The sequence below is a fragment of the Pinus tabuliformis genome, chromosome 7 (genome assembly GCF_031772625.1).
Source record: "Pinus tabuliformis cultivar Carrire ecotype Pingquan chromosome 7, CPIR1, whole genome shotgun sequence".
Taxonomy (NCBI): Eukaryota; Viridiplantae; Streptophyta; class Pinopsida; order Pinales; family Pinaceae; genus Pinus; species Pinus tabuliformis.
The window spans coordinates 1,848,003,834-1,848,148,012 of record NC_142293.1 but is presented as its reverse complement, the minus strand read 5'-3'; the positions used below and the strand labels follow the sequence as shown (position 1 = coordinate 1,848,148,012).

General features: G+C 40.0%; 2 pseudogenes; both read left to right on the top strand.

Annotated features, from left to right (window-relative positions):
* Positions 1-30,271: 30,271 nt before the first annotated feature.
* LOC149255810 (shikimate O-hydroxycinnamoyltransferase pseudogene) lies at positions 30,272-114,054 on the top strand (annotated as a pseudogene).
* Positions 114,055-133,738: 19,684 nt separating this feature from the next.
* LOC149255809 (shikimate O-hydroxycinnamoyltransferase pseudogene) lies at positions 133,739-134,644 on the top strand (annotated as a pseudogene).
* The last annotated feature ends 9,535 nt before the right edge of the window (positions 134,645-144,179 follow it).

Below are 144,179 nucleotides of genomic sequence, written 5' to 3'. Positions count from 1 at the left end.
ATCTCCATACCATGGATCAAGAGTGCTGATAAGAAACAAGGATTCGTCCGCAATGGGCTCTTCCGCCACAGTTTCAGTATCAGCATGCGGGAAGTCACACATCAACTCCGCAAAAACTAAATATTTCTTTGACTTGGATTTTTCAAATTCCAAGTCAAATTCCTGTAGGATAACAATCCATTTGGAATACTTGCCCCCTAGCAATTGTTTGGTCAAAATATAGATCATAGGGTTATGATAAGAAATTACGATAGTTTTGCATAGTAAGATGTAATGACAAAATCTTTAGACAGCTTGAACAGCTGCCAAGGCCAATTTCTCCACATGTGAATCAAGGAAAATTTTAAGGATGGAAAAATTTCTTGAAGTTTAAAAAATTGGCGAATCTCACTAATCCCTAATATGCAAACTATAAAATGTTTATTGATATATTAGTAAAATTATTCAAATTTATAATGATTTTATATATAGCCTCTATACAATGTTGGCGATTTTTAAGGTAAAATAATTTTATATTCTAAAATTTGGGCGAATCGTCTTTTATAAAATTGGAAATTGGCGAATCTTTTTTGTGGAAAAATCATGGAAAATTAGCCCACTGGGCGAACATTAGCCCCTAAAATTTTCCATGATGTGAATATTTTAACTCAGTCGGATTCAAAGTTCAACTAAGATAGTAAATCACATGTTCACTATTGAATTCATCTTCCTGAACTAAAACCATCCCAATGGTGGAATGAGAAGCGGTGAGGTACAAGAAGTAATCATGGTTGTAGTTGGGAGGATGCAATAACGATGCATGGGTCAACGCATGTTTAAGTGCATCAAAATATTTGTCAGCTATCTCATCCAAAAAGAATGGAGTATTTTGTTTCAACAACCTGGTAAAACCCTTTGTTATCTCGGCGTAGTTAGGAGTGAATCGACGTAAAAAGTTTGCTTTCCCTTGCAAACTTTGGAGTTGGCGAAGAGTCAAAGGAGGAGGCAATTTGACAATAGCTTCAACCTTCGAGGGATTGACACGAATGCCAGCTTTTGAAACAATGAATCCTAGTAAACGACCCGTTTCTATACAGAAAACACATTTGTGTGGATTCAGCCTAATTTGATAATGCCTACATCTCATAAAGATTGCTCGTAAATGAATGAGATGATCGGATCTATGTAATGAATGGGTAGGTAAATCATCAAGATAGGGCTGCACAATGTGCTTGATGTCATGAAACGCGTAAGACATAGCTCTTTGAAAAGTTGCCCCGACGTTCTTTAGTCCAAAAGGTAATTTGCAATAGGCAAATATCCCCCATGGACAAATGAAAGATGTTTTTGGTTGATCAGCAGGGAGTATGTTAATTTGATTGTAATCGGAAAAACCATCCATAAAGGAGAAAATTTCACTTCCGGCATAATCATCAATGATTTGATCGATATAGGGAGTTGGGTAATTGTCTTTGGGACAAGCTTGATTAATATCCCTATAATCGATACATATTCTTATCGTTCCTTGCTTTTTGTTAAGAGGAACAATATTCGATACCCAATCCGTTAAGGGAATTGGATAAATGAAACCTACTTTAAGTAATTTCTCAGCTTCTGCTTTAATAGCAGCAACTTTTCGCGGATGTATCGGATGCAAACGTTGCAGACAGGTTTAACATCCAGGTAAGTTTTGTTTTCATGAACAACAATTGATGGATCGATTCCTGGCATTTCTTCGTATCACCAGGCAAACACGTCATGGAATTCTCGAAATAGGTCTTTATAAGTTTGGAGTTCATTATCCATACAGGAAGCACCTATATGAATGTTTTCAACAATTCCAGGTTTAACTGAAATGTCAATAGGAACCGTTCGAGAAATATTTCCCAAATTTAATTCAGAATCAGGATTTTGCAATGGATTTTGTGGTTCTTTGACATAATCAGTAGTAAAAATAGATGAAAAATCATTTTCAAAATGATCAATCTCAGGTAAGAACGAAGATCTATGATGAAGATCTTCCCATGGTAAATCATCAACAGACAAAATTTCACGAATCTGCTCATCAGTATGAACAAGCTCGAAAAAAGTTGTTGAATCTGAGTTTGATATTGAAAGTGATTCTCCATGGACCACATTCATTAGATCAATTTTGGTTGAAGAAGGGTCAGAAAATGATTGTACAGCCTGATACGCAGTTTCATAGGGACTCAAAGGCATCACATCACCAAATGAATCTACCTCAGATTCAGAAGGTACAATCCAAGGATCATCATAAACAATAGTGTTTGATGAAATCATATGAATGGTTGTAGTAGAAGGTGATACGTTAGGAGGAGGAAAGGAAAAAGTTCCTAGTAAACCAGAATCTTTAACTAATCCTACTGCAACATCCTTGTAAGGGATAGTTGTTTTACCGACATGTTGTATACTTTCAGAAGAGGCTGGGTTGGATGAAAAGTATGTTAGCTGGTCTATAGTTATGATATTTCCATTATGAGGAAACTTTATAAGCCGAAAGACCGATGAAACAACAACAGTCATAGTGTAAGACCAACTACGACCCAAGAGAAGGTTGTAATCTAGAGGGGCATCAACCACTTCCACATCTAGACTAACAATGTTTCCTTCAACCCCTATAGGTAAATCCTGTAAAATGCCAAAAGTATGGAACCCACGGCCATCAAAAGCCTTTAGAATCGTCAGGGATTGATTGAGTGTAGGAGAACCAAGGGATCTCCAACACTGAATCGACATAATACACGTAGAATCTCCCTCATCAATTACAGTCCTACAACAAGGTCTGTTTTTGACTAACACTGGAATATGGAAAGCCATTTGATGAGGTAAGCGAGGTGTACTATTTTCTAAATCGAAGATTATAAGGTTTGAGTCCTGAATATCAACAGCTCCTATAGCCGACAATAGCAATTTACACTGTGCTGGACATGATTGCAGCACCTCCAAAGCCAACATTGTTGAAGGGGAAATAGCTAAGTCTTCAACAATGTTATAGTTCTGAGCAGCTCTCACATGTGGATTGAAAGCTGACTTCCGAAGTATACCTTTAGCAGGCGGTTTGATTACTAAGTCTGGGTTAGGTTTCTTGATCTGTAGCGGATTAGCACCAGGAGTTGAAGTTGATGGGTTTGAATTAGAAGATTCTACTTCCTTACCACCAACAGGATTTTTACTTCCATAATCTTGCAATTGTGTCGTAACCCTAACATGGGACTTCATCATTATGGGTTCTTCTGAGGCATTTGAGGAAGAACTGATCATCTTACTATCTTGACTAGGAAAAGGATCCTTCAAGACAGCAGGCGTTTGAGAACCTTTGACGATTTTCGCAACCTCAGCACGATGAGGGCAGTCTCTTGTAAAATTCTCTTCGTCACAAATGAGACAAGGATAGCGAGGTTTACGTTTCTTGTCAGTAGATTTAGTTTTATATGATTTCTCTTTTGAATTTTGCTTATTTTTCTTCTTCCCTTTCTTTTTACTGTCGGATTTTGATTTGGCCGTAGATGATTCTGCGACATGAATATCAGCAGGAATTTCAGCGGAAGAGTCTCCTGTCAGGGAATTTGGTAAAGTTATAATAGGAGAAGAATTATTTGAAGATTTCTTCTTACTTTTGGTGTTAACTGAACCAATCATACTGTCAGTGGCATGAGACCCTAAAGGAGCTGCAGTTATTTGATTTTGTTTCGGAAGGTCGGGGATTTTTTCATCTAAAGTACCCGACTGCGTATAAATGAGGTCAAGGTACTGAGCTTGAGAAATTACTTTCTCTTCAGTAACAACTCCTGCCTTAGCTACATCCTCAGTGATTTTAGGTAATAATGATTTAACAAACCATTCTGCTAAGATTTGATCCGAAATAAAAACTTTCACTAAACACCGTCAGCGTCACCATTCATGAATATGATCTGAAATATATGTGGACATTGATTGTTTTAATGTAGTTAATAATTTCGTGCCATTGTCATATCTGATAGGCAACTGAAAATGAGTTAAGAACGAAGTGGCTAACTGACTAAAATTATAAAAAGAGGGTCACAGTAACTCAATGTACCAGTTGGCTGCAAGACCAATCAGAGTGCGTTGAAAAATATGTAAATGAATTGAATCATCTATAATTGAGTTAGATGCACACCAGAGGTGATAAGTCATCACATGGTTTGAAAGATCCTCTCCTGATTTACCTTCAAACTTTGGGATATCATTCGGCAACTTATTCGGCATTGGTGGCCAAAACGGAAGATAATTAATCAGATCATTTGTAAGGCGCAACAGATCAGGCAAGTCCACAGTTGCAATGAATGGTAACTGGCGGTTAGGGTCTCGAAAACCCTGGGTCATAAGACCAGCCCCAGGAGGAGGATATCTAGGATAACTTGGAATTGGAATTGCATTTGGGATATTATATCCTCCCGAAAAACCAAGATTAACCGGACCAAACTGGGGTTGTTGAGGTTGTTGACACTGGTAAAATGGGTTTTGAATAGCAGGACTGAATTGGTACTTTCCCTGGTATGGTTGATAAGTGAACTGTGGTTGACTTGTGACAACTATACTTGGACCAAGTTGTCCTACAAGCATCTGAATCAAAGTCTGAACTGTGGGTCCGGATTGAGGTAAAGATGCTTGAGGAGCTGATGAAAGAACAGTAGAAACTGGAGCTGTCGATACTCCAGAAGTAGGTGGGGTAGATTGAATAGAAGTTGCAGTAGTTGCAACAGTTATTTGAGGCGGAGTTCGAGGCGAATTAGGCCCAGACTGATGAGATACACCAGGTGCAGAAGTTTGAATAGTAGGCTGGATAGGTTGCTGGGTTGAACCAGAAACCAAAGTTTGTCCAGATTGAGATGACAACTGCACATTAGGTTGCAAGATCTGTTGAGATTGAGATGGATCCCACACGATGTTCATTCCAAGGTATGGACCCATAGAAGGTTGAGCATATTGAGGACCATAACTGGGTTGAGAGTAGGGTTGATAATTCAAAGGTACATTTCCAGCTCCTTGGAAAAATGATTGACCTGAAGGTGGTTGGAAACCTTGAGTTGGGTACTGACCTTGAGGTTGATAACCTTGAGGCACGTACTGAAACTGGGGTTGACCTTGAGGTATATATTGATACTGCGGTTGACCTTCAGGTATATATTGAGTCTGGGGTTGACCTTGAGGAATGTACTATCCTTGAGGTTGCCCCCCAGGCAGTAATTGAGTACCTTGAGGTTGCCCCCTAGGCGGTAATTGAGTACCTTGAGGTTGCCCCCCAGGCGGTAACTGACTACCTTAAGGTTGTGGATTTGGAATAGTACCAGACATCATAAGAATTTCTTTTACACTCAACAGTTTAGTTCCATTATTACCAGTTGATAACCCATGTTCAATGGGTTGAGGAGATGCTCCTAAAAAAGTACCAGTGAGTGACTGATACCCAGAAGGAACAGAAGGACCATCATACAAAAATGTTTCCGGTGACTGGGAAAACATGGATGACTGTCTTGACATATTCAAAGGAGGATAATAACCTCTAGGTGTTGGATGAAAAGGAACTCGAGGAGGTGAAAAACTAAGACCCGGATTTTCTAAAAAGTTGGTCAATGAGAGGTACCAAGCGTCCCTCGTATGTGGACTATAGAAAATTGATTCATGCTCCCTAAGTTCTAAAGTTAGTTGATTTTTAGGGAGACTAATATCTTCTTTTGGACTAACAAGTTCTTCAATAGAAATAAGTCCTGAAGGAAGATTTTCAGTAATGATCCTTCCTACCCTGGGTGAACCAGGACCATTGGAAGTTGGAGAAGAAAATCCTGAGGATGGAGTAGCAGCAGGTTCAGTTTCAAGCTCAGAAATTTTAGGTTCTTCGGCTAATTCACTAGTAGAAGATATACTACCAGTAACTTTGGAAAATGAAATTGGTTCGAAAATATACTCTGTTGCTTGAACTTGATAATCAGGATGAACAACTAAAGAAGATTCTCTATCTTCCGATGACCCAACTCTACTGTCACTAGGAGTTACAAGAGCTCGTAGCCCTTCAAGATGGCTTGGTGAATACTCGGGAGGTTGCCCCCGAAGTCTACGAGATTGTCTCGGTAATTTAGCCAAGATTAAATATTTTAATTCCTTCACACGCAAACAAAGAAAATCTCAATAAAACCACCTAAAGTCTCTAAAGAACCAAACAATTTGAATCACACGCCTAAAAAATCTAGGAGTTCAAACCACACACACACACAGTAACTTTTCGTACCGAAAACAGTAGTTGGTGATGAAATCCAACGTCACAGAATTCAATACAGAAAGGGCGGTTGGAACAGTTACCCCAACAACCTGCTTAATGAAACAGACTGGCACAAGTTTCTTCACTAAATCGTCTCGAGTAAAGAGAACCCCCAGAGATTCCAAGTGAGTCTAGTCGATGTTTGCTCCAGGTACAGTGGGATCTTCCCTCCACCGTCACCTTAGGAAAGAATCCTATAGATTATGGTCACTATCATTACCAACAGAAACAAATATACCTGGGGGAACAGTTTGTGATCCGATACACACGCAAGGGCAGAGTAGCAAAGCTCAATCCCCTTGAAGGCTCCTTGACATAATCCAAGGTTTACCAACAAGTGACCCCAGGTTCCTCGACAATGGTCAATCCGAGGTTTACCATTTTTAATACGTGTATATCTTCTACCGTTCCCAATGAGGAAGGATTGACCCCACTGGTTTAGATATGATCTCGTGCTTGACTCCTTTAAGAGGAGCTTCCCAGAGCATAGATGTAACAATTGGAATTTATCTCCTACCGCAAGATATAGCTACTTGTTTGTTTTAACTATCTTGGAGAGTTAATTACTCCCTACTCCAAGATACTGGCCTAAGCTATGTTGGTGATAAAGAGCTCTAGAAATAAAAAGATTACTAGATCAATTTCACTTTAAGAATTCTTTTTATGGTTGTTTCTTAAGTCAAAAGGTATGGAGATGAAACTTTATGGTGTGAAGACTCGACTCAAAACACTAAAAATGCACCTAAGATGATAAACAATCTTTTTCTTCAATGAATTTCTAGCTAAAGAAAGAGTTGAGAATGTAATGTTTGAAAAATAAATCTTTCTTCAACATATAAATGAAAAGAAAATATTTTTGTCTTTTTCAATGAACCCAAAACGAGACTTCTAATTATGCTCATGAAAAAATCCTTTTGCTTTTTCCACACTCAAAAACTACAAAAACAAATTGTTTCAAAAGAGATTCTAAAATTTCTATAAAACACTCAAAACTATGAAAAATCTAATCTTGAGATCTACAACTTCTAAAAAACCTAATTGAAGCAAAAGCTTAAAAAATTTCTTTTTGAGGACGTTTTACTTAGTTATTCATCAAACTAAGGACTAATTCGTTCAGAATAACAAATTAATCAAAAAACACCCAGCTATGTTTTCTTTTTAAAAATGAAATTCAAAACTTTCAAACAAGTTCTTTCAAAGCTTTGCAAAGAGAAAACGAGATCTATTCCTCACCAAAGGCATATTTCACAAATCGGTCAGACTCATCAAGAAGACCAAAAAGACTAGGGTAATCTGAGGTTTCTTAGGCTTCTAATCTCTGAGCTACTACAAAGACCAAACGGAAATCAAACCAAGCACACAAAACTTCTAGAAAATCACCTAAAACCAAAATGCCAATGGAACTCACCTATAAGAAGTTTCTGACAAGACACATGCAGATCTGGGAAGAGGCTAAAAAATGTAAACAAATCCTAAGCTTAACTGGATGAAAAGATTTTAGGTTTTTCAAAAATTTGACAGGGTCTGCAGGCCTCCAGTATAACCAGATGCGGTACTGCTCTGTGTAGTAAAGCAACAATGCGGGGATGTCTGCACTATGTTACAAACAGAACGTGCAGTCCTCTTTCAAAAAGGTGAAAAAAAAAAACAATTCAGAATCTAAAAAACTACCCAATCCCGCACACATCGAGCAAAAACCAGAAACAAAGAAAAGGTTTCTCAAGTCAAAGTAAAAGTAAAGGAAAAAAACAAAAATTCAAGTCCCCAACGGAGTTGCCATTTTGTCGGCCGAATAAATTGTTCTTGCAGACAAGACCGATCTCCCTAGTATCAACTAATATCTAGCGACAAGCAGAACAAGCAAATCTACCTTTCTCTAAATATTGTGATTTATAAATAAAAACCAAGAGGTGTTTTAGACCCTACCTTAAGTCCAATGCTAGTTTGTGGCAACCACGCTTCAACCGTCTAAATGAGTTTCCTTTTAAGAACCTACAAACACAAACAAGCACACATCAAATAGCACCTACATAGCCAATATAATAAATCATATTCATCATGGTGATCAAGGAATCCATGAAATAAACCATAAGAGACAACTTATTGAGAAAAATAAACTTGATTGTATTAACTTTAAACAAAGAAGAACTTTACAACCTTGGTGCCTTGATGTTGTACAAGCTCCTCCCAGGGTCCAAGCAAGAATCTCCTCTACTTTGACATGCCTCACACTCTTCCCAATAACATCAAAAGGTATGTAATCTCTCCTCTCAAGATCAATTAGGAAGTCTAAATTCCAACAGCATTTACCCTAAAAAATATTCAGCTTTTAACCTCCTTAGTAACCAGCCCAATGCCTCATTTTATAGTGCAGAGGAAGGAAGTTACAGGTCCACTTATGAAGGGATAGAGTCCTCCTTCAAAGGGATTAGCTCCTCACATCAAGGGGTTAGCTCCTTTATTTATGGGATGCATGAACCTCAAAGAAGCGAACTTGCCACCTCAAGATTCCCTCTAGAAGCTTCCAAAAATAACCCAAAGTGAGTTTTTAAGAATAGACTTGCGCCTTTTTGACTTTTACAGGGGTCCGCACCCATTACACAGAAACATAGTAGGCAGGTCCGCTGGGGACATGACCAGTAGGTGCAAGACCGTAGGTAATGCTAAGAGAAAGTGCGGAACCAGAGATTTAGATATTTTTAAGGGCTTTCTCACCTGCTACACATGGGAGGTGCGATGCATACTGGCTTCCAATGATAGACAGTGCAATGGGCCAGGGAGCGAAACTGATGTGGGTTTTTACTCAAATTTGCAGTTGAGTTCAGTGATTTAGGCTGAGCTATTATGAACAGTAAAGAACAAAGTACAAGGGTGCGATCTTAGGAGGTTATTGAGCTACCACAAGGCCATTTAGAATGCTTGTAAGTTAGATGTTCAGTTCATAAACTAACCTGGAGATTGACTAAAGCAACATTCATCTACTTTGCAATTTCATAGCAAGAGCAGTTCGAAGGCTATCTAGCTAACTTCAGGCTCCGTCTGTAGTTTATAAAGCAAACAACAATAAAAAACAAACAAACTATTCGATCCCCAGCGGAGTCACCATTTTGTTTTTAGGAAAACTAGTGTCTTTTCGATCTGTTAGCCCCATTAAGACAGGTAGCTATCTTAGAAACAAACAATCAAAGCAATTTGTGATTTCCTTTATGTATGATAGATAAGAGAGAGGCAAAGGGGACCAACCTGGATCTTCCACTTGGCTCTTTTCTTGATTTGTCTCTCTCCCTTGATAGAGTTTGCAACTCCTCTCCTACTTGTACTGCTTTAGAGAACACCTATAGAGTCAAAGTAACAAAACCCCATCAAAGCATCTCGATCTATAATATCATAAACAATGTAGAATCAGAAATACATTGACCATACAATTGCATTCACAAATAACAAGATTCACAAATACACGATTATATGGAGGAAAACTCAAAGAACTTTATTAATAGTAGAAGAGAGGATTACAACCCAGTTGTCTAATCCAACATCATCCTCCCAGCATCAAAGCCCTCTTCACGTCATGAAAAGCAAGATCACCCAACAATACAATGCATCTTCTCAAAGGTAAACCAACAGCACTTCCTTACAAATTACAAAATTCTAGCCTCCAGATCTCTCAAATGAGGGATCCATTTATAAATGTTTGCAAAGGTGTGAGTCATCTCTGCGTTTTTGATTAGTGTCATTCCACTTGTAGTTCTTGGTTCCACTTGGAGATTTCATTGATCTCTTACTCATCCTTGGGTGAATTCTAAGAGGCAAGTGTCATAGAAGAAGTTTCTATAAGATTCCATGATCATCCACTTAGCAAACTGTCTCAGACATTTGTCCATCCTTGCTCATCACACCCTACAGAAGGCCTTTCCAGTATGCATCACACCTCCCATGTGTAGCAGGTGAGATGCATCGCACCTTGACAGTGGGGCAGTCAGTATGGTCCTGTTTTGGCCAGTTCTAAGTGGTTTTTCCAGTAGAACTTCTGGGGAATGATGTAATCAGTTGACTATGATCCTTTAGGGTATAAAACAACACTTTTAGGGGTTAAAGAGCCCTTTTTTATCGACATATAAGATTTGGGTTGTAGTGCCCAAATATATCTATAACAAACCTTCTCTAGAGCACGATTTACCTTTATAGTTGGAGGAGGAGGAAGAAGATGAGGTTTATTCCACCCAACTTTATGCTTTAGAAGTAACCATAGGAGGAGGACAACAAGATGAGGACGAATTGATTGAACACCTACTCCAAAGTCCAACTCCTAGTTTGTTACCATTAGAAGAAGAAGTAAGGGAAACCCAGAAAAATCATCCAATTGACTTATGCTTGGCCGATTCCAACCCACTCCATGTCAAAACCATAGAATTTGGCCCAATGAAAACCTTAAAAATTAATCCATCTCTTTCTGCTCTGGAAGAGGAGAAGCTATGCAACATGTTAAAACAAAAACTAGAAGCCTTCACTTGGAGTTACAAGGAAATGAAGGGAGTACACCCCTCAGTGTGTACTCACCACATATACATCAAAGAAGGTTGCAAGCCAGTCTGGCAACTAAAAAGGAGGATGAACCTAGCTCTTAAATATATAGTCAAAGAGGAACTGCAAAAACTACTAGATGCAAGATTCATTTACCCTATCTCCGATAGTGAGTGGGTCTCTCCTTTAGTGGTAGTTCCCAAGAAAAATGGTAAGTGGAGGATTTGCATCAATTGCAGGGAGTTGAACAAAGCCACAAAAAAGTATGATTTTCCTGTACCCTTCATTGACCAAGTGTTAGATGAACTGGCAGGGAAAAATTTTCTTTCTTTCCTAGATGGATTCAGTGGGTACAACCAAATCCAAATCTGCCTAGAAGACAAGGATAAGACCAAATTCACCTGTCCTTGGGGTACTTTTTCCTATAGGGTCCTTCCTTTTGGCCAATGCAATGCTCCTGCCACTTTCCAGAGAGCAGTCTTGAGTGTTTTCGCAGAATTAGTACATGATGCTGTGGAAATTCATCTAGATGATTTTACACCTTATGGCTGTGATTTTCAAGAAGCCCTGACTAACCTAGGAAAAGTACCGCACAAATGCATTGAAATGAACCTATCTCTCAGTCCTGAAAAACATGATTTCTTAATGCTGAGGGGACCGTGCTAGCTCATTAAATATCTCAACAAGGACTACAGGTGGACCCAAACAAAAGAGCCATCATCCAAAGGGTCCCACCTCCGCAAAAGCAGAGAGATGTTAGAAGTTTCTTAGGGTTAGCTGGATACTACCGAAGGTTCATAAAGGACTTCAGCAAGTCAACCTCTCCTTTATTTGGGATTTTGGCCAAATATTCCGAGTTTATATGGTCAAAATGTTGTCAAGAGGACTTAGACATTCTAAAGGGTAAGTTAACCACTACAACAATTCTCTGAGGCCCAAACTGGGCCCTCCCTTTTCATATTCATGTTGATGCCTCACACAAAGCCATAGGAGCAGCCCTGGGATAGGTAGAGAAGAAACTGCCCTATGCCATCTATTTTATTAGTAAGAACTTGTCAAAGGCTGAGCTAAATTATACTATGACCGAAAAGGAACTCTTGGTTTTTGTGAATTTATTAAACAAATTTTGGCATTACATTACAAGATATCAAACATTTGTGCATACTAACCATGCTGCAATCAAATATTTAATTAACAAACCAGATGTGAATGCTCGAATTATAACATGGTTGCTTTTATTACAGTATTTTGTTCTAACCATTGTTGATAAGCCTGGTAAGGAAAATGTTGTTGCAAACTTTTTATCTAGGCTAAATCTGCCTGTAGGTGAAGAAGGAATGGTGGATGACCAGTTACCAGATGAGCACTTTTTTGCTATTTCAATTCTCTCCCCATAGTTCGTTGATATAGCAAACTATTTGGTATCAGCACAGTTCCCACCAAACTTTCCCTCCAAATAAAAGAGAAAGATAGTTAGGAAAAGCACCCCCTTCACCTGGATTGGGGGCAATCTTTTCAAACTTGGCCGAGATCAAATATTGAGAAGGTGTGTAAGGGAAGAGGAAGTTTTTGACATCCTTCTGACCTATCATGATGCACCTTATGGAGGTCACTTTGGAGCAAGGAGGACACATTCAAAGTGTTACAAGGAGGCTATTATTAGCACACTCTCCATTAGGATGTGAAAAAGTACACTAGTTAGTGTGATCGGTGCTAGAGGATGGGAAAGCCTACTCCAAGAGATGAAATTCCCATACAACCTCAAGCTACTTTCAAGCCATTTGACAAGTGGGGCATGGACTTCATTAGGTCTATCAACCCTCCTTCAAAGCAAAAAAAATACATTATTGTGTGCATTGATTATTTGACTAAGTGGGTAGAAACCAAGGCAATAAAGGCAGTAACAGAGGAGAAGGTGGCTGAGTTCCTAAGGGAGAATGTATTCTACAAATTTGGATACCCTAGAGAGCTAGTCACAGACCAAGGCAGCTATTTTACCTCCAACATGATTGAAGAACTTCTCAACCATCACAAAATCAAGCATAGGACCTCCACTCCCCATCATCCACAAGATAATGGGAAAGTGGAGGTGACCAATAGGGCACTGGAGGGAATCTTAATCAAGGTAGTGAATAGCAACAGGAAGGATTGGGAAGAGAGACTAGTTGATGCCACCTGGGCCTATAATACCACATGGAAGACCACCACTGGAGTTACACCCTATGAGCTGGTCTATGGGAAAAAGGCCTTGCTGTCCATTGAGTTTGAATATAACACATTGAGGATGGAAGCCTAACTAGATTTGGACCTCATTCATGCACAGAAAGAGAGATTTTTCAAATTAAATGGATTGGATAACTTCATAATGCAGGCCCTCCTACATACATAGATTTTCAGCTTCAGAGGAAGATCTAGCATGATAAACATATTAAGAAGAAGAAATTTTAGGAGGGTGATTGGGCATTGTTATATGATTCTAGGTATAAATACTTCAAGGAAAAGCTAAGGACAACATGGCTTGGACCTTATGTTGTGGAAAATTTCCATGATAATGGTTCAATCCAAATCATAACTATAGATGAAGAATCCATTCTGTTGCTTGTTAATGGGCACCGATTGAAAATGTATAAGATACATTTATCAAAACAAGATCTCATTGAAAATATCAATAAAATAGTGATGATAGTGGAGCAAGTTCCAGCTCCTCCCTCATTAATTCACTGAAGAAGAAAAAAGAAAAAGCACTCAGGTGAAACCTCCATGAGGCGCCTGAGTCCCATCTTTGGATTGAAAACCTTGTGAGGTGGCCCAATGATGAAAGAAAAGAATAAGAAGATCCTTGGGTGAAAACCTCCCTTGAGGCACCCAGGACAAACAACTAGGGTGAAAATATCTCTGAGGCAACATAGTTGTTTTTCAAAAAAAAGAAAGAAAGAGAAAAAGATAAAATTGTTATTTGCAGGTGAGCGAGTGTTTCCAAGAAAACTAGTGTCTTTTTGATCTGCTAGTCCCACTAGGATTGGCAGCTATCCTAGAAACAAACAATCAAAGCAATTTGTGATTTCCTCTATGTATGATAGATAACAGAGAAGCAAAGGGACCAACCTAGATCTTTTTCTTGACTCCTTTCTTGATTTCTCTCCCCCTTGATAGAGCTTGCAACTCTTCTCCTACTTGTCCCACTTAGAGAATACTTGTAGAAACAAAGTAACAAAACACCATCAAAGCATCTCAATCTTTTATATCATAAACAATGCAAAATTAGAAATACATTGAACATACAATAGCATTCACAAATAATAAGATTCACAAATACACGATTGTATGGAAGAAAACTCAAAGAACTTTATTAAAATAGAAGGGAGAATTACAACCTAGCTGTCTGATCCAGCATCATCCTCCCAACATCAAAGCCCTCTTCACCTCATGAAAAGAAAAATCACCCAACAATACAATGCTCTTTCTCAAAGACAAACTATCAACACTTCCTTACAAATTACAAAATTCAAGTGTCTAGATCTCTCAGATGAGGGATCCATTTATAGATGTCTGCAAGGGTGTGAGTCATCTCTAGGTTTTTTATTAGTGTCATTCCACTTGTTTTTCTTGGTTCCACTTGGAGATTTCTTGGATCTCTTCCTCATACCTGAGTGAATTCAGAGAGGCAGGTGTCATAGGAGAAGTTTCTAGAAGATTCCATGAGCATCCACTTAGTAAAATGTCTTGGAAATTTGTCCATTCTCGCTCATCGCACCCCACATAAGGCTTCTTTAGTATGCATTGCACCTGGCTAGTGTAGGAGTCAATATGCATCACATGCTAATAGTGGAGCAGTCAATATGGTCCAGTTTTGGCTAGTTTTGAGTGGTTTTTTAGGTGGAACTTTTGGGGAATGATGTAATCAGTTGGCCGTGATCCTTTAGGGTATGAAACAACACTTTTATGGGTTAAAGAGCCCTTGTTTTATTAACATAAATGATTGGGGTTTCTGTACCCAAATATGTCTATAACAGTTTCCCCCTAAGGCATGAAGTCGTAAATTTTTTGATGTCGGGTGAAATGCTTTATCATGAGGATCCGAGGTATTCGAACTAGAAGGTGACCTATATAAGATACAATACAATACATCATAATCATATTATTTTCATGATCTAGCTGAAGCGGGCATTCCCATGCTCAACATTATAAATTCATTTTCATGTACATAGGACAGATAATCATTTGCAATTGCTGACTAGTGATTCTTTACATGTAGAGTCATCATCCCTAGCTTGGATGATCATCTGTGTAGCTTCTGTGTACATTTGATGTATTTATATTCCTGAATATATCACAACTCAGATGGATGAAACTAGATCCATGGTCTTCAAACTCATTCAATCTTCACCTGATGTACAAGTCGATCCATGTGAAAAGACATCTTGAAGTCAAACATGGAAAGACATCGCCTGATTACCAGCCAATAATGTAAGCTGTTAACAGGCACGAGAGGAATCACCGATAATGATAATGACCCTCAAGGTACTACAGTACAATTCAAATGGTGTGAATATATGATCTGATGTCGAACATCATGCAAAATCTTTCGGTCGAAGGCCAATGACGTAAACCTATCGCCAGAAGTGAGAAACTTGCCATTGAGGCATGCAAGTTTCAAAGTACTAAATGGGTTGTTTCTAAGTCAACTTCTTAGATAATGAGCTGATGTCAACAAGAAGTGATCGGTCATAGGAAGGCCTTAATGTATCCCAAATCTACGACACGAAACGAAGCAAATAATTTTCTGGAGGTGAAAACATATGATGATACAAGGTTCAGGAATGGAGGTCATGAAAGATGGAGGGTGAAGGTATTGCAGTGGATGAGGCATTATCTGGATGGTGAATTCTCTGAATGACTTCCCTTTAACATATCGGTGACACTGAGATGGATTGGTAGTGTTAACCCCAAAATATGGATGGTATGGAGGACCAATGGTGATACGATCGGTGAACGGAATAACCCAACCCAACTCAATCATGGTGATGGAGTGAAAGTGTCATGTTCAAGAGTGACCTACTACTAATAAAATTCTTCAAGTTTTCTTCCCTTGTTCCCTAATCATTGCTAACCAGTACCTCTTTATTTTTGTCAAGCTTGAGGAGGATAAAATATGCTCATTCTATAGTTTTCCCTTCGGGCAAACCTGTCGCTATGTTTTAGTGAGTCTAATGATAGCGAAACTCGTTCTTGTCTGGGTGGACAAGCTTTTCGCTATTGTTTTAACGAGTTTAACGACAAAGATAACTCAGTCCTTTTCATGTTTAGAGTTTGAAAAGGGACAAAAAGGAAACTCTAGTAGTTCTTTTTCGTAGCATAATCCCTTAAGTCCGAAAAAGATTAAAATAATACAAAAGGGATGATTTTTCCGATCACTTTAGCAAGCCAAAAAAGACAAGTGCTCAAACTTTTTCATGAGATAATCCCTCAAGTCTTAAAAGTTTAAAACATATAGGAGGGATGGAACTTCCAATCACTTTAGCGAAATGGAAAGGCCAATAGCTCGACAATCTTTTCATATTAACGAGTCTGAAAAGAGTTTAGAGGAGGCTTGTTTTTTAGGAACGAGTGGTGTTTCAGGGTAGCAACTGGTTCTGGGTAAGCTTGGAACTTCTCAAAACATGGTAATGTGAAGAGGGTGGCTAACAGGACCACTCATTACAGTTGTTCCTCAAAATGGTAAACAATCAAGTGGAAGTGAATGATCGGCCAAAAGGATGGAGGTGATGGCAGGAACACAACCAAGGTTCAAAAGGATGATATAATGGCAATCACAAAGGTTATTTACCAGAGGTGGGTTCATTTTTTAACGAGATTGAACTCTTGGGGAACATATGCTCAGTTGGCAGGTTTATTTTTTAATGAGCTTGAACCTTGCAGAAACATTGCTCATTACCTTTTTATGTAGGCTAGAAACAACCAAACTACAAAGCTAAAAAAACTATTAAAGCTAAGGAACTACTAAGGTTAGGTAGGATGGTTTCATCAGCAGTTTAGACAAAACCCTTCCTTTGCTCCATCTGCGGTGCAGACATTGTTGGACCAATCACCTAACCTAAGAAGTTGAAAAACTAAAAAGCTAAAAAAAAGCTAAAAATCTGAAAAATGAAATTGGTCATTTTTAGCTTGCATAAAAAGGTTTGCATGCCCCCAGGCATCGAGAAAAGGAGAGTCTCCAAGTAACCATATGGAAGTCACTACGGTTTAGCAAGATTATTTTGTCAATGGAGTTGAAGAAACACTCGCTTGGCTTTGTCCATCAAATAGACAAAGGTGAATGGTGTGAGATAACACTTCCAATCACATAACCTATATGGAAACCTATCTTTTCATCTAGGTTTGTCTATTTGCATGCCCCCTAAACTTCGTTACATTCACCAGACTACTCGTGGTAATTATGTGGATGGAATGAAGGTTGAAGAGACACTCTTGACGCAAAAGGACCATTTAGAGATGATTTTTGACTTGAAGTTGTGTTTGTTCTAGGAAATGAAAGTTGGTCAACAGTGACAATTTTGCCTTCGTGTGGGAAACACATCACTCGAAAGAGTGCGGAAACAATAGCTTCCATGTTATAAACATAGTCACGTCCAAGGAGTAGATTGTAATCTCACAGTCCTTAGACTACCATCATGTTCAAGTGAACAGTTTTCCTTCCCAAAGTTATTGGTAAATTAGGAAGGATCCCTAACGGTCGACTGGTTCCTTTGTTAAAGCCTGACAAATTTTGTGTAACAGGCATAAGCAATGGTGAGCCAAGAGCTTTCCAAGCAGTTGAGGAAAGGATACTCACTAAAGCCCTTTCATCTATGATAGTTCCAGACACGGTCATTTTGTAAACTTGTACTATGATCTGGAATGGTACATTAGAAGGAAGGTAGGATCTTGCTAGTTGATTCCAATCAAAGGAAGTAAACAGACTACTTGGAGGGGGTACTGAATAAATGGTTCAATTAACCCCTTGAGTTGCAGGAATTGGGAGATTCTCTTCCTGTTGTGAAGGAATGAGCGGATTGGCCCCAAGTTCATTGGACTCTGAAGTGACAAAAAGAATTTGAACAGTATCGTTCTCACTCTCTTTGGGAATGATATCATCTAAAGGTGGACCTTCTAAAGGCAAGACTAGGTCAGCTGCCATCTCGGCCTGATGACTTTGGTTCGGTATGGACTCAGAAGATTCACTTTCAACGATAGGTGTTTCAACCAACGGTTGAGTTATGTCAGTCAGATTTTCAACTAGTAAAGGACTTGAGGTGAGTTTCTTGTATCCAGATGGAAGTCTCTGCGGTGAAGGAGGACGGTTACATAAGACTCTTTTAGCCTCATCCAAAAAGGGAGAACAGGGAAGGTGATGGTCCCCTTCACATGATCCACATGGAATTTTGACCTTTCCTTTCTGTCCATGAACTTCATTTTCACTAGTTGATGGTGTGTTGTCAACATGATCACCAGAGGTTGATGACACCAGATGGTGCGAACGAGGAGACCATTCTCTCAAGATTCATGGAAGGCAAGGACAATATTGATGAAAATGGTTTCCTCTGCAAATTACACAAGGATATCTGGGGGATTTGGTGTGCGGATTTTCACCAGGTGATTCATGGTTGTCCCCTTGCTTAACTGACTTCTTCTTCTTCTTCTCCTTCCCTTTCTTCTTCTTCTCAGTTACTTGGTTACTAGTATCACTATTTTCACCAAGCGAAGAGGAAGAAGGGGAGGGAGAAACAAACAAAGAAGGAGGCGAAGGGTCAACTTCAGTATCAACTGGTTGCTGATTCGATTGTTGAGGAATCACATTATTTTGAACCACAGAGGTTGAGAACAGCCATACTAGTAGGCCAATAGTCAGACCTGGTAGAGACAATGTGGCCATATGAGGAGTGACAATATTTCCCCAAGAAGTAAAGGGACTAGGATTCCCCTCGAGAGGGATTCCTTGATTGGTGGACTCCATTATCTCAACCTAAGATCAACGAAGGAAATAGGGATGTTATTCCAAATTTAATAAATTTTAATGACACTTTGACACAACTTTTCTTTTTAAATTTTTAAGAGTCGAGAAAAAGCTAAAGATGACTCTAGTCCCCTTCAATTTTTAATGAACCTGAAGTGACAAGTGCTCAAATGGACCTTTTCTTATAAGGAGTCGAAAAGGAGCGAAAGTGACTACTCTAGAAATCTAGAGAGAGGGATTACCAAACCAATCGAAAAACTACAAAATACACCTTGGTGATAAATTAAAGAGAAATTACCAAGGACTTATGTACGGCAGTGAATCTTCCCAAATGCTGTGTTCAGTGCATTGTGATCGATAGGGTGGCATACACGGATTCCTATGGATAAAGGATATAAGCCTATTGTGGTCTCCCAATATATAGTCAACGGTACAGGGAGCACAAGTCCATGCTAGCACTTGTTGTATCAAAGAGGAGGAATCACCCAACCTTCGATGAAAATGATAGTTACTAGATTTTACGACGCCGGAACACGTCTCTAGCCTAGACCTCTAGATGTGTTGCGTTAGGTTCTAAAGTGTTGTTAAGTTCATTGAAGTTTATTTTAGAGTTGATCTTGCTTAGAAGTTTGCCTTTCAATGGTTCACCACGTGATGTATATGTAAAATTCCTGAATATGCAATCTAAAATGATAAACAATCATTGTTTATTTTCAGCAATGAAAATCCTATCTAGTAAGGAAAGAAGATTAGGATTCCTTCAAACAAAGAGAGAACAGCACACACTAAATGCACTTTTCCTAAATCATTTTTCGCACACAATCTAGATGCAAATGCAAATGCATGTATTTTTTTTCATTCCCTTAATGTGAGAAATGTAAAAAATAAAAACTAAGTATAGATATGAAGTATTTTGTTGAAAGCGACATTTCGACAATTTATTTTTCAAAATGAAAGGAAGACTTAAATGACACTTTTCAATTTTGAATAGAAGATGCTTTCGACACTTCAAATATCAACAAATCAAATCAAATACATGACAAAAAGTTCAATCGACCATCCAAAGAAGGAAGACTTTACGACACTCCTATTTTTGACACAAAACGACACTTTTTGCACCAAAATGACAGATCGATTTAAGCAAATTTTCGACAAAGGATTGTAAATGATCGAAAAATACACAAAATTTTTTTACTAATCCCAATCAATGGAGGCTGGTCTATGTAATACAAGGAGGCTTCAGCAATGAGATATTGTTCCTAAGCAGAAAAAACAATTAAACAGAGCCGAAAACAAGGACAAAAAACCTAAAATTTCAAGGAGAGAAATAAGATTACTTAGTCATCGCACCTATGCTTCATAGAAATAGGGATGCATCTCACCTGCTACACTCAGGAAGTGTTATGCATACTGGTTTCCAGTGAAAAATAGTGTGATGGGATATGGAGCACAACTGAGATGGGTTTTGGCTCAAATTTGCATCTGATTTCAGTGATTTATGCTGAGCTATGATGGATAGTAAAGAACAAAGTACAGGGGTATGATCTTGAGAGGTTATTGAGCTACCAAAAGGGCATCTAGAATGCTTGTAAGCCAGATGTTCAAATCATAAACTAAACCAGAGACTGACTGAAGCAACATTCATCTACTTTTCAATTGCAGAGAAAGAGAAGCTGGAAGGTTATCTGGCTAACTTCAGGCTCCGTATATAGTTTATAAAACAAACAATAAACAACAAACAAACAAACTATTCACTCCCCAATGGAGTCGCCATTTTTTTCCTGGGAAAACTAGTGTCTTTTCGATCTGCTAGTCCCACTAGGATTGGAAGCTATCCTAGAAACAAATAATCAAAGCAATTTGTGATTTCCTCTATGTATGATATATACAAGAGAAGCAAAGGGACCAACTTGGATCATTCGGTTGACTCCTTGCTTGATTTATCTCCCCCTTGATATAGCTTTCATCTCTTCTCCTACTTGTCCCACTTAGAGAATACCTATAGAAACAAAGTAACAAAACACCATCAAAGCATCTCCATCTATTATATCATAAACAATGCAGAATCAAAAATACATTGAACATACAATAGGATTCACAAATAGCAAGATTCACAAATACATGATTGTATGGAAGAAAACTCAAAGAACTTTATTAAAATAGAAGAGAGAATTATAACCCAGCTATCCTCCCAGCATCAAAGCCCTCTTCACCTCACAAAAAGTAAAATCACCCAACAATACAATGCTCTTTCTCAAAGACAAACTATCAACACTTCCTTACAAATTACAAAATTCCAGCCTCTAGATCTCTCAGATGAGGGATCCATTTATAGATGTCTGTAAGGGTGTGAGTCATCTCTGGGTTTTTGATTAGTGTCATTCCACTTGTTGTTCTTGGTTCCACTTGGAGATATCTTGGATCTCTTACTCATCCCTGGGCGAATTCGGAGAGGCAAATGTCATAGGAGAAGTTTCTAGAAGATTCCATGAGCATCCACTTAGCAAACTATCTCAGACATTTGTCCATTCTCTCTTATTGCACCCCATAGAAGGCTTCTTCAGTATGCATCGCACCTGGCTAGTGTAGGAGTTAGTATGCATCACACCCTGAGAGTGGAGCAGTCAGTATGGTCCAGTTTTGGCCAGTTATGAGTGGGTTTTTTAGGTGGAACTTTTGGGGAATGATGTAATCAGTTGACCATGATCCTTTAGGGTATGAAACAACAATTTTAGGGGTTAAAGATCCCTTGGTTTATCGACATATAAGATTGGGGTTGCAGTGCCCAAATATGTCTATAACAGTGAGAAAGACAATCAAGGAACAAAAAGAGGATCCAAAGGGAACCTTGCCTCACACATATTCATCTCCCCCATAACTCACCATGCATCCCTCCATCATATCTATCATTTTTCCACTACATTTCTTCAATTTATCTGAAGACTGTGTTTTCTACAGGATCCCTTGTATTCCTACAAGATCCCCTAAAAACCTATAGGATGATCCTGTAGGAATTATAGTGGCCTGGAAAACCTATAGGAAGCAATCCAAGGGCACATGGTAGGTTTTTTGGGTCCCTAAAATTCTTCCTAGGAATGATCTAATACCTCACCTCGTCCACCATCATCATCCCTGCACTCACCATTCAAAACAAAAAATATCAGTTTCAATAGTTTCTGCCAGTCATAGAAAAAAAGAAAAACAGAGAGGGGTAGGAGCATTACCTAAGTGTCCTTTGATCTACACACACTCCTACTCCCTCTGTGCATTCATTACACCATCCTCACAACCCCATCCAGCAACACTATTAAAGAATTCTAAGGGAGAAGTAGCTATAGGACATCTTGTAGGAAATCCTGTAGCAGCCTATCCCAGAGAATGCCAATCAACAGCTACAAGTCTTCACTAGGATGATCCAGGATCTCAACAGAAGCAGCAACATTAGATCTTCAGTCATAGATACCTACAAAAGCCAAGAAACCATTAACAGACAACAAGAGGAGGAAGGAGAATGGCATGCAGCAAATAAACAATGCAACACATCTGATCTTCAACAACTGTAGCATGGCATCAAAACTGTTATCACTGAAAATGCTGTTGCCAAAATTTTTTTAGCCTAGTTTAAAGACCGGGTGTTTTCGCAGCGCCTGAATTCTGTTTAGCAGTTTCGCAGTGTATAAATTCGTTAGCAGTTTAGCAGCGCTACCTGTTTAGTGGTTTCGTAGCGCGCTACAAAACTGGGAATTTGTCCGAAACCATAACTCACCCATATCACTTTTGTCTCCTATGGGTTCTGTGGGAATGTCTCGCGCAACATGTCACAGTGCAGGTTATTATCATCAATATACAAATAATACTGCTGTGTTTTTCATCTTCAAGGCTTTCTCTATAATCCCACCATATTGGTCAAAGTTCTGGTATCTAGTGGAGGTCAATATCATAGCGTGCCTATTATACAGAGTTCTGCTTTCTTTCAGAAATCTGCATCAAGTGGGAATCTCACAGGAAATGGCACAAGTATTTAGGACATAAATCCAGCTTTTGGTTACCCAACATCCAATAGGATTTACAGCAGCGGAAAATTCTTTATATGGGATTATACCTTCTTATTTGGGGGAAGGCTGCAAACCTACGGTTTATGCCAGAGTGCCTCTGTTATATCTACCATCATATGGCATTTGAGCTGTATGGGATGTTAGCTGGCATGGTGAGTCCTACAACAGGGGAAAATGTAAAGCCAGCATTTGGAGGTGATGAGGAGTCCTCTCTCAGAAAAGCTGTGACCATCATCTATGAACTCATTGCAATGGAAGCCAAGAGAAGAAAAGATGGCACTGCAAAACATTCTCAATGGAGGAATTATGATGATCTGAATGAATATTTATGGTCAGTGGATTGTTTTCGGCTAGGATGGCCAATGCGTGCAGATACAAATTTTGTTTTTATATGCTACCAGGAGATGGCTGTAACTCTAAAGGAAAGCTTTTAACTGATAGAAACAGATGGCTGGGCAAGATGAACTTTGTTGAAATCCGTTCCTTCTGGCACATTCTTAGAAGCTTTGATCGAATGAGGATCTTCCATATTTTGTCTTTACAGGGAATGATAATTCTTTTCTGGAATGGATCGAGCCAGCCAACTGGAATCTTTAATGAAGTTGTTTTTAGAAAAGATCTTGAGTATTGTTATCACAGCCGCAATATTAAAGCTTGTTCAAGCTATTCTAAATATAATTCTTAGCTGGAAAGCAAGGAAAGCCATGAAGTCATCAGAAATTCTAAGATATGTTTTGAAAGTTATCGTTGCTGATGCATGAGTAATCATTCTCCCAGTCTCTGTTATGTTCACGCATGGATAACCCAATTGGTCTTGGCAAAATTTTCAAGAACCGGTTTGGTGACAAGTGGGAAAGCCCTTCATTATACATTTCTGCAATCGTGTTCTAATCTGGTTCTTAATATAAATGGCGCATTGCGAATATCCTGATGTGGTGGGCACGGCCTTGACTTTATGTTGGTTGGGCAATGCACGAAAGTCAGTTTTCTCTTTGCAAATACACAATGTTCTGGATCCTACTTCTTGTAACCAAACTGGCATTCAGCTATTACGATGAGATTCATTCATTGATTGGGCCTACAAAGGCTATCGTGACAATGCATATTACTGCATTCGAATGGCATGAATTTCTCCAAACACAAAAAACAACATTGCGGTGGTCATAAAGTGGACATAATGCACTTTTAAATAAGAACCGAAATTTCAGGTCGTTGGTTTGGCACCGACATGAGTGATAATACAGATGGCGCTGAAGGAGTTAGGTTTGGCCTTTTGGCTGATCTATATGCGTCCACATAATCGGTATCATGATAGATCGGATCCTCATGACCGTGAACGGTGTTAAGGAGCGCATAAGAAAGGGCCTGCAATTTTATTCTCCGGAGCTTACAGAATCGTATTTGTCAAATCCAAACTTTGGAGAGGGTTTACAAGTAACTGTTAGTGTGTTTGAGGGCTTTTCAATTCATATGCGGGACGCTTGAGCGTTTCTCACATCTTGAATTTGTCTGTTGCTGCGCGCCCAGGAGATAATAGATAGGAGCCCGAGTATTTTGCAAAGTTGGGTTGTATTTTTATGTACATGGAGTAGGATGGCGGAGAGTTCAGGTAGCAGACAACAAAACAAGTGAATCTCATTTGGCGATTCATTTGCAACTCGTACCCAACCTTATGATCTCTTCCAAGCAGCAAATACTCTACCTGATGTGACTTCTCAGAAAGGAAGTTCATCTGTTCATGATATATTACAGAGAAGATCGAAGTTGCTTCCAGAAGAAACAAATGGATCCTTGGGTCTACTTAATTCACCGGTTCATATCACAGCTCTGAAATTTGAGAATAAAATTAACCAAGCTCTTCATGGCCTAAAAAATAAAGTCTCAAGAAGCAGAATATAAGTTTGCCCAAGAAAAACTATATTCCTAGAAAGATTTTCTATTGTTCCTCTTTCAGGAGCTAGACATAGCAAACAATGAATTTACAAATGTTTCATCCTCATCCTCTTTGGAAAACTTTGATAATTTGCTTGTAGGTGTTTCAGATCGAGTTGGAAGACTGAGGAAAGAGAGCTGGGACTAAATACTAAACTAGTAAACTATGTTCCAGCCAAAGTATCTCCAGAAAGCAGAGGAATCCGGGCATGCTGTTTGAGTTTGTTTTAGGAAAAACTATTGACATTGAAGCCTGGCAGCTAAACAGGATTACTTGCAAATTGTTGTTCATTTGTTGGAATGAGGAGATAGTCTGCTAGATAAAAAGTGTAAAGTTGGGGTGGCTGAACTTCATGCATGTTTTCATATCTGTTGAAGCAAAAATGAGATCTTACAGAACCAGTCTTCCAGTTTCAACATTTTAGCTTCTAACTAGATGCAGTTTGGATGTTTGATGCGCGGTTTGAGCCATATTCAATCTCATTTTGTGCAATCTCATAAGATCACCATGGTTGATAGCTAAGAACAGTGTGCTTCATGGCTACAACAGTGTGCTCCATGATTTTCTTATGAAGGCTTGATTTATTTGTGGTATGTGACAAATCTATCTCCTTCAGATGTGAGGAGTATCTTGAGCAAAAGGTTATGTAAATTTAGAATCGATTCAGAGATAGTGTATATGTCCTTCAAAAATATACCTCAAGAGATGGTGATGCAGGATCCAATGGCTTCAGGTAATGGTAATGAACCACTAGATTCTACTGTAAGGCATAAAGGAAGAATAGATGAACCCTAAAGGTAGGGTAGCATGTGAAATGTTTTAAGCAGTACCATCATCATGACAGAGCAAATCAAGCAAAAAACTTCACCAGCTGCCCTTGCACTAACTGTAAATGTGTTAAACGCTGTGCAGAAAGGTTGAGGCTATTAATCATGCTTATTTACAAGTTGTCCTCATAACCTTGTCCAAAGCATCAATTAGGCATAATGAATTTTTAAAGGCAGAGAGGAAGAGTGTATTTTTTAAATCACACAACAGTTTCGTAGCGCGCTACGAAACTGCTGTAGGTGATGATTTTAGGCGCAGAGCGGCTATTGTGATACTGTGAGCGGGAGTTGAGGAAAAGAAACACCTGTCTATCAATACCACCTACAGCACATCAGAAACATGGCAGCATTCCATGCCTGGGGTTATTAAAAGATTTGGGAACATGCTGCTATACTTTGGGAGAATGTGGGAGACAAAGACCGTGAAAACAGAGCATTCCTCTTGATCAATTAATAAGCATACACGTAACTAGAATCCAAAGCTAGTTCGTTTTGTGTACTCTCCTTCAAAGATACTTCAACCTAAACAGCCAAAGGACATGTGTCAAAAGCCAGAAAAGCATCATGCGACAAGGAGCAAAGATTTAGGATTTTGATTAAATGAAAACCATTTGTGATTTCAGTTTAGACATTTTGTAATTAATAAATTAGTTATGCACTAGATAGGGATAGTCAATAGCCACCTTCGAGGCTCCCCTCATGCTGGAGGAGGAAGCTCGAGGTGGTTAAGCTTGTTTGCCTATATATGGATCAATAGGAGATGTAGAAGGGGTTGGACATTTTATACAAAACAGAGTTATTTGGGCCATTGTAAGACTTGTGACAGTAATAGTAAAACAGTGTTGATTTCTTCTCAAGATTCTCGATGGATTATTGTGGTCAAATATAAGGATGGTGTTTTATATTTTATGTTCTTTTACAGCCTTGTTGTAACACAATCACTCAGAATTCATAATCTTATGCTCTGACTTCCTGTGTGTTTGGCAAGCTGTGGTTTTGATGGAGTATGTTTGACACTTAATGCAAAGAGCCTTGACTTCCATGAAATGATTATGTTTTTCTTGTTTACTTAGTGTATGAGACTCCATAGCCCAATGAGAACCAGTTTGATATGTTTCCAACCAGCTTTTGCTTTCATGACCGAGTAAAGAGTTAGCCATCTGTTGTAGTGAATGATTTTTATCAAGAGTTTGTGAGAGAGCCCTCTCTGATCAAAGAGGCTAAGCTTTGATCTAAAGTTAGGTTGAAAGAGTTACATGAAATCTTGCTTGGTTGCAGCCCTCAGTAGTGATTTTGTGATAACATTTTGGTGCGTCTGCCGGGAGCTTAAGATTGAATTTCTGAAGGTAGCAGGAGTTCAAATGATTTTTAAGGCTGCAAAACTACCTTGGCGACTCCACACATCAAAGAATAAATTAGAAGGTGACTCCACTGCTAGAAGATCAGTAGCTTGATGAAGTTTCAAGATGGATTCCACTGCAAGAATGAGTGCCAGGTATGCTCCTATGAATCGGTCTCATATTCCTGGTTTTCCAAATCCTATGCCAAAGGTTGATTGGTTAGATGATCTTCCAATATTCAAAGATGAAAAGAAGGATGATGCTGCTCTCCATTTGGTTAGGTTTCACATGCATGTACGCAGTCTTAAGGTTCATTTCCCTGAAGATTGTCTCATGAGGATGTTTATGGCCACTTTAGAAGGAGAAGCATGGTCTTGGTATAAAAGTTTGGAAAATGGTTTATTATCTTCTCTTGCTGATTTCCATGATGTGTTCTGTGAAATGTATAAAGAATATTATCCTTCTTTGTTGCTGCTCAAAGATTGCTGTAGGCATTCTTTAAATCTTATTCAGTACTTGGAGGATTGTTATGGTGATGATGAATTTACAGATGAAGAAATTTTAGAGGCTCTTCATAACAATGTTGTTCAGCACCAAGGAGAAGGTATAACATTCCATGAAGCACAGCATGAAGAGCAACAAGAGTTTACCTGTGAAAACCATGTTTTATCCTTAGATATTGATGTAGAGATGCAGTAGATTTGTCAGGTTTCAGATCATGATGGAGATGAAATTGATTGCACTCAGCAAGAAGAAATATTGGAGGAAATTTTTTATGACCCTCAGGCAGAGGAAAAGCTTGCTCAATTTTGTAATTCCTTGCAGCAGCTTACCCCAAATAATAATCATAATAGTGAGGAAAATTCCATTGTTTGTTGGAATGATTCAGAAAAGCAACTGGATAGCTTGTCAAATAGAAAAGTGGATAGTACATCAGAGGAGTCTTGTGTGGTTGAGAATCAGGGGCCTGAAAATGAAGAGTGTTATCATGATCATTATTTTCAGCAGCTTTCTATGACAGAACACAAGGAGACTATGCTGGTTCCTTTCTCTTTCACGATGGAGGAACTGAACACTGTGGTTGAAGATCAGTTTGCACAGCTGGAAAGTTACAACGAAAACCAAGCTGATCATGTATTCTGGGATCCTGTAGCTGATTACATGGAAGAGTTTTACTCTCCAGTATTTCAGTTTTTCGAAGAAGATCAGAGGCAAATTCAGTGGCAGTGGTCATCAGACTATCATATTAGCTCTGAAATCCGATGCGGTCAAAGGACTCAAATGTCAGATGAGACAAATGATTGGCTGCATTGGAAGTTTCATATTGATTGAGCTGAGGGAAGTTTGGATTGTTAGGGTAGGTAGGTAAATTGCAAATAAGCTCAAGGTTGGCTGAGCATTTATTTTTCAGTAGATGTAGTTTTCTTTTTCCTACAGTCATGCTTGTCAAGCAAGTTTCTGTTTGTCACAAATGGATAAGGCACTGGAGCTGCATGTTCTTAGCGCACCACAAGGGCACACTATCCCAAGTGGAGCCACTGTTATCACTGAAAATGCTGTTGCCAAAAATTTTTTAGCCTAGTTTAAAGACCGGGTGTTTTCGCAGCGCCTGAATTCTGTTTAGCAGTTTCGCAGTGTATAAATTCGTTAGCAGTTTAGCAGCGCTACCTGTTTAGTGGTTTCGTAGCGCGCTACAAAACTGGGAATTTGTCCGAAACCATAACTCACCCATATCACTTTTGTCTCCTATGGGTTCTGTGGGAATGTCTCGCGCAACATGTCACAGTGCAGGTTATTATCATCAATATACAAATAATACTACTGTGTTTTTCATCTTCAAGGCTTTCTCTATAATCCCACCATATTGGTCAAAGTTCTGGTATCTAGTGGAGGTCAATATCATAGCGTGCCTATTATACAGAGTTCTGCTTTCTTTCAGAAATCTGCATCAAGTGGGAATCTCACAGGAAATGGCACAAGTATTTAGGACATAAATCCAGCTTTTGGTTACCCAACATCCAATAGGATTTGCAGCAGCGGAAAATTCTTTATATGGGATTATACCTTCTTATTTGGGGGAAGGCTGCAAACCTACGGTTTATGCCAGAGTGCCTCTGTTATATCTACCATCATATGGCATTTGAGCTGTATGGGATGTTAGCTGGCATGGTGAGTCCTACAACAGGGGAAAATGTAAAGCCAGCATTTGGAGGTGATGAGGAGTCCTCTCTCAGAAAAGCTGTGACCATCATCTATGAACTCATTGCAATGGAAGCCAAGAGAAGCAAAGATGGCACTGCAAAACATTCTCAATGGAGGAATTATGATGATCTGAATGAATATTTCTGGTCAGTGGATTGTTTTCGGCTAGGATGGCCAATGCGTGCAGATACAAATTTTGTTTTTATATGCTACCAGGAGATGGCTGTAACTCTAAAGGAAAGCTTTTAACTGATAGAAACAGATGGCTGGGCAAGATGAACTTTGTTGAAATCCGTTCCTTCTGGCACATTCTTAGAAGCTTTGATCGAATGAGGATCTTCCATATTTTGTCTTTACAGGGAATGATAATTCTTTTCTAGAATGGATCGAGCCAGCCAACTAGAATCTTTAATGAAGTTGTTTTTAGAAAAGATCTTGAGTATTGTTATCACAGCCGCAATATTAAAGCTTGTTCAAGCTATTCTAAATATAATTCTTAGCTGGAAAGCAAGGAAAGCCATGAAGTCATCAGAAATTCTAAGATATGTTTTGAAAGTTATCGTTGTTGATGCATGAGTAATCATTCTCCCAGTCTCTGTTATGTTCACGCATGGATAACCCAATTGGTCTTGGCAAAATTTTCAAGAACCGGTTTGGTGACAAGTGGGAAAGCCCTTCATTATACATTTCTGCAATCGTGTTCTAATCTGGTTCTTAATATAAATGGCGCATTGCGAATATCCTGATGTGGTGGGCACGGCCTTGACTTTATGTTGGTTGGGCAATGCACGAAAGTCAGTTTTCTCTTTGCAAATACACAATGTTCTGGATCCTACTTCTTGTAACCAAACTGGCATTCAGCTATTACGATGAGATTCATTCATTGATTGGGCCTACAAAGGCTATCGTGACAATGCATATTACTGCATTCGAATGGCATGAATTTCTCCAAACGCAAAAAACAACATTGCGGTGGTCATAAAGTGGACATAATGCACTTTTAAATAAGAACCGAAATTTCAGGTCGTTGGTTTGGCACCGACATGAGTGATAATACAGATGGCGCTGAAGGAGTTAGGTTTGGCCTTTTGGCTGATCTATATGCGTCCACATAATCGGTATCATGATAGATCGGATCCTCATGACCGTGAACGGTGTTAAGGAGCGCATAAGAAAGGGCCTGCAATTTTATTCTCCGGAGCTTACAGAATCGTATTTGTCAAATCCAAACTTTGGAGAGGGTTTACAAGTAACTGTTAGTGTGTTTGAGGGCTTTTCAATTCATATGCGGGACGCTTGAGCGTTGCTCACATCTTGAATTTGTCTGTTGCTGCGCGCCCAGGAGATAATAGATAGGAGCCCGAGTATTTTGCAAAGTTGGGTTGTATTTTTATGTACATGGAGTAGGATGGCGGAGAGTTCAGGTAGCAGACAACAAAACAAGTGAATCTCATTTGGCGATTCATTTGCAACTCGTACCCAACCTTATGATCTCTTCCAAGCAGCAAATACTCTACCTGATGTGACTTCTCAGAAAGGAAGTTCATTTGTTCATGATATATTACAGAGAAGATCGAAGTTGCTTCCAGAAGAAACAAATGGATCCTCGGGTCTACTTAATTCACCAGTTCATATCACAGCTCTGAAATTTGAGAATAAAATTAACCAAGCTCTTCATGGCCTAAAAAATAAAGTCTCAAGAAGCAGAATATAAGTTTGCCCAAGAAAAACTATATTCCTAGAAAGATTTTCTATTGTTCCTCTTTCAGGAGCTAGACATAGCAAACAATGAATTTACAAATGTTTCATCCTCATCCTCTTTGGAAAACTTTGATAATTTGCTTGTAGGTGTTTCAGATCGAGTTGGAAGACTGAGGAAAGAGAGCTGGGACTAAATACTAAACTAGTAAACTATGTTCCAGCCAAAGTATCTCCAGAAAGCAGAGGAATTCGGGCATGCTGCTTGAGTTTGTTTTAGGAAAAACTATTGACATTGAAGCCTGGCAGCTAAACAGGATTACTTGCAAATTGTTGTTCATTTGTTGGAATGAGGAGATAGTCTGCTAGATAAAAAGTGTAAAGTTGGGGTGGCTGAACTTCATGCATGTTTTCATATCTGTTGAAGCAAAAATGAGATCTTACAGAACCAGTCTTCCAGTTTCAACATTTTAGCTTCTAACTAGATGCAGTTTGGATGTTTGATGCGCGGTTTGAGCCATATTCAATCTCATTTTGTGAAATCTCATAAGATCACCATGGTTGATAGCTAAGAACAGTGTGCTTCATGGCTACAACAGTGTGCTCCATGATTTTCTTATGAAGGCTTGATTTATTTGTGGTATGTGACAAATCTATCTCCTTCAGATGTGAGGAGTATCTTGAGCAAAAGGTTATGTAAATTTAGAATCGATTCAGAGATAGTGTATATGTCCTTCAAAAATATACATCAAGAGATGGTGATGCAGGATCCAATGGCTTCAGGTAATGGTAATGAACCACTAGATTCTACTGTAAGGCATAAAGGAAGAATAGATGAACCCTAAAGGTAGGGTAGCATGTGAAATTTTTTAAGCAGTACCATCATCATGACAGAGCAAATCAAGCAAAAAACTTCACCAGCTGCCCTTGCACTAACTGTAAATGTGTTAAACGCTGTGCAGAAAGGTTGAGGCTATTAATCATGCTTATTTACAAGTTGTCCTCATAACCTTGTCCAAAGCATCAATTAGGCATAATGAATTTTTAAAGGCAGAGAGGAAGAGTGTATTTTTTAAATCACACAGCAGTTTCGTAGCGCGCTACGAAACTGCTGTAGGTGATGATTTTAGGCGCAGAGCGGCTATTGTGATACTGTGAGCGGGAGTTGAGAAAAAGAAACACCTGTCTATCAATACCACCTACAGCACATCGGAAACATGGCAGCATTCCATGCCTGGGGTTATTAAAATATTTGGGAACATGCTGCTATACTTTGGGAGAATGTGGGAGACAAAGACCGTGAAAACAGAGCATTCCTCTTGATCAATTAATAAGCATACACGTAACTAGAATCCAAAGCTAGTTCGTTCTGTGTACTCTCCTTCAAAGATACTTCAACCTAAACAGCCAAAGGACATGTGTCAAAAGCCAGAAAAGCATCATGCGACAAGGAGCAAAGATTTAGGATTTTGATTAAATGAAAACCATTTGTGATTTCAGTTTAGACATTTTGTAATTAATAAATTAGTTATGCACTAGATAGGGATAGTCAATAGCCACCTTCGAGGCTCCCCTCATGCTGGAGGAGGAAGCTCGAGGTGGTTAAGCTTGTTTGCCTATATATGGATCAATAGGAGATGTAGAAGGGGTTGGACATTTTATACAAAACAGAGTTATTTGGGCCATTGTAAGACTTGTGACAGTAATAGTAAAACAGTGTTGATTTCTTCTCAAGATTCTCGATGGATTATTGTGGTCAAATATAAGGATGGTGTTTTATATTTTATGTTCTTTTACAGCCTTGTTGTAACACAATCACTCAGAATTCATAATCTTATGCTCTGACTTCCTGTGTGTTTGGCAAGCTGTGGTTTTGATGGAGTATGTTTGACACTTAATGCAAAGAGCCTTGACTTCCATGAAATGATTATGTTTTTCTTGTTTACTTAGTGTATGAGACTCCATAGCCCAATGAGAACCAGTTTGATATGTTTCCAACCAGCTTTTGCTTTCATGACCGAGTAAAGAGTTAGCCATCTGTTGTAGTGAATGATTTTTATCAAGAGTTTGTGAGAGAGCCCTCTCTGATCAAAGAGGCTAAGCTTTGATCTAAAGTTAGGTTGAAAGAGTTACATGAAATCTTGCTTGGTTGCAGCGCTCAGTAGTGATTTTGTGATAACAAAAACCATAGGTAAGTATCCCACTCACTCACTCATATGCATCATTTAATCAAAAGTTGTAAGGGTTATGAGATAGTTGGTTTATAACTGAAAAAGTGTCCAGTTAACTTGGCCACCTTCGTTCCGTCAACACATGCAAAACTAGTTGTCCTCTCACACGTGGCTGCAGTCAACTCAGAGACAGAGGAGGAGTAGGACAAGAAGTGGTTAACTACAGATCTACGAGGTGGGAGCTGATTACGTGGAGTGGGAAATGATGAGGTGGTAGTGGGGACCAATGGTCCAAAAATGGCAATGCACCTCTACTGCTAGCACACCACCTCACCTCGAAACACCATAAAGGGAAATAAAACATCATTTGCATGCATTCATGCATTCTGTTGAAAATGGCAACAAGAAATGCTAAAAATAGAAGTGATAAAAATGGCACTGCTGTAAATAGTAATTCAGGTACCAGTGCTGGATTGAGCAACAAGGAATGAAAAATGGAAGTGCTAAAAATAACATTTCTATTTTTAGTAGTTCAGGATAGATTCCTATTTTAGTCAGTCCCTAAACTAAAATAGTGAAGTAAAATTCAAATTTGATGTCAGTAGCTATTTGTAAAATAATTAATTAATTCATCTTGAGTTAATTAGTTAAGTAAAATCAAACATGAAGTCTATGTGGGGACATGCAACAGTTTCTCCATTAATTGAGGAATTTATCCATTAGTTAAAGAGATAAGGATGAGTTGTAATATTGAGTTATAGTTAGTTGGCTTAGTTAACTGAGTCAAGTCCAGTTAGATTAATTCAAATAGTTTGTTGAATTAATTGTGAGTTCAGTTAGTTAATGCTTGCATGCATGTAACTACTACACTTCAGATAACTGAATAAATAACTCATGCATGTCAGTTCAAAGAAAGACCCAGTGGAGACCAGAGGAGGGATAGTGTACTATTATTTGGATGGATTTTTCCTATAAAGGAAACTCATCTATGTAGAAGGAATCATATCCTTCAGGATTGTGCAGTTACTACTAGGCCAAGTGAGCAGTGTGAGGTGGAAATTCAAATGTGTGGAAGCACTGGACCCTAAGAAAAACTGCACAAGGAAATAGGAGGCTTGGAGGGTAGAGGAGAATGTTTGTGAGAGGCCTTTGACTGTCTATGAGCAACAGAGGGATTATACTGAGAGCTGGTTGGATTCCAAGCTAAGGCTTTGTGTAATTCTATGATTATTTTCCACTTGTATGGTAATACAGAGATTGGGGTTTTAGGCTGAGGCTTTCCCCGAGTTATTTCTTCTATGTTATGTGTGATTGATTTCTCATTCTCAGTTATATCTGTTCTCTTGATCTTTCTCAATTTGATTAAGCTTCCACAAAGTGTTGTAGAAGTAGATCTTGTATTGTGTTTTAGTATATTGCATAATCTGTTGATCTACAGTGGGAATTTCTACATGGTATTAGAGCAAAGGTGATCAAGGTGAAGAACAATATACAAGAAGGAGAAGCTCAAAGTTTATGGTTTCTAAATATAGAAATCAAGTTCTTATCACATCTCAATTTCACCAATGGCGTTCAGCGGTTTAAGACTCGAGTATGCCCTTGATGGCAGCTTGAATTATATAGCCTGGAAGGATCACATGGAGATAGTATTAGAGGATAACAGTCTAAAGTGCTTCATTGATTAAGAAGTCCCCAAGCCGACTGATGCTACTCAACTAGTGGAATGGAAGAAATGTGTGGCTAGAGCAAGGAGAATCGTCCTGGAGGGAGTTCGAGACCATATTGTCTCAAGCCTCCATGGGAAGGAAACACTGTTTTCGATGTGGAAAACATTGAAAGATTTATATCAGAATAGCAGCAATTAAAGGAAGCTGGCATTGAAAGACAAGCTTCATAAGATCAAGTGTGAAAAGGGAAACATGATCTCTACATATCTGAACAAGTTCAGCACTTGTAGGGATGAGCTTGGAAGTGTAGGGATCATGACAGTTGATGATGACATGGTGAGACTTACACTCCCCGGTCTTCCTAAGAGCTGGCATAGCTACCAAGACTCAGTTAACGGAAGAGAAAAACTACCAAATTGGGAATGACTTTGGTCGGATCTGATGTAGGAGGAGATAAGAAGAAGCACACAGAGATGGATCTTCTTCATCCAAAGAGGATGAAGAAAATTGTGCCTTAGTGAGTAAGGAAAATAAAGGGAAGGACAAGGATTCTCATCCCAAATCAAGTTCTTCCCATGGTGGGAAGAAGTTTGACAAATCGAAAGTGCGATGATTTCGTTGTCATGAAGTGGGCCATTTTGCTACAAATTGTCCACTGAGGAAATCCAAGAATGGATTCGTGGAAGGATCAGAAGGTGAGGCACTGGCCTCACAGTTCGAGTTGGATTTCACACATTTTGCATGCATGGTTTCATCCATGGTGGGAAGTGGTTGGTTTCTTGACAGTGGAGCTTCTTTCCACATGACCGACAACAAAAGTTTGTTCAATACCTTGGAGGAGAAGGATCTCCAGATGCAGATCGCGATGGGTAATGATGAAAAGTATAGTGTCTCGGGTGTAGGCACAATTGTTTTTTAGAGGGAGCATGGAGCTCGCATTACCTTAATCGATGTCAAGTATGTTCCAGGATTGAAGAAAAATTTGGTGTCGATCACGATGCTAGAAGACAGAGGCTATTATGTAGTCTTCAGTAAGGGAAAGGTTTTCCTTAGACACATCATCACGAGACAGGTGAAGCAGATCAGTTCACGAGTCAAAAACCTTTATGCTCTTGATGTTCAAGATGCATGCAAAACCTTGAGGAGCAAGGAAACTGATAGAGAATTGGTGGTTGAGAGGGAGAGTACATTACCTCTCAACATGCAGTCCTTGGAGAAGTCTCAGATGATTATGGAGGAGCCATGATTGGTGAAGTAGCTTCAGGAGGTTGTGGAGCAACCACAACTAGGGAAGTTGAGAGGAGACAGAGTGGAGGCATCCACTCATGTAGAGACCTCCAGTAGGGGGAAATTTTGAGCCAGGTGGGTAGAGGGATCACATGCATCCATACCGCTAGGTAGGAGGTGGGGCATTGTGGAGTGACAGTCCCAAGAAGGCTAGAATGGGGGCAAGATCCTTGAGGCACCCAACCTCTTTGATTCGAATTTGCTATGGGAGCCCCGATGAGGAGTAGCAATATTGGCGGATTGGGTAGAGAGATGCAGATGGAGTGGCAGAGAAAGCTACAGTGCAGGAGTCCCAAGACTCTATAGAGCTAGCAGGCTACAACAATGCGAGAGACACAAGAGTATTGCACCAGTGCAAGATGGCACAGAGAGATGTGCAACGGTGTGTGTTATAGACATTTTTGTGCCTTACAACATTGAGCATGAAATGTCCATAAACTAAGGGATCCAAAGTCCCTAAACATGTTGTTCCTACCCCTAGAGGAACAAGGCAAACCAACCACAGCAATTCACAGAAGTTCTCCACCTGAAAACACTCAAAAACAAGCCAATTTTGGATCATGTCAACTGCTCCACTGAGCATCTGCGCTGAATGTCAACTGCTCCACTGTCTACCTGCGTTGAATGTCAACTCCAACAAAGGCTACCTGCGCTGAGCGAGTTTGGACATGTGGCAGAGTCATTCCTCAATGTGTCAATGCCTAGGAAGCTTCCAAAATGACACTTGCATCAAGGAATTCGACTGGTGATGAGTAAGAGGTTCCAAATCTCCAAGTGGAAGCAAGAACCTCCAAGTGGACTCAAGAACTGAGAGAGGGAGAGGACACTAGTCAGATCTCAAGCTGACTCATCCTCTCTCCAAATATCTATATATGGATCTCTCCTCCATGGGATCTAGGGGCTGGAATTTTGTTATTGAAAAGAATTGTTGTTGGTTTGTGGTTGGATCATTGGGTGCTTAATGCTTTGAAGGGAGCTGAAGAAGGAATTCCATTCTGCTGGGAAGGATATGCTGGATTGGAGCCCTATGGGTTGTATCTCTTCCTGAACCCTGTTACTTATCAATAAAGCTATCTTGATTCTTTCCTATATGCTGATGTATTTTGTATGATTTCATTAGTGTATTTGATTTACTTCTAATCCTGAATCATTTATGAATATGTATATTTGCCTTTGTGTTGTGTTCTTCTCTTGTCGCAAGTAGCTGTTCTCTTGTCACAGGTAGCTTTTCTCTTGTGATCTCGTTGGATTCAAGTAGCTGTTCTCTTGAGCAAGCGAGGAGACAAGTAGCTGTGGACACACAAAGAGAAGAGGATCTAGATCGAGGGACAACCGGAAGACAAAGGTAAGTCGGTCGATCTCCCCTCTTTCACATTTCATAAAGGAAGAAATCATAATAGCTGTATTCGTTTGTTGCTAAGGCGCTGTCACACCTTAGGTGGATAGGATCGTCCTGCATAGGCATTTTTCCCCACAACAAATTGGCGACTCCACTGGGGAGAACTTTTTTATTCATTTCATTTGTGTTTCCGTCATTTGTTTACTTCATAGACTTGACAGCAACTATCGAACTGCATCTTTCCCAGATGCAAAGTAGAAAGTTGCTGCTTTGATCCAGTTGTTGGACTTGTCTATGATCTAAACTAGATCCACAAATGATTTGATGATCCTTGTGATAGTCTTTAGTACCCTCTCAAAGCATCCCTCTGTTTATACCTTGCTTGTGTTTCTGATTTGGCTTGAAACAGTTGATTTTTGAGCATTTTGTGACCCAGAAACCAAGGGAAATGAGAGTTTCTCTTTCAGCGCAGGCACTGTGAAGGCAGTCTGCATTTCAACGCAGGTCCCGTGAAGGCTACCTACGTTGAATGTCAACTGCACAGTGTTAGACTTGCGCTGAACCAGTGTGGCTTTGTGCAGCTGGGGTTCTTTGCTGTCTATTGCCCTGTTTTGATCTCTGATTTTTGTAGCCTTTAACCAGCATAGGTACCAGTCAGATAACCCCTTTTCCTTGCTTAGATTCCGCCTCTTTTTGTACAAAAAGACTGTGAATGTTTTTATGTGTTTGTGTCGTCATTTACAGTTTTCCTTTGCATGAGTAAAGTAGTCATCCTGTAGCCTTTGATTCAGATCAGATTTGATAGTGATCTTAGAAGAGAGTTCATTGGCTGTTTTCAGATTGATTATAGATTTAATTTTGCTTATTGGTTTGAATTTGTCTCTTTCAAAGTGTTAAAACAAGTCTTTATTTCGAAAATCGCAAAGTGATTGTAATCTCTTCTACCCTTGTTGATTTCGAAGAAAGTGAACTTGTTTGTATTGATCATTTTAAAAGCAAATTCAAAGTTGTGCAAAAAGCTTTCTTTGTAGGCATTTATACTAAGAAAGTGAAAAACAAACACCTGCATTGTGCATTTTGCATTTGATAGTTTGCATGTTGGATTTAGGGAAAGTGCATTAGAGTGTGCTGATTACTCTTTGAGAAAAGATAGTGTTATTCTTTTCCCTTAGTAGCTAGGATTTTCAAAGTTGAAAGATAATAAAGCTTGCTTATCATCTTAGACTGCATTTAGGAAGTTGTATCATACATCTCGTGGTGAACCTTGAAAGGCAAACTTTAAAAAGATCAACCTAAAATAAACTGAATGAACCTAACAACGCTTTGTAACATAACGCACAACATAGAGGTCTAGGCTAGAGATGTGTTCTGGCGTCGTTAAGCCTAGTGACTGTCGATCTCGTGGAAGGTGGGTGATTCCTCCTGAGGGACGATAGCGCTAGTACGGATTGTGCTCCCACGTACCGTCGCGTATATATTGGGAGACCCCTATAGGCATATATCTTTTATCCTTAGGAAGCCGTGTCGGCCGCCCTACTGATCGCAATGCAGTGAACACAACATTCACGAAGATTGACCGCCCGTAACCTAAAAAGTATTCTGCGGTTTTGCGAAAAGTTTGGCACACCCTCTACCTAGATCTCCAGAGCGGTTTCTTTTGGCCCTTTTCAGACTCTATAACAGAAAAAGTCCATCCGAGCATTTGTCACTTCGGGCTCGTTAAAACATCGAAGGAGACTAGAGTAATCTTTAGCTTTTTCTCGACTCTTTAAAACTGAAAAAGCAAGTTGTGTCTAAAAGCGTCATTAACAATTTATTTTAAACGGAACAATCACCCTTTAATTCCTGCGTTGATCTTTAGGTTGAAAAGATGGAGCACACCAACCAAGGAATTCCTCTTGGTGGAAATCCTAATCCCTTCTCCTCTTGGGGAGATGTTGGTGCACCCCACATGGCCACATTGTCGCTTCCAGGACTGACAATTGGCCTACCAGTTTGGCTCTTTTCAACCAATGTCGTTCAGAATACCTCCATTCCTGAACAGTCAAGTCAACAGTTAGATCAGACAAGAGTTGCCTCCCAGCCTTCAACTTCATCTTCCTCCCCTCCTTCCTCTTCACTTGACGGAACTGGTCGAATTAAAAACCAGGTTCCTAAAGAGAAGAAGGAGAAGAAGAAGAAAGAGAAGAAGAAGAAGGAGCCTAAGGCGATTGGGGACAAACAAGTGTCGTCTAACAAAAGTCCACACACTGCACTCGTAAGGCCTAAATCGCCATGTGTCATATTCCAGGGAGACCACTTCCATAGAGATTGTCCCTGTATCCCCCGGATACTAAGGGACTGGTCCCCCCGTTTGCACAATTCGGTAGCATCGACCTCTGATAGCCATGTCGACTGCTCACTGTCAACTAGTGGGAGTGAAGCTCCAGGACAGAGCGGGAGAGCTAAATTTCCCTGCAGGCTGTGTGAAGGCGATCACGCCATCCACCGTTGTCCCTTCTTAGATGAGGCAAAAAGAGTTCTGGAAGATCGCCCGATTTTACGAGCACATCTCCCTCCTGGATATCAAAGACTCCTGCCAAGTCCCTCGCTAGTTGAGAATCTGGCTGAGCCACTTAGGTGGTCAGCCGAAGCACCTGTCATTGAAGAAGAACCGTCTGGATCCATGCCTGACGAAAGTCAAAAGGTTGATACGGCAGTTGACCCAGTTTTGCCTTCAGAGGCTCCATCTTCGAATGACACCATCACAGAGGAGAATAAAGACGACACCGTCCAGATTCTCTTCATCAACACTGACTCTGATGATCAAGGGGGCAATGCCACCATTCCTTTATCGCAGGAAGGAAGTTCATCGGAGCGATATCCGGCCGTATATTCGGTCCCACCACCAAGCAACCTGGTTGTGTCCTTTGATTGGAACCAACTAGGCAGACCCCAGTTGCCAGCCAGTATACCATTCAGAATTATTTGTCAAATATACAGAATGGTAATGGCTGGCACGATCATTGATGAGGGGGCATCTGTGAGTATCCTTTCCTCTATTGCTTGGAAAGCGCTTGGTTCACCAGCGCTTTTACCTGAGATGAGAAATCTATCAGGTTTTGATAAAGGAACCAGTCGACCTTTAGGGATCCTCCCCAATGTGCCTATAACATTGAAAGGGAAGACCGTTCAAATGAACGTGATGGTCGTTCAAGGACCCTTGGATTATAACCTACTCCTTGGACGAGACTATATATATTGCATGGGAGCTGTAGTCTCCTCACTCTTTAGAGTAATGTGTTTTCCGCATGAAGGAAGAATGGTCAAGCTCGTGGACCAACTTTCGTTTCCCGGATCACACATCGCAAATAGTCATGCACCATCCCTAAATGGTCTATTCATGCAAGAAGTGTCTCAACCCACGGTCCGTCCTCCTGATGAGCGCGAGTAATCCAGGAGGATATGACCGGAACCCAGGGGGCATGCGTCCTGGCCTGCTTCGGCAGGAAAACTTTGGGTATAGAGTAGGTTTCCGCGGGAGAATATGACTAGTCCGTACCCCGTCCGTTATTTGGAAGAAGGGTTGTTCTGGAATAAGATTCTTTTGTAAAAGTTATGTGAGGAGGCGGGGGTCGTCACTCACCTCTGTCTATTTCGGTAGACATTGCTGAGGAAGTGTTTTGTTTGAAACATTAATGAGACAATCTTTGGGTAACCAGAAAGAGGTACCTCTCCGGGTGAAACGAAAGTTTCGATGGCAGAAAAGTAGAGGTAACCTTGAAACTCTGTTTTATACCTGGGGGCATGTGAACCTTTTGGAGTGAAAGCAAGGGGCGACTATTTATTTTTTAAATTTTTAGGTCCTCCCTTTAAACCTGTAGGTCTAACCCTTTAAACTCGTAGGATTAACCGTTTTCGAACTTGCATAAAGAAAGGATGGGGAGCAAAGCTTAGTGAGATGAAGCTCCATAAAAAATAGAATCTTGATGAGACACTCTTATCAAATGACTGGGTAATCAAGCAGTTTTAGCATAAAGTTCATGCTCGTTAAAAAATAAATGCAAGATCCGAGCAGTTTTAACGCAGTCTTCATGCTCGTTAAAAAAATAAATGTAAGCAGTGAGCAGAGTTTCCTCCAGTGTTTAAGCTCATTTTTAACTAAAAAATGAACCTATCCCGGTAAATAACCACTGTGAATGTAATTTTATCAGCCGTTAAAGCCTTGGTCGTGTTTGCACCTGCCACCTCCACTTTTCATTTGGCCGATCGTTCACCCCCATATGATTGTTTACCCATTTTGAGGAACAGCTGCGAAGAGTGATTTCACCTAGCCATCCTTGTGACACTGCCGTGATTGGAAAATTCCAACCTGTACCTGAAATCAGTTGCTATCCCTGTTTATCACTCGTTCCTCAAAAGACGAGTCTTCTTTAAGCTCTTTTCAATTGACTCGTAAAATATGAAAAGATTGCCGAGTTTTGGCCTTCCATCTCATTAAAGGACAGGAAGAGCTATCCCTCCTCTAGATTTTAATCTTTTTGGACCTGAGGGATTATTGCACAAAAAGGTCGAGCGCTTGTTTTATTCAGCTTGTTAAAGTTATCGAAAACTCATCCCTTCTGTATTGTTTTATACTTTTTCGGACTTAAGGGATTAGATGACGAAAAAGGAATTTTGGAGTTAACTTTATGTACCTTTTCAGACTCTCTAAAAATGAAAAGGACCGAGTTATCCTTGTCGTTAGACTCGTTAAAATTGTTAAATAGCGACAAACTTGTCTTTAGACGAGAACGAGTTTCACTATCGCTAAGCTCGTTAAAACATAGAGATGGGCTTGCCTGAAGGGCAGGTTATAGAACAAGCATATGTTATCCTCCTCAAGCTTGACAAAAATAAAGAGGTACTGGTCAGCAATGACTGGGGAAAAATTGGGAGAAAATCAAGAAAACTTTGATGGTAGCAGGTCGCTCTTGAACATGACACTTTTCCTCCGTATCACAATCGGGTTGGGTTGTTTCATTCATCGGTCACATCACCATGGTCTCGCCATACCATCCATATTTGGGGTAATGCTACCGATCCATCGCATCAGTGTCGCCATATGTTCAAGAGAAGTCGTTCAGAAAGAGTCAACCGGGTCCCATCCACTACCATACATTATCCTTCATCCATTCATGACCGCCGCCCTGAATCATATGTCACAGATCGTTTTCACCTCCATTAAAATCATTAGCTCTGTTCCGTGTCACCGATGTGGGATTCATTAAGGCCCTCCTGTGACGGATCGCTTCTTGTCGACATCAGCTCATTATCCAAGAAGTTGGTCTAGGAACAACCCCTTCAGTACTTTGAAGCTTGCATGCCTCAATGGCAAGTTTCTCACTTCCGGCGACAGGTATACATCAATGACCTTCGACCAGAAGATTTTGCGTGGTGTTCGACGCCAAGTCCTTTATTCACACCACGTAAATTGTACTGCAGTACCTTGAGGGTCATTATCATTATCGGTGATTCCTCTCGCGCTTGTTAATGGTTTACATCATTGACCGGTAATCAAGCGATGTCTTTCCATGTTCGACTTCAGCGCAATTCTCACATGGATCAACTTGTACTTAGAGTGAAGATCAAATGAGTTTGAAGACCCCAGATCTAATTTCATCCATCCGGGCTGCGATATATTCAGGAGAAATAAAGACATTTGACATGTACATCATTGCAGCAGATGATCATCCTACTCAAAGGATGATAATTTCACCAAAATTATCAGTCTACCATCAGACAATCGTCTGTTCTATGTACAAAAATGAATTTATAAAGCTGAGCATGGGAATGCCCGCCTCAGCTAGATCATGAAAGCAGTATGAATCATAATGTATTGTATTGTATTTTATTACAGGTCTCCTCCCAGCAGATGGATGAACTTCGGACCCTCCTGGATAAAGCATTTCACCCGATAAACGGCCTCATACTTTAGGGGGCAACTGTTATAGACATTTTTGTGCCTTACAGCATTGAGCATGAAATGTCCATAAACTAAGGGATCCAAAGTCCCTAAACATGTTGTTCCTACCCCTAGAGGAACAAGGCAAACCAACCACAGCAATTCACAGAAGTTCTCCACCTGAAAACACTCAAAAACAAGCCAATTTTGGATCATGTCAACTGCTCCACTGAGCATCTGCGCTGAATGTCAACTGCTCCACTGTCTACCTATGTTGAATGTCAACTCCAACAAAGGCTACCTGCGCTGAGCGAGTTTGGACATGTGACAGAGTCATTCCTCAATGTGTCAATGCCCAGGAAGCTTCCAAAATGACACTTGCATCAAGGAATTCGACTGGTGATGAGTAAGAGGTTCCAAATCTCCAAGTGGAAGCAAGAACCTCCAAGTGGACTCAAGAACTGAGAGAGGGAGAGGACACTAGTCAGATCTCAAGCTGACTCATCCTCTCTCCAAATATCTATATATGGATCTCTCCTCCATGGGATCTAGGGGCTGGAATTTTGTTATTGCAAAGAATTGTTGTTGGCTTGTGGTTGGATCATTGGGTGCTTAATGCTTTGAAGGGAGCTGAAGAAGGAATTTCATTCTGCTGGGAAGGAGATGCTGGATTGGATCCCTATGGGTTGTATCTCTTCCTGAACCCTGTTACTTATCAATAAATCTATCTTGATTCTTTCCTATATGCTGATGTATTTTGTATGATTGCATTAGTCTATTTGATTTACTTCTAATCCTGAATCATTTATGAATATGTATATTTGCCTTTGTGTTGTGTTCTTCTCTTGTCGCAAGTAGTTGTTCTCTTGTCACAGGTAGCTGTTCTCTTGTGATCTCGTTGGATTCAAGTAGCTGTTCTCTTGAGCAAGCGAGGAGACAAGTAGCTGTGGACACACAAAGAGAAGAGGATCTAGATCGAGGGACAACCGGAAGACAAAGGTAAGTCGGCCGATCTCCCCTCTTTCACATTTCATAAAGGAAGAAATCATAATAGCTGTATTCGTTTGTTGCTAAGGCGCTGTCACACCTTAGGTGGATAGGATCGTCCTGCATAGGCATTTTTCCCCACAACAGTGCGAGATGCATGGAGATGTTGCAATAGATCAAAGGTTAGAGAGGGAGCACTTTTCAGTGGCAGAGGGAGCTTCAGCATCTGATTATGTTTCTAGCCCAACAAAGACGTCAATTGGGAGTTTTTTTGTTTCTAGAGTTGCTGGAGCAACCACACTTGGAAGAAGTGTTGCATGCAGGACATTTAAAGGTTTAGGATCAGGTTCAAGTTGAATGCCTTTGTTGTTGAGAGGGAGTGTTGAAAATTACAATAATAAATGCTAAAAATAGAAGTGCTAAAAATAACACTGCTATAAATAGCAGTTCAAGTACCAGTGCTAGATTGAGCAACAAGGAATGAAAAATGGAAGTGCTAAAAATATCATTGATATTTTTAGTAGTTCGGGATAGATTCCGTGAAGTAAAATTTGAATTTGATCTTTGGAGCTATTTGTAAAATAATTAATTAATTCATCTTGAGTTAATTAGTTAGGGAAAATCAAACATGAAATCTATGTGGGTACATGCAATAGTTTCTCCATTAATTGAGGAATCTATCCATCAATTAAAGAGATAAGGATGAGTTGTAATATTGAGTTGTAATTAGTTGACTTAGTTAACTGAGTCAAGTCCAGTTAGATTAATTCAAATAGTTTGTTGAATTAATTGTGAGTTCAGTTAGTTAATGCTTACATGCATGTAACTGTTGTACTGCAGATAACTGAATATTCTCTCATAAATAACTCATGCATGTCAGTTCAAAGAAAGACCCAGTTGAGATCAGAGGAGGGACAATGTACTATCAGTTTGATGGATTTTTCCTACAAAGAAAACCCATATATGTAGAAGGAATCATCCCTTCAGGATTGTGTAGTTACTACTAGGCCATGTGAGCAGTGTGAGGTGGAAATTCACATGTGTGGAAGCACTGGACCCCAAGAAAAAATGCACAAGGAAATAGGAGGCTTGGAGGGTAGAGGAGAAGGTTTGTGAGAGGCCTTTAACTATCTATGAGCAGCAGATGGATTATACTAAGAGATGGTTGGCTTCCCAGCTAAGGCTTTGTGTAATTTTGTGACTATTTTCCACTTGTATGATAATACAGAGATTGGGGGTTTAGGCTGAGGCTTTTCCCGGGTTATTTTTTCTATGTTATGTGTGATTGATTTCTCATTCTCAGTTATATGTGTTCTCTTGATCTTGCTCAATTCGATTAAGCTTCTGCAAAGTGTTGTAGAAGTAGATCTTGTATTGTGTTTTAGAATATTGCATAATATGTTGATCTATAGTGGGAATTTCTACACATTCCACCTCCTCGAAACTCTCTCACTCAAATCGCTCTCGTAAATATGGCCACGCACCTAAGGCAAGGATCCATCATTTTGCATAGGAATTCCTAAAGGAGCATGCACAGGAACTCCTATAGGATACAATCTACAAGATCAGTATGTAGGATAGGCAGAGAAGATTTCAAGAGGAGATATCACGAGAATTGTCCACTGCCACCATTCTAAAGAGGTAGGCTCTAAAATTCTATCCCCATTTAAAAGAAAATGAACCAGAAATACTCTAAAATCTAGTGAATTTAACAACTGCGAGGGTGAATTACATACACAATCAACTTTGATTTCCTCCTGAATTAAAAAAAATTGTGTCAACCCTCTCATTTCCTCCTCAAGACTCACAAGCAAGATGACAATAAGGTTTAATAGGAGAGAGTCCACAAACGCTGTGACGATACAATAGCACCCCTAGGTGCTTGACATCTTTACAAGACACAACTGGATGGGGTTTTTCAAAAAATTCACAGGGTATGATGATGAGGTGGCTCGAGAATTTGCTCACTCCCTCACTCCACACAGCAGAATCCATGCCACTGTTTTAGTTAGAGGCCTTACTATAGATCTCACCCCGGAGCTCATCAGTAGGGTCACCACACTTCCCCTAGGAATTCCATGGAGAAATGAAGACAAAGGAGATAGTCGGGTGGCAAAAAGGAAATTCTTTTTAGAAGGTGAAGAAGCCACAAAGGATAAAAATGGAGTAAGAAGGGACAGTCTGCCATACCCATGGAGTGAGGTAGGCTACCAAATCATCAAATATATCTCATGTGAGGGTCAATGCTCAAATTTTAACACATCACAACTCTTCCAAAGCCCTCTAGCATGTTAGAGAAGTGCTCAGTCAAATTTACTAGTTAAAAGAAATTTAAATTTTGATTTTTACAAGTTTTTTAAAAAAATTAAATAATATTATAAAATGTTATATGAAGGGTTGTCTGTTCGTAGGACATTTCAAAACATTTCAAAGATCATTCATGCTGAATAGTTTCATGCATGCGACAGTAGTGAGATAAAAATGAAAACTGAAATAGTGCTAGGACAAGCTAGTATACATGTAAATGACAGCACGCGTTCAAAGAAATCTAGCAAACAAAACGCACATAAGTGAAAACATAAAAAGTGACAGAAATGTTGAAAAAGACAAGTTGAGGCCACTTACCCGTGAATAGCTAAGATGGATGTATCGAAGAGTCTTGGATGTGTTGTGGGATATCAGAGCTCCAAGATCGATGTGAAAGAATGAGATCTGGTGCATGAAATAAATAATTTTGAGCTCATGAAGCGCATGCCACAAATCTAGGAAAGAGCGACAATTCGAGGAAAGTTCCTAAACAAACTTTGCATGTAACCTCCAGTTGCTAAAAATAGCTCCCTAAATCATGGGATGCCTTTTACATGTTTCCTTTTGTTATTCCGAGAAAAAATAAGCCATGCATCCAAGTCAAATTTTCTTTGTCCCGAGTGGAACTGGTCAACCCAACTGCTCATGCTTGAAGTTGTCGAACTGCTGGAAGGAAATGCACATTTCTGGCTGGGAGCTAGGTTGGCTACCCAGGAGATTTGCATAATTTCTAGGCAGAGAAGTTGACTGCTACCCAGATTTGTGAAAATTCTGGGCTGAGAAGCCCTATTTGGGAAAATTGTGCAATTTTCACTGTTAGGGTTGACTGGTAGAATTGTGCAATTCTGGAGCCCAACAGGCTGCCAGACAGGAGTGTACAATTTTTGGAGGGAAGGTTGGTTCCCCTCCATAATTACACAATTTCTTGGGGGATTTTCTCATCCTGTAGCTGGACCAAATATCGATCAACAACTTGTGAGGGAAATGCATCAAGCTGTGATCGACATGCTGCCTTTGTGCAAGAAAAAAACTGAACCTTGTGTACTTGATGAAGCAAGACAAGGTGTTGTGAAACGTTGGTAGGGAGGCTCCAAAAAAAAGCTGAGGCAAAATTTTGGAGGGTGGTTGTAGCCGCTACAACAACACGGTTGCAAATATTTTCAACCAGCTGTTAGTGGAAACCAAAAGCATATACATGGCTAAAAAATGTGCTCTTTGTCACTCGTGAAAACACATATAAAATTTTCCACAAATGACTTAGTGAAAAATAATAAATAAAATGTGGAATATCACATGTAAATACATACCATGCATAGCTCCCCCTAAGCTCAATATAGCTCCAATAGATAGGATGATCATGTGGACCTGAATCTGCAAGAGGCTCGAATGAACTCATATAATGTTTTTGTAACAACTTGTCATATGTTTCCCCTGAGGTTATGAACCTCTCATTAATTTTCCAGTCCTCTATAAATATGCATGAATAATCATGGACTGTAGGAGGGAATCCTCTTCACTAGTTGAAGAGTTTTTGCTCCTCCTTCCTACATAAGATCTTGGGATGCTTCTTATCCTCATTCATCCACTTTTTCTCTTGATTCATTATTTTTGTGCTAGATCCTCTTGTTTTTTTTTCTTTTGACAATTTTTGTTTGAGTAACAGGTAAATAAACAATTTCTTGTCATATGGCCAAATATATGCCATATATAACACTCCACATGGCCAAGAGGGTCAACTCTTCTTCTTCTCAAGCTAGTTGTAAACCTTGCATGAAATGTGTCTCTCCTCCAATGATTAGACCTGCAACCTATTGCCTGATGGACAAACAAGTGACATGAATAGAATAACCATTAAAATCATAAATATACTTGTTAGCCATTCTCCTTGGCTACTTATATTGCTGAAATATCTATTGATTTTGATTTTACATTTTTCTCCGGCAATTAGTTGCAATATGCCCAAACTTGAGATAATTTTTATATTCTACATTATGCACAAAAGGAACAAAAGGACTTTGATTCCTTTGAAACTTTACAAATTTGTCATGATCATCTCTAGGAGCAAAAGATATTATGAATGTAGGTGCTCCTTGAGACTTTCTTTTCTGCTGTTGGTTTTGTTACTTGATTGGATTCTAGTTCTGCTTCTTATTTCCTTGGATCTCACTTTTGTTGTTGGTGTTCTTTTGTATAGGTTTCTTGGATTCTTCTTTAGTGTTCTTTCCCGCATGCAAACTAGATTCACGCCTTTGAAATCCAAGACCATATTTATCCAATGGTGATCTTTGAATCTCAAGAAAATTATCTAAGATTATGGTACTATTCTCCATCTTCCATTGCTTTCTCAAGGAAACCACTTTAGCTTCTAATTTATCAACCTCTTCTACACTCAACTGGTATTTCTTTCTCATTCCTTCCTCAATTTTTCTGACTCTGCCAACTTAATCCTTAAGCTAAAAATATATTCCTTGAGATTTTCCTCGTTATCATCATAGATCTGCAATAACTTTTCTTTATCATTGCATGTAGTTTTTAGTCTAGTAATCTTAGCTCTAAGAACCTTAACATTATCCGCGTCTTCACTAAGTAATGCAAAAAGATCAAAATGTGAATCCTCAAAATTGTAACTCAAAAGAAAATCATTAGAATTTATACCTTTGGATTCATTTTTCTCAAATACCTTTGGTTCTTGATATTTTGATTTTTGCACATTATTTGTTGAAACGATTGCACTAGGATGTTAGGTCCCTATAATACTAGTGTAATCCATCATTATTATTAGCAAAAGCCTCTTATTGTATTGTTGTGCCCATTTAATCCTCATGTTGTTATTATTGTGCCCCATAGAAGCCCACTATTGTTATTGTTGTTTCTGTACAATATAATTGTTATTTAGGCTTTTATTATATTGGCGCCCCTTAGACTCCTATATAGAAAGGAGGTATTGTCATTTGTATCATCCAAGAATTTTCATTTGTCTAATGTAAACGAGGTTTCCCCCTCGAAAAGGCTGATTTTTAAGTCGTTTATCTATCTATTCTTCTATTTTGTGAGCTGGTTGCATAGCATTTAGTATCATAGCTTTCAATTCTAGGGTTTCGCTATTCAAACAGATCTTGTCTCACTATATTTTCGGAAATATGAGCTGAGAAAATTAGGGTTCTTTTAGGCTCCCAAATTCCATCTGAAACGGGTCATCATGGAATTTTAGCTATAAATATTTTCCTACAAATCATCATATGCTGAAATTAAAACCTATTTGAGTTGAAATCATGTGCCACCTTTTGTACAGATTTCAAAACTTGGTTCAGTATATTTTCGGAGATATGATCCAAGGAAGTTAGGGTTTTTGCAGGCTCCCAAATTCAATCTCAAACATGTCACCTTGGTAAAATCATTATAACTTTTTCTCTGAGCATCAAATTGCAATTTTGTAAATAGTTACAAAATGAGGATGGACTATAGTTCTCTGTGAATTGTTTTTAGGTTCAAAGGTTGAAAAAATGACATGTGGCACTTCATACAAGTTCGCTCTATTGAACCCATCTATAATCAAGTCATCATGAGATATTCGACATAACTCTTTCTTCGAGAATCCAATATGGATCAGACTTGTGGGGTTAGAAAGAGGATGGATAGGGCTATCACAAGACAAAATTTCATACATTGGAGATCTGAAGTTAGAGGTATACAACAAATTCAATATAGAGCTCCTACAAAGAGTAAAAAAAAGGTGTGTAGTATTTTTTAAAAAATTTCATAAGTTTGGTTTGAAAATTTAGTTTCAAGTTATTCAAAGCGTACAATGAAGCATATTTATCATTAATTGATGCCTCGAAGAAAGAAAATGGAAACAACTAGTAAGCAACCTGAAATATGTAGCATTAATCATGAAGAAGAGTAAGAAATGCTACATGATATATCAAAATTATGAGACCAAGTGCAACAAATTTCACTCTCACAAAAAGTAACAAAAGCTAAGATGGAGGGTTTAAAGAAAGGTGTGGAAGCTAAGATGGATGGCATGGAAGCTAATATGGATGGTTTAGAAGTAAACATTGAAGATTTCAAGAAAGACATGGAAGGTTTGAAAGGAGGTTTGGCAAAGTTGCTACAAGAAATTCTTCCTAATGGCAAAAAGGTAGTAGAGGAAACTCATGATGAGAACAAAAGAAATGTTAGTCATGATTTCATAGACTCTAACATTGGATTGAAGACCCACTATGTTCCAAAGATCGATATGAGGAAGTTTTATGGCAAGGATCCCATAACATGGATACTACAGATGGAGCAATATTTCGATCTCCATAATGTGAAAAACACACAAAAGGTATGCATTGCGACTTTATATTTGGAATCCAATCAATTTGTATGGTATCGATGGATTTTCTCTCGTAAACAAATTTTCAATTGGGAAATTTTTATAGAATAAATGATAACACATTATGAGGATACAAAAAGAAACACCTTTTTTAGCCAATTGATAAATCTCAAACAAAAGGGTTCAATGGTGAAGCACATTGTGGACTTCCAAAAATTGAATATAAAGGTAAAAGATATTCCATAGGAGTATAGGATTGATGTGTTGATAGGTACTTTAAAGGATAACATCCAACATGAGGTTTTCCTTTGGGAACCTGATTCATTAGAGAAGGCATTCAGGTTGGCAATAAAAATTGAAAGAAAAATTATGGCAACAAGGAAGCCTACCACTCAAAACTATAAAGATGAAGTGTTTCTTCCCCTAGCCTTCCACAACCTACAAGGTTTACAGCACAACAATTAGAAGAAAAAATAGAAAAAGGGCTTTGTTATAGTTGTGATAGCAAATACACTAAAGGTCATAAGTGTGCTAAAAAGAAATTATTTTACATAGATTGTGAAGAGGAGCAAGACAAGGAACAAGAAACGTCAAAAGAAGAGGATATACACCAGGAACCAATCCTAGAGAAAGAAGAAATGAACATGACCATATTTGGTAATGCATTGATAGGATTTACCACTCCTCAAACTCTCAAGATAGAAGGGCATATCAAGAAGAAAAAGGTAATAATGTTGATTGATTCATGTAGTACCCATAATTTTAGTCATTGTAAGATAGCCAAGGATTTGAATTTCTTTCTGTATCCAGCACCAGAGTGTCAAGTAATGGTTTCAAATGGAGGAACCATAAATTTATCTAGAAAGTGACATAATAGCAAGCTATCCATGGGAGAATATGTCTTGAATAGTCCAATGCTTTCCATTCCAATGGGTGGTGTTGATGTTGTACTAGGATTCCAATGGTTATAGTCTTTGTGGATGATAGATTTTAATTTTCAGGAACTTTTCTTGAAAAAAATTGGGAAGGAAAGGAAGTTGAGTTACGGGGTATCACATGGAAACCAAGAAAATAATCATATCTAATGGCATGAAAAAGATTCTAAAGAGAGAACAACGAGGCATAATTGCATAATTATCTTCACTAGAAGTTCAAACAATATTGTCGGAACTTGATGAGGAAGGAAAAATCATATTGGAACCTTAAGCACTCACGAAAACAAGAACCCGATAACTACGAAATCGATCAATTTTAGAGTATCTCATCAAGTGGAAGAACTTAACCGCTGAAGATTTCACATGGGAGGATGAGAATTTTATACAGAGGAATCCAGAACTACTCAAACATTGAGGACAATACTTTTTGAAGGAGAGGGTCATGTTAGCTCCCTATACTACTAGTGTAGCCCATTATTATTATTAATGCAACCCCCTTATTGTATTATTGTGCCCATGTAGTCCTCATGTTGTTATTATTGTGCCCCATAGAATACCACTATTGTTATTGTTGTGCCCCTAGAATATTATTGTTATGTAGGCTCTGATTATATTGGTACCCCTTAGACTCCTATATATAGAAATGAGGCCTTGTCGTTTGTATCATCCAAGAATTTTTCATTTATGTAATGTAAAGGAGCTTTCCCCCTTGAATAGGATGATTTTGAAGTTGTTGATCTATATTTTCTTCTATTTTGTGATCTGGTTGCATAACATAGGAAGATGAGACTCTTATGGCTGAGCTTCCTATTTTTGAAGGCCATTCCTTTTCAGAAATTGTTTCCTCTTATTCTTTCCCATTCTAAAAAAAAAATCAAATTATGGCAGCAAACCCCAGATCTACTCTCCAGTTATCAAGCTACAACCAAGCGCCCTGCTTTGATACCAATCATTGGAAACCTTTGAGCACTTCTGAGAGGGGGAGGTGAATTACTAGTATGATCTATATACCAAAATTTTCCTTTTAATTAATTTTTCTTAATCACACATATATTCACCAACAACACATTAGATTTTCCCATGAACATTAACCATATAATAATCTAAAAGAAGATAATCATATGAGAAACAATAATTAACACGTCAAAACATCTACAAAAGCCATCACACAAGAGACATAGGTATTTGGTGGAAAGCCATTAACCGAGAAAAAACCACCCTTACTACCATTGCACTTCTCTGAATCTTCTATTAAGAAAAATGTGTCTTTTACATCGAATTTTTGACTACCATCAATATGGAGGCTCGACCTCATATACAATCAGCTAACTATGATCATCTTGGAGACTCGATTCTACTAATCATCTTGAAAGACTATGTTCTCCACAGATCTATAGACTACCATCCATTGAAAGCCACCACAATCAATCGATCCTTGCTCAACTTTGATTGGATTATCCAACTACTATTGGATTGAGAAATTGATCCTTTCACTGAAACTTCTTAATCAATGCTCCACATCCATGAAGTCACTGCTCCTCTCCTCTATGTGTATCTCATTTCATCTATTTTTCAAACTCAATCCCAAGACTTTGTGCTAAAATAGGTTCAGCTCTGCAATCATCCTCTCAATAACAAGGCAATCTCATCTAATAATAACACCAAAAATATGCTCTCTACTCCAGTGAAATAGTGGCCACAATTTATCAATAAAAACTGAATAATACATCAACCATCAAATCCTCATCACAAAATAATTGTTTCACAATACAGTCAACAACATGACATACTATGGATATGTGCCAAATTTATTAAAAAATCCTGCAAAAACAAATGTGAGAGTAACCAACGAAAACACTCTCCAACATCATACAAAAAATCTCCAAACAATATCTACTCCAGCAACTTCAAATCTGGTCTATTTTATAGCATGCTTCATAAAATATGCATAGCACAACCCTCACATAGCTTGCATGCAATCCTCCAATCTCTTTCTCACTCCATACACCAAGAGAATCAATAATGCTAACATTCAGACTCCTCCAATACATAGATGAACGGAGGTGCTCAACTCAATAATTACCAAGAACTACTGAAGTCCACAATCTCTTTTCATATGCTTGATTTGATCTAGATTCAACTCATTGACTTGATTAATTCACTAACTCCACTTTCCTTTTGATATTTTCAATGTTAATAACTTTCTGGAAGTTCCCTGACCTTTTCCAACCTTTACATAAAAAATTATGAACAAGACAAGCCGAAAAAACCATTAATTAACCTGAGCAGTGTGAGAAATGCGGGGAAAATCATATGTTATTACTATGAGGGAAACTTGGTATGTACATTGTTCCTATGAAGGAAACTAGCATATACTCTCAAAAACCAAGTTTCCAACTCTTCTGGGCTCCAAACTTCTTGAAACGGATTTTGTTCTTCTATAAGAAATTGCACAAGAATCTAGAGTTATAAAATAGCTTCTAACACATCTACAAGTGGATCAAACATGACTTACAAGTGCCACTGCCAAATTGACCTAGAAGGCCAATAAACAAGGTTGAAAAGAGTGAAAACAAGTCCACTCTCCATTAGTCATCTCCACAAGCTGCAACACCTCTGACAAACCTGTAATACTCTGTAGCACCATCATCGAGCCATCACACCACTACAACAAGTCATCCTCATAAACATAGACATGAAGACCTAATCGACACCTAGTTGGAAATTCAACTAGTATGCCATCAACCATCTCCATCACATGTATATCTGCATCATCAACTTGTAGTAGCATAATAAACCAACCAATTCCATCATCTGACCATCAGGAGTGTGCCATCATCATAGGATCAATCATCAATGCCAACACATATTGACACACACCAACTGCTCCATCAATCTACATCATCATGAGGTTGACATAAGAACATGACCTCATAAGGTTGACATCAATGGCAACACAATCATCCCAATTCCAACTCAGCTAGTTGCAACCACGCTACAAGGAAGGCATCCAAACACATAAGCTAGGCTACAAGTGGTGGACATCAATGCCAACATGAGCTAGATGCCATCATGAACCAATGCCGACATTAGGTAGATGGAACCATGCACACCATAATTACAACACAATTAATTTAAATAAGAATAATAGGAATCAATATCAACAATCTCAATGGAACACACAAAGAACAAGTAAATTTTCAAAACTACTTTTCAATTCATTCATAGGGAAAGCTACAACTTGTTGTTACAATTCTTTGGCTACAACTAGTAGGAAGCTACAACTCCCTGATTTATCAGCTACAACTAAATGGAGCTACAACCCCAACTATTTACCAACAACCACTGGAAGGAGCACCAACCCCTAATATGCAAGCTACAACTTGCTAGACACTCAATGGTTCATCTTTCATCCATTTTCACACTAGATCCATGAATTCCTTCTCTTCCTTCAAAAATAATTTTACTTCAATCACCACTCAAAAATCACCTACAACAACACCACCATACCAACACCTCACTACTCCAGAAGCACTGCCTAACACACATTGTCTATCGATTCTGCTTATTTAGGTCTTCTTTTAAAGTTTTCCTTTTTCTAATTTTGGCTTCTTTCTATTTTCTTGAATTTCTACATGAATCATTATTTTTCCCTTTGTCTTGTTACAGGATGATGTTCATGTTTTCTTAAGGTCCTTTGTCAGTCCCAACCTTTTCTATGATTTTTTCTATTGAATTTTGTTAATTATGGCTTTTTGACATTGTTTAGCAAAGGCTTACTAATTTTAGAAAACCTCCAAAATTGGCCAATACTACGAAAACTACCTCTTAACAGGTATTCCTGTCAAAATCAAGACTGTGGATCTGCCTCTTAACATGTAGTTCTGCAAAATCAGGCTGCCAAGCCATTCATGCAATTTAGAAAACTGTTTTTTTGTTTGGCTTAACTGTCAAAACAACGTTAAACTAAAGTTGTTAACTCATTCTTTCTATGGATGTGCCTCATGCACTTAATCATTGGCCCAAATCCTTTTTACATTTTGTCATTGCCTAACTTGGATACTCTGTTAAATAGCCAATCCACTGACATTTTCATTTTATAAAAGAAAATCTACCAAGTTTCGTTGAAATTAGCCTTTAGCCCCTTTCCCTCTAGCTCCTCACTATATCCACCATAAGAACAAGTTCCATGACCATTGACTAAGCCTTTAGGCACTAATCCCATTTTAGGGTCCTTTCAGGGGCCTATTTCCCTATGTAAATGCTTGGCGCCTTTGCTTCTCTATATTACACAAGAAATGACCAAACACCAACACCAATGTCTAGAGCTCCCTATCCCGACACTTTTCCAAAATTCCATTACAATAAACTTACAAGATCCATGATTTTTGGGGTATGGCCCCACCTTAATACATCACAACATTTGTTATGTGCTCTCTTGGGTCCCCTGCTACCCAACACCTTTAAACAAAACCTTATGGGGTTTCAACCTTTCAGGTCTTCTCCACTTTGTTACTTGCCACCCCACTATCATGGCTCTATATTTAAATTTACAAACTCGTACGGGCTTCCAACCCTATGGGATATGGCCCATAGTTTCCACATGTTTTCCTCTTGCAGACCTCACCTATTTGTCACACTTCTATCTTGACTCCTTTCTATCCCATATCTCTTTTAATAAAGTTACAATCTTCAAGGGTTCCAGGCTTCCTAGTTTCTAGGGTTCTGGGATTCCATACCTGCTACGCTGGCTTAATGTTCTTCTGGCTTCCCACCTCTAGGATTCTAACCTTTCAAGATTCCTTCCTTCAGGATTCCAACCTTTTGGGCTTCTAGATCTTCCGAGGTTCTTGAGATTTTGGCTTTTGTAGGCTTAACTTTGACTTCCTCTATCTTTTGATTTAGGAGGCCATTTGCAAACTTCTTTACACCACTGGAAAGATATTTCAAAGCACTTTCTATTTGATTGGGTCTAATGTGTTATTTGAGCATGTCAACTTCCTAAAAAATGGCTTCAAACTCTCTGATATTATTTGCACCTTGACCCTACTTCTTGTGCCTGGGATATGTTCTTCTAAGACACATATGCCACCTTCTCACACCATTTTCAACCATCTACTTAATGGATACCTTGTTGACATCAAGGAATATAATGTTGAAATTAATGATAACATATTTCTAATAAGGTAAACATGATTTAGGAATGAATTCAATCTAATGAAAAATACTTCTCATGCAGGGTAATCCTTTTGGTAATTGGTGAGCCCCAGTATTGTAGCAATAATGCTACAACTCCTGGAACTCCCTTCTTTAATTTTATCAACCCGGTAGTTCGTAACAAACTTGGAAGCGACGGTGTTGTATGCACAAGTACTAGCTCTTGCCGCAGCTGTCACTTGGTCAGCTGGCACAAGTCCACTAGGAGCTTAAGCCAACTTCTATGAGCTCTTAGAAGAAGCTTTTTAATTGATGGATGAAAGCTAACTCGAAGGAAGCTAATCTAATCGCAAAAAGAAACTGAAAGCCAAAAAGAAACGCAAACCCTAGCAAACCCTAATTCTACCAGCTAGTCCTACTGACGCAAAGGAGAGCATGCAAACTACTAAAAGAGATGCCATTACTTCTATGAAGGTAAAATACATGTGTCTAGACTACCTCTATCTGAAGAAAACATCTTTTTGTATTTTTGTTTAAGTTGTTGGAATTATCGTGCATGTGCTTCTAACTATTTTTGACTGTGCAGAGGTGGATTAAGGAGGAGAAATGCTTGGGAAAGGTTGGGAAGGTTCAGAGAGGGTCTAAGGGGTCCCTAACACCCTTCCAGAGAGTCTCACAAAGTTTGGCTGCCAAGAAACCGTGTTTATGAGCTTCTACAGGAAGTCTGCAGGGGTTGTACATGATGTTCTGGGATTTCTATAGGATGTTTTGTAATTTTTCTACAGGATGTTTAAAAATTGGATTTTGGAGGATGGGTGAGTGAGGTAAGGTGAATGAATGGATAGGGAGGCAGGGTAGGGGCCTGAAATGACCCAAGGACTGATGGATACAGTTGAGGAGAAGGTGTAGATGGCTGGACTTGTTCCAAGAAGACTGAAGTAATGCTGCACAAAAGGTAGGGTTATGAGGGCAGTATGGCAACGTGAGGAAAGAAACCAAGTTAGGAGATGGAGAAGATGGGTTTGAGGGAGTCTGGGTAGACAGAGAAGTGGTACAGGTGCTCTGCAATTTGTGTTTCCAACTGAACCAACAAAGACATGCAAGAAAACAAAGATCTAGTTATGTTACCCTAATATGATCTAGCTAACAGTAACAAGAATGGACAACAACGTTATTTGCAAGGAAACCATGTATATTAACTATGCAATGAAGCATTCAAAGATCTAAACATGTAACCAACTTCTGCAAATGAAAACAAAACACTAATGATTGCATGGCAAAGCAAAGTCAGTGTTTTTGTGGGCAGCAAAGTCATCCTAATCACAGCTCCTGATCCCACTGAGGGAGAGGTGAAACCACAGATGTTTGTTGGCCCTTTTCTTGAAGATTTTTATGTTAACAACCTATCAACTAAATCTGAGCATGAAAAGCTATTTTACTCATCAAAAAACAAACTAAATAACAAAACAAGATTTAGATCTAATTAGCATATTTTATTCTAAGAATGCCGCAAAAACACATAAAGATAAACAAAGGAGGTACTGGGCGCTTGAGATGGGCCCAACCCCAAGAGCTACAGCCTCCTAAGAGAGATTTAGAGCTGGTGCAAAGTTGGATTCATCTTTATTGATCAAAAGAAATGTTACATTCCAAAAACTGTCCACAAGGAGAACTTGAAAATGTGTTGAAAGAAAAGCTAATCCACTGCCTAAAAATCAAACTACAAAATGACTATAAAGTGACTAACTACTGGCTACAAAATGACTAACCACTAGCTAACCAAAATGAGGCCCTAAGCCTTCTTATTTATACAAATTGAGGACCCCAACAGTCCTCCTAAACTTTAGGGACTCAGCTACCCAAAACTTGGAGTTAACAGCAGTCCTACTTGACTTGCTTGGCTGCCCTTGTGCTAATTGATTTGGTGGCCCTTAATTCTGAGCTGATGGTGGAGAATTCGAAGTAAGGGCCCATAAATGAAGGGGACACCTTCCTACAAATCCTCTCCCTTGTTCTCCCACGAATTTGGCTGCCAAGTGCTCATTAAGACCTTCACTTTTGTCTCCAAATTGACCAAAAGGGCTACACAAAGCACACATTAGACTTGTTGGCATAATGACTAACCCAATTCACTCTATTAGCATAAATATAATCAAAAACATGCAATAAACTAATGAGAATGGTGGATTAAGTCGAATTAGGAGGTTGAATGAGCCCAAATAATTATCCATTTTTGGGGCTCATCATCACCCCACTACTGAAAGTGTTGCTCATCCTCTGAGCAACCAATTTATCTCCTCATCTTTGATGGCCCTGGTGGCCTCCCTATCATGCCAAGCTTCTGAAGTGATGCCCTCTTCTCTTTCATGAAACCATGCTTTTCTCTTTGCTTCTTCCCACTGCATGTGCTTCTTTTCCTGGAGAGTTCTCAACTTCCTGTAGAACTGTCTCAGCATCCTGTAGAACTGTTTTTAAGTCCATTATCTGAATTCTCTCTTTTCCAGTGAAGGTTTTTGGCTTCATCATCCATAGGTGATGGAAATCCTTGAAGGAGGCTCCTCCTTTTGTTTAGCTTTTGTGTCCTCAATGACAATTTGCTTCTTTGGTTGTGGTTTGGGGTCTGCCAATTCTTATCTGCATGCCCTTTCTTGCCTTAAAATATAGTGGAAGCTCCCTCTTTCACTTCTCCTTTGGCTTGGGAGAGGTACTTAGGGCGGCCAGCACAGCTTCTGCCTCCCTAGCTAGGATTTCGGTCGAGTTCTCCTTCTGCTTCCCTTTTTAAGGACTTCCTGTAGAAAGTCCTGTAGCTGATTTCTAACTTCCTATAGAAATTGTTTCAACTATTTTGGTCTGCTTGGCTGGGGGTTCCTTCTCCTTGACCTGTGCTGTGGTTGCCTTGGGTGTGTCCCTACTTGTTTGTACTTTTTCAGTCCTCTCTGCCCTTCTCTGTAGTCTTTTCTCCCTGGGTGTTGGTGTAATTTTACCACCCCCTGTTTTGGCAGCTTGGCCTTTTTCTTGTGTTCCTTACTGTTCTTTCTTTGGTGTTTTTCCCGAGGTTACAGAAGGAGGACTTCAGGATTTCTCTACACAGGGTGTAGAGCTACATCTCTGTTATGCACACAGTCATATAAAATTCACAATTTTTCACTGGTGAGCCTTGACAGTGTCTCAATTTTTCTACATGAGGGATTTTAATTCAAGACCCTGGAGAAAATCTCACATGCAGACCACGAAGACAATTCCAGGCAGCGATAAGAAAAAAACTTTTGAATTCATAGACAGAATTGCATTCACATTTTCCTTACCCCCTCAACACATCGAATTCACCACCTTTTGAATTATTTGCATGGGAAAGTTATGTTCAGGCCTACCTCACTGAGAATTTCCACCCTCGACGTGAACAGTCCAAGCTTCTTCGTATGCTGGGTTTCTTGTAGCGCAGCTTCTTGTAGAAATGCCTGTAGAGTGCGATAGGTGGGAGATTTTTTTTTTTAAACGGCAGAAATCTAAGAAATGAGGCAGAAATCTTGTAGAGGACCACTGGTTAACTGATCTGGAAGTGGTGGACATGTGCTTCAGTTGACCGTAGTTGAACAAAGAGTGGTGAGAGTTTCAGCCGAGCATCGTTTAACTGCAGCGTGATTCACGTGAGAGAGTGAAGTGGCCAAGTGTACGTGACCACATGCAACTGGAAGTGTTGTCCCTGAACTGTGTGTTTTCCCCCTGTAATCACTGCCATGAATTGAACTGAAGTTTAAACGGCCAACACTCCTGGTTGCTTTAATTTTCACGTAAGTCAGCTGTCCACGTGTACTGCGTGACTTCCGGTTGAGTGCTAGAGAAGGCAATCGACTTAACCTTGCTATATTTGTGGCTTAATTCCACCATTCCATTCATTCATGCAGTTTTTAAATTAGATTTGTGCAATAGAAGAACGAGTTTCAGTCACGTACCTGAAGTCAAATGGCTGCTGTGAGGTGCTGTGGCTAGTCATTGCTGCATGCACTGGTTTCTTTGGTTGCATGAGGGCTTGGCTGATGATTTTTGGTTGTTTTCCTTGTGCAGGTGTCCTCTGACCAGATCTAAGCTACAGGCATTTGTTTCCACGTTCAAATCTGCACCTTCAAGCTGCTGTTGCTGAATTTTCACCGGACCAGAACTTGTTTTCGCCATTGCTCCCAAACGGTAAACCAGATCAATCTGAAACTTGTTGAGCATGTTCCTATCATCATGATGCACCTCCCATAGAAAAATCGTGATCAATGGATGCACAGATTTCGAGAAAAATGGAAAATGGCTGAAGATTTCATAGATCAATTTCTCAGAAACTGTGCATCGAAGTCAGCTGAAATTGCTTGGGTAGGTTACTATCACCCATATGCATCTCCCCATGAAATAGGTTTTGAAATGGATGCACGGATATGGAGAAAATGCAAAAATGGCTGACGGTGATGGAGGCAGATTTCTTGGAAACCGTGCATCGGAATGGGCTGAAACTGCTTGGGCATGTTGCCATCATCCCTATACAATTCCCTGTAAAACGGTTTTTCAAATGGATGCATGGTTTTCAAGTTAGGACAAAAACAAATTCTGTTCTATGTATTTTTGCTTCAAGGTATTTTGCAGTTTTGTTGCATGGTAAGAAAAACTGAGCTTGGGTTGTGATGCAAGCATGGAGATGATGGAGAAGGAGTTTGAAAAGTGCAGGAGGACTTCTGAACCCTTGAGGAAGCTACGATGTTCGCCAAACCACCTTTTTGAAATCCATTTCTAGCTTCCTACAATTTCTACAAGAACTTCCTGTAGAAGCACAATGAAGAAGCACAATGAGGTGGAAAAGATGATGGAAAAGGATGAGGAATGGGAACATGGATGCTTGCAGGCATAACCAATGGATTCCAAGCTTTAGATACCCTCCCAAAATCGAATCTGGCTCACTTGAAGGTTCTACAGGATGTTTCCTGTAGAAATATAGAACTTCCTCTAGAAGGCACAAAAACTCCTTTGTCTTTGTTTTGAGTGATCCTCCTGACCTGCAATGTCATTGCTGCAACCTGAAATTATTCAATGGAAATTAGATTTATTTTTCTTTTTCTTTTTCTCTTTTTTTTTTGAAAAACAACTAGGGCGCCTCATGGAGGTTTTCACCCTAATTGCCTGCCCTGGGCGCCTCCAAGGGAGGTTTTCACCCAGAGATCTTATTCTCTTTTCTCTTTTTTCCCAACCCATTGACCGCCTCATGGAGGTTTTCAATCAATGAGCCAATCTAAGGCGCCTCCGAGGAGGTTTTCACCTTAGATTTTTATTCTCTTCTTATTTTCATTTTTTATTCTCTTTTTTTTTTTCTTTTTTTTTTCTCTACCCTACCCTACTTGAAAAACAAAATCATTTTCAAGTGTAAGAATACTTCCAATGGAGCCATGTGCACATCGAGATTAGAGACAAGATGATGTGAAGGCTCGAAATGCATGCTTTGACAGGTATCCGGATTTCAGAGACCAAATGATCTGACTTTGAAGGGATCAAACATAGCTGAAGAAGATAGTACCGCTGCAACTTAGTGACCGTCTGAAACCATATCTCAATATAGCTCTGATATCCTTGGTCCTTTTGCTGATCTGGATCATTCTTCATGTCACCTTCTATCATGACCTTCTCATCTTCCTCTTTTTGCTGATCTTTCTCTTGAGTACATGGAGGATTTGATGGTAACCATGAGGGAACTCTCTCGATCTCTAATTTTGATCTCTTCTCTTCATCAAGTGCAGCCCATGGTTCTTTGATCTCCTCTTTTGAATCTTCTTTTGCCGGATGTGGTCCTTCAATGCTTTCAATATAGTCTCTGCTTTGCAACACTCTTCCTGAGCTATGGTGAAGATCGTTGAGCTCAAGAGGAGTCATTTGGACATGTTGTGCCTCAACATTGTAATGGATTTGAGCTACTCCAATGTGTGGATTTGGAAATGGTGGTATGGGTAGCTGAGTGGGGATGTATATATGAGATGGATGTGGATGGGGTTGTGGTTGGGCAGGCATTTGGGGTTGCCTTGGTGGAGGAGGAGGTGATGGTTGCGGTTGAGCAGGTGGTGGAGGAAAAGAAGTGGGAGGAGTGTTGTATTGGGGCCTCCACCCCTGATGAGGTGCATTCCACTGAGGCTGTGGCTGAGCATAAGAGTGAAACGAATGAGCAGCTGGTTGGGCATAATATGGATCTATGAGGGAATAAGGAGGAGGTGTGAACCAGGAAGGATGAGCAGGGGGACCCCAAGAAGGCATGAAAGTAGCTTGATAGGGGTCATAATAGGTCTCGGATGTCCCTTGCAGTTCCTGCTGATAAGATCTAGGTTCATGTGGCCTCCTCTGGTTCATATAATAGAGTGATTCAGTGGCCCCTTTAGCTCTCTGATATGCAGCTTTGATTCTAGGTAAGGAGGGGCACTGATCTGTAGGATGGTATTCTTCACATACAAAACACACTTCTATGGAGTACAATGGACATTCGCTCCTAGGATGCTTTCTAGTGCACCTAGGACAAAAAATGGCCAAAGCCCTCTTGGCTTCTTCTTGCTTATTTTGGATCCACAAGGTATCCAGTTGCATGGCAAGAAACTGCCTCATATCACTCTTGAAATCTTCGATCTGATTTTCAAATTCGTCTTTGGACAAGGTGTTGCTCCCAACATTTCTTCTTGTAGCCATTTGCTCCAGAGGAATGGTTTCTTCTTCTTCTTCCCTTGAGGTTATTCAAATATGTCTTGCTGTCCACCTAAGGGTTCTTTAATCACAGCCATCGAAGAAGAGAGAATGTTGGCTGTGTGAAGCAGTGGGGGTGTTGTGCAATCATTTTTCTAACTTATCTCTACTCCTACAAGGCATGAAATGAAATCTTTTTGGTTGATTTTTGCTTTTTTCTACTTCTACCTGCAAAACTGAAATAGATTGAATTGCAACTAACTATCTTTCTAAAATGAAAATGCATAATTGAAATGAAAGCAGGAAAGGACTAATCTATTTTTCTCAAATGAAATTATAGGAATGAAATGCTAGTCTACGCTTACGGAATTGAAATGCTAATCTACGCTTGCAGAAATGAAATTGCGGAATTGAAATGCTAATCTACTTTTGCATAAACGAAATTGCATAATGGAAATGAAATAAACTACTTAGCAGAAGGTTGTAGTGGAAAATAGAAGAAAAGCAGCAATCACCAATACTCTGACGCTTCCCCGGCAACAGCACCAAAAATATGGTGATCCCCAGTATTGTAGCAATAATGCTACAATTCCTGGAACTCCCTTATTTAATTTTATCAACCCGGTAGTTCGTAACAAACTTGGAAGCGGCGGTGCTGTATGCACAAGTACTAGCTCTTGCCGTAGCTGTCACTTGGTCAGCTGGCACAAGTCCACTAGGAGCTTAAGCCAACTTCTATGAGCTCTTAGAAGAAGCTTTTTAATTGATGGATGAAAGCTAACTCGAAGGAAGCTAATCTAATCGCAAAAAGAAACTGAAAGCCAAAAAGAAACGCAAACCCTAACAAACCCTAATTCTACCAGCTAGTCCTACTGACGCAAAGGAGAGCATGAAAACTACTAAAAGAGATGCCATTACTTCTATGAAGGTAAAATACATGTGTCTCGACTACCTCTATCTGAAGAAAACATCTTTTTGTATTTTTGTTTAAGTTGTTGGAATTATCGTGCATGTGCTTCTAACTATTTTTTACTGTGCAGAGGTGGATCAAGGAGGAGAAATGCTTGGGAAAGGTTGGGAAGGTTCAGAGAGGGTCTAAGGGGTCCCTAACACCCTTCCAGAGAGTCTCACAAAGTTTGGCTGCCAAGAAACCGTGTTTATGAGCTTCTACAGGAAGTCTGCAGGGGTTCTACAGGATGTTCTGGGATTTCTACAGGATGTTCTGTAATTTTTCTACGGGATGTTTAAAAATTGGATTTTGGAGGATGGGTGAGTGAGGTAAGGTGCATGAATGGATAGGAAGGCAGGGTAGGGGCCTAAAATGACCCAAGGACTGATGTATAGAGTTGAGGAGAAGGTGTAGATGGCTGGACTTGTTCCAAGAAGACTGAAGTAATGCTGCACAAAAGGTAGGGTTATGAGGGAAGTATGGCAATGTGAGGCAAGAAACCAAGTTAGGAGATGGAGAAGATGGGTTTGAGGGAGTCTGGGTAGACAGAGAAGTGGTACAGGTGCTCTGCAATTTGTGTTTCCAACTGAACCAACAAAGACATGCAAGAAAACAAAGATCTAGTTATGCTACCCTAATATGATCTAGCTAACAGTAACAAGAATGGACAACAACGTTATTTGCAAGGAAACCATGTATATTAACTATGAAATGAAGCATTCAAAGATCTAAACATGTAACCAACTTCTGCAAATGAAAACAAAACACTAATGATTGCATGGCAAAGCAAAGTCAATGTTTTTGTGGGCAGCAAAGTCATCCTAATCGCAGCTCCTGATCCCACTGAGGGAGAGGTGAAACCACAGATGTTTGTTGGCCCTTTTCTTGAATCTTTTTCTGTTAACAACCTATCAACTAAATCTGAGCATGAAAAGCTATTTTACTCATCAAAAAACAAACTAAATAACAAAACAAGATTTAGATCTAATTAGAATATTTTATTCTAAGAATGCAACAAAAACACATAAAGATAAACAAAGGAGGTACTGGGCGCTTGAGATGGGCCCAACCCCAAGAGCTACAGCCTCCTAAGAGAGATTTAGAGCTGGTGCAAAGCTGGATTCATCTTTATTGATCAAAAGAAATGTTACATTCCAAAAACTGTCTACAAGGAGAACTTGAAAATGTGTTGAAAGAAAAGCTAATCCACTGCCTAAAAATCGAACTACAAAATGACTATAAAGTGACTAACTACTGGCTACAAAATGACTAACCACTAGCTAACCAAAATGAGGCCCTAAGCCTTCTTATTTATACAAATTGAGGACCCCAACAGTCCTCCTAAACTTTAGGGACTCAGCTACCCAAAACTTGGAGTTAACAGCAGTCCTACTTGACTTGCTTGGCTGCCCTTGTGCTAATTGATTTGGTGGCCCTTAACTCTGAGCTGATGGTGGAGAATTCGAAGTAAGGGTCCAAAAATGAAGGGGACACCTTCCTACAAAACCTCTCCCTTGTTCTCCCACGAATTTGGCTGCCAAGTGCTCATTAAGACCTTCACTTTTGTCTCCAAATTGACCAAAAGGGCTACACAAAGCACACATTAGACTTGTTCGCATAATGACTAACCCAATTCACTCTATTAGCATAAATATAATCAAAAACATGCAATAAACTAATGAGAATGGTGGATTAAGTTGAATTAGGAGGTTGAATGAGCCCAAATAATTATCCATTTTTGGGGCTCATCAGTAATTCATCAACAAAAATCTCCTTGAATTCATCTAAGAAGGATTTAATTTACGTGGGTATGGTTTCTAATTTCAACTCCTCTTTTACAACCTTTATAATCACTACTAAACAAAAACTTGGTCACTTTTCTTCTTGCAAAAACTCCTTGGATGCACATAGAATTATCTTATTATTACTCATGCTTATACCTCCACAACTTCCTGTTGTTTTTGTTGCATTTTCCAACATTGGGATGAGCTTGTATTATTTTCCATATTTCCTAAACTCATATGTACTTTCCCAACCATCATGGTAAAATTTTTTATCAAATAACCATGGTCTTCCAAGAAGTATGTGGCATGTGTCCATCTCAACCACATCACACAATACTTGGTCCTGTGGGCTTCCAATCTAAAAATTTAATAACAATTGTTCAGTCATAGTCACATGTTTCCATTTCTATAACCACGCATGATCCAGATTTAAACAGGAACACAATAGATTACAGAGATAACCATAAATACAGAGATGCGATAACCATAAAAACAGAGATGCCGCGGAAATAATACTTCATTTCATTACTATAAAATACTGAAATATGTTTACAAACAGAAATGGAAAGAAACCAGCTAGGGCGATGGTAGCTTATCTCTGAGAAGAGATGTGGCGGCTACATGCCTCTGAACTGTTCCGAACTGTATTACAATGAGGCTCGAAGGCCTATTTATTGTTGAGAAACAATGGAAAACCCTTCACATCCCGAAACCTAACCCTAGAAGATGAAACGCCAAATTGTGGGCCCCGTTTGGGTAAATTGGTACATCAATTTCCCGGGGTCGTAACTTTGGCATACGATCTCCGTTTGACACGCACGATAGCTCGTTAGAAAGATCTATCCGAGTACTACCACTTTGGGAGGCAACATTGGTCTACGACCCATGTTGCCCCAGAATCCCAAAAAAACGTCGTTTAGGGCCTCAAAACGGCTCCGGAAGTTCAGGACCCGAAAAACTGCTAAAAATAGTAAACTGTGCTACAATTTAGGAAACTGAAAAGACTGAAAGAGACAGTTGTGGGGGTCCAAATGGGTTGGTGGGTGGCCACCAACATCCACCTGGATCATTCCTCCCCCCTTAGGAAGCAATGGTCCCCATTGCGTTGAGTTCCTCCATCTGCTGAACTTGTCCTGCAATCTCTGATGTGTCCAGTGATGGTGGGAAGCATGGTCGACGACGGTCCACGTTGAACACTCGGTGCAAGCCAAGGAATGGAGGAATGCTGTGCTTCCAAGCATTGTTTCCCGTAGCCTTGGTACTGCTGTAAGGACCATGTCTGAGTGGTTTGAGCTTCTGATGGGTTCTGGTAAGGCGTTCCTTTTGTCGATGCAACCAGACTTTGTTGCCCACCTGAAACTTGTGTGGTACCCATATGCGTGAGAAGTTGTTCCTGTGTTCTGTCATGACCATATTCCTTTGCTGCTGCTGCTGCGTAGAGGAACCCTTTGCAGGGGTCATGGATGTAGCAACAATCTTCCCCTTACTTTGGGAGTGGACCAGACAGATGAATTTCCTGGTCTGTGATATGAGCTTGCTGCCTTTCTTGGTAATGATCAAAGATGTGGCGGTAGGTGGGGCTACCTCCGGTATCCTGTATAATGAATCACCCAAAGAAATAATGACAGCGCGAGGTCTTGACTCATACACAGCATGTCGCCTCCACAAGTATGGCTGGCCTAATAATACATCACAAACATCCAGAGGTGTAACATCACACAGTACCTCGTCTGTGAAGGGTTTGATGCTGTATGGAAGGCGGCACTGCTGGCGAACTTTCAGATCTCGTCCTTCGTGAAGCCACCCGATACTGTACGGCTGTGGGTGTGGTGTAGTCGGTAGGCCCAACCGCTTCACGACCTCTGCTGAAACCAGGTTCTTTTGGCTACCACTGTCGACAATGAATCGCAGCGGTGAACCCTTCACCCACATTTGTGAGTGGAAAAGACGCTCCCCCTCCTCTGGATCTTCGGGCTCATTTTTCTTGATCTTGGCGGTGGCAACAGTGGCACTGGGATCCGCATCAATGATCTGCTTCCCTTTACCATTCCCCTTGTCGAGTTCTGGCTCAGGGTCGGAACATGCATCTGATTCGGAAGCCTTCAACTCGGCCACCAGCGACTGCTTGGTCCGACACTCACTTGTGTTATGAGTGGGACTCTTGTGGAACTCACACCACTTCCCTGTGTCCTTCTTCGGCTTCATGGTGTTGTTCTTTTCTTGCGGCTTCGACGGGTTGTCTTGGGTCACCCCGCCTTGGCTTTGTCCTTTGGGCTTCGGATTTGCAGATCCAAAGTCTCGCTTCTTCTGTTTGAACTTTTGCTCGATTTTGACAGCGTATCGGTATGCTGTGCCGAGTGAGGAGATGTTCAAGAACACCATCTCTTCCTGGATGTATCTGTGCAGGCAGCCGCGGTATTTGAGTACCAGATGCAGCTCAGAATCTTTGATACCCAACTGTGTGCGAAGGGTATGAAAAATGTTTGTGAACTCCGACACATCTTGGTCTCGTCCCTGCCGTAGTGTGGTCCATTTGATGTATTTGTCTTCATAGCTTCCGACAGGGTAGTACTGCTCTTTGATGGCATCCCGGAAGTCATTCCAAGTGGGTGCGGCTGAAAACAGTGAGCCTGTACTTTCATCCTTCTGCTCGCAGTAGGTTTCCCACCAGTCCTTGACGTGGGGGGCTGCTTTGAGAAGAGCGAAAATAATCTTTTCCCGACTTGAAAATTCGTGAACAGAAAAATACCCATCTAGCAGATTTAACCATTTATCTACGGCATCTGCGTCTATTTTACCCTCGAAGATGGGGATTTCAAAATTAACTTGTACCTTAAACGGTGTGGCGTTTCCAGAGTCGCTGTTGGAAGCCGATGCGTCGCCTCTGGGTAGCCGTTGAAGGATCTGCGCAAAGCTATCCATCATCGCGTTCCTTTGCCGCTCGAGCGCTTCTTCGAGCAAGATTTTGATAGGATCTCCTGCCCCCTCGTCTTTCTTCTCATCCGCCATGGGAGGCCGTCGGGATTTTCGAGGCTGGTCTTGCAAAGGTTCGACCAGTTCAAGCCCTAACTCCTTATATCCCGACCTCGTTGGGGACATGCAAAGAAAAACAGAGAAAAAACAGACCGCTCTGATACCACTGATCCAGATTTAAACAGGAACACAATAGATTACAGAGATAACCATAAATACAGAGATGCGATAACCATAAAAACAGAGATGCAGCGGAAATAATACTTCATTTCATTACTGTAAAATACTGAAATATGTTTACAAACAGAAATGGAAAGAAACCAGCTAGGGCGATGGTAGCTTATCTCTGAGAAGAGATGTGGCGGCTACATGCCTCTGAACTGTTCCGAACTGTATTACAATGAGGCTCGAAGGCCTATTTATTGTTGAGAAACAATGGAAAACCCTTCACATCCCGAAACCTAACCCTAGAAGATGAAACGCCAAATTGTGGGCCCCGTTTGGGTAAATTGGTACATCAATTTCCCGGGGTCGTAACTTTGGCATACGATCTCCGTTTGACACGCACGATAGCTCGTTAGAAAGATCTATCCGAGTACTACCACTTTGGGAGGCAACATGGGTCTATGACCCATGTTGCCCCAGAATCCCAAAAAAACGTCGTTTAGGGCCTCAAAACGGCTCCGGAAGTTCAGGACCCGAAAAACTGCTAAAAATAGTAAACTGTGCTACAATTTAGGAAACTGAAAAGACTGAAAGAGACAGTTGTGGGGGTCCAAATGGGTTGGTGGGTGGCCACCAACATCCACCTGGATCAACGCAACTATATAAGGATTTGTATGGGCCAAAATTTAGAGTTTAAGCTTTTCCATGACTTCTGTGAACACTAAATTTCTTGTACTTCCACCATTTATGACCAAGTTACAACACCTTCCTTGAACCTTACATTTTATTTAAAAATCCTTCCTCCTATGTTTAGGCTCATCTGCTACCTTCTACTCAAGATTTAGCAACACCCTACAAATCATCAATTTTTCTCCTTGTTCTTGGTGAAGTACAGTGACATTCTCTCCCAAAGCAAGAGATTCATCAACTTTTGTAACTTGTGTTTAGGCTTAATCTCTTCTCCATGAATTTTTTTACTTTTAGGCACTCATAGTTCTTATGCCTTCCAACTCCACAACCATAAGTTAGAAGCAATTACATACTTTCCCTGTCTTGTTTTGAATCTTCATCTACTTCTTCCAACAGTGTTTCCTCCTCTACCACCTTGACCACTCGTAGATTCTTCTTCCTTTTCATAGCCTCTAGCAGTCGCCAGATTACCTCTAACTCTAGAGACTCTTCTCCTAACTTTTTGTTGTGTTTTCTTGTCCCAATTTTCTTCTAGCTTTAAAGCAATGTAATAGGCTTCATCAACAGTCATAGAGTAGTGTGTTCTTATTTAAACTTGAATAAAGTATTTCAGTCCATTTACATATCTTACAACTATTTGGAATTTCGTCTCTTTGATGCTTGATCAAAGTGACAATCTAAAGAACTCTTCAGTATGTTCATGAACAAAGGTCTTTCTTTGCCTTAGGATTTGGACTTGTCCGTACAAATTCTATTGGTAGTAAATAGGAAAACCTATCTCCTTGATCTTTGTTACCATATTCTTCCAAGTCTTGAAATTTTCTAGTTTATTATTCACTCTATCTTTTCATAGCATATCCCACCATAGTGAAACATGCCCGTTCAACTTTGTAACAAGGAATCTCACCAAACTTGGATCCTAAATATTTTCACACTTGAAATATATTTCAAGTTATCAAATCCAATCGATGAGCACATCAACTCTCATATTTCCATGATAACATGAAACTTCAACTCTTACACTGCCTCTATTGCTCAGATATGCAATCAAACTTACTGCTAGGTTTCTCTCATCAGTATCCAATTCCTCTTTTATTTCTTCTTCTAGCTCTAAATTTACTTCAACATCCCATTTCTTTGATTTTCCAATTTTGGTATATTCATCTTAACTCTTGCAGTTCTTGGTTTCCTACACCTCCTCATCTAGCCCCTCTTCTCCTCGGAAACACCCTTATAAATTGCAAATGTCTCACCAATGTTCACATACCTCCACCTAGGTTTTGTGTCCCAACTTGTACCTTCAACACTCTTACCAAACAACCATCGAATGAGTTTTTATTGTACCCTTTTAGTCAAAGCAAATCAATGCACAAATCCTAGAGTAAGGTTGGTCAAAGCAAATCAATGCGCAAATCCTAAAGTGAAACCTCACTCTGATACCACTTGGTGTAGTGAAAAATCTTATAGCTTCCACACACAAACTACAGGACTAGATTGTAGATACAAAGTGCACAACCATAGTTATTCGTTCTTCTGGAAACTATGTTGAATCAATTCAAATAACCAAATTACTCAGTGTAAATATAGAGTTATCTAAACCCGACCATAAGAACTCAAAGATAATTCAAATATATTTAGAATACACATGTCTGAGAATAGAGTCCTCACCATGTTTAAAAATTATATGTTGGAGTGTAGTAATACCACACATTAGCCAAAAACTATCCTCTCAAAATCATGCAGCAACCAATAATCCTCCTTTCTCCTTTGTTCACACAATTTATTTCCCATGTTGTTGACCTCTTTTCATTTTGGAATGGGAACGAATTGATTCACGCAGCTACGTGGAAAACCAAGGACCTTTTCACATCCCTGAACTGGAACTATTTGATTCCCACAGTTACATGTGCAGTTGAAGACCTCTTCACATTCATGAACTAAAACGATTAGTTTCCCATAGTTACATCATGTTCTCGTAGCACGTGTAGAAGATGCCTATAGTGCACATGGTAGTGGATTCCTATAGCAGTAATTTATTAAAATAATATATATATATATATATATTTCAAATTGAAAATATGCATTGGTGTAATTTATTTAACAAAATAATTAAATAAAAGGAAATATGCATCAAAATTATTTTTAATAAAATAAAAAGTTACGGAATATTTTTTAAAGACAATTTTGTCTTTAATCATATACATATGAATAGTGACAATGGAATATTTAAATAGTAAAATAAAAGAATTGAAATAATAATAAATTCAACATCAAATAGAACTTTAATAGAATAGAATATATGAAAACTTTTTAATTTTCATAAATTTATTGTTTAGCGTAAATAAATTTTTAAATGTAAATATATTTAAAAAAGAATAGTTATTATAAGTTTAACAGTAAATTAAATATAAAATAATAAAAAATTTATTTTTTTATAATTATATTATTTATATATATGATTTTTTGGTTAAGTGGATTGAGTTTACCAAAGATTATATTATGTTTGATATGTGGTTTGAGAATTTGTAATTTAAAGGTGTTTAAGTTATCAAAATTATTTCGGGATTGCTCTTACACTAATTATTAGCATGACTAGATTTTTACTTACAAAATTTCAAACCGATAATCTGAATAACTTAACAATACACCCATCACCATCTATTTTACACCCAAAAACCATTTTTATTTATATACATCAATGTAATATATATTATATATTTATTAATTTTAAATATATTATTAAAAGAACATATAATTACTTTAATTATGATATAAATATTATAATAAGGAATAAATAGGGGGAAAATATAATTATATTTTAACACAATCACTTATGATATATATAATACAATGAAACAGCCCAGGATACCAATCTCTTTCCTTTATATGTTTTCCTGTTTTTTAACATATATAGAATTAATCATTTCTCAAATTAGACATACCGATAAAATATAATTTTATAAATCGTTTAATAGAAGGTGGTGTTTTAATTTACTAAGTCATTTCAATTTGGCAATTAAGAATATATTTCCTTACATTTTGCAAATACGTGAATTATTATCTTAAAAAAAAATAATGGTTTTTTTTATTTAAACAAAATGTAAAGTTTTAAATATTATTTTTAAAAAGAAAAATTAATAATTTAAAATTTTATTTTTTTCCATTTTTTTTTTTTTTTTTTCTTTGCTAAGACTAACCTATGCACCCACGGGGATTTGAACCAGTGACCTATCGCAAGGAGTGCCTTAACAGCGCACCCATTCACCGTCAATCCAAAGCCCCGTGGGCTATTTTTTTCCATTTTAATAAATATTAAAAATTGACTTTTTTTTTAACGTGTTAACCCAACATTCTAATTATATAAAATAAAATAAAATAATAAAAAATAAATACTTTATATTTCCATCACTTACATCTTTAAAATATAATATTAATATTTTTAAATATGAACCTACTTTTTAAATATTCTCTATCAAAATCATAAATATAATATAAAACATAATGAGAATAAAATCCAAACATGCATGCATCGAATTTACTTTGATGGTCTTTTCCTTAGACTGTTTGGATCAAAAGCGTATATATATATATATTCCCATCTATATATATAGCCATGTGAGAAAAGTGATATGGAGTTTTATGGTTATTCATTAGATGGGTTATAACCTTTTTTATCAACTAAAAAATATTGCAAATTAGAGTATGTTAAGTTGGATTTTTAAAATTGATATTGTTTTTTAGTTGAAATATAGGAGGTTAAGGAGTCTAAAGATCTTAATGTAAGTTTTATGGTTAGTCTAATAAAAAGAGGTTGGAAATCTAGTTTTTCTTTTTTTTTTTCATTTGGGTGGAGAAGTGTTTTTTCATTTGGTTGGAGAAGATGGATGATTTTAATTATTATATTTGGATGGAAATATTTAATATTAATTTGGAAATATTTATACAGCAATTTGTTTGACATCTATTAATTTTATTTTTCATAAAAAGATAATCTAGAAAAAGGTTGTTTCTATAATACTTTATAAAAAAACATTTACAATCTTAGAAATTAAGTAATATCCTTATAATCATTGTATCAATATGAAAATTCTTATAATTATTTTTAATATTATTTTTAACTAAGCGCCTATTCATTTCCACCTTAATTTCTTTCAAAAATCTCCTAAACGGTGGAATGCAAGCATGGTGATAATCTTTTGCTTTTGTCTTTTCCACAATCCTTAACAGTTAACCATTTTACTATTTGTGGAATGTAGAACACTATCCACACTAATCAATGTCCCACATTCTTGCGTTCCACAACCAATAAGTATTTAGCCATTCTTGCAAGTTGTAGAATGAAAACATTCAACATTAAATATTTCTCAATGCACCTGCACATCAGCATATTCCACAACACCCATATTGCAGCGTGCGTCCCTCAAATTGTGTCTTTCATACCTAGTCTCTTTTCCATCCCAGATGTCATACAAAGCACTATTTCCAAACTAGAAATAAATTCTTACTACTATCATGGCCTTCACAGGAGTCAAAATATGTTGTCAATACAAGTGATTGTATATGTATTCAAACTCCACATGAAGGTGGCAATTGGGATTAATAATCTCATTTTTTAAGAAAATGTGCCTTACAATGAAAGAAAAGCTATTTCAAAGATAGTTAACACTTTTTCAGGACTTGTAAAATTACATTATAGTACAATCACCATTGATTCTTATTAAAAGTAACTAAGAAATGATGTTGAGTAAAAGAAGGGAACACAATTTGGGAGATACTATTAACATTTTTAAATGAGAAAACCCTAATTTACATTGGTTAGTTACTTACAAATGGTATTTAGAACTACAACAACAAGAAAATGATTATAATAATATTTGAACTACTGGAAATGCTCAATTTGGTTGCATGCCTAAAGCTTGTGATTTCATGGAAATAATTTAATAGTATATAGAGAAGTTTTACAAAGCCAAAGGTTGGTAAAACTTCAAGAAAGAACCCATGTTCAATGGAATCTTAATATTTTTAAGGAGATGTTGTAACTACCAACCTCAAATAAAAGTCCAAATATGCTCGAAGCTAATTCCTTTCTTGATACATAAGGTAGAGGACGTAATCTTCTGAAGAAATTTCTCACTCACTGATCCACTAGTTCCATGAATCTTGCTAAAATTAAGGCAAATCCATTAGCGAACTCTTACCATAATTTGTATGGTTATTTGCAAAATATTTTGGAAATAAATTTGAATGATTTACATACAAACATATGTTCTCTATGTTTTGCATTGCTTTTTTTGTGAATTGGCTATCTTTGATTGAGTCCATACAATTTCTAATGAAATCTCTTATTATCTAGAGAACCGACATCAGATAATAAAGTTCTCCATGACTTATTATTTGGTTTATTCTCTTATCAAGGTACATGATGAGTTTCATTACGCAAAAAGCATAAATTTTACCAAGGAACTTAGACAATTCTAGTACCTGTCTGTATGGAAACATAAATTTCAATTCTTTTCTCCTAGATTTAGAATGGGCTTTTGGTGAATTTTAGAGAAATGATATTTGGATCTACCACATATATTGTTTGGACTTAAAGGGAAAACTTTTTTTGTTCTATATTATGTCCTTCATTTTTTTTTCCAGTGAAATTATATAGATAGTATAAACCTTAGGCCAATGTTTTTGATAACACAATAAAGATACAAATTTTTTTCACTGTATTTTCATATTGAAGATATCAACATAAGGATATTGTCTCATTTCAATGAGAAGGATCCATTTTTTGATTCATATAAAATAAAATAAGCTTACTCCTACAACGGTTTTGATCTAGAAGGACATTTATTGGCTCATATGTTGTCTATTGGTTATGGTTCATCCTTCGAATGATTATTGCATTTAAATGAAAGTGTAGGTGATACTAAAAATAAAAATGAAATTTATAATGATAGAGCTCATGAACAAATTCCTTGAGATGATGTTGATAATTTTATAACTACTAATAAGTGATGTTGATAGCAAAAACAATCTAGAAATAGCACTAGTGTTCTTCTCCAATATTCAAAAAATGATTCCTTAATGTCCCATAACATTAATGAAAAATTCAACAATAAAACTAAACCAAGAGTGGTAGCCTTGGATATGGAGGAGACAAAAACTGTCCTCAAGGGATGACATAAAAAGTCACATGGTACTTCTACTATTCAAACATAAAAAGAAACAATATAGACACAAGAGTTCAAGAGGCTTAGAAGGAAAACAATGCTTGACGAAAATTTTGAAAATATTGGAGAATCTATGATACCTAATTGGGTAAAAATGCAGTTGATTGAGAGTAAATATATAACTGAAGAACTCGCCCATGATGCACTAGTTATTTTTGAAGAAGAATTAGTCACTACATCATGCAAAATTAAAAAAGGAATCTAGGAAATTAGAAATTGAGAAAGACAATTTAAACAACAAAAAGGTTATTGATCAATGGAATTCAGAGATAGACATTGAAGATGTGGATACTTGAAAATTTAATAATTTCATCAAGCTAATGGGGATGCTTTGGCCTACTCAATAAGAAAGAAATAAAAATAAAGTTGAAAAGTAGAATAATCGAATTAGATACTACCTTATTTCCAAAACCACTCTTTGTTAAACCATTCACCACTATTGGACCAAATGAAATTCCTAAGGAACCAATTGAATCAAAATCAAATGTAAAAGAAGATTCAAATCTATTAAATTAAATAAGAAAATAGCTTGCTAATAATATAAACAAATGGCTCACCATAACTTTTGAAAGATGGGAAATAGCTAGAAACTCAATCAATATGGGATCTAGAATGAAATATTTTATTGAATATTTGAAAAAGGTGTGAGAAGTTGATGAAAATTTTTATAAAGATACTATAATTATTTTTTCTTTCAAAGTTTCAAAAATGAATCAGACAAAGAGGAGAGAATGAAATCTCCCATGCAAGCTCAACTCAGAATCAAACAACTTGAAGCATGTTGGATAGAAATAATAAATGTAGATTGACAGTTAATTTATAAGTTTGATACTCTTAAAGATAAAATAAATGAATCGTTCCTCAAAATGCATCATATATTAAAAGAATTGGATGTCCAACCAATGATAATTGACACTATATTGTTGACCAGGGAAGTAATGAAAGACTATTTAAATGCCCTAAAGGTCTCATTGGTAGATGATTTACATGGTTTTTCAAAGATGAAATATAAAGGTGGTTACTCAACTTTTTTAATAAAAATGAAGACTAGGGAGGTATCATTCATCAAATGGGTTTTGAGTTAAAAGAAATTCAATGTGAGTGGTTAGATTCTAAAGTCAAGAATGGGATATTATTATCACCCTTATGTGGTTTTAGTAAACAATAGCTCAAATATGTGGTACAAAAAGTAATTTATGATCCCAAACAATCAACAAGTGGTTATGATAATTAACGTTTATCAAAGTTCTACCTTTAAAAAGAGTTGGGTTTTTTTTTAACAAGAATAGTTGGAATTTGTATTAATGTTGAGCCACACAAAAGGATGGAAATTGAGTTAAAAAATGCATGAATTATATATCTATAACATTGGATGATATCCTACCCTATTTATATAAAGAGATATAGAGGGCACACGTTTCTCTTAAGCTACTACTTGTGTATATCTTTAAAACGAAGCCCTAAAGGAAATTTGCTATACAAAACTTGGGAATAACAGATGGAGTTACAATTTTAGTTCTAGTTTAACACCTTGATGACATTTTTTGCATTGATTCCCTTTTTATTGAATACATTCATGTTTCATATGTTCTTGATTTGTAGGTCCTTCTTCACCTAAAACTTGTGAGCTCTTACAGTAATGATTTTTTGCACAATGTAGGAGGTCACTTCTTCAATTCTTTCTTTAGTATCTTGTTCTTATCTTGCAATATTACTATGTGTTATTTATGAGTTGCCATTATGATGAAGATGCAATTATTTTCCTAGCCCCAAACGTGTCTATCTATCCCTTCAACGTGTTGAATCTTCTCAAAATAATTCTTGTGATTTCTATATTCAAGGTAAAAACTTGGAGAACCGACAAAAAACTTATATTTAGGGTAAGGGAAGGATTTATGCCATATCATGTCTAGAGGTATAATCAAAGAATGAGATTCTAAATTGTAACTAATTGGAGGGAAAAAAACTCAAGTTAAGCACCTTCAAAATTTAAGTTTAGGTGGCCCCTAGGAACTAAATACTATGCAATTAATGAGGTTGGAAGATAGAATATAAATTTTAGATAGAGGAACCCTAAAAAATCAAATTTGTTGCAGAAGCCTCGAATTGGCCCCACTATTAGAAACAATCTAAGTTAAAAGTGAAAGATATTGAAATTAATAAGGAACCAATGATTGATATGAATTTTGCAATGCAAAGAGTTTATCCCACTCATAATGCATGAAAGGAAAAACTTAAGAACTAGTAGAGGAATATACTAGTATACATAGTAAGCCAAGTGTTATCACTAGGATAGAAAGAATTGGGTTGCTTCAACCTTTAACCTAGTGTAACTATTTCAAATAACTTGAATTTGAAGTTAGTCCTTCCAATATGAGAGGGCTGTCTCAAATATTATCAAATCTTCTTGAAACAATTGAAACAGTCATATGACTAACTATGATGTATTTTTGTGTTTTTTTAGGTGAAGAAAAACATGATTACTATTGTCATTGGGCATGGAGTCAAACTATAGACATAGAAAACAACAAAGTTTAATGGAAGCTGAGGCATCTATAGCTTTTAAGCTGTCACAAATGAACATCTACAGTCATACATAGTATATGAGGGAAGTTGGAGCAGTTTGATGAGATTTCCAAGTAATCAAGATACTATGTGAAATTGGAAACAACATGATAAAAAAACATAAAAGCCATGAAATGAATCTCAAGTATATAAACAGAGTAGTTGTAATTTTATATTAAAGGATCAAAATATTACAAACGGTTAGTTATTCATATTCTTCATCAACCCCTCAAAGTCGTAAACCTACTTATTTATAGAGAAAATATCTCTTTACATATCTTGCCACTTGGGCCAAATTCAATTGACTATTCTAGAGATCTACTCCTACTTTTATTCTAACTAACACAATCCTCATAGGGATTTTCTATTTTACAATAATTGGAACCAAACTAGGACTCTACTAGCTTTAAAACCATAACCACTTTTGTTGATGTAGATAACCGAAGCCAATTGCATGCTATATTTGCTGGAGTGCCATTAAATCTTCAAACTATTGATAGACATCAATTTAATTTCCCTTTATGCTGACTGTCTTGATGAGCTGGCTAATTTGTAGATGTGGCTATTTGCTGACCTGGCAAGCTGAAAAATAGGAGTTTATCATGATGACATGGACACCCTTTATCATTTGAAATCCACCTGGATCTTGGATATTTGATATCAAAAATCTTCAAAAAGGCAGAGAACAGAGTTTTTTCATGATTTTGTAGCAAAACAACATTTTCAGAAGTTTCGTAGTGACCTTGAAAAACACTCCTAAGTTACCTTCTTCCTCCATCTATTTGTTCTAAGGTCTTTGTTGATGTTTAGGAGCTAAACATAAGCCTTTAGAATGTCCTTTTCTGAATTCTAGACCATCGTTAACCCTTATGGAATGCTATAGCACTTTCGTAGCAAAAGCTCAGCTTCATTATGGGCAGTTGCTATGAAAGTTTCAAAATTTTGATTTTTTCAAGTTTCCATGATTTTAATGCCTCCTTATGACTTTTAATACCATGATGACTATACATATGGCTGAGTTAACTAAAATAAGTATAGGAAAGACAAAACTTGGAGAGTTTTCCATATCATGGAGCAGCACTTACTTCAGCAATACTTTTGAGTTTTTCTTCTTGAGTTCAATCTAGATCATTTCAATCTGACTTTCGAGTGCTACAACTTATTCTTGTAGGTTTTTCCTATGTGCCTACAACTAGCTATTTCTCCTATATGTGTGTTCCAACATTCTATGTAAAGGAAAATTCCTTTTATTAATCTTCTTAAACTTATCTACAATTTCATCATAAAAATCTATTTTCTTTAAGATTTAATTTTGGTATTCATCAAACTCTAGCTTGGTCTTGATTAGTTCTTCTTTGGCCTCTCTTAGTTGTTCTTGTAGGACTTCTATTTCACTCTTTTCTTCAACAATCTCCTTGCCCTTCTTTTTCTTTGATGGTTTCTTTGATAACTCTATTTTGCTCAATGGTGCTTCAGGTACCTTCTCAACTTGCTGAATTGATCTTGTGACAAGTTTCCTTGGCCTAAAAATGAAACCCTGCTCTTATTGAGTAGAATATAATTTCTTTTCTCTCTTTCTTTTCTTTTTGGTTTCAGTTTGGGTCACTTCTACAAGCTGCTCAACTGGGCTTTCTTCAATGTCTATAGCTTCTAAAATTTCAGTCAATCCAACCTTCTTTGCACTCTTTTACTATTCTTCCTTCTGTCTTCTGGTCATTCTCCTCTTAGCATTTGTATAAGCCGCAATTATAGGTTTTTGTTCTATCACTAACTGATGTTCTATTCTATGATGCTCCTCTATTCTAGGTGTTGAAGATTTGGCTTTTGGAGTTTTTATAGAGGGAGTAGCAGCATCTAGTTCATATCCACTTAGGAATAAAAATGTAATGCATTCCCTATTCAATTTATTCAAGTCTTCAACTACTAACAATTTTATAAGACCATGATGAAAAACAAAGGTACTACCTACCTTTGGCTTAGCTTGCATCTTGTCAACCATCTTTCCTAAACTTATGAAGAGATAAAAAGGAATATCTAAGGGTTGTTTACCTACGAAGTTAAGTAGAAACCTGAAGTGGTATTGGTAGACCATATGAAACCTTCCCTCACATGTAAAATAATTTTGAATAACCATCAACAACTTGGAATAATGTTCTTTGAGATAGGTTCTAGGGATGCCCATTGTCATATCAATCCCTTGATGTTCTTCCTTCAAGAATTCATCACAATTCTGCAACTGGAACTTCTGAACCTTAAACCATGTTTCCTCTAACCTTGGGATTTCATTAGCATGAGAAATGGTGTCTGGAGATACATTCAAGTTCAGGATGCCCACCTTTGTTCCAACCCCTGTGAAATTGAGAGCGAAGTCCTTGGTGATTTATGCATGAAAAACCTACAATTTTTTACAAAATCGAAGACACCCCACGCTGGAAAATGACTATGTAAAAGTGAGCTCTTCCTCAAGCAGTTTCATGTCTGTGGGCTCATAACGTACCACAACCCCTCCTTTTTAGTGTTTTCTAGTGGCCATGCTTGCTAACACATTGAGAGCTTCTTGAAAGTTGCTTCCTTTTCACCTGCAAACAAAGTTTAGAACACCTAGACCTCACCTAGACCATGACTAAACTTGTTTTGACAGTGCAAAACCTTATATATGATAACACTTCTGCACTTTTAATAAGAAAAGATGATATAAAGTGAAAGGGAGAGGTAAAAGTGATTTAAAAAAGAGTGGAGGATATGGGATCAAGAGGCATAACAAATCAGTACACTCGACATCACTAACAATCATTTTCAACAAAACCGTTATAGAGAAACAAACTATCGTAGTAAGACAAGTGTTGGAGAGAACCGTTTTGCTAAAGAAGTGTCAAGGAGTTTCATAGAAAATTCTGGGTTTGCATAATTGTGCTTTCTACAAAAGTTTATAAAAGTGTCAGACCTCAAAAATATGACATGATGACTTCAAAAATGGATGGTGTGGTGACCCTTTTTGTTATGATGACCCTATTAAACATGAATGGACCCTATAACAGGTGTCACATGAACCTAAACAATAAAACCCTATCTATAATGACTAAATCAAACTAAAAAAATTATTTAGGGTTATCATAGATAACACCAAGCATGAAAAAATCATAGATAGAATAGATAACTCTAATCACACCATTCAATGTATTAGTAGCACCCATAGTAATAATTGTAAATTGAGAAGGAATCTATGAAGATGAGGAATTGATAGAAAGGGAGGTACTAAGCATGAAATAACACAATGGTTGGCCAAGAATGGAAATTAAAAATGTCTAGATGTTGGTGTTGAGTTTTAATGACTCATGAGAGTGGTGAGATGATAAATATCAATACCAATTTTTAAAATTACATGTCACGTTACAAAAAAATTAAAGGAATTTGGAACCCATTGTTCCCATATGAATTGGATGAGTTTCCTTACTGATTATTGGTTACTTCTTTTGCTAGAATGTTTATGCAACCATCTATTTTTCTTAAGATATGGAAAAAAGAGAACCCCATCAAATTTCTAAATTTCTTATTGGATATCGACATAGCTATTAGCTGACTCTTGAGTTTTTTGTTCTTTTTTTGTATTCTTTCATTTCATTGATTATGATATCTATGTCTCCAAGAACCATTAGCTTTGTGATCCACCTCTTTCTTTTCAATCCAAACTCCATAGAAAATGCTAAGAATCCTACTTTATTTTTGGATGCCCATCTTTTGTAGTAGCTATGACCACCCTCCAAAAATTTTCCTTAGCCTCGTTTTGGAGCCTCCCTTCCAACCTTCATAGCATCTTGCATTGCTTCATCAAGTTCACAAGATTCTGTGTCTTTCTTGCACAAAGTCAGCCTATCAGTCACAGCTTGATCCATTCCACTCACAAGCTGTTCACTCAGACTTGGTCTAGCTGTAGACTAAGCATCTTTCCCTTGAAAATTGTGCATTTTTGGAGGGCAACCAACCTTCCCTCTAGAAATTGTGCAATCCTCTCTCACAGCCTGATGGGCTCCAAGATTGTGCAATCCTACCTGCCAACACTCCCAACAGGATTTGCGTAGATTTCCCTAGCAAGGTCGCTCAGCTCAAAATTTGAGCAAATCTGGGCAGTAGTCAGCTGCTCTACCTAGAAATTTTGAAAATCTCCTAGGAAACCAGCCCAGATCCCAGCCAAAAATGCACATTTTTCTCCAACAGTCGAGTAGTCTCTTGCATGTGTAGCTGAGTTGACTGGTTCCCTCTGAGAATGAGAAAAAGAGACTTGTGTGCATGGGCTTCTTCTCCTGAGGCAGCATGCAAAGCCATCCCTTGTTTCAGGGATCTATGTTTAGCAATTGGAGGTTACATGCAAGAAGCAATTCTGAAACCTCCCACCAAGTGTTGCTTTGCCTAGATTCGTTGCATGTGCATCACAACCTCGATGTTATCAAAAATCATCAACCAAAAGCTACATAGCTCATTCCTCACATCAACCCTGGAGCACTGACATCCCACATCACATCTAGGAGCAATCGACACATTCAATTCAACTGTTTTGGGGTAAGCCCGCTTCGCATGCATTGTGCTGTATTTTTGTCGCTTTTTATTTTTTCACTTGTGGGAGTATTGTTTGCTTGATTTCTTTAAATGCTTGTTGTCATTTAAATATATGTTAGCTTTTCTTAGCTCTGTTTCATTTTTTGTTGCTATCTCACTGCTGTCGCATGCATGAAATTGTTTCGCACGGACGTTTACCTATCCAGGGAACTGCCGCACCCACATGCATGTTGATCGATTTGCTAAATTTTCATTCATGTTTTTCATGCACTGTCAGTAATTTTTGCTATCACTTAGTGTCACCATGCATTTATTGTCTTAGTTACTTTCAGTAGGCCGTCGGCGAGTCAGGCCAACCTTGGCTCAGACTCTACCTTCACCAAGGCTGCATTGCACAATCTGGGGAAGGAACGCTAACCTTCCTCTCCAAATTTTCGCATTCCTACCTAGCACTAGTCTCCAGGACTGTTTTGTGAATTTTTGGAGGATAGTAGCTGCTTGGCCCAAGAAATTGCCCAAATCTGTCCCTAGGCCAGCAGTCCTTCCTAGCTGGAATTGTGCATTGTACAATCCCAACAGTCAACAGCCAGACTGGACTATGCATTGCGAAATTCTAATAGTCATCCAGTCTCTGAATAGCCCAAACTATGCCTTGTGTAGTCTTGGTAGTTGGTTTCCCGACCTCCCGGGCGAAATTGCGTAACCTTCATGATCATTCACCTAGGTATGTTGCAAGTCAGTTCTCATGTTCATTTTGGTTTTTGATCGACAAATTTATTTCCATCAATGTTTCCATGTCTCTAGGCATCGCAGGTGTTCATCTTCCTCTCAGTAGTATAGGTACAAAGGTTTCCAGTAGAGGAGACGAAGAAACCGTTCATAGCACACTTGGGGATGCAGTCGATCAAGTGTCTATGGACTTGCCTACCCATGAAGACATCAAGTTGTTCGTAGACATGGACATCAAGATATGACAACAGGAGCATCACAGTGAGCAGCATCATGAATAGAAGTTGAAGACAGGATACCAAATGCAACAAGTGTAAGAGGAGTGTTGTTGAAAACATGGAGGCAGAACAAGGTTGTGAGCTTAATTAGATCCACTGATGATGAAAGAAACTTTGGAGACTCCGACTATGAGGTGACAACGTGACATGAAGATCATGCGAAGATAGAGAATGGAACAATGAAGGAGTTCCATGTGCTGAAGCAACAACTCAAGGAACAACATGAAGCTGCATAGATAGATGAATGAGTTGCAGCAGGATCAGGAACAATAGTGGGCACATCGTGAACTCACAAATGAAACTGTGCCTGTACAAGTTAAAGATCCATCCCAGTAGCCAACACATAGCAGACATGGTGAGCAGTGTTGGTGGTCGCATGCAAGGAATTCAACTTCATGCAAGTCATTGTGCACATGCATGCAATCCAACCCATTGAACACACTCACCAAGGTGAAGACAAGAAGCAAGTCCAACTGGAGCTAAACATGTACTTCGACAAGTTGATGCGCATGACCACCAGCACACACTTGAAGATCAACACGGACACTATGCATCAGTGTGTTGTTGGTTCAGCCACACCCAGGAAGACCACGCACATGTTAGTAGACAAGTTGGATGAAGGGGCCAAACCAATGCACCGGTTGCAACAAAGGCAAGAGTTCACTTCAACAATAGAGGTGCATACACACCATCATGGACAACCAAGATTGGCATCAGCTCAGCAACTTCACCATCACAAGCACGTCAAAGATTTGGTCTCATCATAGTGGACCGAGTGTCAATGATGTCTTGCAAGGCTTGATCAAGCCACGTTGTCTCCCATGAGTACATGTGCATTGTAATGTTGAGTCATGTCAAGTGTAAGTCAAGTGTCAACAGTTGGATGTAACAGTCATAGAGTAGATGAAGATTCATGAGGGTAGTTGAACTATCACAAAGGGGAATGTCAAGGTTTACCCCACCCTTTGCTATAAATAGTCCCTCATAACTCATTGTATAGGCTTTTGGTTAGCCAATCTTCTACTAAGACTATCTTGAAGAAGGCTTGGATGGTATTGTAATGCGCCTTGGCTTCTCCACTACACAGAGCTAGTACATCTCTTTGGAGGAGTAGGCAGATGTGGTTGTAACGTTCCACTGTTAGGGCTAGCAGGTTTACATGGATGTATTGTATGATTGTGACTTACACTTCTTTATATAATAAGATCCAGCACATTTTCATGCATATGTCATTATTGTAGTTGGACTGCTTCAGTTTCCTTAATGATATATGTTGTCTAACTTACGTACTTGTGTATGAACTAATTTGTATGTAATTATATGAATCTTGTTGTTAATGTGTTTCATATGTTGTTAATGTTGTCACCATCCATGTCGACTACTTTGTCGGACATCAGATAGACCTTTCACTTGAACCTTGCTATAACAATCATCGCACTTGTCTCAGACTAATCCATGAGTGTTGTATGTGTTATGTTACCTTGTATGATGTGACTTCCGCATCCAAGTGGACTGCTCCGTCAGAAGCTAAGCATGTCCTTTTGTGTTATGTGTTCCTAGTCGAGTTGGGATTGATCCCTTTCAACCTGGAACTCACCTTCACCTCCTTCCCTCTACGAAGTGTTGGAACCTCTCATGCACCTTCCTTGACTCATTGCATCACTAACACCCTTGCTGCTAACACAGTCATCCTACTTGCCTCTGTGCGACATCACGGTCAAGGCATTACCTTACGACCCACTATTGGCACTCCTACACCAAACGGACTGAGGTCTAACTGGGACTTCTTACCAGGGAGATCCCCTTGACATGTTGATGGGTCCAGCACCGTCAACATTTCTGGCACTAGAAGGAGGGCTTGATGACAACTTGTGTCCTCTCATCTAGCTTTGAACCTTTGCATATCTTTCATGGAGTATTACACTCTTCTTCCCCCAAGGTGTTTTTCGAATTTTGAAGATGTATCCATCTTGGGGAATATTTTCGATCTCTTGTGCACTCACACATATGATGGTGAAGGTGAATTGGCTTGTCCTGAGCACTTACATAACTTTCTTTCCATGATTCATGAGGAAGATGAGTTTTTTTATGGACAAGATGGTTTGATTCTTGCACACACACTTCACGAATCTCCATTTCCTTGGGTGCTTAGCCTACCGGCTAACACCTTCCACTCATTTGAGAAATTCTATGATCTTATTGAAGACACATTCTATCATTTTAATCTAGACCATCTTGACCAGAAACTGTTACAGCAATAGAGGGCTCCGCACGAATCTAATATTGATTTTTGGCAGCACTTCCGTGACTTGCAGTTTCAAGCTCCGAGGAGCCAGATGAAATTTTCTTATCTTTATGACCAATTCAAGTACTGCCTTAAGAAATTTTCCTGTCCTAAGAGAAAGTTTGAGATCAAGCCTCACTCAACATTCTTCATTGATGGAGTTGTGCAATCTCATGTGGAATCTGGCACTGTCTCCACCATTGCCAAGTGATGTTGAGAATCATGCTCACACACCTGTTCATCCTTCACACCATCCCAACATCACTTCACTCAAATTTTGCGCAATTTTGGTTGTGAGTCCTTTGAGTCCTCATATGCATTCTTTTCTATGACCTTCGTCTTCACACCCGGGTGTTCCTCCAGATGATGCTATCTTGTGTTCGTCCATTCCAGACTCTTCAACTGTTGATGCAGTTGGTGTTGCACAACCAACATGCATTGTCATTCATGAAGAGTATGAGTGGGAGCTTAAGCATCAACACTTGGTGAAGGATGATTCCCTTCCATCCGAGCCCCATTTGTTCTTTCCAAATATCATTGGTGAACCTGCCATCCATGATTTCACGTGTGTGTCTTCATCCACAGATGCACCCATTATTGATCTTTCGCATGACACACCATATGTTAGCCCATCATCCAATAATGGAGAGGACCAATCATTCATTGGAAATCCACTTGATCTTTCATATGATTTTTCTAGAAACGTAGAGGGTGAACATCCTTCCTCCTCATCTACCCCTCTGTGTGATTCATTAAACCATGAGGACGCCAACCAACATCCTGAATTTTTTGATCTTGGTTGTTGTGATCTCTTCACCTCATTATCCAATCATGATGTTGATTCACTCATTGTTAATCCATCTAAGCCACTGGTATATGAAGATCCATATGTCAACGAAGTCGAAACCCCATAAACCGTTGATGTACTTCATCCCGAGTTGATGGTTATGTCAGGCCCTCACTGTCTTGAGGTTGGTTTCGCTTCCAATCAAGAAATTGTTCAAACACTCAAGGCTCCTCATCACTCATCTCTATGCACTCTAGATCAATCTAACACTCAAATTTTACTTCCTCCACTCAAACTACACGATCCCATTGCTCATGCATTGGAGGAGTCTTACATTGCAAGAACTCATGCACGACACAAGTTATCTTTGTTTCTTTCGTTTGCTTGCATGTCACAGTCAATAGTGTGCTTATGCTTCAAATTTGCATGTACTATCACACAGCACCATGATAAGTCCACGGACTACCAGTCATGAACATGCACTCACTTATGTCCCATGGGCACTTTGAATCATGAATTGTGGTTGTCTTCATTGTTATATCTTTCTTGCTTGTTGGTTCGCACAACTGGGTCACTCGCAGAACAAGCCTTCACTAACATGAGTCTACAAATGTGTCAATGGCTACACTGGAAGTATCAGTTCATGTGATCAGGCCCATGTACCATTAGTGTAGAAGTAGGAGTAGTGTTTTCTTTCCGTTGTTCGCTTGCATGCTTGTTTGCTTACATGCTTTGTTTTCTTGTTTGTTTGTTTGCTTGTTTGTTTACTCGCTTTGCTTTCATTTTTTCTTCTGCTCTTTCTTTGCTTTGTTGATTATAAGTTTGTTCGCTTGTTTTGTTCATAGGTTAGTTTTACATGAAACCATGTATGACTCTTGAAGCGAGCTGGGTAAAGTACAAGAGGGCTTGTACAACTATCTCTACTTGGTTATCTGTCATGTTTCTTTTGTATGATGAGCTTGTTACTTTTAGTCCATGAAACATTGAAGGAAAATATGTATTGTTCAAAGTGAACCTTGGTGTAAACACAACGCTTGCACACTAACTAGTGTCACCTTCTCTAGTCGATTGTTTTTGGGTTAACCCTTGTCAACTAAGTCAAGTAGAGTAAGGTAAGGGTGAAAACCTTAACAGGAACATTAGAGATACAATAAAATACTTCTCTGCTAGAACAACCTCTTCTGCTCTCAATAACTTGGGATCCCTCTTCCGCCTATGAAATGAATAAGTGCTATGCATAGTGGAAAATGAAAAAATCAAAAATTAAAAATTAAAAATGAAAAATGAATAAGGAAAAAGAAGAGAAAGGCTTCCTGCGCAGGGAGGTGATGAAAGTAACTCTGCTGGGGTATTTACCAAGCTCGCTGGTAGTGGAGCCATGCTTTTGTTCCTATGTGACTTTACTGGGGTACTGTCGAGGCCTGCTGGTAGTGGAGCAACATTAGAGATGAAACTAAGACTCTAACGACTAGACTACTTGTGCACCTATGTACCCCTCAACCCCAATCGAAACAATTGTGTTGCCTTAGCTTGGAATGTGTGTTAATTGACTAAGGGTTTGGTAGATTCTACATATTACAATCAAGTTAGTGTGAAACCAAGATGAGTTGAAAACTGAACAATACTTCCATAGGTGTTAGACTTTCTTTTCATGAACAAGGTCCTTTCAGAGAGCTAGAGTTCTACCAGTGTGTCGCCAAGTGTTGTAGTGGCTACAACCACCCTCCAAAATTTTTCCTTAGACTCATTTTGGAGCCTCCCTTCCAACCTTCATAGCAGCTTTCATTTCTTCGTCAAGTTCACAAGATTCAGTGTCTTTCCTGCACAAAGGCAGCATGTTGCTCATAGCTTGATCCATTCCCCTCACAGGCTATTCACCTGGACTTGTTCCAGCTATAGCCTGAGTAGCTTCCCCTTGAAAATTGTGCATTTCTAGAGCGCAACTAGCCTTCCCTCCAGAAATTGTGCAATCCTCTCCGGCATCCTGTTGGGCTCAAGGATTGCGCAATCTTGCCCGCCAACACTCCCAACAGGATTTGCACAAATTTCCCCGGTAAGACTTCTTGGACCAGAATTTACGCAAATCTAGGTAGCAGTCAGCTACTCTACCTAGAAATTGCGCAAATCTCCTAGGCAACCAGCACAGCTTCCAGCCAGAAATGCTCATTTTTCTCTAGTAGTCGAGCAATCTCTTGCATGAACAGTTGAAGTGACTGGTTCCCTTTGGGACTAAGAAAAACAGACTTGCATTCATGGGCTACTTCTCCCAAGGCATCATGCAAAAGCATCCTTGTTTCAGGGACCTATGTTTAGCATTTGGAGGTTACATGCAAGGAGCAATTTCGAAACCTCCCACCAAGTGTCTCTTCCCCTAGATTTGTGGCATGTGTGTCAGAACCTTGATGTTATAAAAACTCATCAATCGAACACTACAAAGCTCATTCCTCACATCAACCTTGTAGCTCTAACATCCCACATCACATCTAGGAGCAGCGACACATTCAACTCAGCTATTTTTGGGTAAGCTTGCTTCCCATGCCTTGTGCTACATTTCAGTCGCTTTTTGTGTTTTCACTTCTGGGAGTATTGTTTACTTGATTTCTTTGAATGCTTGCTATCATTTACATATATAATAGCTTGTCCTAGCTTTGTTTCAGTTTTCATTGCTATCTCACTGTTGTCACATGCATGAAACTATTTTTCATGGACATTTGCCCAGCTGGCGAACTGCCTCACCCACATGCATGTTGATCTATTTGCTGAATATTTCATTCATGTTTTTCATGCACTGTCAATCACTTATGCGATCACTTAGTTGTGCCATGCATTTATTTCCTTAGTTACTTTCATTTTCCCGTCGGTGAGTCAGGCCAACCTTGGCCTAGACTCTACGTTCACTAAGGTTGCATTACGTAATCTGGGGAAGGAATGCTCACCTTCATCTCCAGATTGACTTATTCCTGCCTAGCACTGGCCTTCGAGACTGTTTTGCGCATTTCTAGAGGACAGTGGCTACTTGGCCCAAGAAACTGTGAAAATCTGTCCCTAGGCCAGCAATCCTTCCCAACTAGAATTACACATTGCACAATCCCAGCAGTCAGTAGCCAGAATGGACTGTGCATTGCATACTTCTAGTAGTCAGTTAGTCTCCCAATAACCCATACTATGCCTTGTGCAATCTTGGCAGTCGATCTCCCGACCTCCCGGCTAAAATTGCGTAACCTTCATGATAATTCACCCAGGTATGTTGCAAGTTAGTTCTCATGTTCATTTTGGTTTTCGACTAACAAATTGCTTACCATGAGTGTTGCCATAACTACTTCTTATTAGTATAGGTACAATGGTTTCCAGGAGAGCAGAGATGAAGAAACCGTTTAGAGTACATTTGGGGATGAAGTCAATCAAGTGTTTATGGACTTGCCTACCCATGAAGACATCAAATTGTTTGTAGACAAGGACATCAAGATATGACACCAATAGCATCATAGCGAGCAACAAAACTTAAGACAACATACCAAATGTAATGAATGCAAGAGGAGGTTTTTTGACAACACGGAAACAGAACAAGGTTGCAAGCTCAAGTAGATCCATTGATGATGAAAGAAATTTTGGAGACTCTAACTATGAGGTGACAACGTGACATGAAGATCGTGTGAAGACAAAGAATGGAACAAAGAAGGAGTTGCATGTGATGAAGTAGCAACTCAAGGAATAACATGAAGCTGCACAAATAGATGAATGAGTTGTAGCAGGATCAGGAACAACAGTGGGCACATCGTGCACTCATGAATGAAACTATGCCCGTACAAGTTAAAGATCCATCCTAGTAGCCAACATGGAGTAGACATGGTGAGCAGTGTTGGTGATTGCATGCAAGGGATTCAACATCATGCATGTCGTTGTGCACACACATGCAATCCAACCCATTCAACACACTCACCAAGGTGAAGACAAGAAGCAAGTCCAACTAGAGCTGAACATGTACTTCAGCAAGTTGATTCGCATGACCACCAACAAACACTTGAAGATCAGCACAAACACTATGCATCAGTGTGTTGTCGGTTCAGCCACACCCAAGAAGACGATGCGAATGTCAGCAGATAACTCGGATGAAGGGGCCGAACCAATTCACCGGTTGCAATAGAGGCAAGAGTTTTCTTGAGAAAGATGTCACCATGAGGTGCATACACACCATCATGGATGACCAATCTTGGCATCAACTTCACCATCACAAGAATGTCAAAGAGTTGGTCTGACCACAATGGACCGAGTGTCAGTGATGTCTTGCAAGGCTTGCTCAAGCCATGTTGTCTCACATGAGTACATGTGCATTGTAATGTTGAGTCATGTCAAGTGTAAGTCAAGTGTCAATAGTTGGATCTAACAGTCATAGAGTAGGTGAAGAATCATGAGGGTAGTTGAACTGTCACAAAGGGGAATGTCAAGGGTTACCCCACCCTTTGCTATAAATAGTCCCTCATAACTCATTGTATAGGCTTTTGGTTAGCCAAGCTCTACTAAGACTATCTTGAAAAATGCTTGGATAGTATCGTAACGTGCCTTGGCCTCTCCACTGCACAGAGCTAGTACATATCTTTGGAGGAGCAGGCAGATGTGGCTTTAACATTTCACTATTGGCACTAGCAATTTTACATGGATGTATTGTAAGATTGTGACTTACACTTCTTTATATAATAAGAGCCAACAAATTTTCATGCATGTGTTATTATTGTAGTTGGATTTCTCTGGTTGCCTTAATGATATATGTTGTTTAACTTACATACTTGTGTATGAACTGATTTGTATGGAATTATATGAATATTGTTGTTAATGTGTTCCATATGTTGTTAATGTTGTCACCGTCCGTGTCGACTTCTCTGCTAGAAATCGAACAGACCTTTCACTTGAACCTTGCTATAACAACTATCACACTCGTCTCGGATTGATCCATGAATGTTGTATGTGTTATCTTAACTTTTATGATATGACTGCCCCATCTGAGTGGACTACTCCGTTGGAAGCTGTGCATGTCCTTTTGTGTTGTGTGTTCCTAGTCGAGTTGGGACTAATCCCTTTCAACTTGGATCTCACCTTCACCTCCTTCCCCCTTCGAAGTGTTGGAACCTCTCATACACCTTCCTTGACTCATTGCATCAGTCACACCCTTGCTGTTAACAGAGTTATCCTACTTGCCTCTGTGTGACATCGCGATCAAGGCATTACCTTACGATCCATTGAAGGGACTCCTACACCAAATGGTATGAGGTCTAATTTGGAATTCTTACCGGGGAGATCCCCTAGACATGTTGGTGGGTCCAACACCGTCAACACAATCCTAATCCTCATGAGAAGTCAAAGACCTTTGTTCCGTCTGGGTTTGCAAAGACCCACTCACTCTTGCCTCCCTTAGCTTTCCCCTTGAAGCACGATAAAAGAAGAGAATAGACCTATCCAATATCCATTTCAATTTTTTCATATACTCTTTATATAATATTAACTTGCATTATTTTTTTTGTGGGATATCAAAATGATTAAGAAAAGAAACTTGTTTTTGAGATAAAATATTTAAAATGCAATTGTGCTCCTACAAATCTACATTGAGGTAAGTATTGTTATTCATACTTTATATTTTAAGCATTTCTACTATTATATTTGATGCCAAAGTCACAACCCTAACAGGGGAAATATTTTCCTATTGAAATATAGATTTGTTTCTAGCTAGTCAGGTCTACCAACATATAAATTTGAGAAGAACTTTCTAGGCCATATTTGGAATCAAGTGATGTTTTTCAAATCCAAGATGATGGATGAGGCTTGTGTAAAGGAAAACTACCTGGGGAAAGTAGGATAGAAGAAAGGGTAATTCAAATTAGAAATAGCACTATGAAGCTTCCAAGGAGGGTGATTTAGGAGGATCCTAAAAGGCCAAATTTTCAAATTCCTTGAAACATAACAAAACGAATCTAAAATTGAATATCTCATCATTCTGAATCCAACGACGTGAATGATACCTCAATATGACACCGTATGAGAAAGTTATGGCCCGTTGAAGTTTTTGTGAAATAATTAAATTTTTGAGAGGCATGACCCACACTGGATGACATGTGGTGCCGATGTTAGTAGTACAAATGTTGACATCGCCTGTATGGATGCTAAAATCAACATGATGACATGGATATATCATCGGTAGGGAGCCAATTTGGAGGTGACATGTGGCAAGTGACATTCGTATGATGTTAATAACCCAATCAACAGCCTAGTCGAGATTACGTAAGAATCAGGATGCACCATATGGTACCCAGTTAGTATTCAACCAATTTTCTTAAGGAGGAAAAATATTGGACCTTTGTGGTGGTCACCAGTGGCAAATTTGTTGCCTGGTTGATTTGTATAGTAACCCTAAAAAAATGTAGGAGAAACAGACTGGTGTTTGTTGGGATGGGGTCCCCTGGGTCAGTTTTAGGGTTAACATAACCCAAGATTTGATACAATTCTTGTAACTAATGTAAATTCTCTATGATTTTTGGAAGCGGAGTGCACGGATGAGTAGGAGTCAAAGTGGTTTTAGCCCCTTGTTTATGTAAATTTTGAGTCAGTTTTGAGATCCACCCATGGTCCACGGACCATGGGATTATATGAAAAAGGCTATAAGTAGGTATCTCTTATAGTGTCTAAGGCATGTTTTTGATAGAATGGATGTAATGGATAGATATAGGGGAAGTGATAGAAAAGAGAAGTGGGTTAGGTAGGAGAAGAAGTGGGTTAGGTTCTGCAGCTAAGTGCGTAGAAGCCTAGGTAGAGTCCGTAGCTGAGTGCGCGGACCCCTACAGCTGAGTGCGCGGACCCCTACAGCTAAGTGCGCAGGGTAGTTTTGAGTCTGTAATCCTGAATTGAAGATCAATAAAGACGATTTCCAAAGAATTATTGTGTATTTATGTTTATTGTTGTTAATATTGTATGTTTTCGATGAATGATGTGTTTTATGAAATATTGGTTGAATGTTGCGCAATTCTACTGAATAAGTGTTAATAATGTATGCAATGCATGTTTATGTGTTTTCACGAAGACTCTGATGCATTCCCTAATGTTTACTAATAACTTAAGTATATCTGCGCGAACCCTAATTTAGGACTTCTTCTTGATGCACATAAGTAGATAGATTGATTGTTAAAGGTCCGCAAAGACTAATCATAGACCTTCACGAAGGTCTAAAAGCCATTTTGATAGAGTTGCAACAAATTTCCCTAGGAGTATATTGATCCATGCAAAGGAAGATCTGAGGTGCTAAAAGACATCACACTAGTCTCTGGATGCAGAAAATTGGTTCTAGCATCCCCCCATAGTGCTTCGGGTGAGACCGCAGCCTGCACTACGTGGGTTGTTGCCAAAAGGGATAGTAGTGTAGGGATTTTTTGGTTGGCACAATTAACTCTGAACCTAGGTCAGTACCCCCTAAGCCAACAAATGGTTCAATTTTTGGGACCGAGATCTACTTGAAAGGGATGTGTGATGTCGCATCATTGGAATCCGACCAAGAAAGAAATTGAAAAGTGGTTGGATCTGAAGATTCACGAGTTTGCAACACAAGAAAATAGGAATTCACACATGTCAAAGGAATAGTGGTTGAATAGGTATCTGTATACAGAGATACACGAGATCTTCTTCTACACATTCCCCATTGAACTGTATGAATGGTTGGATCAATTAACAAATAACCATGGAAGGTGGAAGATCAATAATCCAATAGTGTGGACTCCAAAATTAGTGTGATGGTTAGAAGCTTCTGAAAGCAAGATCATGCGGGTTATCGATTATTGGCTCGATTGAATTATAGGAGGATTTGTTACAGAATTTCTAGTTGATACCTCAATCAGCTACAATGAAGTAGAGCAGAGATTTTTCAAAGGACCATGAGGTAAATATTTAAGATCATTGAACACTTGGATTAAAATGTTGTTATGTGAAAAACAAGTGTTGCCATTACCTTGATGTTTGGAGTTGCACGAATTGGAAGACTCTTTATGAATCGTGAAGGATTAGGACTAAAGTATAGGCCATTGATTGGACCTCCTTTAAGTGACGAAGAAGGGGTGGAATGAACTCCACTGTGAAGCACTATTAAAATATTCACTTAGGGGTTTCCTTAAATAAATCATCGAGCCAATCCACCTCCACCTCCACCTCCACTACATACACCTTCGCACACACCTCCATCTCTGCCACTACCATTCAAGATGGCGAACAAGATGAACCTGCTGATTTTCAAGGGCATAGGGAGTGAAGATACAAAGAAGTTCTGGTTTGTTGCCAATGTTGTGTGGACAAGGCAACAAATTACTGATGACAATATCAAGAAGGCACAATTGGTTACCACTCTACAGGATCACGCACTGACTTGGTATATTAAGTTTTTTTTTTATAATCCTCTTGCATCACTTGCAGAGACTAAGGTAACTTTAAACAAGGATTTTAGTAAGCATAAGTCTGACTCACAGTCAGTAGTTGGATTTAAATAAATCATGATGAGTGTCGATGAGACACCATGGGAATTAGATCAGAGGCTGAAGTGTCAAATTTGAGAAGCTAACATGTAGCTCTCAGATAGTTAGCATTGCAAATGGTTTATAGCTTCGCTTCTGCCCCACCTGAGGATCGCTCTGTCACAACAGGAGATAGGAACATAGGAAGAAGCCTTGGAAATCACAATAAGGTTGCATGAAACACCTATTTAGGATGCGACCTTGGGGGTACAGTAGATCAACTCTCAATTACAGAGCCTCTTCCTAGAATTGCAGAGCTTGAAGAAAGACAATGAGACTAAACTAGAAGTGTGTGCGGAATTCTGGTGTCTAAAGTGCAAGAGTCAGGGGCATGATAAAGACCATTGTCTCGTATTCACAAATTATATTAAATGAGGGGGAACAATTCCCCTTAACCCGAATGCGCTAGTAGGTCCGAGCATAGGGGCTATGATATGGTGTGCTATTTGTTAGGTTGTTGGACAACATGTGACGATAATGGTCATTTACTTCAAAAATTCGTCCAGACACCTCAACAGTTCTTTTGCAACTTTTGTAAATAACAGTGAGCGCCACTGTCACAGCTATGAATTGATGATGGAAAGAACACCTACATATCGGATGCAAGAAGAAACTCGACCTCTAGATCAGGGTGCCAGAGGGGCGCATGAAGGTTATCAGGGTTGAGGACAAGGCCGAGGAGTAGGAGGACCTGGCAGAGGCCGCGGTTAGCTCATCTGTTACAATTGTGGAACACCAGGGAACTATGTGCAAGATTTCCATAATTAGACATTCCCTTCATGTCAGTATTGCAGCCAGTTCGACCATACTATAGAAGAATGCTCGATGTTGATAGCTAAAATGAAAGAGAGGAAAGCACAGCCTTAGCAGAACTTACAAATGATGAGATCTGAGCCTCGCGAGGAGGATCAAAGCATGAATATAGTGCTGAGGAGTGGAATAACAACTAGTGATGATAAAGGAAAGTAGCCTAAAGAGTATGGATGGGTCTGCAAGGCCCTAGAGAAGGAATTTGGTTTTGATCTAGAGCACACCAAGGAAAATTTTATGGAAGCCAAGAAAAACTTCGTTGAGGCCTCCACCTTAGGAAGCCAAAACAAGATGCAAGAAAATAGTGCGCCTGCCGAAGTTGACCCCTATGTGCTTACTATGTTTTTGGAGACTGGCATAAAACTGTTGCATGATAGAAAAGCTCTAGAAGGCCCACAGGAGTTGACAAACAAATGCGCCAGTAAAGAGAAGGTCGTAAGAAGAACTTCAACGTAAATCACATGAGGAAAGACCTTTGTCGACGCGTTTCGAACCAACTAGTGTGGTTCATCGTCAGGACAAGTTGGTTCGAAACGCGTCGACAAAGGTCTTTCCTCGTGATTTACGCTGAAGTTTTTCTTACAACTATTATGGATCACAGAAGCCTCAATTCAATAAAAGAGAAGGTCCCTGAGGGACACCATGTAGTCAGAAAAATTTGGCAAACATAAGACACGAACAGGGCCCGAGATGAGGCTCACCATGAAGATAGGTGATTATGAGATGGACTAGGTCATTTTGGATTTGGGATCTGATGTGAACTTTTTTCCGTAACAAACATGGGAAAGGATGGGGATAGTTGCACTTCAGTGGTCTCCGATTCATCTCAGAATGGTGAACCGGTAGAAGATCATCCCTATGGGACTATTATATGGAGTAACAGTTGATATAGAAGGTGTGAGCATGATGGCCGACTTTGAAGTTATAGAGATCATCGATGACAGTAACTCATACCCTATGCTCATGGGAATCGACTGGGCCATTGATATGAATGGGGTCATCAACCTGAAGAAAAGGACAATGTCGTTTTAAAGGAAATCGCTTTGGGTTGTAGTACAGTTGGACCTTGCAGAAGGGGAGCGCTATATTAAACCAGTCCATGATTATGAAGAAACTAAGGATGAAATGGAAAAAATATACAAAATAACAGCCCGATATTAGGACTAGATGAATCTGATGGTAGATAGATGGATTGCATGGGACTGTGTGAGTTCCTACACCTCGGATTTAGACGAAGAGTTGGAGAATTGGCAGAATCACTTGCATGAAGTATCCACACTACGATGTAATATGATGACAAAATCGTTGCGTTGTGTCTTATCAAAGGTAAGAATACTACCCTACTATGATGTTTTGACTGACGTAGATAAGTTTTTGGATGAATTTGAGCATGAAGTCCCTGAGGGTCATCACTTCCAAGCATTGGAATTGGCACTGCGCGCTATGCCTGCACGATGGTGGGGTACACACAAGGATAGTTTTGATGGATGGAAAGATTATAGAAGAATGATGAGGTTACGGTTTGGGTGGCCTAACACTATATTGACTAAGAAATATAACGGGAAGGATTATCTGCATGATCACTTAGCGAAATGGACTAAAGCATGGGGGATAGAACTGTAGCCAGAGTGGGTACACATATTTTTCCATACTTTAGATACAATTCCCATGAATTGGTATCTGGAAACAGAGCTCCTCCATGGCATCGCGGAGTGGGATATATAGAGGGAAGGATCCTTATTGACCTTTAGTTTTGAATACAGCTTCGCAAGCATTGACGAAGTGTTGCAAGAAATTAAGGTAGTTATCTTTAGAGCACCACAAGAGCCCATGGAATGGGTCCAACTAGATTGGAGCACCTAGCTGTGCCATGCGCTAGAATGCTATAATGTAACTACTGAAGAGAAGGATGAAGATCTGAGAAAAATTAACATTCCAGACGCAGAAGGGAATCATGAAGTCAAGGGAACACAAATAGACAACCCGACAATCACTGCATTGTTGAAGACAAAGCAAGTAAATATTGGCACTGAAGCAGAACCGAAGTTTGCAAATATTGGAGACTATTGGAACAGTGCTACTATGGATAAAGTTGCTAAGTTACTCCGCGAATATCAGGATCTCTTTCCTATCAAGTTTTCAGATTTGAAGGGAATAAATGGTGATTTGGTGTTGGATTGTGTTATATTCTTTCCACAACTAGCCCACATAGTTAACCAAGGGGTTAGAAGGGGTGCGGAGCACCCAATTTGTTGCGTCGATTGCATAGCGGGGGCAGTCACAGGGGGTTTGAGGGGTGCAGGTAACCCCACTCTATGGGGTCTGGAGCAACGCCTTAGAAAATTTTGGTTCTGGACCCTATATTAGGTTGGGCGGACCTACCTATGGTTTTGTGCATGATTTTCACACATGGTTGTGGACGCAATGGTTTTCGGTCCATGGTTTTCGACGTGATGGTTTTCAGTCCATGGTATTGGATGCTTCGGCATGTATAAATATGTATTGTAACATTGAAAGGAACATAATGAAAGATCAAGCTGGTAGTCCCGGTTTTGGGATCCAAGGGAAAATCTCTATGTATATGTGTTTTATGTGTTATGCTCTCACATTGTTTATTTTTTGTGTTTTAGAATTCGTATGCAGGTAATTTCTATACGCGGTTAAAAAATACATTTGGTATCGAAGTTGTTTTGGCTTCAAGGGGACGCCTTTACTACTGATGGGTTTTGCTCGGGCCTGTGGTAGACCCTGTTCAGTGGGAGATCTGCGGGATCGATTCTATTGGTGAAAGAAGATGGTGAGCAGTGGAAATATAGAGATCAATAAATTTAATGGTTAGAGTTTTGAGTTATGGAAACTCAAGATGGAGGATCTGTTGGTGGATAAAGATCAGTGGATCGTGGTAGATCTAGGTACTAAACCAACAAGAGTGTTCGATGAAGAATGGAAGAAGTTGGATCGGAAGGCAAAGAGCACAATATGATTGTGTGTCTCAGATTCAGTATTGTTGAATGTATCATGGGAAGCTACGATAAAGGCTTTGTGGGACAAGTTAGGGACTTTATACCAATCTAAGTCTCTGGTGAATAAACTGTTCCTATGGAAAAAGTTGTATAACCTAAGGATGAAAGATGGAGACTTAGTGACAAAGAATCTGAATGCATTTAATACTATGGTAAGTTAGTTATCATTTGTTGATATTAAAATTTCAGATGAAGATAAGTGCATCAGTTTGTTGTGTTCTCTACTAGATTCGTGGGATAGTTTGGTTATTGCAATACCTTGCAGTTTGATGAAATAGTCTCATCCTTGCTAACGAAGGAAATGAGATGGAAAAAAATGGAGAGCCAGAATGGTGATGCCTTGTTTGTATGAAGACGGTCCTAGAACAGAAACAAAAATAAGTCATCGAGTGGGAGGTCTAAATCTAAAGGGAGATCTAAATCTCCAGGAAAACTTGTAAAGGTGGTGTGCTGGAAATGCGGAAAGCAAGGGCACTACAAAAGGGACTGTAAATATAAAGCTCCTAATAAAGGAAAGGGATCTGATGATGCTCCTTCTATAGAGGTGAAAACCACCTTAGATGAAGGTGAGGATGTGTACCTAGCTTCTTCAATTACACATGTAGATCATGAGGCATGGTTGATTGACTCAGGTGCATCCTTTCACTTCACTCCCCATAGAGAGTGGTTTTGCAAGTATGAGAAATATGATGTCGGTGATGTCTTCTTAGGAGATGACAGGAAGGCTAGAATTGTTGGTTGTGGAAAAGTAAAGTTGAAGTTGCAAGGTGGAAGGGTTAGAACACTTCCGGGTGTTCTGCATATTCCTGCATTAGCCAAAAATCTAATTTCTGTAAGCAAGCTAGATGATGCATGTGTAAAAATAGTGTTCGAGAAGGATACCTGCAAGATGGTTCAGGGGCACTGGTATTGATGCAGGGAGTTCGAACAATTGCAAGGTAGCATTGTTGTTGATGGGTGCAACCATTTCGTGGTTCCTAAAAGTGGAGCAGAAAATCTAGTGGTCTCTAGAGAGAAGACCATGCTGTGGCATCAAAGGCTTGGACATATTGGAGAGAAGGGCCTTCGAATACTTCATGGTAAAGGTATGGTAGAAGGTATGAGTAATAGCTCTCTGGATTTTGATTTATGTGAAAATTGTGTATATGGGAAGTAGAATTGGGTGAGTTTCCCCTCTGGTGGTAAGAGGATGAAACAGATATTAGAGCTTGTGAACAGAGATGTGTTTGGACCTGTGAAGGTTCCATCACTGGGTAATTCTATGTACTATGTATCATTTATAGATGATTTTTGAAGGAATACATGGATATATTTCCTTAAGAATAAATCTGAAGTCTTTTACAGGTTTAAATAATTTAAGGCTCTGGTGGAAAACCAAACAGAGAAAAGGATAAAGTTGCTGAGGACAGATAATGGTGGAGAGTTTTGTAGTAAGGAATTTAAAGAACTCTGTAAAAAATGTGGTATAGCATGGCAGAAGAATACTCCATATACACCTCAACAAAATGGAGTTGCAGAAAGAATGAACAAGATGTTGATGGAAAGGGCAAGAAGCATGCTCAGTGGTATCGGGTTAGGACAGGAATTCTGGGTAGAGGTAGTGGAGATAGCATGTTACCTGGTTAATAGATCACCTTCATCAGCATTAGAGGATAAGACTCCACAAGAGGTATGGACTAGTAAGAAAACCTCTCTTTCACATTTGAGGGTATTGGGATGTGATGCATATGTACATGTTCCAAAGGAGAAATGAACCAAGTTGGATAGTAAATATGAAAAGTGAATCTTTATTGGGTATAAGGATGGTTTAAATGGTTATAAGCTTTGGAACCCAGTAACAAGGAAGGTTGTGTACAATTGAGATGTGGTGTTCAAAGAGGTAAAAGATGTTATTAAACATGAAGTCCAACGAAAGGAACCTGAGAAGATAGAGTTTGAGCTAAAGGAGGAAGAATCAGACTCTACAACAGAGGAGGAATTAGAAGATGAAGTGCCACAAACTCCAGGTGTGAGAAGATCAGTTCAAGAAAGAAGGTAGCCAGAAAGGTATAGTCCATCTGCTTTCCATGGGCATTGATCAAATATTGCGAAGATATGTGCAAGATTTTGAGTGGGATAGTATTCTTGCTGAAGTTCATGGGGGAGCTACTAGAGGTCATTATTCAAGAAAAGAGATTGCATAGAATATTTTGCGTGCAGGTCTATGGTGGCCAACATTGCACAAGAATTCCAAGGCGTATTGTAAGGCATGAGATGCATGTTAGAGAATGGGCAAACCATTGATGAGCCTCATCATTGGGTAATTATATGGGCCTTAATTGACCTCCTAGCTTAGTCAAACCAACTATTCTCACAACTTATTGCATACTTTTGATTATATTTTGTTTATGAGATGAGTTAGAGTTGGATATTTTGCTTTGTGGTCTAATGTGCATTTAATGTAGGATTAAAGGATAAAAGCAAGGAATTTTGGCAAAGGCCTTGGTAAAAGCTCTAATGGGCCAAGGGAGAGGAATTATAGGAGGTAAATCCTCCTCATTTACTACCCCTCCATTCGAATATTCCTCCATGAGCTCAGAGTGCAAACAACCAAATCATGAGGACTAGAAGGCAGTCAAGGAAGTGAAAGACAAAGCACCAGTTTATCTCAAGTTTGGGAGTTGAGCCTCCTTAATTTTAAGAAAAAAGTTGGAGACTTTATATGTATAAGTAGAGAGGCCTAGGACCTTAGTAGGATTGGGATTTCTTTTTGTAAAACTCTACTCTATTTTTGAGCTGCAAGACTTGTGACAATTTTCGATGTAATCCATTGTTTTGATAATAAGAATGAGTTTTATTTTGAGCCAGCATTGAGTTAACTCAGAGGGCTGAAGCTCTTGGGTTAGGGCCCAACCCTAGTAGCCAAGGCTCCTCTTTATTTTACAAGCATTCTAGCATAGATTCATAGTTTCATTATTCATTTGCTTAGTAGCTGGATTTCCATTACAACGGTGTAGATTAGATTGGTTGTATGTTAGTTTGCTTCCATTTGTGCCTTCTTTCAATTAGCAGGTTAGCAAGGAGAAAAAGGATCACCATAAGGTTGTCAGTAGGTGTCTTGGCCTCACTTCCTCCCTCTCAGACCATGACTTGAGGAAGAGACCCTTCAGCAGCCCCAAAAACATAGATTTCTAGTTCTGGCATGAGCTTTGGAGTTTGTTGTCTTGATTCAACATTTGGTTCATTTCATTGTCATCTTTTTCCATTACTCCATTTCCGCAATAATATCTCACTCATGCTTTCATTCCCCTTAGCACTCTCTTCATACATAATATAGGCAATTGATTCATGCTTTTCTAGTTTATGAAAATGTATCTTGTTGCATAGTTCTTGGAAAACACATATGTTTTAAGCACAACACATACTTCAAGAGGAGACCCAGACTTCATCACCAGCAACCACCTTCCACTTCATCCACCCTAATCATCTCTTGTTTCACCATCACCCTCACTAGTTTTTTTGTCATTTTGCATTGAAATTCCCCTAGATACATTGAGCAAATCTAGCCATATCTGATCTTGGATATTGACTCCTGAGTGTTCCTAGACCTTCTAACACCCTATCCCACTCATCACACACCTTTTCCAACCTTCCCAAGACCTCCAACACCTCACAATTAGCTCTCGGTTGTATCTTGTAGGTTCCCTGTAATTCCTACAGGATCATCCTGTAGGTTTCTAGTACATCCTATAGGTTTTCCTAAAACAACCTCAAAATCTTGTAAGTTTCTAGTACATCCTGTAGGTTTTCCTGAAACAACCTGTTTTGAGGCCCAATTGATGGGGAACCTCTAGAAAGCCACAAAAAGCTTCCTAGGACCCTTCCACACCATCCAACCACTCCATAAGCCTTTTATCCATCCTCAATCACATTCCATCAATTTGTCACATCCACAAGAATAAATAATTTGCATACTTTTTTGCCTAAAAAAACCAAAAAAAGTGAAAATAGATTTAGTTTAGTTTTCTTGCTCACACATTAGTATGGTTTGATGTTCTTTACTTGTGTAGCTTAGATAGAAGCTTTAGGTTAGTGATGATTTGGAAATTCCTCTTAGCATAGTTGTTTAAATGGTTAATCAGGATATGGTGTGATTTAGCATTTCATGTTGCTTTCTTCATTACCGCAGTAGTGTAGCTCTCTTAGAATAGATTTTCTCTTCTTCCATCAAAGAATCAAGCTTCTTCTGACTCTATAGAAGTCTGGCTTGGAAACCCTAGGGTCTCTCGCTGGATGAATAGTGACAATAGGCAGGACCTTCACTTTTACCTGTGCATATAGCACTGTCACCTCCAAGTTTATACGAACCCTGGGATGATAAGTAAAGCTGGTAGCCCAGGAGTTGCAGCATCCTTGCTGCAACGCTGACGCTCATCACTTTTTGGCACCATTGCCAGGAAGGTGTTTGAGTAGAATGTGATCACTACTTTATTTTCTTCTATTTCTTGTCTTCAATTTTCTGCCATTAGTTTATTTTTGCAAAACTAATCTAATAGCTTCTTTTCTTTCATTTGCCATTACCTACTTTCCTTTCCATTTTGCAAGTAGAATTTCAATTCAGCAAGTAGCTTTTTCATTCCATTAGTGACTTTCATTCAATCACCAATTTCATTTCTGCAAAGTACTTTCCAGCCTAATTTTAAAAAAAAAAAACCAACGCAAACACATTTCCATTCATGCCTCATAGGAATAGGGACAATTTAGGGAAATTTTTGCCAAATACCCCCACTACATCCAACAGCCAACCTTCTCTCTTCTTTGGTGGCTGTGAACTGGAGGAACCTTTAGGTGAGAAACCTGACATATTTGAAGAACCTACAGGGGAAGAAGAAGAAGAGGGACCAATTCCTACTGAACCAATGGCTGAAAACCGAAATGATGGAGGGAATAGAGAGAGAGTTGAGGGTGCCTTCCCCATCAGGGAAACCAATGAAGACACTAAGATGAAGAATATAAGCCCCTCTGCCCTACCTCATTTCCATGGCTTGACCACAGAGGACCCCAACACTTTCCTATTTGAGTTTGTTGTTATATGCCGAACCTATGACTATATAGATGATGAGAAAAAGTTAAAACTATTTCCATCTACCCTCAAGGATGTAGCATTGCACTGGTTCATGGGTTTACCTAGAGATAGCATCACAACTTGGGCTCAGATGCAACAGGCTTTTAACAAAAAATATCGGGACTACTATAGGTCAAAGGATACTAAAGAAGAAATTTTTAGGATGACCATGGGCCAGGATGAATCCTTAAAAGACTACAAAGAAAGATTCCAGCTCAATTACAAAAGGGCCAGGTGCACACTTGACCCTGAGTCCCTAACGCTGGTCCTCCTCAGAGGAGTAAGATAAGACCTTTTGGATACCTTACACTTGTTAGCAAGAGAAGATATCTACCAATTACCCTATAAGGATATCAAGATTTTCTTTAGAAACCATTCTAGGGTAGCCAGGAAAAAGGGTAGGAGTAGTCAACCTATGGCTAGTACATCATCTTCCGACTCATCCATCAAGGGTGAAATTGGAAATATGCTAGAAGATTTCAAAAGTGAGATGATGCAAACCCTTTCCTTGCAATTGGACACCATGAACATCAAAAGGAAGCTAGAGGAAGCAGAGAGAGCCTTGTCCATCTTTTGTCCTAGATGCACCAAGAGGTATCCTAGGAACGAATGTCCATTGGACTGTATTGAAATTTTCTCAATCTATGAAGAAAACCAGTCCACAGACAAGTACCCTTATTTACCAGGACTCAAAGTTTTATATTGAGGAGTTGAAGGGGTCACTGAGCAGCTTTGCTACATTAACCAAAGGAGGCCTCCTAGGCCTAGACCATACCAACAGGGCATGCAAGGGTCATCCCATGCATATTACAACCCGAACCAAAACACAGCTATACCTTCTTGGGAACCCCCTGCTCATCCTTCTTGATCTACACCCCCTCCTTGGTCCTATGCATCTCAGTATCATTCCGAGCCAGCTGGTGAGTCATTTCAACCTTACTCTCTACCACAACCTCAGTGGAATACACCATTCCAGCGGTGGAGGCCCTAATACAACAATGCTCTAGCTCTATTGCCTCCACCACCTACCCAACCACAATTCCTACACTCTGCTCCACCTAAGCAACCTCGAATGCCTGCCCAGCCAAATCCAAACCTGAACAATAGGTAGGCTCAACAAGCATATAGTGGAGAGACATCATATCCAACTTATGCTGTGGAAATACAGGAGATTAACCTGAGATCTGGGAGAGTCCTCTTGGATAACCAACCTCCCCCTCGACATAGGGAGGTTGAGGAATAAAGAGAGGAAAGCAACCTTAAAGTAAATCCACCCTTTCCCAAGAGATTAGCCCAACCACTCCAACCTGCCCTAGAATAAACTCAACTTTTGGGAGAATTGAAAAATCTATGTGTAAATATCCCCCTTCTCCAGGCAGTAAAATATGTTCCCATTTACAATAAGTTGATTAAGGAGAAATGCTTCAAGCATCTAGGAAGAAGAAAAATGGATGACCCTACCATTAATGTCATTCGGTAGCTGTTCAACTTAATGTTGGGGCAGGTAATATGTCTGAAATATTTGGACCGTGGAAGCCCTGTAGTAGATGTGCACATCAATGGCACAATTATCCCACACATTCTGATTGATCTTGGGGCTTCCATTAATGTGATGACCAAGGAAACCATGCTCAAGCTCAAACTCCAAGGGTCATTGAGGAAGACCACAATAGTTTTGCAACTTGTAGACCATTCCCCAGTCAACCCTGAGGGAATTGTGAAGCATGTGATGGTATCCATTGACTCCTTAGAGTACCCTGTAGATTTTCTAGTTCTCCAACCTAAGGCTAAGCTTATTGGTTACCGTCTCATCCTTGGGAAGCCATGGTTGGCCACAACTAATGCTTACATTATCTGCAGAGCTAGGAATATGACCATTAAGAATGGGCATATGTCCAAGCAGTTAGTCTTATACCCTGTTGCTCAACCTTGTTTCGGAGAAAACTAGTGTCTTTTTGATCTACTAGTCCCACTAAGATGGGTAGCTATCTTAGAAACAAACAATCAAAGCAATTTTTGATTTCCTTTATGTATGATAGATAAGAGAGAGGCAAAGGGGACCAAACTAGATCTTCTGCTTGGCTCCTTGCTTGATTTCTCTCTCCCTTGATAGAGTTTGCAACTCCTCTCCTACTTGTCCTACTTTAGAGAACACTTGTAGAGTCAAAGTAACAAAACACCATCAAAGCATCTCGATCTATAATATCATAAACAATGCAGAATCAAAAATACGTTGACCATACAATTGCATTCACGAATAACAAGATTCACAAATACGCGATTATATGGAGGAAAACTCAAAGAACTTTATTAATAGTAGAAGAGAGGATTACAACCCAGCTGTCTGATCCAGCATCATCCTCCCAGCATCAAAGCCCTCTTCACCTCATGAAAAGCAAGATCAACCAACAATACAATGTATCTTCTCAAAGGTAAACCAACAACACTTCCTTACAAATTACAAAATTCCATCCTCCATATATTTCAGATGAGGGATCCATTTATAGATGTTTACAAAGGTGTGAGTCATCTCTGGGTTTTTGATTAGTGTCATTCCACTTGTAGTTCTTGGTTCCACTTGGATATTTCATTGATCTTTTACTCATCCCTCGGCAAATTCTGAGAGGAAAGTGTCATAGGAGAAGTTTCTAGAAGATTCCATGAGCATCCACTTAGCAAACTGTCTCGGACATTTTTCCATCCTTGCTCATTACACCCTATAGAAGGCCTTTCCAATATGCATTGCACCTCCAGTGTGTAGCAGGTGAGATGCATCACACCTTGACAGTGGGGCAATTAGTATGGTCCTGTTTTTGCCAGTTCTGAGTGGTTTTTCAAGTGGAACTTCTGGGGAATGATGTAATCAGTTGATTATGATACTTTAGGGTATAAAACAACACTTTTAGGGGTTAAAGAGCCCTTTGTTTATCGACATATAAGATTGGGGTTGTAGTGCCCAAATATGTCTATAACAGTTTCCCCCTAAAGCATGAAGTCATAAATCTTTTGATGTCGGGTGAAATTCTTTATCATGAGGATATGAGGTATTCAAACTGGAAGGTGACCTGTATAAAATACAATACAATACATCATCATCATAATATTTTCACGATCTAGTTGGGGTGGGAATTCCCATGCTCCGCTTTATAATTTCATTTTCATGTACATAGCACAGATAATCGTCTGCAGTTGCAGACTGGTGATTCTTTATATGTAGAGTCATCATCCCTTAGCTTAGATGATCTTCTATGCAGCTTCTGTGTACATTTGATGTCTTTATATTCCTGAATATATCGTAGCCTGGATGGATGAAACTAGATCCGGGGTCTTCAAACTCATTCAATCTTCGCTCGATGTACAAGTCAATCCATGTGAAAAGATATTTTGAAGTCGAACATGGAAATACATCGCCTGATTACCAACCAATAATGTAAGTTGTTAACAGATGCAAGAGGAATCACCGATAATGATGAAGAACCTCAAGGTACTACAGTACAATTCACGTGGTGTGAATATATGATCCGATGTCAAACACCACACAAAATCTTTCAGTTGAAGGCCATTGATGTAAACCTGTCGTTGGAAGTGAGAAACTTGCCATTGAGGCATGCAAGCTTCAAAGTACTAAAAGGGTTGTTTCTAAGTCAACTTCTTGGATAATGAGCAGATGTCGACAAGAAGTGACCTATCGTAGGATGGACTTAATTTATCCCACATCAATGACACGAAATGATGCAAATGATTTTCTGGAGGTGAAAATGATCTGATGATACAAGGTTCAAGAATGGCGGTCATGAAAAATGGAGAGTGAAGGTATTCCAGTGGATGAGGCATTAGCTGGATGGCGAATTCTCTGAATGACTTCTCTTGAACATATTGGTGACAATGAAATGGATTGGTAGTATTAACCCTAAAATATGGATGGTATGGAGGACCAATGGTGATATGACCGGTGAATGGAATAACCCAACCCAACTCAATCATGGTGATGGAGTGAAAGTGTCATGTTCAAGAGCGACCTGCTACCAATAAAGTTCTTCAAGTTTTCTTCCCTTTTCTCCCCAGTCATTGCTGACTAGTACCTCTTTATTTTTGTCAAGTTTGAGGAGGATAACATATGCTTGTTCTATAATTTGCCCTTCGGGCAAACCTTGTCACTATGTTTTAGTGAGCCTAGCATCAGTGAAACTCGTTCATGTCTGGATGGACAAGTTCGTCGCTATTGTTTTAATTAGTTTAACGACAAAAACAACTCGGTCCTTTTCATGTTTAGAGAGTTTGAAAAGGGACAAAAAGGAAACTCCATTAGTTCTTTTTCATATCATAATCCCTTGAGTCTGAAAAAGATTAAATAATACAAAATGGATGACTTTTCCGATCACTTTAGCGAGCCGAAAAAGACAAGCGCTCGATATTTTTGTTTGATAATCCCTCAGGTCCAAAAAGATTAAAATACAGGAGGGATGGCACTTCCAATCACTTTAGTGAGCTAGAGAGGCCAATTGCTCGACAATCTTTTCATTTTTAGCGAGTCCGAAAAGAGTTTAAAGTAGACTCATTTTTTGAGGAACAAGTGGCGTTTAGGGTAGCAAATAGGTTCCGGGTAATCTTGGAACTTCTCAAAACATGGTGGTGTGAAGAGGTTGGCTAACAGGACCACTCATCGCAGCTGTTCCTCAAAATGGTAAACAATCAAGTGGAAGCGTATGATCAGCCAAACAGATGGAGGTGATGGAAGGAACACAACCAAGGTTAGAAAGGTAGATAGAATGGCAATCACAAAGGTTATTTACCGAAGGTAGGTGCATTTTTTAATGAGCTTGAACTCTAGGGGAACATATGTTCATTGGCGGGTTTATTTTTTAACGAGCTTGAACCTTGTGGAAACATTGCTCGTGGTAGGCTTATTTTCTAACGAGCATGAGCCTTGCGGAAACATTGCTCGTGGTAGGTTTAATTTTTAACGAGCTTGAACCTTGCGGAAACATTGCTTGTAGGCGGGTTTATTTTTTAAGGAGCTTGAACCTTGCGGAAACATTGCTCATACCAGTCGTTTAAAGATGTCTCTAATTGGTAGGTTTATTTTTTAGTGAGCTTGAACTCTACGATAACATATGCTCATTTCCTTTTTATGTAGGCTAGAAATGACCAAACTAAAAGCTAAAAAAACTAAAAAGATAAGAACTGAAAATGGTCGTTTTTCACTTGCATAAAAAGGTTTGCATGCCCCTAGGCATCGAGAAAAGGAGAGTCTCCAGGTAACCATATGGAAGTCACTGCGGTTAAGTAGGATTGTTTCTGTCAGCAGTTTAGACAAAACACTTCCTTGGCTTTGTCCCCATAGTGGACAAAGGTGAATGGTGTTTCAGACCAATCACATAACCTACGAAGAAATGGTGTTTCAGACCAATCACATAACCTACAAGGAAATGGTGTTTCAGACCAATCACATAACCTAGAAGGAAATGGTTGTTTCAGACCGATCACATAACCTACAAGGAAATGGTGTTTCAAACCAATCACATAACCTACAAGGAAATGGTTGTTTTGGACTGATTACATAACCTACAAGGAAATGGTTGTTTCAGGCCAATGCCATAACCTACAAGGAAATCTATCTTTTTAGCTGGGTTTGTCTGCCAAGGCAGACCAGGGTGCATGCCCCCTAAGCTTCGTCACACTTACCGGACTACTCAGGGTAATTAGGTGGATGGAATGAAGGTTGATTTAGAGACTCGACTTGGAACTTGTTTCATTTTTTAACGAGGTTGACACAAGAGTACGAACTGTCCTCTGGCTCCCTGATCACAACCCGTAAGAGGTCATGAAGGAGAACTCTAGTTCCAATGCCCCCAGTACATGGTGTACGACATCAGTGAATTGATCGTCAGTTGATGTAGGTATGGAACTGGTTCCCACATAATTAATTCATGGCGGGGATGATACCATTAGTACAAAAAGACCATTTAAGGAAGATGGTTGACTAGGAGCAATATTTGGACTGGGAAACGAAAGATGGTTAATGGTGACAATCCTGCCTTCATGCGGGAAACAAATCACTCAAATGAGTGTTGAAACAACAGCTCCCATGTGATAAACATAGTCACACCTAAGAAGTAGATTGTAATCTAAAGGACTTGGGACTACCATCATGCTCAGGTAAACAGTTTTTCCTCCCAAAGTGATAGGTAAGTGAGGAAGGAACCCTAATGGTTGATTGGTTCCTTTGTTAAAGCCTAACAGATTCTGTGTAATAAGCACAAGCTGTGGCGAACCGAGCACTTGCCAAGCAGTTGAGGAAAGGATACTCATTGATGCACCTTCATCTATAATAGTGATGGATACAATCATATTACATACTTGTACTATGATCAGGAAAGGCACATAAGAAGTGTTATGCTCTTAACCTGCTAGACGATTACCAGAATACCAAATATGTGAAGAAATATACCCAAAACATAGAATAGTGAGAAACAAGAGCAAGTATTTTATTATTCAGAAAGCAATGTTCACTTGCCTCTTCGAGGGGGCAACGTCCAATGGAGCAGAGCTCTATTACAAAATAAGACACGATGCCCTTGCAAGGAGTCTCTATCCTTTATATATGACTCATACATGCAATACCATGGATAAATACCATGGTTCTTATTAATACCATCTATCTAATACCATGGCCCATTTGCAACTAACTGTGGTCCCGTCATTAGTTGCGAGTTAACCAATTACAATTATTAATATGGGCTTTATTGACTCTTTACTTAACTATAACTATGAATCGATCCTACTACATAAATAAGGGGGTTAGGGTGGTGTTAGAGTCGGTCTTTATATCCCTCTGTCAGAGATCAAACTCCTTTTGCATTTCATTTGTAGGTGTCTCGCTCGATTCACTCCATTGAATTCTGCTAGGGGCATGCCATTATTTGATGGAAGGGCCTTGTTACTCATTACCCCTCATGCTTTGTACCTATTGGCTCAGGTCTATTCATCAAAGTTCATTAAATCAATTTTAATTCATTTACATTCCTGTTCTAATCTCTTGGTCAGCAAAGAGTTATTTAAGGTTTTTAGGTCTTTTGAGGTCTAGGGTTTAGTTGATTTAGTCCTCAAAGTGTCCAATAAAGCCAATAGGCCAGAGGGAGGATAAAAATAAGTTTTTATTTCAAATTTTTATCATCAATAATGCTCAAGGATGTTTCTTCTTCAAAACTTTATTTTGAAGAAGAAATCGTCAAATTAATTGTTTGTAATAAGTATGTATTTTTAAAGTCCTTTGTCATGAAGTACTTCAAATGCAGCCCCTAGTCTTTCTTTGTCAAGACAAGCCACCATCCCTGCAAAACAAATCAACCAAAAAGCCATCATTCTAGCCAAAAAATCAAAGGGAAGAAATGCTAATTCTGCAACATTACAAAAATGGGTCTTTACAAAGCAAAGGTCAAAGCTATGACTTTATATAAATATTTCTATGTTTATCAATGCCATTTACACTCAAGAGGAAGATTTAAGTCGAAGTTTAGTGGAGAGGGGGCAAAACTTGTGAATCTTCAAGCCAAGACTGCGTTTGGAGTGCGCGCGGCGCATTGAAAGAAGGCACGACACATTGGGAGGTCACGGCGCACAGGGCCTCCTACCTCTGTGTATTTTCCAATGAGTGTGGCACATACAGTGAGCGCGGCGTGTTGGGCTAGCGTGTGGCGCATAGGGCCGACAATGAAATTTTTTATTGTTTCTCTGCAAAAAGTCAAATCAATCAGCTCTTCTCCAAATTACATGTTCCTGGTTTGCAAAAGGAAAGAAGTAAGCGTAAATCTGTGGAGCACAATGGCATTTTGGAACCTGATTCATCTTTGGATGCCATGCAGTTAGTGTATCATCTCAGCAAACAAACCCTTTAAGTGCTTCTGCATCACTATACATTCAAAATTTCAAACAAACAAGCGAGGCAGATTTGGAGGATGATAGCACTGAAGGCACAACTCGAAGAAACAGAGTTAGCCACTCGTAGCCTACAAAGATGCTTATAGCAGTGGAGATTTCGCAAATGGTGTGTCCCGCCGCACCGACTTCATAGAGGGATCTTTGGAACTCAAATGTAGACCTGGTGGTTCTGAGAATACATACTACCAGCATGTATTTCTATAGGCCCACTGGCAGCCCCGATTTCTTTTCAATGAACGTTCCTAGGGATGCGCTTAGTAAACTGTTGGCGCCATTTTATCCCATGGAAGGGAGACTAAAAGAGACCCAGATGGACATATCGAAATCAACTATAACAGTGAGGGCATCCTACTTGTTGAAGCTATAACATATTCTGTCATTGATGATTTCGGGGATTTTGTGCCCATCATGGAGCTCAAACAACTCATTCCTAAAGTCAATTACTCAGAAGACATTTCTTCCTATCCTCTGCTCGTAACCTTTTTCAAATGTGGAGGGGTGTCATTAGGTGTGGGGATGCAGCACCATGTGGCTGATGGTTATGCGGGTATACACTTCATCAATACCTGGTCTGATGTAGCCCGTGGGTTAGACATTACTCTGCCACCCTTCATCGACAAAACTCTTTTACGAGCCAGAAATCCTTCAACCCCGAAGTTTCAGCATATAGAGTACCAACAACCTCCACCATTGAAAGACACAAGTGGAATAATGAATGGTGAAACCATCAGCCATATCAGTTGCTATTTTTTTAAAACTCACAAAAGAACAATTGGAGATCCTCAAGGGAAAAGCTAGAGAGAATGGAAATAATATAGCATACAACGGCTATGAAATGCTCTCAGGACACGTTTGGAGATATGCCTGTAAAACTAGAAATCTGGATGCTAATTATAAAAAATTGGTTTTTATTCAAATGGGGAAGGTGAAAAGTCAAAGACCAGAGCTTAAAATAAAGCGTAGATATCTACCATGGCAGAGAAATAGGATTCGATTACCTATTTTTGGACTTCAGTTATGATTCAAAGGGTCTACAACTACAATTTTTGCCTTTTCATTGGTCATCAGAAATTTTCAAGTGGAATAATGTAACGCTGTTCTTTCTTCAGAACAGATGAATGAATCTTTTTCTATTTTCATGATTTTAGTTGAAACAGCTCCCTATTTTTGTCGATCTTTTTTCCCACCTCTAAGCTTATTTAATATATGGAAAATCATTTTGTAAGGGTCTGAGTTCTGGGAAAGGTGTGGAAGAAAAACTCAGCGTTTCATTGTACATTTTGGCCAGGAAATTAATAAAATGATGCAGCTCTGATTCATGAGATTCCTGTGGTATTAGTTTTGCATGTGTTTCTTCTTTCTGTTTTATATGTATCCTGTTATGTTTTACAGCTCATTCATAATCATTTCTAGTTGAATGCTCTTAAGTAAGAAAGGTAGAATCCAGTTTATGCTCTACCTTGTAAAGCATTCATACTTTGTGTGTCTTCTTCTGTTTGAAAAGGATTCATGTGTATGCCCTTTTCAGCTTCTCAACAGTCTTTCCACTCCATATTATTTCAGTTTGATTGCTAAACCTCCTGCCTATCTTGCCTCACGAAATACTCTGTGTCTTTGATTTAATTTCCCAGCTCATGCTGTCCTTTGTCCCATACAGCCCAGAAAATTCAGTCATTCAATAAATTACCTCTTTCATATCTATTTACTAGCCTAAAATTAGTTCCCATTTTAAGTCATCTCAAGCCCCATTGAAACACTTTTCGCTGAGATTGACCCGGAGAGAGCCCTCTCCTGTCCTCGTAGGGCTAGCTACGAGGCTGAGCGTGGTTTGATGTGGACCTAGAACCTTGTCTTTTCAGCCTGAGGCAAATCTAGGCTCTAACATAGTGGCGACTCCACTGGGGAAGAAATGGTTTGCTTGTTAGTGTTATTTGATTTATAGCTATAGATGGAGCCTAAAGTCATGCCAGGTAGCCTTCGAAACGCTTTTGCTGTGCATTAGCGAAGTAGATAAACGTTGCTTCAGTCAATCTCCGGTATAGCTTGTAAATGTGACATCTAACTTATTAATCGCCCCAGTACATGTATCAAGTTCAGATCTGATTGTTGATGGTGAACAACGATCAGACATCAGAAGGCTGAAATCATTCACCTGGCGACTTCATTCACTAAAAAATCCAGCAATCAATGCTTCATGGTGACTCCACTACAGAGAGATCAGTAGCTTTGAGATTTTCAAGATGGAACGGGTCGCAAGAAGATACGCTCCCATGAGCCGGGATCACATTCCAGGCTTTCCAAATAAAATTCCGAAGGTAGATTGGTCAAGGAATTTGCCTACGTTTAAAGATGATGATAGGAAGGATGCTACTTTACATCTGGTTAGATTTCACATGCATATTCACAAGTTGAAGGTTGATTTTCCTGAAGATTGCTTGATGAAGATATTCATGGCCACTCTGGAAGGTGAAGCCCAATCTTGGTATGAAAGTTTGCTGCCTACTTGTATTTACTGTTTAAAGGATTTTCATGCCATGTTCATTGAAAGATATAAAGAATCTTATCCATCATTAAATTTAGTTCAGGACTGTTGCAAGCATGCTTATAGTTTTATTGAAAGCCTTGAGAAATATTATGAAGATGATAATTTCATGGATGAAGAGATCATGGAAGCCCTGTATGAAAATCTGTTTCAGCAGCACACAAAACTCTTAGAGGATACTTATCAAGATCAGCAGGTTGAAGATTTCCATATTGCTGCAAATGATGAAAGAAGAAGTTTTATTTCAGATCTGGTTGAAACAAAGGATGATACGCAGGAAAATGATGTTCCAATCTCAGATAGTGATGATGATAAATCAGATCGAGAGATAAATTGTGATGAGGAAAAACATGTTGTTCCAGATCTCATAAAAGAGAGTTGTATTGTTGCGGCTGCCTCAAATGAAGAAAACAGAGTTACAGACCTAAATGCTCTCATCTCACCAGAACTAGATCTTCATGAGGAGGTAGTTCATTTCCTCTGTGAAAAACAAGACGAGATCTTTGCTCAAGTAAGTGAAAAAGTTTCCTTGGATGAATTGTTGGTAGATGATAGCAATGTCATATTTGAGTATCAAGAACCATCTGAAGTTTCTTTTCTTATGATTGATGAATGTAATGAGGAACATGACAATCTGGCTGTTATATCATATGAAGATGATCAAAATAACATTTGGATTACAGAAGATAAGAACATTCAGCATTGCCTTTCAGATTCTTCTTCATATGCCTCATGTTTTGAAATGCTTTTCCAGGAGGAGTTATGCTCATCTACTTGTTTAGAATTTTTTGAGGACCAAGAACACACACTTTCTGAAGTACATTATGAAGGAAGATTAGAATCAAAAGAAAAATACACCTTGTTTCTTCAGTAGGAGGTAAATCTTCATGTTTTTCAAGATCCACTGGAAAATCTGTTGCAGTCAGCAGTGAAGGTAATTATTGTAGTATTTAGTGATGAAGGAGATCATGGTCAATTATATTTTTGGATGCCCAGTTACAAGTATCTATTGTTGACTAGAATATCTGATCAGGAGAATCAATCAAGAAGGCATCTACTTGATTGGTTACATTGGCATTTTGATATAGTTTGATGGTATATTGTCTTGTCAAAAACACAGGTGGTCACGTACCGCCATCAAGCTTTAAGTTTTAAGTTAGTTTGTTAGAGTCAAGTCTTTTAGTCATTTCAGTTTGCATTGAGTAAGTTTGAGTTAAATTTTTAGTCAATCAGTTAATAGTCTGGTGTTGATTTGGACTCCATAGCCCAATGGATATAGGCACTGTCTACTCTCCCAAAGATCTACCATTCTTGGTACCTCCAGGGAGCTACCATCCCCATTGGAGCCAATGTTAGAGTCGGTCTTTATATCCCTCCGTCAGAGATCAAACTCTTTGTTACACAGTAATTTGTCACTGTCTCCCTGTCAGTCTTCCTGCTGTGTCATGAGACCAAATTAATTATGCTCATGCTCTCTAATGTTGCCAAATGGCCCACTTTGCCAAAGTTTTACTATCATCGCGACTATTGTCAGAATAAACGCACTGATGGGCGCTCCATAACAGACCGAATGCGCTGACAGCGCGGAAGTACACGTGATTCCCACGTTGGTCTAATTTCATGAGACAGCGCACCTGTTATCCATATCTGATCTCACTGACATGACCTTCTCTGTTATTCAGCAGCGATGTCAGCGCCCCAGTGCAGTTATGGACCTGCGCTGATCTAGTTTGGGCAAGTTTGTTCTAACAGCCGGCCTTCCAGATGACTCCAGACCTAGTTGTTGGCCTTGTAAATGTCGCCCTCCCTTCTCTGGCATGTCTGTTTCATCATTTGAGCCACCTTCCTTGGAGATAAGCTCATCCTCCCACCATTCATGGAGACTCCTTCTCCTATTTAAGCCTCCACCATTGCCATGAGCTGCTAGTTTGGAATTCATAGTGTTGGGAGTGTTGCTGATAGTGTGTGAGCTTGATAGGTAGCTAGTGTGACAAGTGTGGGATTGTTAGAGAGCTTAAGGAAGGTTGTGAAGTGTTTCTTTCTTGTGTAAACTTGTGTGAGAGAGAGCTTTTGTCTTGGGAGATCTACCTCCAAGGGTGAATGCTTAAGAGGCTTGCTGGCTGGACCCTCTTGAGAAGGATTTGACGTCAAAACTATGGTTGTATTCTTCTTTGTTTATTAATAATAGACGACTATCATTATGGTTCCACTCTTATTGTCTTTATGATGGTATTTGAGTTATATCCTTTCTGACTGATATATAGTTACATATACTGGATTTTATGCTTGGGTTTGTATCGTTCTTTGCATGTGTAGGTGTCCGTGCACGAGGATCGTGAGGATTGTGACCAGCCGGGGCAAAGGAATGGGAGCATCAACTCTTCTACAAGTACTAGCGTTGGAATCCAGGTAGGCCTTCATCATTGGTCTTTTATTTATAATTAGGAACCTATGTGTTAGCGTTGTTTGATTGTTGCCAGACCTTGTTCGGACTAGTAGGCATCGCCTCTATCCGCAGAGGGGATTTACCTCCACAACAATTTGGCGACTCCGCTGGGGACTTTTTTACCTTGTTGTTTGATTTGTAAACTTTAGACGGAGCCTGAAGCACGACCAGATAGCCTTCGAAACGCTATTGCTCTACATTAGCAAAGTAGATCAAAGCCACTTCAGTCCATCTCTGGTTTGGTTTATGAACTGAACAGCTTGGAGCTGGCTTTTGTCTTTTTGTGTTCATTTTTTTCCTTGAGTTTGATTTTTGCTCTCTTTTCAAAGTTTGGGGATTAGTTCTCTGATTTTGGATTTCCTGGTTCAGTCTGGGAGGTGCCTTGATTATTTAAAGAGTGATTGCCTTGGTTTGGGAGTTTTTCGCTTGATTGTGCCCATTTTTTAGCTTCAGCGTGGTTTATAATAAAACAGTCGTGCTGCCATCGCATAGCTGTTTCTTTGACTTCTTGATCATCGCGTTTATACACTGAACAGTCGCGACGGTTCTGGGAATCGGACCAACACGGTTAGGCCGTGTACTTGCGCGCTGACAACACTTTGTTGCTACGCTTGGTTTCTGATCAACGCTTTGTTGCTGTGTATCACCCGCGCTGATACCTGTAGAATTGAATTTCTTCAATTCTGCCTCCTAAGCCTGTTGGTCTTGCTATCCCCTGCTGTTTTCACTTGGTTTATGACTTGATTTTCATTATCTGAGGATTGAAACACTTTCTTGTGAAGTCTTGTTGAGCAAATCTTGCTTTTTGTTTTGTCATCCCAATTTCTTTGGATCAGCTTTGCTTGGTTACTCGCTTACAAAGGTTCGTTTGCTGCTTGCTTGTGGTTTTGTGAAACCCTCCTCTTTTCTTGCTTTTGCTTCGTTGTTTAGGTGATTGTTATTGAACCAGTCTTCACATTGTTTTGATTACTTCTCACTACCTGGACACGGATCACAGTTGTTTGGGGTCAACTGGTTCTTTTCACATTTGTTTTTTATTATTTCTCAAAAGTTTGTTTAATGCACTTTGCCATCAACAAAAAAAAAATCTCTTTTGCTTTGTATTGGTTAATGAGAACTAGAAGCTTTTCGTTTTGATTAATGATTAGTGGTCTTAAAGAAAATATTGTGAATTTCCATTAGTTGCATTAGAGAAGCTGTTTGTTGTTTTGTGATCATTTCGTTTGTATGAAAGCCTTCTAACTCTCTTGTAATTAGCATTCATCGAATGGAATGACATATTTTGGCATATAGTTTGCATTTAGGCATTTTTTGAGAGATTTCATACGGTAAGGCCTGAAAACCGAAACCTAATTCAAGATCAACTATAAAATGAACTGAATGAACTTAAAAATGCATTGGAACATAACGCTCACTGTTTAGAGGTCTAGGCTAGAGACGTGCTCTGGCGTTGTTAAACCTAGTCACTGTTGTTTCACATTACGGTTGGGTGATTCCTCCTTTTGTGACTCGATAGTGGTCTAGCACGGACTTGAGCTCCCACGTACCGTCGCGTATATAGGGGAGACCCCACTAGGTTATCATCCTTTATCCACAGGAAGCCGTGTCTGCCGCCTTACAAGCCGTAACGCACCGAACACAGCATTCGGGAAGATTGACTGCCGTACGGGAAGTCCTTGGTTTTCATATGACTGCCAAGGTGTATATGCAGTTTTACAGATTTGTTTGGTAAACCCTTTTCCTAGTCTCTCCAGAGTAGTCACTTTTGATCCTTTTTGGACTCCTTAAAAGAAAAGGCTCACTTGAGCAGTTTGTCACTTCAGGCTCACAAAACATTCGAAGGCGACTAGAGTCACCTTTTTGTCCTTTTCTCGACTCTTAAAACATGAAAAGGTCAAGTTGTGTCCTTGCGTCTTAAAATTTATTTGGCCGCGATTAACATTACCTGGTTAGATCTTGTGTGCGTTAGTTTGAGTAGGGTCCTTTATCGTTATATTCCCTTAGGTTTTGTTTGAAGTTTGTCATCCTGGCTGAACCGTCGACTCCCGTTCCAAGTGATCAAGGGTCTCCGTCTTCCGTTGCTCCTGAGGTACCGGTTGTGAGTGATACTCTTCCTGTTATCCCAAGTATCCAACCGATCAACTCTCGTGCCCCGGACGACGAGGATTATGAAATTCATTGGAACCCCATCTGGGAGCCTGAAGAGGACGATATTCCTTTCACCCCTCCTGGTGTTTCATCTCCAATGTCTACCTCTCACATGGATGAGACATCTCCTAGAGTGAGTGAGACACCCGTTTTGTCGAATATCGACACTCCTATCCCGGCTACTTCTCCGGTACCCTCACGCTATAAGTCATTGAGGGATAATATAAGTGCCAGGATCCCTGCTTCGAGTATGTGGGACCCCCATATCACTCCCACTTCGGGATCTTTTGTTTCACGAGTCCACAGTACACCTGTCACTTCAGTTCCAATGAATCCAACTGTTTGTGTAGCGCATTCAACTCCGGTTGTTAGTGCCGTTACAGCGTCTTCAGCTCTGAATACTGGTGCTGGTCCCCCTCACGGTCAAGTGAGTAGCGGCCAGCCAGCACACACACCCAAAGTTGTTCACCCTGCACAAAGTGCACCACCCTCTTCTGGTCCCGTCCTAGGAGGGGGGCCGTATGATCAGTATGGGCAAGCTGTTCAGGATCCGAACGTGCAAGGTCCATTCTATTATTACGATTCTACTGGTCAGTACCTTTACCCTTCTCGACCCTTGCCTACTCAACCTATTGTTGAGGTCTCGGTACCATTATCCGTTGCTTGGAACGCCACCACTTTCCATGGGGGCCAAGCAAGGCCTGCACAGCTTCAGGGACCGCCTAACCAAGGCCAGCCATCTTATATGCAAACCCCCCAAGGGCAGCAATATTACGGCCAGTCTTACCCAGGACAACTTGGGGGCCCACAAGGACAACCTTATCAGGGACAACCTTTGGCCGTTGGTGGTCCATCTTTTACTTATCTAACTCAACCTTCTGGTTATCCAGGGCAACCTGGTACCCAGCAAGGTTACCCGTCTTGACAACCAGGGCAACCTTACATCCAACAAGGTCAACCTGGTGTCCAGCAAGGTTATCCTTCTGGACAAGCAGGACAAACTTATATTCAACAAGGTCAACCGGCAGTCCAACAGGGGTACCCTTCTGGGCAAGGGGGGCAACCTTACGTACAACAGGGCCAACCCACTGCCCAACCTAGTCATCCTTCTGGGCAAGGGGGTCAGCCTTCCGTACAGCAGGGCCAACCCACTGCCCAGCCTAGTCATCCTTTTGGACAAGCTGGTCAACCTCAAGGTCAATCAGCCGTCCAGCCCGCTCAACCATCTGTTCCGCAAGGACAACCCTTGGTTGCACAAGGACAACCTGGTACCCAGCAAGCTCATCCTTCTGGGAAAACGGGTCCATCCCAAACCCAACCAAGACAACCTTCCGGCCAGATGGTCGAAGCTCAACTTGTTCAAGGACATCCTTCTGGGCCCCAGACTCAAATTGGTTATCAGATGCAAGGTGGGTCACAATCCCAACCTTCTTATCAAGCACAGCCTTCTTACCAGGATCAGTATGGAGCTCAGCAACCGCATGCTTACCAGCAACCCCAGGGGCAAATTCAGTTCACCCCTTATCAAAATTATCAACAAATGCAGGTCACCCCTTATCAGAATTATCAGCAACAGTATGTTGCACCTGCAAGTCAAGTTGCTAATCCATGGGGTGCTGGGGGGCAGATCCAGGGTCAGCTGTCTGCTTATGGAAAGAATCCTTATGGACAGAACCCCTATGGGCAGAATCCCTATGGGTAGAACCCTTATGGGCCAGGCCCGTCCGGACAAAGTCCATGGGGGCAACCACCACCTGGTTGGAACCCTGGTACTACCTCTCTTCCACGACCACAAATGTCCTTTAATCCTCAGTTGCCTTTCTTAGCGACGTTGGAACTCCTAGATGTGTCCAAGTTGATGAATGATCCCATTCTCCATAATCCATATTGGCCACCAGTTCCAACTAAGATACCCGGTGATTGCCCGAAATTCGATGGTAAAGCTGGTGAGGACCCTCAAGCCCATGTCATGACCTATCACCTTTGGTGCTCATCCAACTCGTGGCTTGATCATTCCATCCGGCTCCGCCTCTTCCAAAGGAATTTCACTGGCTTGACCGCTAAGTGGTATATTGAGTTGAATCGCGGAACATTTCAAGATTTTAACTCGTTGGCTATGGCATTCCTAACTCATTTTCAGTTACCCATTCGGTATGAGACAGGGACACATCTCCTTACGTCTCTTAAACAGGACATAGCCACACATATATCCGATCATATACATGAATGGAGACGGCGTCGTCGCTTGATCAAATTCTGGATTCCTGATCAACTCCTAACCGATTGGTTCACAACCTCCTTTGTCCCTGCGATCGCGCGAGACATTGCCATGGGAGCTTGTGTAACTGAAGAGCAAGCTATCGCGTGTGCTCAGTACCTCGACTTAGTTTATTCTCAGTCAGGTACTTTATATGATTATTTGCCAAACGCCCTGAGACCCGGAACATCCAAAGCTCCGCCAAAACCATCTATTGATGATGTTATTGGCTCTGTAAACGCATCTTCAAAGAAATCATCCGCGAACCCTGGGAAGCAAAAACCGAATGCTTCTAGCGAAAACACTTCTCAGGGTCAATCTAATTCTGGAAACACTTCCGAGGTTAATGCCGTCCAGTCCACCATGGCGGATAAATCCTCGAAAGGGAAAAAGAAAGGGAAAGCCAAAAATAAATCCGAACAGCCCAAACAGGACTCCCCTAAACCTCCACCCGAGGAAGGAGCCAAACGTAAACCTAAGTATCCTTTTCTTATCTGTGATGAGGATCACTACACTAAAGACTACCCCAAGAGGTCCGAAGTTAGTCGATTGTTGAAAGGTGCTCCTGGGACTCCTGCTGTGCTTAAAGAACCTTTACCTTCACAGCAAACTCAAATGGTGGCAGATCCATTGCAACCCTCTTCTTCATTCGGCTCTCAAGTATTTATGGCTGGGATGATTCCCATCCATGTCACTACTTGAGCAAAAGAATATCCATCTCATGCCAGGAAAGAGCCTAAGGTCTCCTCCAGCGCTCCTCCGTCTAGTTCTGGTCCACTCCACATCGAAAGACCTAGCACTGAGACGACTATCCGACCCCCTCCAAAAGGTGTACTCCGGAAGTCTTCTTACAACCCTAATGCTCGTGCTACCCAGCACTACAGCATCATTGAGGAGTTAGCTCAGGCTTCGTCTACTATGTCCGCCTTAGAAGTCCTCCAGAGCTGCCCCTCCCAGAGGAAGTCCTTGCTATCGGCCATCGGTGGCATAGACCTGGCTGACTCGGATCTGATTTCTTTTGACCTCGAGGGCCATACGCCGAGACTGCCTCACCAAATCGCTTTCCTCATACAGGTCATTATCAATACTAAAACGATTCATCGTACAGTCATTGATGAAGGTGCCTCAACTTGCATCATGTTTGTTGCCTGTTGGAAAGCTATTGGTTCTCCGACGCTGAGCCAGTCTCCTACAACATTGGAAGCCTTTGACGGAAGAGAGTCCCATCCGTATGGTATCCTCCAACGATTGCCCATCTCTTTGGAAGGGAAGACGGTAGAAGTGGAGGTCGAAGTTGTCGATGCTAATATTACCTACAACCTCCTCCTCGGACGTAGCTGGACATACACCATGCAAGCCGTGGCCTCCTCTCTTTTCCACGTCATTCGTTTCCCTCATTAGGGGAAGATTGTCACCGTGGACTAGCTCTCCTTCTTCGCATCCTCTTTCGAAGGCAACGTGCCTTTCGTGGAGCATACCTCTAAGTCATTCGAGAGTGTGGGAGTTGGACTCTTTAAAGATCCCGCCCTGATGGGTGTCTTTTCCCTCCCACCTCCTAATCTCGCTCCTATTAATATGATTTCTGTGCGCTCTGATCTGTGGGTCCTTCCTCCCGCCGATCAGATAGAATCTTGGGGTGATATGATGTCGTTGAGTCCTGCCAAGCTCAACTACGTCGAAATCGTTGCTGCATCAGCTCCCCCTCCCGAACCTGCTCCTCCGAGCAGCGTTCCCGACTCGTATGTTCATTCCCATTGGCTTGGAGATGATGCTACTTCGGATCCATTAAAGGAAATATTTCCTTCCGATGAAGCCATTATAGAGACCATGTCTCTTGAGGAACCCCCTTGGTTTGATCATCACCACCGTTCGTCGTTCCTCCCTGCCCATCAGGAAATGATCGCCTGTCTCGAACGGTTTGCTTCTTGTATCCCATTTCAACCCCTTCAAACACCTATTCAAATTTATCAAGTGTTTTTTGAAGGCAATATGGGAAACATTATGAAGACCCAACCCATCGACATCTCTGTGAAACCAGGGATTGTCGAGCACATTCACATTGGAGTCACTTGCACTCCAGAGGAAGTTCAACTCTACACCGATATTTTTCGCGAATTTCGTGATGTCTTCGCTTGGTCCTACGAAGAGATGCCCGGCATGCCCGGCATTGAACCTAGCATAGTGGTGCATGAGATACCTACGTATCCAGGTGCTAAGCCTGTTCGTCAATGCCTACGCCCCGTGCACCCCCGGAAGGCTGTAGCCATTAAAGAAGAAGTCGAAAAGCTTCTCAAGGCTGGTTTCATTTACCCCATTCCACTCACGGATTGGGTTTCTAATATAGTCCCTGTGAACAAAAAGCAAGGTACTATTCGAGTCTGTGTTGATTATCGTGACATTAACCGCGCCTGTCCTAAGGATAACTTCCCCACACCTTTCATCGATCAGCTCATTGATGAGTGTGCAGGAAGCGAAATCTACTCGTTTATGGATGGTTTTTCTGGGTATAACCAGATCAATATTGTGCCCGCTGATCAACATAAGATCGCTTTTATCTGTCCTTGGGGCACTTTTGCTTACAAGAAGCTCCCTTTCAGTTTAAAGAATGTCGGTGCCACCTTCCAACGTGCAATGTCCTATGCTTTTCATGACATCCATCACATTGTACAGCTGTATCTGGATGATCTTCCCGCTCATTTAGTCAAACGTCAGGACCATCCTTCCCATCTTCGTGAAATTTTTCTCCACTGTCAACACTACCATATCAGGCTTAATCCTCATAAATGTGTCTTCTGCGTTGAATCAGGCTGACTACTCGGGTTTATCATCTCCCGAGAGGGCATCCGTTTGGATCCCCTCAAAGTCGAGGCTATTCTGAATCTTCCTCCCCCTGCTTCTTCGCAGCAGTTGCAGAGCTTGCAGGGCAAAGCAAATTTCTTAAGACGATTCGTTCCGAACTATGCCGAGGTGGCTAAAGGTTTTACACGGTTATTGAAGCGAGATACACCCTTTCATTGGGATGCTATTGCTCAGGAGTCTTTCGAGCGTCTCAAGGGTCTCCTTGTCTCTGCTCCATTATTGTGACCTCTGAATTACCACCGTGATTATACCCTGTATCTGGCTGCCGCCGATACCACTATCGGCATGGTCCTCGTGCAAGACGATGATGATGGCAATGAGCACGTCATATATTACCTCAGCCGCAAACTCTTGGATACGGAAACTGGATACGCTTACGTCGAGAAGTTGGCATTGGCCGCTGTTTGTGCCGTCCAACGCTTCCGGCATTATATCTTGTTGCGCATCACGACCGTGATTTCTGACTGCAACCCGATGACGTACATTTTGTCACATCAATTGCTAGGGGGCAAATAGTCAAAGTGGATCATCATCCTCCAAGAGTTTGACTTGGAATTTACTGCTGCCAAGTCTAAGAAGTCTTTGGTCTTTGCTGAGTTACTTTGTTCTTTGCCATCTCCTTCTGCACCCGCTCTTTCAGAGGATCATATCCCAGACGAAACTCTTTTTCTGATCAGCACCCTCGATCCCTAGTATGGGGATATTATTGTTTATTTACAGACGTCCTCTTTCCGCCTCGCTGTATCCAAAGATGCTCGGCGGCGGATCCGTCATCAGTCTCAACCCTATCGTATCATTGGGGACACCCTGTGCCGTCTCGGCGTTGACTCCGTCCTTCGCTGCTGTCTAACCCTCAAGGAAGCTGAGAGAGTCCTGAATGACTGCCACTCTGGCGCTTGTGGTGGTCACATGTTCGGATATGCCACAGCTCAGAAAATCCTTCGCCCCGGTTATTTCTGGCCCTCCATTTTTAAGGATTGCATTCTTGCCGTCCGTTCGTGTCATGCATGCCAAATATACCAGCAAAAGATGTGTGCGCCACCAGCTCCGCTACACCCTGTAGTCACCGTAGGCCCTTTTGCAAAATGGGGCATTAATTATACAACCTGTAAGCCTCGCTCGGCCGGGGGGCATGGGTTTATCATCGTTGCCGTCGATTACTTTACAAAATGGGCCGAGGCGATGCCCACATTAACTGAAGACGGTCACACAGCGGCGCAGTTTTTGTTCAATCATGTTATTACACGGTTCGGAGTTCTGCACGCCATCGTCACGGATCACGGAAATCATTTCTGTAATCACATGATGACCGAACTAACAACCCAACTAGGCTTACGGCATGATAGTTCGACCCCGTACTATCCTCAGTCCAACGGACAAGTTGAAGCCGTTAACAAGATTTTGGTTACAATGCTTCAGCGCACTGTTAACATGCATAAGTCTAATTGGCATCTGATGTTGTTTCCGGCCTTCTGGGCCTATCGAACCTCTGTGAAGGATGCCACCAGTTTCACTCCTTTTCAACTAGTTTACGGACTGGAGGCTACCCTTCCTATAGAATGTGAAATTCCTTCATTAAAAATAGCCGTCGAGTTGCTTCCCAACACTACTCCGGTAGAGGAACGGCTTCTTTACCTAGAACAGTTGGATGAGACCCGTCGCCTAGCCTCTCTAGCTATCGAAGCTCAAAAGAAGAGAGTTAAAACTCACTTCGACCATACCATCCATCCTCATTCCTTTGTTGAGGGAGATCTAGTCCTGCTATACGACCAAGCAAATGACAAGCTGGGGGCAGGCAAACTCGAGCCCATGTGGCTAGGCCCTTATATCGTAAAGAAAGTATTACAGAAAGGGGCATATGAGCTAGTTGACTACGAAGGTAATCCTCTTGATAAGCCCCGCAATGGGCTGTACTTGAAAAAGTACTATGCATGATTTCATGCACTTCGATTTATACATGCGTGTGTGTGTGTGTGTGTGTGTGTTTTCATGTTTTTGGCTTGGTGTGAAAGCGTGATTGCTCCTTATTGTGTTTTTTGCTTCTTGTGCAGATGTCGGGTGCACCTTATATTGGTTTCACTGATGGTGCCTGCCGCAGCACTCGCAATTTGTCCTCTGCGGCGTGGGTGATCTACGATCCTCACGGTGAGTTGATAGATCTTCAGGGTGTGTGTTTAGGTTGTACTACAAACAATGTCGCTGAATATAGTGCTGTTATTGAATTATTAGCCGAGGCGATTAATCTCAATATTCGTACATTGGTTGTTAACCTAGACTCTCAACTTGTCGTCCATCAGCTCAATGGGCGATATTCCGTCAGAGACCATCACATTTTAAGGTTGTACTTACGTGTTAAATTGTTAGAAAGGAATTTTGACTTTATCACATATCAGCATATTCCACGACGATTAAACACATTATCTGATGCATTGGCTAATCATGTATTAGATAGACATTTGCGTAATTTATAATCAAAACATCATACAAGCAAGCACATAAAAGCACAATAATAAACCATAGGAATATGTATATATATATATATCGTGTGGCGCACCAAGGTGCTCAAAAATAAGTGTGCATGTCTAGATAAGGCCTGTGTTCTCCGTACATCTGAGACACATGTCTCTCAAAAAACCATCAGTAGGAAATAAAGACCTAAATATCTACTGTGGTGGGTTATGCTCTCTATAATCTGCAGCCGCTCATGCCACCCGCCTCAAAAGGCAGTGCATCCTAGGTTCTACCCCCACTGTATGGATCTGAGATGCTATGGGGACCTCCTCTATCCCCTGGTAATCTGGAATCCCTGACAGTAAGCCCTCGAGGTTCCGTATCATGGTCTCCATCGTATCGACTCCCGGAGGAGCCAGGGCCAGAGCTCCAATGCCCTGTGCATCCCTCCGTGCCTCTGGGGCCAAGCCAAGGGGTCTCGTCGGTCCTACATCTGCATACCATAGCATTCATCGTTAAGACATGTACATAAAAAATCAAAAACATTACAAAAAATAAAAAATCAAAAGAGATCAAGTGGCTTACCACCATCGTCCCACTGCTCTCCAGCAGGCAGCGGCATGTCTGGGTCTCCACGGAAGTCTACGCCAGCATATGGCCAGTCCTCCACAAAAATAGTCTGCCTATCCAGCCACTCTCGGAAGTACACTCCCCATGCCACTGGTCGACCGCCACCTCCTCGTGGCATGACATGGCCCCATCGTGTGGCCCTCGTCTCTCGAGGGCCTCTAGGTGGATCCACGACCATGTCCTGCAGCTGTAATGCCAGTACCCGCTCTAGCATAAGCGAGACTAAAATCGACCCATAGCCAAACTACTTCGACTCACCACGTCGGCAGTTGGTCAGCTGTCTCTTCATACTGGTTGTTACTGCTGTTGCCCAGTTGAATATGGTAGGATTTAAACATTCGAGAGCCAATCGAAGATGGGCCTTCGAGGCCTCGTGATTGGCCAGGGAGCCCACTGCCCGAGTCACCATGAAGAGTATAGTTCGAAGGACGATGTCCTCCACTGTAGGAATAGCTACTTTCCCACTCCGCGACTTGCGTGCCTGTGGGCACACCTGGGCCATCAACATGTCCAGCGTATCACCGTCGGGTCGCTGCCCCTCTAGAATGGGCATCTTACCTCGACGTGATAACTCAGTCAAAAAATAGATATTTGTATAGTCAAACTCAATGTCTCGGCCTCGGATCACAAACTTCTCATCAGTGGGGTTCTAGGCTCTGATCAAGAATTCAAGAAGGTCTGGCTGTGCTCGCAGGCACGGCGTTAGGAAGAATTTGAGCAACCCGCACGCCCGCATTGCATTTCGGAACCCAGCATCGGCAAACGCTGCTATGTCCTCGTTATCATGAGCTTGCTCTTGCCAAACGAATGCCATTTTACCCTGCATGATCAAAAAAATTCATTAGGGCCCTGTCCATAAAGTTTCATATGTTCAATTTGTTAAAAAACTTGTTGCGCGGCATCAGCGCGACTGTTTTCAAAACAGTCGCGCTGATCATGGCGCCCTTTGATATTTTTCCTGGGTCAGCGCGGAAGTACATCACTCTTCCGCGCTGATCCGGGGGTGGTCGGTGTAAATCTTTTTCGATCAGCGCGGACCCGATAAGGAAATCCGCGCTGACCGAGAGCGGATTAAGTTTCAAAAAATCCGCCCAAACCATCACTTCCCACCGTTAAAATGCAGCTAAAATACTTCAAAATGGAGCGTAGAGGAGGGTGAACCTACCTGGAACAGACTGCAGGATGGTTGATGCGCGTACGGAGTGGAATTCGGCTCGTCAACCTCACAGCTCCAAGACGTCCTCCAAAGCTCCAAATGGTAACAATGGTAAAAAACTTTATTTACCCCCCTATTTATGGTAAAATTTCATAATTAAATATTATTTTTCATAAATGTGGGATTTTTTGATGATTTTTACCATGTGCTTGGTGCCAATATAGTTTTACTATGTTTTTATGCATGTGGTCCATATTATTTCGAACAGGTTTACGCGTGCGGTGTTTCTTGTGCAGATTTTCATGCCGGTGGAATTACGATGGTTCTTCACACACTTGATCCCGAAACGTCGTCTTTAAGCTCTTTTCCGACGTGAAATATGAAAAGATAGCCGAGTCCCCCTCTCGACTCATTTAAAAAATGAGAGGCGGTCGCCTTTAAAGCTCTTTTTTCGACCATTTAAACTCAAAAAGATTGTCGGGTTTTTGTCATTTCAAACTCGTTATTGGCTCCAAAACGACGTGCTTCTGACCGCTTTTCTACTTTTTCAGGTCGAAGTCACTACTTACGAAAAGTACTCCTCGATCATACTGGTCGGGCGGTTCTTTCGGGCATTGTTTTATACTTTTTCGGGCCCGAGAGACACAACTTTACGAAAAAGGACCCCCCTGGAGTTCACTTTTCTGCTGTCTTTTCAGACTCTCTAAACAGGAAAAGACGCCGAGTTCTTCCTTTGTCAGACTCGTTAAAACTTAATGACATCAGATTCTGTCAAAATGATGCCTTCCAAGCATATGCTATCCCCATCAAGCTTGTCATCAAAAAATAATCGGGGTACTCGCCAGAAATGGTGGGGAAAATGGAATCATAATCATTGTCGTGTCAGCAGTATGTCACTCTTGAACATGGCACTTGTCTAAATTTGTGTCTGGGTGGGAACATCTCATCTTGTTTTACACTAGCCTCCATGGGTTTGGGTTATCCGGTTTGACTTTTCATCTACTCATTGCCTTGTCACCATGACCCTTGATCATTTGAATATCAATACTGCCAAGTCCACCGTCGTGCCGCCGATATGTTCAAGAGAAGTTGACCTCTGCAAGAATACTCAACCTCCCTTTGATACCTCACACAAAATATCTTATCCTTCTCTGTCTCATGTCGATGATGTGGGAAACATTATGGCCCACCTTCGATCAAGGTCACTTCCTGTCGACTTCAGCTCATTATCCAGGAAGTTAACCTAGGGACTCCCTTCAGGTGCCTTGGAGCCTGCATGCCTCAATGGCAGGTTCTTCGTGTTCGATGAGAGGTTTTCATCATTGGCCTCCGATCGAATGATTCTATGGGTGTTCGACGCCAGCTCACTCATTCGCACGCCATAGATTGTACCTATAGTACCTTGAGGACCATTGTCATTATTGGTGGTACCTCTCGCGTCTGTTAACAGTTTTCATCATTGACTGGTAATCAGACGATGTTCATGCATGTTCGACTTCAACTCATGTATTCGCATGCTTGGACTTGTACTTTGTTCGGGTCGAGATGGAGCGCAAGACCCTGGGTTTTGTCTATTGAAATCAGGCTACGATTTTGTGGATTATTATGATCATTACATGACTCATTGATGGATGGCTACACCCATACCTGATTATTCATGGATGGCTGCGACCATACCTTTACTATCATCACGGTCTCATTAGCTGGGTGGCTGCATCCATACCACATACCTCTTTCATATGTCTTTTGGATGGCTGCGCCCATGCCTAGACTACATGTAATTGATTATCAGAGATATCAGTTGTACATACGTGCAGGTTCTTCCTGGTGGTGTTCCAGTTCAGCCAGTTTCGTAAAGCATTTCACCCCTCCCACTCTCTCGGGCTTCATGCTTTAGGGGGCATCTGTTACACAGTAATTTGTCACTGTCTCCCTGTCAGTCTTCCTGTTGTGTCATGAGACCAAATTGATTATTTTCATGCTCTCTATGTTGCCAAATGACCCACTTTGCCAAAGTTTTACTATCATCGCGACTGTTGTCAGAATAAACGCGCTGATGGGCGCTCCATAACAGACCGAATGCGCTGACAGCGCGGAAGTACACGTGATTCCCGCGCTGGTTGAATTTCATGAGACAGCGCACCTGTTATCCATATCTGATCGCGCTGACATGACCTTCTCTGTTATTCAGCAGCAATGTCAGCACCCCAGTGCAGTTATGGACCCACACTGATCCAATTTGGGCGAGTTTGTTCTAACAGCCGGCCTTCCAGATGACTCCAGGCCTAGTTGTTGGCCTTGTAAATGTAGCCCTCCCTTCTCTGGCATGTCTGTTTCGTCATTTGAGCCACCTTCCTTGGAGATAAGCTCATCCTCCCACCATTCATGGAGACTCCTTCTCCTATTTAAGCCTCCACCATTGCCATGAGCTGCTAGTTTGGAATTCATAGTGTTGGGAGTGTTGCTGATAGTGTGTGAGCTTGATAGGTAGCTGGTGTGACAAGTGTGGGATTGCTAGAGAGCTTAAGGAAGGTTGTGAAGTGTTTCTTTCTTGTGTAAAATTGTGTGAGAGAGAGCTTTTGTATTGGGAGATCTACCTCCAAGGGTGAATGCTTAAGAGGCTTGCTGGCTGGACCCTCTTGAGAAGGATTTGACGTCAGAACTATGGTTGTATTCTTCTTTGTTTATTAATAATAGACAACTATCATTATGGTTCCACTCTTATTGTCTTTATGATGGTATTTGAGTTATATCCTTTCTGACTGATATATAGTTACATCTACTGGATTTTATGCTTGGGTTTGTATCGTTCTTTGCATGTGCAGGTGTCCGTGCACGAGGATCGTGAGGATTGTGACCAGCCGGGGCAAAGGAACGGGAGCATCAACTCTTCTAGAAGTACTAGCGTTGGAATCCAGGTAGGCCTTCATCATTGGTCTTTTATTTGTAAGTAGGAACCTGCGTGTTAGCGTTGTTTGATTGTTGCTAGACCTTGTTCAGACTAGTAGGGATCGCCTCTGTCCGCAGAGGGGATTTACCTCCACAACACTCTTTTTGCATTTCATTTTTAGGTGTCTCGCTCGATTCACTCCATTGCATTCCACTAGGGGCATGCCATTATCTGGCGGAAGGGCCTTGTTACTCATTACCCCTCATGCTTTGTACCTGCTGGCTCAGGTCTATTCATCGAAGTTCATTAAATCAATTTTAAGTCATTTACAGTCCTGTTCTAATCTCTTGGTCAACAAAGAGTTATTTAAGGTTTTTAGGTCTTTTTAGGTCTAGGGTTTAGTTGATTTAGTCCTCAAAGTGTCCAATAAAGCCAACAGGCCAGAGGGAGGATCAAAATAAGTTTTTATTTCAAATTTTTATCATCAATAATGCTCAAGGATGTTTCTTCTTCAAAACTCTGTTTTGAAGAAGAAATCATCAAATTAATTGTTTGTAATAAGTATGTATTTTTAAAGTCCTCCGTCATGAAGTACTTCAAATGCAGCCCCTGGTCTTTCTTTGTCAAGACATGCCGCCATCCCTGCAAAACAAATAAACCAAAAAGCCATCGTTTTAGCCAAAAAATAAAAGGGAAGAAATGCCAATTCTACAACATTACAAAAATGGGTCTTTACAAAGCAAAGGTCAAATATATGACTTTATATAAATATTTCTATGTTTGTCAATGCCATTTGCACTCAAGAGGTCGATTGAAATTGAAATTTTGTGGAGAGAGGGAAAAACTTGTGAATCTTCAAGCTAAGATTGCATTTGGAGTGTGCACGGTCCATTGGGAGAAGGCGCGACGCATTGGGAGGTCGCGGCGCACAGGGCCTCCTGCCACTGTGTATTTTCCAACGAGCGCGGCGCATACAGTGAGCGCAACACGTTGGGCTCGCGCGTGGTGCATAGGGCCGACAATGAAAATTTTTATCGTTGCTCTGCAAAAATTCAAATCACTCAGCTCTTCTCTAGATTACATGTTCCTGGTTTGCAAAAAGATAGAAGTAAGCGTAAATCTGTGGAGCACAATGGCATTTTGGAACCTGATTCATCTTTGGATGCCATGCAGTCAGTTGTATCATTTCAACAAACAAACCCTTTAAGTGTTGCTGCATCACTATCCGTTCAAAATTTCAAACAAACGAGCGAGGCAGATTTGGAGGATGATAGCACTGAAGGCACAACTCGAAGAAACAGAGTTAGCTGCCCGTAGCCTGCAAAGATGCTTATAACAGTGAAGAGTTCACAAATGGTGCATCCCGCCGCACCGACTCCACAGAGGGATCTTTGGAACTCAAATGTAGACCTGGTGGTTCTGAGAATACATACTGCCTGCGTGTATTTCTATAGGCCCACTGGCAGCCATGATTTCCTTTACAATGAACATTCTCAGGGATGCGCTTAGTAAACTGCTTGCGCCATTTTATCCCATGGTAGGGAGACTAAAAGAGACCCAGATGGGCGTATAGAAATAAACTGTAATGGTGAGGGCGTCCTGCTTGTTGAAGCTATAACAGATTCTGTCATTGATGATTTCGGGGATTTTGCACCCATCAATGGAGCTCAAACAACTCATTCCTAAAGTCAATTACTCAAAATACATTTCTTCCTATCCTCTGCTCATAACCTTTTTCAAATGTGGAGGGTTGTCATTAGGTGTGGGGATGTAGCACCATGTGGCTGATGGTTATGCGGGTACACACTTCATCAATAACTGGTTTGATGAAGCCTGTGGGTTAGACGTTACTCTGCCATACTCTTTTACGAGCCAGAAATCCTTCAACCCTAAAGTCTCAGCATATAGAGTACCAACAACCTCCACCATTGAAAGACACGAGTGGAATAATGAATGGTGAAACCATCAGCCATATCAATTGCTTTTTTTTTTAAGCTCACAAAATAAAAATTGGAGATCCTCAAGGGCAAAGCCAGAGAGAATGGAAATAATATAGCATACAACGGCTATGAAATGCTCTCAGGACACGTTTGGAGATATGCCTGTAAAACTAGAAATCTGGATGCTAATTATAAAAAATTGGTTTTTATTCAAACGGGGAAGGTGAAAAGTCAAAGATCGGAGCTTAAAATAAAGCGTAGATATCTACCATGGCAGAGAAATAGGATTTGATTACCTATTTTTGGACTTCCGTTATGATTCAAAGGGTCTACAGCTACAATTTTCACCTTTTCATTGGTCATCAGAAATTTTCAAGTGGAATAATGTAACGTTGTTCTGTCTTTAGAACATATGAATGACTCTTTTTCTATTTTCATGATTTTAGTTGAAACAACTCCCTATTTGTGTCGATCTGTTTTCCCACCTCTAAGCTTGTTTAACATATGGAAAATCATTTTGTAAGGGTTTGAGTTTTGGGAAAGGCGTGGAAGAAAAACTCAGCGTTTCGTTGTACAGTTTGGCCAGGAAATTAATAAAATGATGCAACTCTGATTCATGAGATTCCTGTGGCATGAGTTTAGCATGTGTTTCTTCTTTCTGTTTCATATGTATCCTGTTATGTTTTACAGCTCATTCATAATCATTTCTAGTTGAATGCTCTTAAGTAAGAAAGGTAAAATCTAGTTTATGCTTTGCCCTATAAAGCATTCATACTTTGTGTGCCTTCTTCTGTTTGAAAAGGATTCATGTGTATGCCCTTTTCATATTCTCAACAATCTTTCCACTCCATATTATTTCAGTTTGATTGCTAAACCTCCTGCCTATCTTTCCTCATGAAATACTCTGTGTCTTTGATTTAATTTCCCAGCTCATGATGTCCTTTGTCCCATACAGCCCAGAAAATCCAGTCATTCAATAAATTACCTCTTTCATATCTATTTACTAGCCTAAAATCAGTTCCCATTTGAAGTCATCTCAAGCCCCATTGAAACACTTTTCGCTGAGATTGACCCGGAGAGAGCCCTCTCCTGTCATCGTAGGGCTAGCTACGAGGCTGAGCGTGGTTTGATGTGGACCTAGAACCTTGTCTTTTCAGCCTAAGGCAAATCTAGGCTCTAATAGGTGGGACCCTAACATGCCCTCCCCCTTAAGAATAGCCTTGTCCTCGAGGCTGAAGCTGCGGAAACTGCTGAATAATAGTGGCTTGTTCCTAGGTTGCATCTTTCGAAGAGGTGTCTTTCCACTTGACGAGGACTTCCCTGATCATGCGGCCATGCAGGTGTCGTTCTCGTGTGTTTAGGACCTGTTCAGGTTGGAGCCAAATTGACCCTTCTTCATCCAATTCAAGTAGACTGGTTTGAATTCTGCAATTGTTACCAATCACTTTCTTGAGGCATGAGACATGGAAAACTGGATGGATTTTTGCAGTGGGTGGCAAAGCTAGCTTGTAGGCCACTTCTCCAATGCGCTGAAGTACTTGATATGGTTCGTAGAATTTTGGAGATAGTTTATGACAACCCTTGTCTTTGAGTGAAGTTTGCTTATATGGTTGTAGCCTCAAAAATACCTGATCCCCTTCCTGAAATCGACGCTCTGAGCGATGCTGATCTACCTGTTGCTTCATGCAGTTTTGAGCTTGATGAATATTCTCTCTAAGATGGGCGAGCATGGTTGTGCAATTTTGTAGGAGTTGATCCACTGCTTGTACCTTTGAGCACCCCTTGATATAAGAAGTAGGGGAAGGAGGGAGTTGACCATAAACTGCTTCATAGGGAGTCACTTTGGTGGTGGCATGATAGTTCATGTTATACCACCATTCAGCTAGAGGCAACCATTGTACCCATAGATGTTGCTTTTCTGAAGTGAAACACCTAAGGTAGGTTTTCAGACATTTGTTGATGGCTTCCGTTTGACCATCCGTTTGTGGATGACAGGAAGTACTGAGTTTTAGTTGGGTGCCTTGTAGCCTAAAGAGTTCCTGCCAAAAATTACTGGTGAATATCGGGTCACGATCAGACATAATAGAAGTGGGCATGCCATGCAATTTGAAGATCTAATCCTTGAAAGATTGAGCGACCAAAGTCAATGTAAACGGGTGGGGTAGTGTTATAGACATTTTTGTGCCTTACAGCTCTAAGAATGAAATGTCCATAAACCAAGGGCTCCTAAGTCCCTAAAAGTGTTGTTCTAACTCCTAAAGGAACAAGGTCAACAAATTACAACTTCTCCCAGAAGTTCTCCACCAGAAACTGCTCAGAATCAGTCAAATCAGGATCATTTCAGCTGCTCCACTAGCCAAGTGCGTTGCATAGCACCCAAGTCCACTAGCTAGGTGCATTGCAACGCACCTAAATGCACTACCAGGGTGCGTTGAGCAGGAAATGACAAGTGGCAGAGTCATTCCACGAGGTGGAGAGACAATGGAAGCTTCCATAATCTTCTCCAATGACACTTGCCTCATTGAATTCGACCAAGGATGAGTAAGAGGCTCTCAGTCTCCAAGTGGAAGCAAGAACTGACAGAGAGAAGACACTAGCCAAATCATAAGCTGACTCATACTCCTTGCATACATCTATATATGGATCCCTCATCCCAGAGATCCAGAGGCTGGAATTTTGTACATTGCAAAGAATTGTTGTTGGTTTTGAGATAGATATCAGAGTATTGGGTGATTTATGCTTTGTTGGAGGTGAAGAGGGGCTTCTTTGCTGGGAGGTTGATGCTAGATCAGGAATCATCGGTTGTAACTCCTCCTGGATCTTCTTGTTTTATCAATAAAACTATTTGAGTTTCTCCTACATGCTTGTGTATCATTGATGATTGTTACATTTGTATGTTTAGCTTAAATCTGATCCTAAGCTATTTATGAATATAAATCCATGTCTTTGTGTAGTTTTCTTCTTCTGTGATCTTACAGGAACTTGGTGAAGCTGGGCAAGTAAGGAAGCAGGTAGCTGGAAGCTATCAAAGAGGAGAGAGATTGGATCAAAGGACTAGCGCAAGACATAGGTTGGTTCATCCTATTTCTCTTTGTTTATAGTTCATAAAGAAGAATACAAAAGTAGTTTTCTCTGTTTGTTTCTAAGGTCACTGTCACACCTTAGAGGGATAGGGTCATTTTGAATAGACACTTTTCCCGTTAACAAAATGGCGACTCCACTGGGGATGATTGTCTAGTTAGTTTGTTTGTGTTTCTCTTGTTGTTCGTTTCATAAACTTAGAAGTAGCAAATCAAACTGCATTTGCCATTAACAAATGCAAAGTAGACATCTGCTGCTTCAATCCATTCACTGGATCTGTTTATGATTTGAACAATTGATTCACAAATGATCTGATTTCCCTTTGTGATAGCTCTTAGACCTTCTTTAAATCTACCCTTTGATTGTGCATTACTGATTGCTTTTACTCGGCCAAAAACCTAGATTAAACTGCAAACCGTGACTCAGAACCCGGACAGAATTCTCGTTTCTACCCCAGCGCAGGTACTATGAAGAGTTCCTGCATTTTAGCGCAGTTCCCGAGAGGGCAACCTGCGTTGCAATCCAGTTTCTCTGTGTAACAGGTGCGCTGATCAACCTAGCCTTGTGCAGCTGAGGTTCTGTGCTTCATTCTTTCCAGTTTTGTCTCTGATTTTTGCAGCCTGTGATCAGTGTATGTGTCTGTTTAAAAACCCCTTTTCTTTGTCGTAATTCTGCCTCCTTTGTACAAAAAGACTGTAGATGTTTTTGTGTGTTTGTTACGTCATTTACAGTTTTCCATTGCAAAAGTAGAATAGTCATACTGTCGTCCTTTGATTCAGATCTGTCGCAAGTGTCGATTTTGATCATAGGAGAAAGTTTATTTGCTGTTGATAGTCGATTATGCTTTTACTTTTGCCTTTGGCTTGAATTCGTGACTTTCTAGTGTCGAAACGAGTATTTATTTCAAAATCATAAAGTGTCGTAATCATCTCTACATTTTGATTTCGAAAAGAAGATTGTTTGTGTTTTTCACTTGAAAGCGAATTCAGATTTGTACAACAACTTTCTTTTTAGGCATCAATATTAAGAAAGTGAAAAACAAAACACATGCATGTGCATTTGCATATTGGCAGTCTGTTTGGCTTGATTTAGGAAAAGTGCATTTACAGTGTGCTCTTTGCTCTTTATGAAAAGATTGTGTCTTTCTTTTCCCCTAGTAGCTAGGATTTTCATTGCTGAAAAGAAATAAAAGTTTGTTTATCATCTTTAGATTACATTTTAGGAATTACATCTACATCTCGTGGTGATCCCAAAAGGAAAACTTCATAAGAAAGATCAACTTAAAATAAACTCAATGAACTTAACAACGCTTTGGAACTTAACGCACAACATTTAGAGGTCTAGGCTAGAGACGTATTCCGGCGTCGTAAAGCCTGGTAACTGTTGTCCTCACTGATGGTTGGGTGATTCCTCCACTTTGAGATGATAAGTGCCAGTACAGACTTGTGCTCCCACGTACCGTCGAGTATATATTGGGAGACCCCTATAGGCTTAAAACCTTTTATCCATAGGAAGCCGTGTCGGCCGCCCTACTGATCGCAATGCACTGAACACAACATTCGGGAAGATTGACTGCCATACCGTAAAAAGTATTCTACAGTTTTGCGATTGGTTTGGTACTCCCTCTACCTAGACCTCTAGAGTAGTCCCTTTCATTCCTTTTCAGACTCCTTAACGGAAAAGGTCCATCTGAGCACTTGTCACTTCAGGCTCATTAAAAATCGAAGGAGACTAGAGTCATCTTTTGTTTTTTCTCGACTCTTAAAAACTGAAAAAACAAGTTGTGTCAAAGCGTGTTAAAATTTATTTTAAACAGAATATTCATACCCCTTTTCCTACGTTGATATTGGGTTGAGAAAATGGAGCCTACCAACCAAGGAATTCCCCTTGGTGGAAATCCTAGTCCCTTCTCCTCTTGGGGAGATGTTGGTGCACCCCATATGGCCACATTGTCGCTTCCAGGACTGACAATTGGCTTGCCAGTATGGCTCTTCTCAACCAATGTCGTTCAAAACACCACTATTCCTGAACAATCGAATCAGCAATTAGACGAGTCCAGAGTTTCCCACCAGCCTTCTACTTCCTCTAATTCTTCATCTCCTCCTTCCTCTTTGCTTGATGGAACTGGTAAAACTAAAAGCCAAGTTCCTACGGAGAAGAAAGAAAAGAAGAAGAAAGAGAAAAAGAAAAAGGAGCCAAAGGCGAATGTGGGAAAACAAGTGTCGTCTAACGAAAATCCACACACTGCACCGACCACGCCTAAATCGCCATGTGTCATTTGCAAAGGAGACCACTTTCACAGAGATTGTCCTTGCATCCCCCGGATACTAAGGGACTGGTCTCCTTGTTTGCACAATCCGGTGTCATCAACCTCTGGTGATCATGTTGAAAGCACACCGTCAACTAGTGAAAGTGAAGCCCCAGGACAAAAAAGGAAAGCTAGATTTCCTTGTAAACTATGCGAAGGCGACCATGCCCTTCACCATTGTCCCTTCTTAGACGAAGCTAAAAGAGTTTTGGATGATCGTCTGGTTTCACCGTTACGACTTCCTCCTGGATATAAAAAACTCTTGCCGAGTCCGTCACTAGTTGAGAATCCAGCTGGCCCGCTCAGGTGGTCGGCTGAAGCGCCTATCATTGAAGATAAACCAACTGAATCCATACCAAACAAAATTCAAAAGGTCGAGGTGGCAGTTGACCCGGTCTTGCCTTCAGAGGTTTTATCTTCGGATGATACAGTCACTGAAGAGAACAAAGATGACACCGTCCAAATTCTCTTCATCAACACAGATTTTGATGAACATGGGGGCAATCTACCCATTCCTTTACCGCAGGAAGGAAGTTCGTCAGAGCCATACCCGGCCATCTACTCGGTCCCACCTCCAAGCAACCTAGTTGTCTCCTTCGACTGGAATCAACTAGGCAGACCCCATTTGCCAGCAAGCATACCATTCCGAATTATCGTTCAAATATATAGAATGGTCATGGCTAGTATCATCATAGATGAGGGAGCTTCTGTGAGTATCCTTTCCTCTATTGCTTGGAAAGCACTTGGTTCACCATCGCTTTCACCTGAGATGAGAAATATGATAGGCTTTGATAAAGGAACCAGTCGACCTTTAGGGATCCTTCCCGATGTGCCCATAACATTGAGAAGGAAGAAAGTTTGCATGAACGTCATGGTAGTTCAAGGACCCTTGGATTATAACCTACTCCTTGGATGAGACTATATTTATTGCATGGGAGCCATCGTCTCCTCACTCTTTAGAGTAATGTGCTTTCCGCACGAAGGAAGAGTGGTGAAGCTCGTGGACCAGCTTTCATTTCCCGGATCGCACATAGCAAATAGTCATATACCGTCCCTAAATGGTCTCTTCACGCAAGAAATGTCTCAATCCCCAGTCCGTCCTCCTGATGAGCGCGAGTAATTCAGAGGGATATGACTGAAACCCAGGGGGCATGCGTCCTGGTCTGCTTCGGCAGGAAAACTTCGGGTATAGGATAGGTTTCCGCGGGAGAATATGACTAGTCTGTACCCCGTCCGTCGGTGGAAGAGGGGTTATTCTAGAATAAGATTCTCTTGTCAAAGTTATGTGAGTTGGCGGACGTCGTCGCTCACCCTTGTTTATCTCGGTAGACATCGCTGAAGAAGTGTTGTGTTTGCACCGCGAATAGAACAATCTTTGGGTAACCTGTAAGAGGTAGGCCTCTCCTGATAGAACAAATATTTTGTATGCAAATTGAGGGGTAACCTTGAAACCATATTTTATACCTGGGGGCATGCAAACCTTTTGGAGTGCAAGCAAAGAGCGATTATTTATTTGTTTTTTGGATTAGTCGTTTCCTAACTTGCATAAAGAAAGGATGTGGGGCAAAACTCTAAAAGTTGCCATTTTTATATGAGACATTCTTATCATATGACTGGATTAATCGAGCAGTTTTAGCGCAGAGTTCAAGCTCGTTAAAAAATAAACATAAGACATGAGCAAATTTTTCCACCCGTGTTTAAGCTCATTAAAAAATGAACTATCACCCGGTAAATAACCATCGTGAATGAAGCATTTCAGCCATTAAAGCCTTGGTCGTGTTTGCACCGTCACCTCCACTTTTCCATTGGCCGATCATTCACCTCCATTTGATTGTTTACCCATTTTGAGGAACAGCTGCGAAGAGTGATTTCACTAGCCATCCTTGTGACACTGTCGTGATTGGAAAATTCCAAACCTTACCTGGAATCAGCTGCTACCCATTTTATCACTCGTTCCTCAAAAGACGAGTCTTCTTTAAACTCTTTTCAACTAACTCGTAAAATATGAAAAGATTGCCGAGTTTTGGCCTTCCAGCTCGTTAAAGCGACAGGAAGTGCTGTCCCTGCTCTAGATTTTAATCTTTTTGGACCTGAGGGATTATTGCACAAAAGGATCGAGCGCTTGTTTTGTTCGGCTCGTTAAAACTATCGAAAATTCATCCCTTCTGTATTGTTTTATACCTTTTCAGACATAAGGGATTAGATGACGAAAAAGGAATTTTGGAGTTACCTTTACATACCTTTTCAGACTCTCTAAAAATGAAAAGGATCGAATTATCTTTGTCGTTAGACTCGTTAAAAAGATTAATAGCGACAAACTTGTCTTTAGACGAGAACGAGTTTCACTATCGCTAGGCTCGTTAAAACATAGCGATGGGTTTGCCCGAAGGGCAAATTATAGAACAAGCATATGTTATCCTCCTCAAGCTTGACAAAAATAAAGAGGTACTGGTCAGCAATGACTAGGGAAAAATTGGGAAGAAAACTCAAAGAATCTTTATTGGTAGCAAGTCGCTCTTGAACATGACACTTCCACTTCGTGCCCGAGTCGGGTTAGGTTGTTTCATTCACCGGTCACATCACCATGGTCACGCCATACCATCCACATTTGGGGTAAATGCTACCAATTCATCACATAAGTGTCGCCGACATGTTCAAGAGAAGTCATCAAGAGAAGTCATCCAGAGAAGTCACCTGTGTCCCATCCACTACCATACATTATACTTCATTCTTTCATGACCGCCATCTTGAACCATATATCATCAGATCGTTTTCACCTCTATCAAAATCATTTGCTCCGTTCCGTGTCATTGATGTGGGATTCATTAAGGCCCTCCTTTGACGGATCGCTTCTTGTCGACATCAGCTCATTATCCAAGAAGTTGATCTAGGAACACCCCATTCAGTACTTTGAAGCTTGCACGCCTCAATGGCAAGTTTCTCACTTCCGGCGACAGGTATACATCAATGACCTTCGACCGAAAGATTTTGCGTGGTGTTCGACGCCAAGTCCTTTATTCACACCACATGAATTGTACTGCAGTACCTTGAGGGTCATTATCATTATCGGTGATTCCTCTCGCGCTTGTTAACAGTTTACATCATTGACTGGTAATCAAGCGATGTCTTTCCATGTTCGACTTCAAAACATTTCTCACATGGATCGACTTGTACTTCGAGTGAAGATCAGACGAGATTGAAGATCCCGGATCTAGTTTCATCCATCCGGGCTGCGATATATATTCAGGAAAATAAAGACATTGAAATGTACAGCATTGTAGCACAGATAATCATCCTACCAAAAGGATGATGGCTCTATCAGAATCAACAGTCTACCATCAGACGATTGTCTGTCCTATGTACATGAAAATGAATTTATAAAGCTGAGCATGGGAATGCCTGCCTCAGCTAGATCATGAAAACAGTATGAAGATAATGTATTGTATTGTATCTTATTACAGGTCTCCTCCCAGCATTGAAAGAACTTCGGATCCTCCTAATAAAGCATTTCACCCGATAAATGGCCTCATACTTTAGGGGGCAACTGTTATAGACATTTTTGTGCCTTACAGCTCTAAGCATGAAATGTCCATAAACCAAGGGCTCCTAAGTCCCTAAAAGTGTTGTTCTAACTCCTAAAGGAACAAGGTCAACAAATTATAGCTTCTCCCAGAAGTTCTCCACCAGAAACTGCTCAGAATCAGTAAAATCAGGATCATTTCAGCTGCTCCACTAGCCAAGTGCGTTGCATAGCACCCAAGTCCACTAGCTAGGTGCATTGCAACGCACCTAAATGCACTACCAGGGTGCATTGAGCGGGAAATGACAAGTGGCAGAGTCATTCCACGAGGTGGAGAGACAATGGAAGCTTCCAGAATCTTCTCCAATGACACTTGCCTCACTGAATTCGACCAAGGATGAGTAAGAGGCTCTCAGTCTCCAAGTGGAAGCAAGAACTGACAGAGAGAAGACACTAGTCAAATCATAAGCTGACTCATACTCCTTGCATACATCTATATATGGATCCCTCATCCCAGAGATCCAGAGGCTAGAATTTTGTACATTGCAAAGAATTGTTGTTGGTTTTGAGATAGATATCAGGGTATTGGGTGATTTATGCTTTGTTGGAGGTGAAGAGGGGCCTCTTTGCTGGGAGGTTGATGATGGATTAGGAATCATCGGTTGTAACTCCTCCTGGATCTTCTTGTTTTATCAATAAAACTATTTGAGTTTCTCCTACATGCTTGTGTATCATTGATGATTGTTACATTTGTATGTTTAGCTTAAATCTGATCCTAAGCTATTTATGAATATAAATCCATGTCTTTGTGTAGTTTTCTTCTTCTGTGATCTTACAGGAACTTGGTGAAGCTGGGCAAGTAAGGAAGCAGGTAGCTGGAAGCTGTCAAAGAGGAGAGAGATTGGATCAAAGGACTAG